The 139,672-nt window shown below is 44.2% G+C and overlaps 3 protein-coding genes and 3 pseudogenes across 10 annotated transcripts; 3 read left to right on the top strand and 3 right to left on the bottom strand.

Moving 5' to 3' along the window:
• Positions 1-21,545: 21,545 nt before the first annotated feature.
• On the top strand, positions 21,546-22,724 carry LOC110554888 (DCN1-like protein 3; annotated as a pseudogene).
• A 6,229-nt stretch (positions 22,725-28,953) lies between these two features.
• On the top strand, positions 28,954-81,635 carry Naa35 (N-alpha-acetyltransferase 35, NatC auxiliary subunit). 5 transcript variants are annotated; one of them, XM_060380550.1, is made up of 23 exons: positions 28,954-29,059; positions 29,901-30,029; positions 40,569-40,602; positions 42,908-43,022; positions 44,220-44,294; positions 45,426-45,593; positions 51,694-51,760; positions 51,834-51,877; positions 52,398-52,448; positions 53,026-53,109; positions 53,677-53,791; positions 57,293-57,471; positions 60,349-60,408; positions 63,361-63,467; positions 69,244-69,310; positions 70,912-71,010; positions 71,791-71,969; positions 74,843-74,979; positions 75,740-75,807; positions 76,718-76,858; positions 77,732-77,854; positions 80,149-80,229; positions 81,264-81,635. In XM_060380550.1, exons 2-23 carry the CDS (start codon positions 29,906-29,908, stop codon positions 81,321-81,323), a joined length of 2,178 nt encoding a protein of 725 aa, XP_060236533.1. In that variant the 5' UTR covers positions 28,954-29,059; positions 29,901-29,905; the 3' UTR covers positions 81,324-81,635. The 5 variants fall into 5 exon arrangements, with proteins under 5 accessions (XP_060236533.1, XP_060236534.1, XP_021503464.1 ...); XM_060380551.1 differs by having other exon boundaries at positions 29,055-29,073; XM_021647789.2 differs by lacking the exon at positions 28,954-29,059 and adding an exon at positions 29,116-29,252.
• Positions 35,973-36,417, bottom strand: LOC110554895 (large ribosomal subunit protein uL15-like; annotated as a pseudogene).
• A 215-nt stretch (positions 81,636-81,850) lies between the features above and the next one.
• Positions 81,851-123,343, bottom strand: Golm1 (golgi membrane protein 1). Of its 4 annotated transcripts, none has more exons than XM_021647788.2 (10): positions 123,188-123,343; positions 113,469-113,618; positions 112,083-112,262; positions 96,057-96,111; positions 94,803-94,905; positions 92,520-92,646; positions 90,155-90,299; positions 88,631-88,873; positions 86,952-87,059; positions 81,851-83,875 (listed from the first exon to the last, which is right to left on the bottom strand). In XM_021647788.2, the coding sequence occupies exons 2-10, from the start codon at positions 113,595-113,597 to the stop codon at positions 83,766-83,768; spliced, it is 1,200 nt and encodes a 399-aa protein (XP_021503463.1). In that variant the 5' UTR covers positions 113,598-113,618; positions 123,188-123,343; the 3' UTR covers positions 81,851-83,765. The 4 variants fall into 4 exon arrangements, with proteins under 4 accessions (XP_021503463.1, XP_021503461.1, XP_021503462.1 ...); XM_021647786.2 differs by having other exon boundaries at positions 88,631-88,876; positions 123,188-123,342; XM_021647787.2 differs by lacking the exon at positions 123,188-123,343 and adding an exon at positions 115,759-115,777 and having other exon boundaries at positions 88,631-88,876.
• Positions 114,230-115,964, top strand: LOC110554887 (ribosome biogenesis protein NOP53-like; annotated as a pseudogene).
• Positions 123,344-131,575: 8,232 nt separating the features above from the next.
• Positions 131,576-134,349, bottom strand: C3H9orf153 (chromosome 3 C9orf153 homolog). The gene is made up of 3 exons (XM_021647777.2): positions 134,323-134,349; positions 132,466-132,949; positions 131,576-131,814 (listed from the first exon to the last, which is right to left on the bottom strand). Exons 1-3 carry the CDS (start codon positions 134,347-134,349, stop codon positions 131,576-131,578), a joined length of 750 nt encoding a protein of 249 aa, XP_021503452.2.
• Between the last annotated feature and the right edge of the window lie 5,323 nt (positions 134,350-139,672).

Below are 139,672 nucleotides of genomic sequence, written 5' to 3'. Positions count from 1 at the left end.
AATCTCGGAAACGTTGCTGCGAAGTTGCTCGCTAAGGACAAAGACGCGTGGGAGAGAAATTACAGAAACACACTTGTGTTTTGACTGTGTTTAAACACTCCGAGATATGTTGTTAATAAAGACATCATTTGCCTTTTCAAGGAGTAAGGGATATAAAATTATCACAGCAGGATAGGGGACTAAACTGAGCCCTGTGAGGTTTTTATTTTGTTCTTACTGTTTTGTTTAAGTAAAATTTAGCAGGCTTGTGAAGGCAATTCAAACCGTAATTCAAGGTGTGAAACGGTGCTTCGTGCAGTTTGTTCTTGGCATATCTCTTTACTGAGGAGCAAGAGACTGCCATTTTATAAATGTTATCGTTTTCCCCATGTGAGCACAAAACGATATAGTAATTAAAATATCTTTAAACCACTCTCCACCCCAAACTTCCCAATCTGAAAACATGATTACCTAAGGGTATTTAACATTTCCAAATAAGTAAATACTAGTATTCCTGAGACATTACTCAAAGAACATGTTTCTAGGTAACTCAACTTGCAATATAGGAAGACACAGATATAAATGTGAGCGTGCATGTGTTAAAATTTGAATTCCTCTTTAGCAAAGTACTGTCAGAACAAAGGCCCAGAAACTTAGCCCAGGCAGCTAGGGAAAGAGCAGTATCATTGGCTTTGAAATTATTGCAAACACGTAATTTGCAAATGAGTGACATATGTTTGGCTATTGTAAAACCTGAAACACATACACATCTGGAGAATGATGTGACCCCTTGTCAGACCAACATATGAGTTCCCAGCCTCAACTACTACAACTTAAACACATATAAACAAAAGATTTGACAAAAAGTTCCAGTACTCAGGAAGTAAGTAGCACCACAAGCTCCAGCTGTTTTCATAACCCTCAGCTATCTACAAACCCTCACCCAGAGCTCTACTGTTGGACCCCTTCTCTTTCCAGAACAGCTCTTTTGAAGGCTTATCTCAATATTTGATTCCTCCATTTCCCTTCTCCCCAGCGTTCTGCTTTCATCCTAACTGAACAGTAGCTAAATGGAAATAATTTTCAAACCTCACTCATTGTGTGGCTAATATGCTTCATCTATCAACTGTGTTATCTGTGACTTGTTCTAATTGTCTCAAAGAACACGTAAAGTGGGAGAAAATCCCTTGTGTGGCAAAATTCTAAAGTGATACATAAGGAATGGCTCAGACATGTTTTGCATGTCTGAGATCCCCAGTTCAGTACCAAGCACCACAAAAATAATAATAATAATAATAATAACTTGTAAAAAAGAATCATCAAATGTAGGTCACTCTAAATAGATGAGAATAATCACATGACTTGCACGGCTCAGCCTGGGTCTACATAGCTAACCCATACAATTTTGCTTATTTCAGCTTTTGTGTGGAGAGTATAGCTTGTTCTCTCTTGCTGATTTCTTTACCTCTGAAACTTTATAAAGTGGTTTACAAAATGCAACGAACTTAATTGTGAAACTGTAGCTGAAAGATCAACCATGGGGCTCTCCGAAAGTCTGCAGTTTCTATGTGAAGCATAAACGTTAAGAGAGCAAGATTGGTCCCGATTGGTCTCGATTGGTCCCGACATTTCTGAAACCTGGTGGGTCCTCTGGAGTGGCAGGATTGTTGTAGTTCTTCATTATATTCAATAGCCAACAATTTACTGAGCACCTAGAGATCTAGATCAGCTAGAGATCTTTGGGAAAATTAAGCAATTAGTTACACCGGACAAAATATTTAACAACTGACCTGTGTCCATCTAAAGGGTTTACCACAAATAGGCCATAGAACAGAAATGCAGGATGAATAACTTGAGCTGAACCAAAATAAATGTGGCCAAGCTGGGGACTTGAGGAAGCAACCCTTTTATGGTATACAATGGAATGGATCTGGTTACAAAAGCTTTTACTATGGTTTCTACATGGTATTCAGCCCAGAAACCTTGTGTAGCTCTGGCTGTTCTGGAACTAGCTCTGTAGACCAGGCTGGCAGAGATCCACCTTCCTCTGCATCCCAATTTCTGGGATTAAAAGCATGGGCCACCACCACCTAGGGAAAATAAATCTTAAACCAGCATACATTTCCTTAGTCCAAGGAAATGACTGGGAAACTGAGATCATTATAAAAATTCTTTTTTGCTTTTTGTTGCTGTTTGTTTGTTTGTTTGTTTGTTTGTTTGTTTTTCAAGATGGTTTCTCCATGTAGCCTTGACTGTCCTGGACTCACTCTGTAGACCAGGCAAACTCACAGAAATACACCTGCCTCTGCCTCTGCCTCCCCAAGTGCTGGGATTACAGGCGAGTGCCACCAAATGGCTTTTTCTTATTTTCTAAAGGGCCAGCCTGCTCAGTGGTGAGAGCACCTGCCACCAAGCCTGACGGCATGAATCTAATCCTTTGAACCCATATGGAAGGAGAAAACCAGCTTCAAGCTGTCCTCTGACTTCCTCACTTGCCCTTTGGGAAAGGTACTTAACTGTAGGTGTATAATCCTACATGGAGTACTTAAAGAACTCTGTACTATCAAAATATACATGTATTAGAAAAATACCAATGTATTTTTTACAATTTGCTAGAGCCAGAATGGGTAAATACTATCATATTCCTATATCTTGTATGTCTTTAATGTATTTAAAGTTATTGAAAACAAAACTGAAGAGGGTTTCCCTCCATATTACATGATCACTGAGGTCCACAAGTTCTAGATTCTCCTCTTTATACTCGCTGAGATGTGCGACCTCTGTGCTTGCACAACTATATCTTCGGTGGTAGTTTTCTTCCATTCTTTTTGTTGTTTTGAGACAGTGTCTTGATATGTAACCCATACTGACCTAGAGCTCACTTTTTAGACCAGGCTGGCCTTAAACTATCTCACAAAGATAGTCTGTCACCTGGGATTAATGGTGTGGTGCCATTCCCATCCCTCTTTCTTTCTTCTCCTTCCTTCCTTCCTTCCTTCCTTCCTTCCTTCCTTCCTTCCTTTCTTTTTCTTTCTTTCTTTCTTTCTTTCTTTCTTTCTTTCTTTCTTTCTTTCCTATTTTTGTTTCGTTTTGTTTTTGTTTTTCGAGACAGGGTTTCTCTGTATAGCCTATGGCTGTCCTAGACTCCTTTTGTAGACCAGGCTGGCCTTGAACTCACAGAGATCCGCCTACCTCTGCCTCCCTGAGTGCTGGGATTAAAGGCATGTGTCAGCATGCCCACCTAACCCTCTTTCCATTCTTAACAAGGCTCTTACTATAGAAAGAAACTACAGGTTCATAGAAAAAAAGCTGACACAAAATTACCCTAAGAATGTGCTTAATGGGGAGAGAACCCCCACTACCGTGGACTTAGCATAATCATGATCAGCTTTGAAGCGGGAGAGCAATTGGAGGTTGAGCATAGGCAACAGGGTGGCATGTTAAAGGAGAGTCTTCCCATCAGATGGGAAGGAAAGATAGCACCTTGTGGCCTGAAGGGGAAAACAGACTCCTCAGCTGCAGAGGACACCAGGGTTTCTGAGTCTTACAGGATTTTAGGGGAAGAAAACTCTACCCTGTGTGATCTGCCTGGCTTCATGCCAAGGTGCACAGATGCAAGCACTTAGATGGGAATATAAACTTGTTTGCTGCAAGAGGGAGGAGCTGCAAGGCCACTGCAAGTGTTCTTATCAAGTTTGCCACAGAGGGGAGTGCTAGGGTGGGAGATAGCTTGGCTTCTGAGAAAGAGCAAAGCAGCTAGAAGAGCTAGGAAACAGCTAGAATTTAGAAGAATTAAGAATTTAAACTGGGTGTGGCTGCTCAGTCTTTTCTCTCAGCCTCCGCACAGAGGCAGGGAGTTCAAGGTCAGTGTAGTCTGAAGGGACTCTTGCCAGCCCTAGCACAGCAGCATGACTCTGGCACGCCTTGCCCTTCTCCACAATTCCCTCTGCCTTGCTAAAAACTGCTAGATTCCTAAAGCTAGCCCCCAAGCTCTAGTCCCTCATTTGGCCATTTCCTCCCCCTGAGGCTGATTACCCTGTCCAGCTACCAAAGTATTGAAGTTCAGCCATCAAAAGCCCCCTTTTAGCTCACCTAATTAACATGCCCACTTAAAATTAAACACGGGGTTTCCCCTTGTACCTTTGTCACCTGCTGTTTGCCTATGAGCCAAGTGTGTCTCCTCTTTATCCAGAGGCAGTCCTTTGTCCCACTCCCTTCTTTCTGTCCTCTAACCCCTGTGTCTGTCTCTTATTCCCTGCCCTTTGTCCCTCTGGGGCAAATAAACCTCCTTTGTGCTGAGAACTTAGTCTCGGGGGTCCTGAGCCCATACTTTTCCTTTCATGGTCTACATAGAGAGCTCCAGGCCAGCCAAAAAAAAAAAAAAGAAGAACATAAATTTAGAAGAGTTTACAAATGGTATAAAAACATATTCATGATATTTTGTTATATAAATGAGGAAGTTATCATGATGCTATATTTATAAAAAAAATTGTCTTTATCTGTTAAAGCCTGGAAGAATGTATATTAGAAGTTTTAACAATTGTTATTATTTAATGGTATCATTATAGATCATTTTGAAATTTTTTTATTGCTTAATGTTTGTTATATTTTCTACAAAATGCATACAGCATTTAAACAAAAAATGAAAGTTCATTGTTTAATTTATCACTGACAACTTTGAAAGCTACTGAATGGATTAAAAAGTATATTGTGTGTAAAAGCAAATGCTAAATTACAAAGCACTTGCAAATGTGAATTTTTCTTGGGGCTTTAAAGCAGCTATCGAACCAAGGCAGCAAAAGGCCAAACTGAACCAAAGGCAAACACCACAAAGTCCCATCTACTCAGTGATCTCTTTCATCACAAGCATACACTACAACTTCTGCAGAGAATTAGATTTTTCAAGTTCTGAAGAAATTTTTGATTTGCATATTCCACTTCAGAATTTTAATCTAAAAAAAGGAGCAAATTGTCATAGATTTGCTTTATTTGTCCATGAAACAGAGTATCCTATAGTCTAGAGTGCATGCAGACTTTGTAGCCAGGGCTGACCTTGAATTTTTAATCCTCCTGCCCTTTGCCCCTCTGGTTGTTGGCTGGGTCTACAGATGTAGGCTGCCATGCTTTTGTGGTGCTGGTCATCACATCCAAGTTTTCATGCATGCTACGAAAACACTTTACCACATCATTTACAAATTTAGACAAAAATCCCATTTCAGGGACACACCCATACTTGAAAAATCAGACCGCATTTTTTTTTCTCTCCTCACAATGGGAAAGCTATTTCAGGGCAGTAATTACTCAGATCACTGAGAGTGCCTACTCATTCCATAGCCACATCAGTCACCAGGTCTGAAAGCCAGACCTTGGACAGGGCACAGCTGTAACTCACTGCATGGCAAGTAGGTGGCTATAGTGCTATAGCAGTAAAATCTGTCAGCACTTGCCAGAAACCTACTTGCTGGGGTGCTAGAGAAAGCTGGTGGTGGTGGGGACAGAGGGCATCTGACTGGAAACACCTCACTGTGAAGCTGCCTAAAGAGGTGCTAGCAAGGGCCGCTGTGCTGTGTGGACGGGTGTTGCGGAAGCTGCCCATGCAGATCCGTCAGGGTGTGGGCATCTGTGTGTCTTCCATCTCCACCACCTCAGCACATTTCGTGTGGCTACATCCATTGGTGCTCACACAGTGATGGCTGGGCAGAGAGACTGATAATCTCTATGGCGATCAACCTGGCTATGGCGTGTCTCCGCTACAGCACCTGCCCTTTCTGAGCTCTCACAGGAACACAGCTGCCCGTGCCCACTCGAGAAAGATCTGTCCATGTACACTCCTCCTCCCCTACCTTCCTTGTCACCAGACTTCCTGGCCTATCCCTCCATGCCTCCAACCTCTTAGACCAGACGAGCCGCAACTATGGGTGAAATGGCATTGAGCCACCCTTCTCGTCAGCTGTAACAGTGGATCCAGACAAACAAATGTGTTGTTCACTCTTCTTCCCTCTGGGAGGGTTTCCCTTCACTGTTATCCTCCCAGGGCATCAGGGCTATGCACAACCCTGCTTGTAAAGCCAGCTAAATGCTTCTCTTCCTCACACTGCCTTTAAAATATCTAGGTATTGTCTGAAATGTTTCCAGCTTTCCTTCTTTAAGAATCTTCTCTTTCCCAGACAACTCTAGACTTGGGATTCCTGGGATTCCTTCGAGCCTACAGCAAGATGAACTACCTCAAGTTCTGGAACACTGGTAAAATACCTCTACAACTCCCTTTTACATTGTTTGGAATTCAGAATGACTCACAGAGTCTACAGGAAATTCATTCAAGAACATATGATGACGCAGTAAAATTGCTGTTCCTCTTAGTTCTTGCTAGAGCTCCTAAAACTTTTCCAGTCTCTTAGAAGCTGTGCTTTTTTGTATTCTAATGAGATGGTGGGTGGCTGGGGGCTCCTGGGGACCCTCCAAAGGAAGCCTGGTTATTGGATGACCAACCAGACAAGCAAAAGGTTGGAACTTTCCCACCTTCCCACACAGCTTTGGAGCTGAGTGGAACTGAAGCTGCAGTTGGTCATCAGTGGCCATTGTTAGGGAACATCTAAGGGCCAGTCTAAGCATAAAACCCAAAAGGATAAGATCAGAATAGCCAAAAAAAGCAGAGGAGCCGCACACTTCACCCTCACCATCTCTTCTGAGGAGCTGTTCCTGGGTTCTCATACACAAGTAATGATGAAAATTAGAGTTGCATCTGGAATGTCGTCCAGAGGTTCAGAGGTTGGAGTCTTTGTCCACAGTCGGTGGCACTGCTGAAGGTGGGGGAAACTTCAGGAGGGGCCTCCCTGGAGGAAGGAAGTCACTGAAGTCTCTCCTTGAAGAAAAATGTGAGGACTCTGGTCGTGTCTTGATAATATACCTAGATCACCTTTATAGAGTTTTCCTGAAACCACAGTGATCACGGATCTTCACTACCTCTGCACTGGTCCTGTGGCACAGTCTAGCTAATTGTCCCTGGCTCTGCTGAGACTGCCAATCCCAGAAGTCCAGCTGTTTACCGACAACAGTGACAGTTGCAGACACTCCTCTGAGCGGCTCTCTCAGCCTTTCCTCCATGATGAATCACCATTCTTGGAAGCCAGATGGACACTTTCTAAATAATGCCGAACTCATGTGGCTGTGGTGAAATTGGACCTGAACAAGTAATTAGATTCAGATGACCATCTCTACTTCGCATAATAAAGTACCCCTCCCAGGTTTTCCACAGATCATATAAGACCTATTTCCATCTTATACAGAAGAATACGTCTGTCCGTTTCCTAGGCAATGCTAGCATGAGCTGTTGGATTAAAACTGAAGGCAGTAGGCCACCCTCTGATGAATGCAAAGCCTTAGCACTATGAGGAGATAGGAAAAGTGAAGAGAGCTTTAGTACTCAAAGCAAGAAGAGCAATGGAGACTGTTTTCAAAGCAGTGTCTCCTCAAAGAAAGCAATTGCTTTTACTGGAGAAATTGTGCACATAATGCACATAGTTATAGAGGAAGACTTGCCTGCCTGTGTAGAGACAGGCATATTCTTGGAGATATAAGATTCAAGAACAACTTTTATACTTTGTATGTGCAAAGACAGTGAATGGCATCCAAATGTATGTATGTGTGTGCAGGACACACACACGCGAGCACATCCCACATCCCAGCAACACAGACTCAGGAAACCCCAAGTACCAAGTTGCAATGTGGTAGCAATTCCATCATATTTTTATATTAACCAGTCAAAAAAAATCATAAATTGAAGTACTTGGTTTTTAAAAAATCAATTGGTTGGGATCTGAAGAGATGGCTTAGTGGGTAAGAGTACTGGCTGCTCATACAGAGTATCTGAGTCCTGTTTCCAGAACCCACATGCAAACCCAACCATCACTTACTCCATTTCTAGGGGAAATCTGACGCCGTCTTCTGCCTCCACAGGTACTGCACACGTGATACACTTACATACACACAGACAAAACATCCATATACATAAAAATAAATATATTTTAAAAATATACTTTTAAAAAGCAACTTGGCTCTTTAGTTAGTTCTAACTGGAACAGAAGAACAACTTGAAACAAGGTCAAAGTTATGAAGAAGCAGAGGTACAGGCACTTTCCTAAATGTCTAATGGATCTCAATATAAGATGAAGAAATCTGACATAAAGGCCTACCCCCACAACATCTGCACTGCAGCAGGCACAACCAGACACATAAAATTCTCAGCCCAGAAGCCCCTCATTTGAGATAAATTACAATTGGCCAAATGAATTTATAGGTATGGGGCCTCTAACCCGTAGGAGATATGGCTTGGCTAGGAACACAATTTTGTAATAACGTTAATGAAAAGGAAAGAGGTCACAAAAGACTTGACTGATGGAATAGCTCAGAGCTTGGATAAATGCCACATGAATGCTTTGGACGTGAATAAATACGGGAACAGTGGTGAGACAGCAGAAAACAGATTTTAATTCTGTGACATTTCTCTTATGCCTTGGATCTGAGTCATCTGACAGCAGGGTTTGGAGGACACCTCTGAAAGGGTTCCAGGTACTGTGTCCCCAAAGAAGGAATGGAGCAGAGACACATAGTTTTGGGAAAAGCAGTGGGTGGGTACACTTTCAAGGTGGAGGAAGCAGACCAGAACCAACAGAGATCTGTAGTTCATTCAGCCCTGTTGTACAGACCATAGGGCCTTTTATGTCAGAGGCATGGGGTGTGGGGCTCATTTTCTTAGCACACGATTTTCCTTATATGCTCTCACCTGTCGTGTGTAGTTCTAGACAGTTTTTGTGTGTAGTATATCTCATTAGCACTGTGAACCTTCACCCAGCGTTGTGTGTTTTAGTACAATGAGCCAAAGAGCATCTTCAGACACCCTGGAGCGCCTCCGCACCTGCCCCAGTGGCTGGCTTCAGTTGGCCGTGGCAGAGGTTTCAGTCTTTGTCTTTACTGTGTTTCCCATATGCCTATAATATTTATTATAAGGTTTCCTGTGTAGTCTTTTGGACTTGACTCTCCACTGCTAGTCTGCCTCCTACACTCCAGCACATGCATGACTCCTGAGACTTAAAGTGTTCTCTTTTCTAGTGGATGTGCCTTAGATTCTGTTGGGTTTGAAGCATGAACTGAAGCTTCTGAGAACAGGATAAGGTGATGCAGCGCAGCCCTGAGGCCGGTTCCCTGTGAATTGGCAGTGATCTTGAATATTAGTCAATAGAGTAGTCCTGAACAGTCACCAGCCTGCTAGGTTCAACTGTCACTGTCAATGCAGTAAAGAGACAGACAGACAAACAAAAAACCTCAAACGAGCTTTTACCTCAAAACAGATAAGAGACAGTTTATTCTGGTACCAAATATGAGTGACCATGGCTTGGGAACACATTTAGAGCATCCCACACTCTGTGTTCCAATGAGCTAGCAATTCCATGAAGTTTTTATGGAACCAGAACAAAGACCACAAATGAAGACACTTTTCACGAGGGCTGACGGAAACATTTGGCAGATGGTTAGAGGGAAGTGGGAGTCTCTGATATAGGCCTCACATGCTGTTTGATGACACTTGGAGGTGGTGGAAGTGAGGGCTCTACAAAGCTAACACATTTTTAAAAGCTTCACTGCATTGCGCCTAGAGGGGCAGGCCTTTAATCCCACACTGAGGCTGTAGAGGCCTGGGTCTCTGTGAATTCAGGCCAGCTTGGTTGACATAAAGAGTTCCAGGGCAGCCAGAGCTATAAAGTGATACTCTGTCTAAAAAAGGGGAGTAGAGAGAGAGAAAGAGAAAGACAGCAGACAGGCAGACAGACAAAGGGATTTATCTGCTGTTAGAGCAGATAGACACAAAGGTGGGAGAGGAATGGCTAATAAGAAGCCTAAGGACTGTTCAAGATAAACAGTAATTTGGCTCTGAACCTTCAACATTTCAACCTTTCCATAACCACTGAAACTTTAATCAGTTAACCAGTCTTGCAGAAGGCTTGGGTGGAAGACATGGCTTCTCTCCAGGAATTTTCATTCATATTATTTAACGAGTAGAGGAAGATGAAAGGACCATAGCTAATGGGAAGAGAAGGCTGAGCCCAGGCAAGCATCCCAAAATAGCTGAAGAGCCAAATCATAGATATGCAAAAATTGATCCTTCCAGTCATCCCATCCTAAGATCTTTTGCTGCCAGGAAGAGTCTAATTCAATTAGGCAAGGCTTGGAGGAAAAATGCTTTCACGACCTTGAGCCTGGTTGGGCATCCTTAGTGTTAACTCAGTTATTTTGAGAGATGCATCACTCACTTGTGTCAGTACGTGAGCTCATCCTGGGTATGCTCAGTAACACTCCATGGGACACTCCGCCCCACATCGTGTTTCAGCATGTCACTTACTACCAACCAACTTCATTGCTGCCCCTGCACCCACCTCCCTCAGCTTGTGCACTGTCTCTACTGTTCATCCTAAAAAATATACTCATTTTGTGTATGATGTACATAATTGTTTTGTGTGCGTGTATGTAGGTGTACCATGGGTATTTTGTACCTGCAGAAGAGGGCATTGGTTCTCCTAGAATGGAATCACAGGTATTTTTAGCCACCATGTAGGTGTTAAGAACTGAACCCAGTTCCTCTGCAAGAGAAGAAAATGCTCTCAACTACTAAACTACTGAGTCATCTCTTTTCTTTTGTTTTTCTTTCCTTCCTTCCTTCCTTCCTTCCTTCCTTCCTTCCTTCCTTCCTTCCTTCCTTCCCTTCTCTTTTTTCAAGCTAAAGTTTCAGGGGAAAACTCACATCTGTGTTAAATAAGAATCCATAAGACAGCTGGACATGGTAGCACACATCTTTAATTCCAGCATTCAGGGAGACAGAGACAGGCTGATCTGTGAGTTTAAGGCCACCCTTCCAGTCCAGGACAGCCAAGGCTGCACAGAGAGACCCTGTCTCAAAAAACAAAACAAAACAAAAAAAGAATCCTCAGACCTTGACTGGTTAGAATTACATGGTTGTAACAAAATCAAGTAAGATGTGCATTCATCTTGTTTCTTCAGTGTTGGAATAGAAGAACACTGGCCCTGCTACCTACCTTCATAGTGCCAGCCTGTGTGAGTGGAGGCTGCTGGGGAAGGTGAGTCATCAGCAACGTTGCTCATCTGTTATCTGGCCATACGACACCACAGGCATGACATGCCCACTAGTGTGACAGTGTCACATCTGTTATGAAGCTAACCAATGCCTTCTGGCTGGGTTTGAGGCTCAGCCTTCACCAGATAATTCACATCTGGTACTGTAAACCAGTCAAGGGCCTGAGGCTGGGATGTCATAGACCCTAGCAAGGAGGGTACCATTGTGATTATGCTAAATAGATGTAATGTGACTCTCACATTAACTTCTAAATAATTATGTTTGTGTCTGTAGTGTCGTCAGCTTTGGTGAGAGAAGCTTCTGGGTATCAGTAACTACAGAGACCCATAACGTGTCAATGGGGCATCTATCCCACCCCTCCAAGGCTCAGGGAACATCATACAAGAAGGGAGGAAAGAAAAGAGCTGGAGAATGTGGGGTAGTGTTATGGAACCGTCTTCCAGACATGGCCTGGCCGTTGCACCCTTGAACTGACAGTAGTTACAGCAGTTGTGAGTACCTGCACATGACTTACACGCAGACTGGGCCTGCCAGCATCCTGTCACCAACAGAGAAGGATTTATTGCTAGGAAAGAGACAGGGATTTTCTTCAGTCATGCAGCCCGTGGTAAGGTGCCTATTCTCCTGTAAACAATGCCTTACTCATGCCCCTGTAGGAACCTTAGTGAAAGTAATTGGATCACACACTCACACACTCATACTCATTCATACATATACCACACACACACATGCACACATTCACACACACACACACACACACACACATGCACACATTCACACACACACAAGTAGAGTTGGAAGAGAAGGAATCAGCTAGAGTGGGAGGCAGGCAAAAGAGAGGTACAATGATCAAATTAATATATGTTAGTATGATCATCATATAAACAGAAGAAGACAAGCAGACAGGGTTCTCTGGGCAGCTCTGGCAATCCTGGACCTCACAGTGTAGACCACGCTGCCTGCCTCTGCCTCGTGAGTGCACAGCTTAGGCATCCCCATACCCGGCACCTTGTTCTTTAAGTCACTATCTCACACTGTAACCGATTCTCTCTTTTTTAAAATAGAAACTTGCTGCTGCTCTTTCAATGAATTTCAAACCCTACTTTTTATTTTGGGAGGAAAGGAACAGAACATGGCAATCATTGCAGGCAGAAAAAAAAAAAATACTTCAAATTAAGTCTTTTCCCCCCCCCCAACAAGTCAGTCACATTGTTTCGTTTTTTGTTTTGTTTTGTTTTTTGTTTTTTAACACTAACAAATAAATTACTGGCAAGTCAGTCAGCCCTATCAACTTGAGACATAAAAATCTAATTATGTGGAGAGAAAAGGAAAATATTTAAATATTGAATTTTCAAATTTAGAGCAGTTACATGATTTGACTAAATTGTTCGAAGTAATTAGGAACAGCCAGGCTTGGTGGCAAATGCTTGTAATCCCAGCACTTGAGAGGCTGAGAGAAGAGAATTGACACAGGTTTGCAGCTAGCCTGGTTTCTCAACGATGGAGACTGTCTCAACAACAAGACAGAAGTATATATTTCTATAGGTGGTAGGACAGAGAGTAAAAAATGAAGTAACAAAAATACCTGTTTCTCATTTTAAGGGGGGAAAAATCACAGGACAGCCTAAGCCTTTGAAGTTCATTTGAGCTGTCCTTCACTCAGAGCCAAGGTAATTTTTTTCAATCTGTAAAGTAACCTCCTAGATTAGTTACCTTTTATTGCTGTGATAAAACGCCAGTAACAATACATAGCAGAAAACATTTATTTTGGCTCTGACGGTTCTGGAGAGAAACAGTCCATAAAGGCAGGGAAGATATGGCAGCAGGCAGAGGGCACAGCAGCCAGAGCAGGAAGCCAAGAAACCACACCTCCAACATAAAGCAGAGAGAGCAAACTGGAAGTGGGGCCAGGCTATAAATTCTCGAAGTCCACCCCCAGGGACATATTTAAGGACTCCATCCCTTAAAGTTTCCAACTTCCCCTAACAACACTGCCAGCCAAGGACCCAGTGCTCAGGTACATGAGCCGATGGGGGACGTTTCTCATTCAAACACCACCCCTCCATTTAATCTTCCTGGAATACCAAACCGACCCCTAGTCACGCATACAAGTGCAATCAAAGCTTAACAGCTTGCTGGTTACAATATTAGTAAGATACGAGACACGAACTGGGATAGGAGCTTAAGTTAATAAAATGCGTGAGTTAGTAAAGACCTGTGTTTGGTTCTCAGACCCTGTGTAAGCTGAGCATGGTTGGCGGGGGAGGGGAGCAGAGACAGACAAAGCCCAAGGGCTCACTGCATAGACAGTTGAGGATTGCTCTCAACCTGTGGGTCGGGACCCTTTGGGGGGGTCACATATCAGATAACCTGCATACCAGATATTTACATAACAGTTCATAACAGTAGCGAAGTTACGGTTATGAGGTAGCAACAAAATAAGTCTATCATTGGGGTCACCATGAGGAACTGTATTTTTTTTTTTAGGAGAGGAAAGAATTTATTTGGCTTGCAGGCTATAGTCAATCACTAAGAGAAGCCTAGACAAAGCTGGAAGGAATTATTAAGACAGAGACCATATGTAGGAACTTTGTTTACTGGCTTCGTTCCTCTGGCTTGAATAGGCATCCTTCTCATGAAGGCCAGCATTCCCACCTACCACCTAGGTATGACACTGTGCATAGTGGTCTGGGTAGTCCTACATCAGGTAACATCAAGAAAGGCCTCACAAACTGGGTACTGACCAATATGATCAACGTAATTTCTTATTTGAGGTTGTGAGGAACTGTATTACAGGGCTGCAACATTGGGAAGGTTGAGAGCCACTGCTCAAAAAGGAACAACGCACAGGTTGATCTCTGGCTACCACACACTTGTCCCCCCTCCACACACACACACAGTGTGGGCTCTCAAACTAGAAAGAAAGCCCAAGTATAGTACATTGAATTTTCAAATCTTTGACCAGCATGACCTCGGATTTTACTTAAATGGTTATCACACTTAACACCACAACAGACACCTTTGTCCACTCACCTGTGCAGTCAGTATACATCCACGTGGTCAGAGATGTCATCCTTAAAGCCAAACTGTAAATAAATTGTAATTCTGTTCTGTTGTCAACTCGACTACATCTGTAATGAACTAAAACCCAATGGCTAGGCACACCTGTGAGGAATTTTTTTTTCTTTGTTCGTTTCTTTGAGCAGGGATTCTCAGTGTAACAGCCCTGGCTGTCCTGGAACTCACTCCCCTATGCCTACCTGAGACAGGGTTTCTCTGTGTAGCTCTGGCTGTTATGGAACTCACTCTGTAGACAAGTTTGGCCTTGAACTCAGAGATCCACCTGCCTCTGCCTTCCAAGTGAGTGCTGGGATCAAAGGCACACATCACTACCCCATGGCCAGAAAATTTTCTTACTTATTTGAAGTGGGAAGCCCATTTTTAATCTGAATCTTTTGAGATGGGAAGATCCACCTCTAATCTGGGCCACGCCTTCTGCTGGCAGTCTATATAAAAGACAGGAAAAAGGGAAGCTTACACTCTTTGCCTGCTTTTTCCTGTTCTTTCTAGGAAGTCCGTTCCTTCAGTGACATTAGAGCCTACTTCAGGATTCTGGCATATACTGAAAACCAGCTGAGACATCCAGCCTCATGAACTGAACAACTACTGCATTCTTGGACCTTTCATTGGTAGACAGCCATTGCTAGACTAGTTAGACAACAGCTGTAAGCCACTATAATAAATCCCTTTTACATGCATACATACATACATGCATAGATGATAGATAGATAGTTGGATAGTGAGATATGTAGGTAGGTAGATAGACAGATTCATTCTTTCAGTTATCTTCCTTCTCTTCCTCTGGAGAACCTTGACTAAATACAATTTTGGTAACTAATTTCTATTTTAGCAGGTTTTATTATTTTTTAATTCTCTATATATGTGAGTCTGTGTGTGGGCATGTATATGTGTATCCAGGTGCCCATAGAGAGACCACAGAGGACAGAAGAGGGCATCAGATGCCCTGAAGTCAGAGTTACAAATGGTTATGAATTGCTCAACATGGAAACCGAACTCAGTTCTCTGCAAGAGCAAACGCTTTTACCCTCTAAGACATCTCTCTGGCCCTCGTTTTTTCATTTTTAACAAAATCCTTCTCCAAAAATATCTTCTCTTATTCCTTCATCTCCTCTGCTGAAGAACATGCAATCCACCCCACCCCTGAGCTAAATCAGAACTCTCAAGACTGATTCCAGGCAGAAAAATCTCTGCAAATTAACATAAAAAGCAAAAATTAGAAAGATGTTTTATATATATATAAATACATATATATATAAATACATATATATATGTATTTATGCTGGCTGGCACTCTGAAACAATATAAAGTCACTTTAGAAATGAATTCTGGGCTGGCAGCATGCACAATTCCAACATCCTATGGATTTGGGGACACACTTTACATGTTCTGCAGAAAATTTCCTAACAGTCGTGGTCCAGGCATAATGGAAAGGGAGGATTTTCAACAGCTTTTGCTGTTGCTTTGTTCTCACTTTGGTGGTTGGGTTGGCACATGCTTAGTGACATCAGGTTAATAAAGCTGAGCTGAGCATCAACAGCAACCGTGAGCAACAAGGAGCAAGCAGCAGCAGCAGCAGCAGCCTTCTTCTTTCTCTGAGCCCCTTTCTCTCTCTGGGCTCTGGCATCTATTCTCTCTCAGAGTCCTCAGATTTAAACTATCTGCAGCTGGCAAAGGGCCCCTCTCAGAACCTACACTAGGGAAATAGTTTGCTGTTGTGGACAATCTGAATCAGCCCCCATAGCCCATACCTGGGATTAAAACAAAAACACATATCATAAACCAAAACTTCTACAACAGTGTGCCTCTGTGGTCTCTGCTTCAACTTCTGCCTTGAGTTCCTGCCCTGCCTGGGCTTCTCTACAAAACAGACTGTAACTGGTAAACCTCTGCAAACTTCCTTTTGGTGTTTATCACAGTCACAGAAGAGCTACCTAGAACAAGATTCTTCTAAACTGACCTTGTCTTCCTCAACCAGCATTCCGAAGTTGGGTAGTTTTAAACTGTAAATAAGTCTGCCGTGTAGCCAGCTCGCATTTGTACAATTTGCCCATAAGTTGACTTGAAGGCTTTTCTTGAAGTCCTGATGAAATCCACACCTTTAGATCTATTAGAGCAGCCCTAGCAGCTTCAGGGGAATTTCCATCTTTGTCAGAGCAGAATGGCAATAGACAAGGTATGATCCAGATCCTCAAGCATCAGAACTGTTGGACGTGACTTGTATCCCCCAATGATGGGAACAGAACATAAGACCTCAGGCACATTAGACAAGTGCTTTACCAATAACTTACATAATCCCTGGACATTACTTTTAGAAGAAGAGATCATGCTGGATTGATGGTACAGGATAATCCCAGCACCCAGGAAAGGAACAGCAGGATTGACAGATCAACACCAGCCTTGTCTATATTGGGTATCTTGTCAGAGGTTCATGGGGGAACTGAGAATGTAGTTCAGTTAGTACAGTGTTTGCTGGGCATGCATGAAACCTGGATTCAATCCAAGCCTTAGATTACCATTCATAGTATGGTAGTGCATATTTCAACTCTTAGCACTAGAAAGGCACAGACAGATGGGCCAGAAGTTCAAGGGCTACAATAGCAATTCTAGGCCAGCCTGGTCTACACAAGACCCTGCCTTAAAAAAAAATTTTTTTTAATATGTTAATAGTAAAAGGACACTGTAGATATTATTTTTATTTCCTCAGATGGGCAGATGAGAGAGCCATACCTGAGCTTTCCCTAAGCTTTACTAATGATACATAGCTTGTGCTGAGCCTAGACCATTTCTATCTAAATATCCCTAGGCCTGGGCCTGGAAGCTTCTAGCCTCCGTACAATATAATCTTCTGTAAGGCCAGACTTTGAAGGTGTCAGCTTCCAGCTTCTGTCTGCTAACCTAGACCTAGACTGTTTCAGCCTCTAAGACTTACTGCTGACTGAATGAGCTCAGCCTTTTCAGTTCTTTCTGAACGCTGGCTGGCTGATTCAACTCAGCTGTTCTGACTCAAAACTCTTCTCCAAGCTGACTGATTCACATTGGCTTCTTGAATTGCTCTGCTTAGAAAAATTGACTCTGAACTGCACTGAACGCAACAGAACTGAACTATTGTACTGACTGCACAAACTGTACTCTAGTCCTCTCTACTCTCTCAGCACTGCTCTGAAGTAGCTTCTTTTTCTTGTCTTCATGAGAGTTGGGCATATCCTATCTCTGAATCGTTCTTCCAAATCTTTCTCTGATGGTCACTTTGTCCCTCTATTAGACTTAATTGATTGGGATTAAAGGTATGTACTAAAGGCATGTCTGTATTTTAGCCAGGGGGATTAAAGGTGTATACTAAGGGTGTGTCTGTATTCCAGCTGGAACATACATTCCTAGGTCTTTGGATGTGTTCCTTTGCCAGAGTAGCCATGTTGCTGGATTAAAATTCCTCTACAAGACACTGCTTTGGCATATACTGGATTTGGAGAAATTCAACTGTGATTCCAAGTATGAAAAATAGATCCAAGTACCAATAGCTTTTAGAGATTTAGCATAGGAGTCTCCCATATGCTAACACATCACCATGAAGTTCATTTGAGGCTTCCAGGGCACTGGTCTAAGAGACTGAAAGGAAGGTGTTCTGTGGCTATCAGAGCTCTGACCTTCTTCAGAGGGACCTGAAACCATGACAGAAAACATGCTCTGGAATCTGTAGGTACCAGGAGACTTCATGCCATACAGAATAACATCCGTGGTTCAATGAAATTCGTTATTTCATCAAATCAAACTCAGAGGCAGAGTAGACTCAGGGCTAGTGCACTCCACTGAAGGACTTTTCCCGTCATTCCACTCTGGGAGATAAAGAGAATTACTGAAGTTGACTTCAGCTGTATTTCTGGGGTTCGCTGAGTATTCATGAGTATATGTTCTTTATGGAGTTTTGAATCATGACTTTTAGTTCGAACTAATTTCTTTTCTGACTTTTAATACAGTTCAGACTTCTAAGGGCAACAAGATTGCTGTGAACTAAGAGTGCATCCAAAGGCATGTGGCCACACCCTTGCTACACCTGAACACAGGCCTAATGTCCCCAGGACCAATGGCACATGGTTTTGATTCCAACCAGACAGGTGGGCATTGGAAAGCCCTTGCTCCACAGATAGAATGTTTGAGGAAGAAGTCTTTCTTTCCTTTTGGGAGCTTGTGGGAGAATGAAAGATGTCTAGGTACCTTCTTAATTAACAGAAGACCTAACCTGACTTGAGCAAAGGTAAGAAATAAACCTGACGATTCTGAACTTTTTTTTTTTTTTTTGCCATTCAATAATGAATAAAGAAAGGCTAGAACAAATTAGTCAACAAAGGATTAGCATTGTTTTAATTAATCTGTTACTTCTACATTTGTTAATAAATACTTATTATGTATGTGACAGAAACAAAATTTTCTTTTTTTTTTCTTTCGTTTTTTGGTCTTTTATGAAACAGGGGTTCATTGTGTAGCCCTGGCTGTCCTGGAACAACTCTGTCTTCAGACCATGCTGGTCTCAAACTCATGAAGATCCACCTGCCTTTCCCTCCCACCACCACACCTGACAAACAACTTTCTTTCTTTCTTTCTTTCTTTCTTTCTTTCTTTCTTTCTTTCTTTCTTTCTTTCTCTTTCTTTCTTTCTTTCTTTCTCTTTCTTTTTTTCTTTTTCTTTCTTTTCTTTCTTTTTCCTTCCTTTCTTCCTTCTTTCCTTTTTTTAAACATGAAAAAGCTTTTTTCTTTTTTTTTTTGAGGTGGTGCTTGGGCATACAGAGAGATATTTTTAATTAGATTTATTTATTTATTACAATTTTTCATTTTGTATTCCCTCTTCAGCCTCCTCTCTCATTTCCTCCCAGTTCCAGCCACCTTCTTTCTTCTCTCCCTATACCCTTTCCCTAGTCCCATGATAGGGGAGGACCTCTTTCCCTTCTATCTGACCCTAGCTTATCAGGGAGAGATATTTTTAACACACAGTTTGTCTTAGATGCTAAAGTTTACACTGTGCACTAAAGGGAGAAATTACTATTTACTCTTAGTGAAATATTCATTTTAAGGTAAATAATTTCAAGGTTCTTAGGCTTCACATTTGCCTTGCTAATGTAAATTACTCCTTCAAGGACAAAAGAGTTTTAAAAAGTTAGTTTCCAACATAAGTGTGTAACTTGTATTGATTTTAAAGATAAAACTCTGCTCCAGCTGAAGCAACCCCAGTTTACTAGACACATGCTACATTTCTGAGACAGATGGGGCTGCTGGATTAGCATGAGAATACTGGCCCTCTTAAAGTAAGCTATCTAGTCTAAAAGACTAAATGGTTTTGCAGGCAGAGAAGACTATGACTTTTACATTTCCACTCCATTCTGTAAGCACTTATGAGCCGATTTTGTTGTTGTTGTTGGTTTTTTTTTTTTGAGACAGAGTTTCTCTGTGTACCCTTTGCTGTCCTAGACTCAATTTGCAGACCAGGCTGGCCTGCAACTCACTAAGATCCACTTAAACATCTGCTGAGATTACAGGTGTGTGCCACTGAGCCCAGCTGTTGTTTTTTTTTTTTTTTTTTTTGAGGTAAGGTCTCTCTATGAAGCCCTCGCTGTCCTGGAACTCACAGAGATCTGCTTGCCTCTGCCTCCCATGTATGTAAGTACTTTCTAGCTAAATACTGTGACAATAATAAGCAATGTTAATAATGGTTTTTGTACTTTTTTTGAGACAAAGTTTCTTTGTGCAGCTCAGGTGGGCTTAGAACTCACTATATAGACTCAGCTGGCCCTGAATTTACAATGCCCCTCCTATTTCCTCTGCCTCCTGGGTGTTGGAGTTGAAGGTATTCAAAATCACTCTTGCATGAGCTAACTTTTTTTTTTTTTTACAAAATGTGTTTTTCATTACATGTATGTGTTTATATTGGAAGGAGTATGTGCTTGTGAATGCAGGTTCCATGGAGGCCAGAAGAGGGCATCAGATGCCCTGGAGCTGGAAATACAAGCGGTTCTGAGCCCCAAGATATGGGTGCTGGGAATGAAACGTGGGTCCTTTGCAAGAGCAATAAGTGCTCTTAGAAACTAAGCTATCTTTCCAGCCCAAGCCAATCTTTTGTAAATCAATATTTTATTAAATAGTTACACTAGAGAGAAACAGGTTCCAGACAGAAATGGAGACAGGACCATTAGGCAGGCAAAGACTTTGTAACATGGGCAACACCTGTAGGGTTCTGAAGGAAAGCTTCAGCCTGTTCTGAGAGAGTAGGGAGGAAGAGATGTACTGTTGGAGTTTGAATTAAGGTGCTGTGTGGCTACAGTGAGTTGTGAGAAGGGCCTGGAGACATAGAATGTTGACACTTCTCAGGAAGGGAATCTAGAATGCTGCAAATGTGGGAAGGAACACAGGAACGCTGGTGACCTTCCTCAATTTCTAGGGAATGGTTAGAGTAAATGCTGTTCTCGTTTATCAGATGTTTTTCTGAAGATAAATCTGTTGTACTTTATACAACCTTGAGCATGCTGTTTAAGACACAGGATTCCCTGCTGACATGGAAACACAGTTATCAAAGAATGTATAACCTTGTTGTGCACATTGTACTCAAGTGCTGGGTTGCCTCAAGTCTAAGTTTCCCTTTTCAGCTTTTCTGGATGATTAGGAGAGGCAACTTGGCCAAACCCCTGTAAGCACAACTAGGCAACTGGTCCTATCACCCACCTAGACCTAATTCTGCTGTGGCAGGTGTTTGGAAAGTCCCACAGCCATTTCCAGATAAGAAACTCTGGAGGAACAATGGGCCTGCTTAGTCTCCTGAAGGTCCTGGCAGCTTTAGCCTGCCTCTGCTTACAGTGTTGCTACCTTGAAGAGCCCATTCCCAGGAGTGGTGGTGATGGTGGGCTTGGCTCTTGGCACAGCTGTGAGTGGGAAAAAGGTTGCTGCAGATCGTACCCTGTCTGCTCTTTGCATCAGCTGTTGTGACAGAAAGAGGCTACAGAATGGTCTGGGCTCTGACAAACACTACAATGAATCTGATGGTGTCCCAAGTCTACTGCAGAGATATCTCTTACGTGCTCTTAGAATCCTCACTAACTCTAAATTTCACAAATTGCTGTATTTTCAACAGCCCTAATTCTTGCATGTTCTATGGAGGTTAAAAACTAGAGCTGTGTTAATGTTGCCAATCATGGTCTGTAACAGACATAATCTCTTACCCACATCCAAAATATGTTACATAGACAGCGGCTTTGTTTTGCTTATCCATTTTATAAGAAAGTGTTGAAGTAGGTTTTATTTGGGATGCTTCACTAATTACTCCTTCCAAGTGTCATTGAGTCATGTTTTCTTAAAAAAAAGAAAAAAGAAAAAGAAAGAAAGACAGAAAGAAAGAAAGAAAAGAAAAGAAAACAAAGCCCAAAGAAAGGGTTTGACTGGAGGAGCCTCTGGAGTAGCTGTTGGCTGGCTCCTCTAATTGATGGCATGTTGAAATATGTGGGCCAGCGGCAGTGAGGGCATCTGTCCCAGAGGGGCCCACTCTAGAGGCCAGGCCACCACCATCATGGGCCAGTCTGTCACCAAGTGCAAGAATACTTCATCAACCTTGGGCAGCAAGAATGGAGACATGGACCCCAGCAGGAAGTCACACAGGAGGTGGGGAAGGATGGGGCGGGGTTGGGGCTGGCCACTATGAGGAACAGGTGCCATCTTGTGGCAGACCAGCCACTGAGGCCTGCCAGCTGCCAACATCTTCTGGAGATCCTGGGGGGAGGGGGGAGTCCAGGACCAATGCTGAGGACTCTTCCTTGCAGAGGTTGGAAGAGCTGTTTCAGGTGCTACAAGGATGAACAGGAAGATGCGATTTTGGAGGAAGGCATGAGCACTTTTGCAATGACCTATGTGTTGATCCTATGGAATTTTGAGTGCTGCTCTTGGCCTGGAAGTTTTAGGCTGCTACCATGTACAAATTTACCAGGGAGGAGCTTTTTGATGGCTGTAAGGCAGTAAGTGCAGACAGCATTGATGAGATCTGTACAGGGTTCTCTAGTCTTTTAACAGAAACCAAACAAGAAGAGAAATTCAAGAATCTCTATAGGTTTACATTTCAGTTTGGCCTGAACTCTGAAGAAGGGCAATGGTCATTATATCGTGAAATAGCCATTGCCCTGTAGAAACTAGTATTTACCCAGAAGAATTCTCTGGTAGTGGACCAGTGGCTAAGTTTCCTGAGAGAGAACCCCTTGGGAATCAAGGGCATCGCCCAGGACACTTTGGAACATATTTCTTAACTTTACTCAGGTGATTGGCCCCGACCTCAGCAACTACAGTGAAGATGGGGCCTGGCCAGTTGTTTTGTGGAGTGGGGAATGGAGAGAAGGAAAAGAGAAGCAGAAGGGAGAGGTGCACTCAGCTCTAGGCCCGAGGGCTTGTGTACAGATGTTCCAGGAGCAGCACTGAGGATCTGCCTGCAGACCTTTCTGGAAATTACTGAAGATCTGGGTATTTCCTACTTTACACCTTTCTCTGCCTAGTATTTGAAAGGGCTCAAAATGCTGTATCATGTTTTAGGCACTTTCTTCATTTATTTGGTTACTTGTTTTTTTGGGGTGGGAAATCCCCCGAAATATCTGCACCTGGCTACATGTTGTGTACCTTTCTTTGAAGGCTTCAGATAGAATAAGGCTGCCATTTCTTTCACAACCTGATTAGATTTGTTTTGTTTTTGTGGGGAGGGTGTAGGTCTGGGCCTGGGAGTGGAGCTACTATGTTAGGTTGAACTAAGATTATAAAATGATACTGTGCCAGATCTGTTTTGCACATTGTTTTTCAGGGCAGGTCTGCACTGTGTGTAGTGCTGTTTACGTGGTTGAATTTAGGTTATAATAATTATTTTAAAAGATTTTACAGACATGAATATATCATTAACTGTTAGCCACACTGCATTAATTTCTAGGCAGTTTGGAGCTCTTGGAGAGCCAAGGCCAAGTTCAGTCAAGAGCATTTGCAGCCTGACTCCCCACCCCAACCCTTTAAACTAATTTAAAACCCTTATCTTCCTCAATTCGTGCTCATTCCTTCTCTGACCTATTGCATTTCACTTTTATCCATCATCATGCTGTACCTGTCAATCAAGTGAGCAGTTGTTTTGGTTTTTGTTAGAACACACTGTATTAAAAAAAAAAAAAAGAAGAACACATTGTACTGAAAATCACTTACGCATTGAATGCAGAGAAAGCAGTGCTACCTCAGTTTTTCTGGAAGTAGACTTCTTTGATAGTTTTCTTTGATGTTTTTGTATTTTCATGTCATAAGTGAAAATACTCCCTACCCACCTTTTCATTTGCCTTGGAGCCAAAGTTTTTGTTCCAGGTGGTGTGAGAAAAGCATGCCTGCCAGCCAGCCGACCTGGAAGAAGGCCCATGCATGAAGCTCTGCTTCAAACCGCTGTTCTTGTTGAATATCATCAGCTTACTTATCTGGCAAGTGCATGAGCCTGAGGCTGGCCTGAACTTTGCCAAACAAGTTATCAAAGTGTAATGAATCATTAAATGTGTGGCCTCTCCCTCTAAACAAACAAACAAAGCAGAGTCTCTCTATATCTTCCAGGCCAGCCTAGAACTCATGATTCTCCTGCCTCAGCCTCCCAAGTGCTGGAATTATAGGCATACACCACTTCTCGTTTACTCTCATTATAACACATTATATACAAAACACATATATAAATATTATGTAATAGATAATGTATTTCACCACACCAATGAGTATGAATATCATTTGTTTGTAATCAAGTACATCTTAAAAATAATTGGCACAGAGCTTGAAGAGTTAAAAGCACTTGCTGTTCTTCCAGAGGACAGAGGTTCAGTTCCAAGTACCCACATGGCATCTTATAGCCCTCTGAAGTTCAGTTCCAGGGGATCCATCACCCTCTTCTGACCTCTGTAGGCACTAGGCACTCACATGGCACACTTGCATACATGCCGGGAGAACACTTATACACATAAAATTAAATGAGTAAAATAAGCAAATCTAAAAAAATTAGGCATAGAAACATGAAAACATCATTCTACAAATGTAAAACTCTCCTCATGATTGCCTACACTCACAGACAAGAGTTCTACAAAAGACCCAGTCAGATATGTAAGGATTTTGTAGATTAGAGTGACCTTTCATACTTAATTTTTAAAAGGTAAGATGACCATTTAGAGGCTGGAGAGATGGCTCAGTGATTAAGAGCACTGGCTGCTCTCCAAAGGACCTGAGAGTTCAACACCTAGCACTCACATGGCAGCTCACAAGTGTCTGTAACTCCAGCCCCAGGAGATTTGACCACCTCACATGCACATAAAAGCAGGTAGAACACCAATGTACATAAGATAATAATAAATCATTAAAACTTTTAAAAAGGTGACCCATTTTACAGCTTTTGAAGGTACGTGTAGTGTTTGAATAGGAGTGGCTCCCATGAACTCATGCAGTTTGAATGCTTGCTCCAGAGAGCTGCACTAGAGGAGGTGTGGACTTGTTGGAGTACGTGTGACTTGGGAGGATGTACGTCACTGAGGGTCAGGCTTTGAGGTCTCAGAAGTCAAGCCCAGACTCAGCGCCTCACAGTCTTTCCTGCTGCCTACCGATCTGATCGGGATGTAGAACTCTCAGCTAACTCTCTAGCCCCATGTCTACTTCTGCACCACCATCCTTCCCACCATGATGATAATGGACTAAACCTCTGACCTGTAAGCCAGCCCCTTTATTAGAGCTGCTGTGGTCATAGTATCTATTCACAGCCGTAGGAACTCTATTGGTGGCATTTAAAGGACAAACAGAGGACTTTATAAGATGAAGCCCTGGGTGAGTGAATATGTAATACACACATGGACACACCATGTGGAGAACGCCAAGATCACCAACTCATGGTACATTGGCAAAGCCAGTTCCCTATGTGGGCCAGGATGAAGAGGGGTGACAAAGTTCTCCTCAGGAGTCCAGGTATGAGTGATCACTCTGTGCAAATACTAGCACCTGTAGCTCCTTCCTGCTGGGAGTTTATAGCCTGAGACTGCTCACCAACGACAGTGGCTAACTCCACCCCCTGTGCTGTACCCAATAAATGCACTGAAGTTTTAGATTGCAACATGTTGGGAAAATCCAAACCTGATCCCGGCTTTATTGTATGTGTGACCATATATTTGTTCTTTCTTCAGTCCCTCACTGCTCCTAGCCAGGGTTCCAGGACCCAAGCCACTGGGTCATGACACAATAGGGTCTCATGCAACCTCCTGCATCTGGGCCAATTTATTTTAAAATATTGAATTTTATCTTATCTGTTCAGAAAATCCCAACTCCTCAAACACCACAAGGATTGCCTTTCAGGCAACCTAAAATGTCCTTTTCTTCATCTATGCTGAATACTTGTGAAATGCAGATGCTAAAGCACGATAATAGCTTTAAAAACTAAAGTCACTGAGTAGGATTTTAAAAAGAGAGCAGCGTAAGTATCTTTTCCTCCATATATGTTTAAAGGGTCCCATAGCTGTCAAATATTCTTGCATTTAGCCAAGTGAATAAGACAAGAAGTACTTAGCAATGGAGATATCAAAACATTGAAAACAGTCATGTATTATGTAATTTTTCAGCTCACAAAACTGATTCTTACAACTCTGCAAATGACAGTCTGTCACTTATGGCACAGGCCTGTGATCTTGCAGGGGAGTCCTGGGCAGGAGAGTTACAAGTTCAAGTCCAGCCTGGCCTATATAGTAAGACCCTCTCTGAAAATAAAAGTTAACGATGGCTGGAGACGCAGCTGAGTGACAGAACACTTGTACAACACAAGTTACGCTGTGTGTCTCATTCACCGTATCTCAAAAACACAAAGATTTGTAAGGACCCTGGGAGATAGTGTATTCAGACACTTAACTCACAAAACCAGTTATGTGTTTGATGTGCAGATGTGAAAATGTATGGATTTCTGTAAAAGACACAAGGATTGAAGAAACAGTAGACAGTATAGCTGAAGAGATGGGCAGACAGAGGGACTTGCGAACGACTGCTCCAAAGGATCAGGTTATTTGCAGCACACACCCGCACCACTGTGCATTCAGGAACTCACAGAGACTTCTCTCTAAAGATGAAGGGTATGCTCACGAAGCGTAAGACCGACACCTTCCCGCTTGCAGGTAGTTCCCTGTTGCCCCTGCTCAATCCACTTAGACTAGGAAGGGCAAAGCAGAGAGAGTTGTTAGCAAGGGGCTGTCATGGATGGCAAAGGGATAATTCAACAGAAACAGGGTGTAAACCTCGTGTAAAAGAGAATGCAGCAGAATGTCATAATCGATGTTGAGATTTGTCCTTGCCCACGTCCCAGCTTTCTTTCTCCACTCCCAACGGCTGGTGGTGGCACACTTTGAGAAAAGGGTGAGGTGGTAAAGCTCTGGGGAGCTTTTAATGCCCACACTATAGCTGTGCAGTATCCAGTGTGCATATCTGTCCACAAAGGCCCTGGGTTATAGATACCTCCTCTTTGAAACCGAACCAGCTCATGACAAACGGCCCAGACAGATCCAGTGATTTTAGCATTTGACAAATCCCTGCTAAGAGCATAGCACCTTGGTCTACTATTCCAAAGCCAGTGGTCAGGAGTAGAGAAATCTTTATTATGAAAAAGAAAGGAATATAGTTAGCCCAGCAGATACAGGAACTCCACAGCCATGGATCCAGAAAAGGAAGGAAAATCATCCAGAAAAATATTTTTAACATGCACAGAATATTGGGGGTAATCCTTCCTTAAACAATACAACAAACACCTACAAGGCATTTACATTGTCTTAGTTAACGAGTGATCTAGAGGTAAAAAAGTATATAGGATTTAGCTCAGGGTAGAACACTTGTTAAAAAAAAAAAACTTGGCCTTAGGTTAAATCCCCAGCAACACAGACACAGACACACACACACAAACACACATATGCACACACAGAGCTTTATACTTTATAACTTCTTAATTGCAAAGGATGTGTATATGTATGTGTATATGTCTGTGTCTGTCTGAATGTATACCACCTGTATGCTGGTGCTCTTCTGGACCTGGACTTATAGGTGGTTATGCTTCCTGAAGTGGGCGCTGGGGACAGAACTCAAGTTCCCTGGAAGAAGAGGAATCACTCTTTACAGATTATCCATCTCTCCAGCTGCACCCCCCCCTGCAATGAATCCATGAAATCAGTGTTTGCCACTCTCTTATACACAATATTGAACAATTCAGATGTACCCTGTTCACATTTTTCTAATTTCTTTTGGAGTCTCAAAAGATCATCAAACTCGTTTCTGTACTTTCTTTTTTACATTCTCATCTTCTATGTAGTCAGTGAAAACTTTATGTCTTAGGTGCTAGGACAGTTTTTTTTTGTTGTTGTTGTTTCTTGTTTTGTTTTTTTTTTGCGACAGGGTTTCTCTGCGTAACAGCCCTGGCTGTACTGGACTGTTTTTGTAGACCAGGCTGGCCTTGAACTCACAGAGAACTGACTGCCTTTGCTTTCCAAGTGCTGAGATTCAAGGCATGTACACTTTTTTTTTTTTTTTTTAAGATTTATTATGTATACAATGTTCTGTCTTTCTGTCTGCATGTATACCTGGATGACAGAAGAGGGCACCAGATCTCATGGGAGCCACCATGTGGATGTTGGGAATTTAACTCAGGACCTCTGGAGGAACAGCTAGTGCTTGTAACCTTGGAGCCATCTCTCCAGCCTGCTAGGACAGTTTTAATAAAAACAAAGTTCTTGTCCACAGGAAACACACTCTATGTGAAAAATAGTTTTTAAAAAATTTAAATAATCAGGCTGGGCATGGTAGCACAAACCTTTAATCCCAGCACTTGAGAGGCAGAGGCCAGCTTGATCTACAAAGAGTCTAGGATAGCCAAAGTTATACAGAGAAACTCTGTCTCCAAAAACAAGTAACTAAATAAAAATTAAATAATCAACGTGAAGCCTGAGGATGTATATACAGCTCAATGACAGAGTGCCTGTGTATCATATTCAGGACAGGTCTCAAATCTAGGACAAATGGCTGAGGTACCTCGCTAATATATCAAAGCGGACCTGGAAGTCAGGTTAGCCTAGCATCCCTCAGTCTGTACCTATTATAGGGTATAGCTGGCACATCTTGCACCCTACCCTAAAAGGCTGCACTTACCCAGCTGCCCTTCCCTGTCATCCAGCCTGGTGCTTTTTTAAAAAAACTCCTTTCCCTCCTGGCCTCTTCCCTCTCCTCCCTCATCTCCTCACATGGCCAGCTCAGGGTCAGGTTCACTCTGGATTCTCTCAGATGTCTCTGCTTCTGGCTATGCTCGCCTGCATAGCTACAATATGCTGTCTCCTTCACCATTACTTAGAAGCAGTCACGTCCTTTTTCTTCATTAATTCAAGGCCTGGATTATCTCCCTAGCTCCACCCATACCCACACAACATCTACTTACTTGAGGTCTGGCTTATTAAGAAAAACCTAAAGCACCCGAGTTTGGAAGAAAATTGCTAGCTGGATATAAATTTTTTTTTTTTCCTTTTTTCTTTTCTTTTCCTTACGAAGTCCTTGCGCAAGTGACGACAAGACGTAACTTGCACTACCACCAAAGAGCAGCATGTCAGGCAGCTTCCCATCGGAAGCTCCACCCTACCGCTTCACCCTACAGTCACCTTTCACAGTTTCCCCGGAAGCTCAGCCGGATAAGGCGGGCTGCAAGCTCACAGGCTCCGCCTCCCTTCGGTCCCGTCCACGACCAGGTCTCGGCTGGAGGGGTAGGGAAACGAAGCGTGGCTTTTGGTCTCGCGATGGGCTATAATCCCGCGAGAAGAGAGGAAGGCCGTTGACCCGGGTATGGTGGCCTAGGTGAGGGAGGGGGCGTGGCCGGAGCCCGGAGTTCCGAGAGAAGGGGGCGGGGTCGCGCGCCCAGGGCCCACGCATGCGCGCGCTCTGCCGGTGGGGCGGGGCGGGGCGTGACTGAGAGGGGAGGGGGCGGTGGCGGCGGCGGCGGTGGTGGCGGAGTCGTTATCTTCGTGGCGCGGACGGTGCGTGGTGGTGTGGGTGGTCGGTGGTGGCGCGGTGGTCGTGGGAAAGTGACCGGGCTGGCCTGTGTGCGGCCGGCACGACCCTGCAAGTCGCGTGTGGAGGACCTCGGGGAGCGGGCACCGGCGGCCGGTTCGGAGCCGGGGCCGTGCGCCGCGAGGCCGGCCAGTGCCCGGGCGACCAGGGCCGCCCGGTGCCGCTTCCCCACGAGCACCGCGTAAACTCGTCCCCGCCTCGGCCGCGCTCCCTCCACGGGCCGGGGTCTAGGGCAGGGCCAGGCCCGGGTCTTGCGAAGCCCGTCAGGTGAGGGGATGCTCCGCTGCTGCTGAGCGGAGGGGCCGGCTCCGGTTCCTGGAGGCCAGTGTCGAAAGCCGCGGCCTCCGGAGTTGATTCTTGTGGTGGGATGCTTGAAGATCTCTGAACTATTGGAAGAAACTGTGAGTCCTGGAAGGTGCGAACCCCAGAACGTGAGCAGCAGTGGCGTTTAACGTGAGGTCTGATTGCACGAAGCTAGTTATTTTGCAGTACCGTCCAATGGAGTCAGAAGAGTTCTGCCTACAGAGTTTAGGAAGTCTTTGGCCCAGTACTTAGGCAGCTGCTGCTCCTGCCAAAGCCATACCCCCTGCCTCACCCCCGTGCTCACTTTGCAGGCATAATGGTTATGAAAGCTGCTGTGGATGATGGTGATTCAGGATGGGAGCTTAGCGTCCCGGAAAAAATGGAGAAAAGTAACACAAGCTGGGTGGACATAACGCAGGATTTTGAAGATGCTTGTCGAGGTGAGTTTGAATTTTGGGGTTATTGGTTCAAAATCTGGGGCAGGATAAAGTGAAACTGTAATTGTGTTTTCTCACTTTACTTGGATTAAAAAAAAAAAAGCAAGATAATCTTGCGATCTTATCAAATTTGTACTTGCTTTGTTTTTGAGAAAGTCCAGGCTGACAGGGAATTTTTTATTGTGGAGAATGAGGTTGAATTGCTGCTCCTCCTGAATACTGAACCTACAAGCGAGGACCAGGCATCAGGCTCAATTTTGTTAACCATACTTTACTCTCCTCTCCGATTTTAACTTTGGTGTAAAGCAAGTGTATATTTGTTAATATGCTAAATACAGATGCTGAGATTTTGAATTTTAAGGATTTATTGGTGTTTTGCCTGTATGTATGTCTGTGTGAGGGTGTCAGATCCTTCTGGAACTGGAGTCCCTGGCAGTTGTGAGCTGTGTGTGGGTGCTGGAAATTGAACCCTGGTCCTCTGGGAGAACAGCCAGTGCTTTTAAATGCTTGAGCAATCTCACCAGCTCCAAAATAATTTTACTTATGTATTTGTATATATATGTGTGTGTGAGGGTGCACAGACTTGTGTACACGTGGATGTCAGAATAAGGTGTTAGATCTCTTAGAGATGTAATTATAGGCCTCTTCTGGAACCTGGCTCTTGCTGGAACTCAGACTGTGTTCCTCATGATTCTGCACCAAGTGCTCTTAACTGTTGAGCCATCTCTCTAGCTCCATGACACCCATTTTTCCTAAATTGTTATAACTTTAATGGGTTAGACAGTGCGAGGCAGCCAGGTGTAGTAGTGATTTTAATCCCTACTAAAATAGATAGATAGATAGATAGATAGATAGATAGATAGATAGATAGATAGATGGAAGAGAGAAGCTGACAGATACAGTTGAATCTGTAGAAACACTGCATTGGGCCAAATAATTTTTTTGTGTTTGAGGTTTAAAAATGATGATACCCCGTTATTCTCTCCTTTTTTTATTTTTTTGGCTGTTCTGGACTGACTGTGTAGACCAGGCTGGCCTGGAACTCACAGAGATCTGCCTGCTTCTGCCTGCCTGAGTGCTGGAATTACAGGTGTGCACCACTGCATCCAGCTTGTTACTCTCTTACGATCATCTGATGACTCCCTATTGGAAGTAGGCTAAGAAACAGACTCCTCCACCTTGGTTTCCTGAGCTCTGGTCTTTCCTGCTTGCTGCTGACTTCATTTTTCTATCATTGCTCTATCCTTTCCAGTCACCCTTATCTCACTGAACATAAAGATGCCTTGCCAGGGCCTTTGTGAATCTCGTTTGCTGCATTGTGAGTTACTTTGGATCAGACCATCACATAGTTGAGTCACTTTTGTACTTTTTATATTACCTTCCCAGTGAAGAGCTCAAAAGGACAACTATAAACACATTGGCTAAGTGTAGCTTAACTAAATCACTATGTTTTACTTTAAGTGTTTATATGTTGACAATTACAGAGTTGTAGTTATTTGTTGTTTGTTGTCAGCTTCACCTACCACGAATATAAGTTTGATAAGGGCAGAGATCATGTGTGTAACTGTAGAATATAGAGCTGTGAATAGCACATAGTGAGTCCAGTGTTCGGTAATAACTGGGTTTAGTGGCACATACTAATAGCGCCATTACTACTCTGGTATTTGAGTCAGGAGGATCACATGAAGCCCAGAAGTTCATCCTGAGCAATGTAGAAGACTTTCCTCTACAATAAACACCATCCCCAGCAATAAATGTTTAGAAAAGTGATTATAAACATAAGCATGTTTGTAGTTTAAGGAAGACTGAAAAACAAGAGGAAGGAACAAGCAATAGGGACAGCTTGAATTTCAAGAGAGGATGGGTTCAAGATCTTGATAGTGAAGAAAGGCTTAGAATATTTTTACTGGGATAGCGAAAAACAAACAAAACAAATGAAAGACAAAGTAAGATGGCAAAAATACAGGTGGAAGCATTAAGCTTGGCTGCTTAGGAAAGTCCCTGGTCCATCTGCTTGCCAGCTAGGTCTTTGGTAATAGGTGTTTTTGCATACTGCTTTGAAGGAGAGGTGAAGACTTGGCTCAGCACTAGGTAGAAAGGGGCCAGCTAAGCATACGTTGCTGTAACACCACATGTCTGCCATTCCCTTTACTGTTGAAACTGCATGTCCAGTTAAAGGATTTCTCAGTGAGTTAGTGGAAGAACCTCGGACTGTTTGACAGCTTAGTCTTTTGTTGTTTAATTCTTGGAGTTTTTTATTCTGGATATTAACCTGTCTGAAAAATAATAAGGGTTTTCTATCATTTTGTAGGCTGTGTTTCTTTTTTAGATGTTACTTTGTCCATTCCTGGGACCTTCCCTTGTGAGGTTGGTGCTCTAGTCAGAATGTTCTTGCCTATGACAGTAACTGGGGTGTCTGCCCCTAGCAGTTTTAGTGTTGTGGGTTTTGCAGTAAGGTCTTTAGTTTACCTTAAACTGGTGTTTGTACTAGGTGAGATATAGGATCTAATTGCATTCTTCTGCAAATAAATGTTAGTTCTGCCAATATTATAATTGAATACGCTGCCTTTTCCCGATTGTATGTTTTTGATACCTTTGTTCAAAAATTAGCCATAGCTGGGAAGGTTTATTTCTGGGTCCTCTGTTCTGTGCTCTTGGTCTGCGTGTCAGTTTTTTCCACTACGGCTCTGTAGTAGAGTTTGAGGTGTGTGATGCCTTCAGCAGTGCTCTTTGATGACACTTGCTGTATCTGTGTGTGTGTGTGTGTGTGTGTGTGTGTGTGTGTTTCCATATGAATTTTAGGATTTTTTTTTCTAGTTCTGTGATGAATGTCGCTGTAAATTTAATGAGGATTGTGTTGTAGATTGCTTTAGAAATGATATTAATTTTAGTAGATGTGCCGGTTACTTTTTGTCAACTTGACACAAAGCTTGATTTGCCCAGGAAGAGCGTCTTAATCTCTGTTCCGTTGCTGTGGAGAGACAGCATGATCAAGGCAACTTGTAAAGGAAAGCATTTAACTGGGGCTGGTTTACAGTTTCAGAGGTTTATTATATTAGTTCATTATGGTCATGATGGGGGAAGATGGCGGCAACCAGGCAGATAACTGGAGAGGTAGCTGAGATTTCTACTTGATCTCTTGATCTACAGGCAGCACAAGACTGACACACTTCCTCCAACAAGGCCACACCTCCAACAGTGCCACTCCCTATGAGTCTGTGGGTGCCATTTTATGCAAACCTCTCTAAAGAGATGGATCAGTTAAGGAATTGCCTCCATCAGATTGTCCTGTGGACAAGTCTGTGGGGCCTTTTCTTTATTAATGAATGATACAGAAGTGCCCAGCACGCTGCGGGTGTTGACGTCCCTGGGCAGGTGGTCCTGAAGGCAGGCAGGCTCCGCAGGAGCAAGCCTGTGTGGTTTGTAGCACTGCTTAAAGGTTCCTGCACCTGCTGGTGTTCCTTCCCTAACATCCCTCAAGATCACCTGTGGTTGGGATGCTTAAGCTAAATAGATCCTCTCCCTCCTCCCCAGGTTGCCTTTGGTCATGGTGTTTATCTCAACTATAGAAGGAAAACTAGGACAAGTAGGCCATATGCAGTTAGAAGTGAATCTGTTGGGTTTTGTTTGTGGGGGCTGTTTCCTACTTCATGGGATGTAAGTTTCACAGTGATCTGGATTTCATTGGAGTCTATTCTAACACCCGCTTTTCATCTCTAATTTTACTGGTTTGGCTCTTTTCTCTTTGTTAGTTTTGCTAGAGGTTTGCCAGTTTTGTTACTCTTTTCAGAGGACCAATACCTTGGTTTATTCTGTGCATTGTTGTTTTAATGTCTTTTCACTTAATGTCTGCCCTGATATATTATTTATTGCTGTTGCAGTAAGTGGCTTACCCACTGAGCCATCTCCCAGCCAAGCTCTCTGCTTTTTAATGTGAGTGAGTGAGTGAGTGAGTGAGTGAGTGAGTGAGTGAGTGAGGTGAACTTTCTTTCTAGGCCTTGTTGGGTGTACTCTCACCTGGTCCCCTCCCTGATCCTTTCAGTGACTCACTGCTCCTTCAGAAGTGTATTGTGTTGTGTATTGTGGGGAATTAGTCTTGCTTTTAATTTTATTCTACCTTGGTTTTGTGCTAGTTTTTGGTCATCTTGACACAACTGCAGTCATCTGGGAAGAGGGACTCCTGGTTGGGAAATTGTCTCCATTGATTGGCTTACCTGTAGGGTGGTGCCTTGATTGCTAATGGATATAGGGGAGCCTACCTCGTGACCGCAGTTCCATCTCTAGGCTCTAGAAGAAAAGGAGCCGTAAGACAAAGGAAGTGAGTCAGTAAGAAGTACTCCTCCACTGTCTCTGCTTCCATTCCTCCAGGTTTCTGCCTTGAGTTCCTTCCTGTGCTTTTCCTTCATGATGGACTGTAACTTGTAAGCCAGATAATCAAGTTCCTTTTGGCCAGTACACTGTTTTGTCATAGCAACTGAAAGCAAACTTCTTCAGATCTGATAAGATTGGGAGGGGGCTGTTAGGGTTTTGTGAATGTATGTGACAGAGTGTTGGGGGATGGCTCAGTGGTTAAGAGCACATATGCTGTTGTGTAGTGGCCCACATCTTTAACTCCAGCTTCGAGGAATATTATGTTTCCTCTAGCATTTTGTAGGCTCCAGGCACACATGTGGTGTGCATATATAAATTTAAAAATTTTTTGAAGAAGATTATTTTATGCATATGTGCACACCAGAAGAAGAATCAGATTTCATTACAGATAGTTGTGAGCTACCATGTGGGTGCTGGGAATTGAACTCAGGATCTTTGGAAGAACAACCAGTATTCTTAACCACTGAGACATCTCTCCAGTCCCAAGAAAACAGTTTTTTTTCTTTAATAATTTTAAAAAATAATTCCAACCTCTTTTCTTCTCTTTCTTTTCTTTCTTGTTTTTTAAGACAGGGTTTCTCTGTATAGCTTTGGCTGTCTGGGCTCACTTTGTAGAGCAGGCTGGCCTTGAACTCACAGAGATCCACCTGCCTCTGCCTCCCAGACTGCTGGGATTACAGCATGAGCTATGGCGCCCAGCTCCTCAGCCTGCTTTCTTAACAGCATCCAATATTACCTGCCCAGGGTGACACTGCCATAGTTAGCATTTCTGCTGGCCTAGTTCTGTTTGTGATGGTTTGAATGAGAATGGCTGATACATTTGTTTCTCTGTTGGTGGGTGGTTTTGGAATGGTTATGAAGTTTGGCCTTGGGGTGGGCCTTGAGCTTTCAGAACCTACACCAGTCTCAGTCTTGCTTGTTCTTTGTGCCTTCAACTTGAGAATGCAGCGTAAGCTCTCAGCTACTGCTTCAGTGTTATGCCTTCCTACCTGCTGCCATGCTTCCCACCATGATAGAAATGGACTCTGACTCTCTAAAACTAAAGCAAACTTCCAGTTAAATGCTTCCTTTTATAAGTAGCATTGGTCATGGTGTCTGCTGGCTTAGTTTAATGTTAACTTAACATAAGCTAGAGTCACCAAGGAGGAGGGAACCTCAATTGAGAAAATGCCTTCCTGAGATCAGTCTGTAGGTCATTTTCTTAATTATTGATTGATGGAGGACAGTCCAGCCCATTGTGGGTGGGGTCTGGTGGTCCTGGGTTCTATAAGGAAGCAGGCTGAGCAAGCCAGTGAGCAGCACCCCTCCGTGGCCTCTGTATCAGATGCTGCCTGCAGGGTCCATCCCTGCTTGAAAGCCTACTCTCACTGCTTTTAATAACAAACTGTCACATGGAAGTGTGAGTGAAATAAACCTTTTCCTCCCCAAGTTACTTTTGGTCATGGTGTTTCATCAAAGCAATAGTAACCCTAAGTAGGACAGTGCCTCTTCACAGAAATAAAACAGAACAGTAGCTAAGACACTGTTTTTTGAGCTTACCTACTTGTTTCTATCTTTTTGTTTTAATGTTAGCATTTAATTAACCACAGGGACACAGGCACCTCCAATACCCTTACTCTTTGCGTAGCTCTTTTGAAGAATTTGGCCTTCATGATGACAGGCTGCTTAGAGAGCTTGCCCTTCCCCAGAACTTTGTAGTAGCCCAGTTGCACAACTCCGGTGATGGGAGCAACTCCAGTCTTATTTTTTGCAGCATTGACCCATGTCTTCTCACTGACCAGTGCCCACAATGTATTCGGGTTGACAGTTGGGCAGAAGTTATGGTCCCTCTTTAAGTGGTAATGCCTCACACCAACTTTCCCAGAGACAGCTGGATGATATTTGTCAAAGTTGATCCTGTGGTGATGCACGCCTCCAGCTTTCCCATGGCCTCCTGGTGCTTGCAGGGCTTACAGATGTGGACATTGCCAAGACCATGGCTTACGTGACCCTGGAGTTTCTGGGACTTCCTGGATGGCATGGTGATGACAGAAAGGAAAGAGTTGGTTTCTGTCTTCTGATTATGGGATTGAAACTGTTATATTTTCAGAGCTGTTATTTTTGGTCATGGTGTTTCATCAAAGCAATAGTAATAGTAAATTGAAAGGTGAATTTATTGCTATTATTTTGTTTTTTGTTGTGTTTGTTTTTTCCTCTCCTCCTCTTTCTTGACTATTACTCTAGCATAGTTTATGCTTCTGTGTGATTTTGTAAATAGCTGTTTTTCTCTTTAGCCTAAAGAGAAAAGGACATACTAAGTCCTTCATGTATCTTCCGTAAAGCCGGCTGGGTTGTTATAAATTCCATTACTCTATTTTTATTATGGGAAAAAGCTTTTATTTCTCCTTTCTTGGTGATAGGAAGCTTGTAGGCTGTATAGGAAGCTTGCAGGCTGTATAGGAAGCTTGCAGGCTGTATAGGAAGCTTGTAGGCTGTATAGGAAGCTTGCAGGCTGTATGTAGTAGTCTGGGTTGGTGGCTATTGTTCAGATATTGAAATGCATCTTCCCGGGATCTCCTGGCTTTTAAAGTCTCACTGATAAGCTGTTATTCTGGGGGCCTGCCTTTACCTGTGTTGTGCTTCTCTCTTGGCACTTCATTTAGAGTTTCAGTTAAAATATGACAGGGGGAGGCTCTTTTCTGGTCTTGCCTGTTTGGTGTCCTAAATGCTTTCTGTATATGGATCGGTATCTCTTTTCCTAACTGGAAAATTTTACTTTGTACTTTTTTTGGGGGGGGATATATTTTATTTTGTGTGTTTGTGTATGTACATGGGTCCATGCATGCGTGAACACTTTTGCAAATGCCCAAGGAAGCCCAAAGACGTTGGATCTTCTGGTGGTTGAGCTGCAGGCATTTGTGAGCCGGGAACCAAACTTGGGTCCTCTGCAGGAGCACACGTAAACTCACAGGCATGTCACAGTATACACAGGGAGGTCCCAAGATGAGCAGTGGGAGAAACTGGTTTTCTCTTTCTACCACATGGGTCCTAGGAATTGAACTCAGGTTGTCAGGCTTGGCAGCAAGCTCTTTATTAGCTGAACTGTCTCGCTGGCTTTTTTTTTTTTTTTAACTCTTAGGATCTTTTAAAAATATCTTACATGTTTTTATGATGAGATTCTTCTATGCTCATAAACTGTAGATTTGGTCTTTCATAATGAGTGAGTGAGTGAGTGAGTGTGTGTGTACAGTTTGCAATAATCCGTTTTCTCCTCCCACCATGTTGATCCTAGGGATTGAACTCAGATCTGCATGCTTGACAGCAAATGCCTTTACTTGTTAACCAGTTCCTCTGCTGTGTCTTCAAACTCAGATATTCTCTTCTTTGGTCTATTCTACCAGACTTTGTTCAGAGCTTTATATTTGTTTGCTGTGTTTCATTTTCACCATTTCAGATTTTTTTTTCCAGTATCCCATTTCACAGTCCCCATTATCTTCCTTATTTCATTCTGTTTGTGTATTTGAACATTCTTAAAATCATCTTTTGACTTCTCTGGGGTTTAGCTAGCTCACTCTTAGCAGATACCATTGCTGTAGGACTGGAATTTTTGGAGGAGCTATGTTAAACCTCTAGCTATTATAATTAAGTAGTACAAAGAGGACAGGATAAGGATGAGAGAAAGTACACATGATGTGGATAGTAAAGAAAACCTTTCCTGTAAACTGGGTGGTAAGCCCTGAGAACAATCCTAATACCTTACTGAGTAATGTACAAACAAGCACAGCCATCCTGAGACACGTGATCTGGACCAGCAGGTGGTTCTTTAGTGACAGGGTTCTAGAAGGACCAAGGGATCAGAAAATAAAGAAGATAGGACAGTTGGGCTCAGGAGGTTTTGTGCAAGCTGGATCTTATGCCAAGCAAGTTATTACAGCATCTGATACATAGTTTGCAGGGGAAAAATTGGTCAAAGTCAGCGGGAAGGTAATCAAACAATGTTACCCAGAGGGAACACATGACACCTCAAGTGTGCCACATATCTGGGGCTCCTTGAGGCTGATAATTTTCCCACTCTGGGAAAATTGATTTCCAGGATCCAAACCTATAGCTTCTCCCAAGCCCTGGCCCCAGGCCATTGCCTTTTTCAGCATGTTCCTGGTTTTAGACAAGGAACTAAGTTCCTTCTCATATTACAGCTTCAGGAAAAGTCCTGGACTGTACTGGACTGTCCCTCAACACACTTGGAAGAGTGGAGAGGAAATAATAGAAAACAAGAAATAAATAGGGTACTTATGGAGTGGATTTTATGGCACAGCTGCACTGATCTTAAATATAATGTTCTTGGATCCCTCCAGCCTTAGCAGGCTCTGCTTGGTGTAGTGTGAAGGAACGGTGTTGTTGAATATTAATATTTAGCATTGATTTATCTTTAGTTAATCAGTGGTTATTCCTAAATCAGCTGTATACTCAAATCACCACACAGAGACTTGGATTTATTTAATTAACCTGGAGCACAATACTGAACAATAGATACTCCATCCTAAACCTCTAAGCCTGTATACTTTCCTCCCATTCAGATTTCCTACATTATACTTGCTTTTTAGTCACATTTTAGGTCTGGTTCATCTCTCTTCATGGTTCCAAGTCCTCTCCTGCTGATCTCTGTTCTCAGATTCCTTCCTTTTCCTCCCCTCCGGACCAGGATGTCCCACCCTAGTCTCTCTGATGCCCAGCATTGGCTGGTTATTTAATTGACAATACAGAGAACAAACAAATCATGGCATGTTTACACAAACTTGAGACAGGTGATGCTTAGAATAAACATCACAATGCAGTGTCCAGATTGAAACCAGATAATGGAGTAGAGAAATCAGCATTTAAATGAACAAGGGTAAATTGTATACATTCCAGGAGAACTTTATACCAACAGAACAGGAATGGGAAGCCTTTTTTCTCGAGCCTTGTTCCCTGTGGTCCTGGAGTGTGGGAGAGTCAGGTCATGTAGGTTCTTTACTGGTAGTTTGCTTAGACCCCTGCACTCCACCTTGGCTTCGGGTCACTGGGTCTGTGTATATGAGAGGAGGCTGGCACTTCCCTTGCAGTTTTTCCTGTAGCCTGCACCCTGGCAGCTTCTACTTCAGCCCCCTCCTGAAACCCCACCCCCACCCCACCCCAGCATTCTCACTGCACACCTGTGATATGGCAGAGCAAAGAAACAAAGTCAGAATTTAAACTTACTAACGTGTTAATGGTGGTTCCTGCTTTATATCTGAACATTGAAATCACTTGGCTGCTTTAGAAGCATTGTTAGAGTCCCACCCTAATTGGTTTGGGGTGCTGAATGAAGGTTGGGTTTAGGTCTGTTTCTGGTTCTTTTTAAAACTGAAGTTTGAAGGCTTTTGCTGTGATTTTTTTTTCCCCCCGCTTGCTGCACCCTCCCCGCCATTTGCCTGTTTCCTGCCTTCTCTCCCTTCCTCTATGCTGGGGTGGAACCCTAGGTGTAGTGCATGCTGGGTGATTGCTTTACCACTGACCTCTCTCTCTAGCCCATGAGCACTGTTCAGATTAGCAGTTTACCCAAAGTGTTTTATACATTTAAGTAGAATTAAATCATTAAATGTGATTTTAACCTTGTTCCTCTAACAACAGAGACTAGGTGATGACCCCCTGTGGTTTAAAACCAACCAGAGAGATAGCAGTTATTTCTGTGGGATCTTTCACACAGGGCAGTGAAGTATACTGTAACTTTAGAAGTGATTTTTAAATTTGTAGTACTTTAAAAAATATTTATTTATTTATTTATTATTTATATAGTATTCTGCCTGCATGTATGCCTACACACCAAAAGAGGTTTTGAGCCTTTGCAGATGGTTATGAGCCACCATGTGGTTGCTGGAAATTGAACTCAGGACCTTTGGAAGAAGAGACAGATGGCTTTTAACCTCTGAGCCATCTCTGCAGCTCAAATTTGTCATTCTTATTGGAATATTAAAATGATGATTTGCTGTTAATTTTCAGTCTTGAGTTCTTTTCTTGACCCACTTTATAATGTTCTTGAAAGCATTGTTGTGGTAGTTGAGAAGATAGCCAATCCTTAGAAAATTTTAAAGCAATCTAAGCATGTTTCCTCTTAGACTTGAACCTTGAAGCTAAGTGTGTTATTCAAGTAACTTTTCTCTTTGATTCTTTTAGAACTGAAGTTGGGAGAACTGCTTCATGATAAGCTGTGAGTATTTATGTCCTTGAAATAGTAGAATACTTGTAACCCTTTTTTTTCTCATGTAGAATAGTCTTTGAAGTCCAAATTTCAGAGATACGAAAATGAGCTAAACATACAGTTTCAGCTTGGGTGAGCTGTGTTGAATCACTGACCTGGCTAGATATGAAACATCAAACTGTCGTGAAGGTGAACCTCTGAACACGGGAGTTTTTGAAGAAAGCTGTTAGCTTTTGCCTACTGTGGTAGATTTATCAAGGACTAAATTAAATTGATGACCCCCAAGTGAAACAAAGGAAGTACTGGCTGGCCTGTGTTGCAAACATGCTGTGCCCAGACTGCTTCACGGTTGGGACTACAAAATTTTGAGTTAACAAGTAGATAAATTTAGACAGTATTTGGTGGAGGAACAAGGAGAGCCTGAAATTTGCTCTTAAAACCTTAGCGTGCAAAGAATCATCTAGAAAGCTTTAAAAACTTCTGGCTGGATCCAAAGTTACTTGTGCAATAAGTGGGCTTGAAACCAGAGTTAGTGTCTCCAGCAGCGTCAGGGAGACAAGTTGCTGATCTGTGTTGAAAACCTAAGGCTATTTCTGCAGTTGTTTTATTTTTTTTAATAGTTTTGTAGAATATCAAAGAAGAGGTTTTGTTTGCTTGTTCTGAACTTAAATCTGATGTATTTTTTTCAAATTGTATAAGTAAACATTTGGATTTTCCCATGTGATTGGTTTTTCTCAACAATGTTGACTGGTGTTTCCATGAGTGTGAAATTCTTTCTTTTTGCTTATTTCCCGTAGAACCTTGGTGTGGACTGTGCATAGAGTTTTCCATTAGTTTGTGTGTTCTAGAATGTTCTTATTCATTCTCATTTTATAGCATTATTTGGTAGTTGATAAAGCCATATTGTTCTATCTTGTTTTTGTTGACAAAATTCTTTTGCATCCTTGTTTCCATTTTGACTTTGAAAAGTTCTGTTTTGCTCAGTACTTTTGGGCTTTGGTTAGCAGTCGTATAATCTGTGCATGCGAGTTGTCTTTACTGTTCTTTGAGCAGACTGCCAGAGTGTGTTTTGGGTTTTATGTTTGTTGAGTTTATTTTATTTATTTTTGTTTTTTGTTTGTTTGGTTTGTTAGTTTTTCGAGACAGGGTTTTTCTGTGTAGTCCAGGCTGTTCTGAACTCAGATATCCGACTGCCTTTGCCTCCTGTGTGTGGAGATTGAAGGCATGCTCCGTCACCACTTCCCGGCTTGCCAGAGTGTCTTAAGCTGAACATAACATTAGCTTCATGGCAGGAAGTTTATCTCTGTGGAACTTATTTTGTTCCTTTAGAACTGGGACTGGAACGCAGGCTTTTTACCACTAAGTTACATCTTCAGTCCTTACAGCTCTTTTTACATCTTTCTGTTGCTTGTTAGCATTATGTGCTGCCGAAGCAAGCCCTCTGTTGACTTTTTGTAAGAGAAATTATTTAGTGATGGGGTCGTTGTTAGTGGTTTGATCGGTCAGCTTTTTGTTAAGCTTCTTTCCTCTGCCATCTGTTGAGGCACATCTCAAGTCTTTATGTTCATTTTTTTAGTGTACAGTAACTATATTTTTCCATGGTGAACAATCAAAATTTCTGGATTGTTTTGCATTATGTAATTGCCAAAATTTTGGACTTTGTAAATCAATTATCTTATCATTAAGCTATGAAGAAAATGGAGCCAGAGGAGGGAAGATGGCTCAGTTGGTTAAGTGTTTGCTTTGTAAACAGGAGGACCTGGGTTTACTCTCCAACACTCTGTAAAACCCCTGCATGAATGTGTAATCTGAAAATAGAGAGGCAGAGGCAAAAGGGTCTCTGGGGGTTGCTGGCCAGGCAGCCACCTTAATTGGTAAGCTCCAGGCCAACATGAGGTGTGTCTCAAAGGGCCACACGCACACAGAAATATTCATACATGCATATGGATACACAAGTACCCACACATAAAGAAGCATGGAAAATGAAGAAATTTACACATGATAACATTCTGAAAGTTAAAGACTATTATTTAAGGAATGTCATTTAACGGGAATTGGTCTTTTTCTTCCAAAAGCTGCTGGTCCACATCCTATTGAATGGCGTGTAAAGATGTCATTTCCTCCATACAGCATGCAAGATAATTTGTGAATTTTTGTGCTAAATGATGGTTAATTGAAACAGAAGCTTTTGCAAATTATACACATTATACAAATAAATACATAGAATACTGTAGTTGCTAAAAGTATTATGATAATTTTGTACCCTTATGGAAATATGGGTTAAAAAATGGCTTATGGGTTCATTTATTTGTAGATTTGGTCTTTTTGAAGCTATGTCTGCTATTGAAATGATGGATCCCAAGATGGATGCTGGTATGATTGGAAATCAAGTGAACAGGAAGGTTCTCAATTTTGAACAAGCTATCAAGGTAGTTACTATATTTTTTATGTGTCTGTGGCTTTTAAAAAAATACCTGTTTTTTAAATGTTAAAACATGGTTAATACTGAAATTACACAGCTGTTCAACAATTGTTAAAAGCTTCTCAGCCATAAGAATTAGCATCTAAAGCAGGTATGATGGGGCTTTCCTATTGTTCCAGCACTTGGGAGTGAGGCAGGCGGTTCAGGAGTTTAAGACCAGCTGTATAGTGATTTTGAGATAAACCTGGAATTCATGAGACCTTTTTTTTTTTTTTTTAATGTATATAATATTTAGTTATCAGTGTCAGTTAAAACCTGGAAATTAATGACTTGAGGTCCTTATTGTAAACTTGCCATAATTTGTCCACTTGTATATTCTTTGAATTGATGTTGAGGGTATTTGAGTAAATATGCAGAGTTTACATTTTATGTTGTTACATACTGAGATGCTGGGATAGAGGAATTGTTGTGGGGTCCAAGCTACAGAGTGAAGCAGTACTTCAGAAAAAAACAACAGAAAAACAAGGGGAAAATAGTAAATGAAATAAATAAAACTAATTTTGAGGTAAGTAGCATATGCTATTATCCCAACCTGGACTGTGCAATTTCGACCGTGATAGAAATGCTCACTGATTTGTTCTCCCTCCCTCCTGCCCTTCTTTCTTTCTTGAGGTTCAGTCTCTTGTAGTTCACATTGATACTGAACTTCTTTGTCATTGAAAGGACCTTGAACTCTTGTTCCTCCTGACTCCACAAGTGCTGGGCTTATGGACTTGAAACATTATTCATAGAAAGCTAGGACTTTTTATTAGACTTTTGGTTATTCTTATTCAAGGTTTAAGTCATAAATTAGTAAAGTCTTGTGTGGTTTCTCCAGTTGCGCACTAAACTAAAGCTTGACAAAGCACATGTCTCACCTGTGTGATAGTGCCGGCGTGTAAGCTCAGCTCTTGAGAGATTGGAGCAGTAGAATCTGGAGTCCCAGGTCACCCTGGGCTCCACATGACTGCTGCAGCCAGAACAAGAACAAAAAAACATTAACTTGGTGTCTTGGTTTTATCAGATAAGTTAGTGTTTTCTTTAGATGATTATTATTACTATTTTTAACAAATACCTAAGTTTAAAATTCAATATACAACTTTACATATAGTTTTCTTTCTTTCTTTCTTATTAACTTTCTGTTTACTTGCTCCCTCCTTTTTAGGATGGCACCATTAAAATTAAAGACCTCACTTTGCCTGAATTGATAGGAATAATGGATACCTGTTTTTGCTGTTTGGTAAGAAACAAAACAAGACTGTTGGTTAATTAAATTGTGGCTTACCTAAAATCTTTGAATTTAAAGTGCATGTACCATGTTGAATATGAAATGATGCAGGGCCAGGCCTCAGAAAGTAGGCACAAACAAGGGTTACAGGCTAAGTTAAGCCCTAGGAAACCATGTTTTATCATCCAGCTGGCCCTGCTGTCTTCATGTGTTCTGCTACATGCTACTTTGTTACTGCCCTTATCCAGAGTGCTCTGTTTTGTTTTCAAGTTATCAAGAGCAATCGTAATTAAGGTTCCATGAGACAAGCACAGTTGAAAGGGATGTGCAGAATGCTTTGCAGATTTGGTTGCTGCTCTGGGATAGATTGTCATGAACTCACTGTCCTCTGCCTCAAAGTGTTCTGGTGGTGTATCCATGCCGGATACCTGTCTTCTCACCCAGGTTTCTTTAATTGTTGTTGTTTTAAATGTCATTGCTTGCAGCCTTTCTTGATTTGTCCATGGGCACACCCTGGTAAAGGACTGTGTCACAGTATATGCACAGTAGTAGTTGACATGGTCTGTTTCTCACCTCAGTCTTCCATACTTGAGCTTCCATTGCTTTATCATATTGCCTAAGGCTGCATTGATGGGCGCACAGCTGTAATTTTGTCTGTCTCGCAAAGATGTCTTTATTACCTTTTATCGACACACTCTTCTAAAGGAGTAGGGAAGGCCTGGCAGGGCTACTGGGACAGATGCCATTGTGGAGTGGCTGCTTTTGAGTGCCTCATAGTTCCTCCACTTTGCTTAGACAGGAAGGTTTTGCAGATTGGAATATCAGGCAGAGTGCTTCCCATAGATGGTGAGGTACGTGGAGTGTAGAGCAGAAGGAGCGCTGTGGTATGAAGATCTGAAGTTGGAACCTGTAGAACACTAGCAGAACACTTTCACGTCCCAGCCTATGTAGGCTTCTTGAAAAATTTAGTCAGTGAAAGCGAGCTCTCAGTCCTATCTTCTGTGCCCTGTGTCCTGTCTTCAGTGATCTTTTCGATCTTACAATTGATTGTACTTACATGGATCCAGGGCTTACTAGCTCAGTTTAGACTTTGTAGATCCTGTGTGTTACCTTATGTGATTTAATCCCCTTCCTCCTCAACAGATCACATGGCTAGAAGGCCATTCCTTGGCACAGACAGTATTTACGTGCCTTTACATTCATAATCCAGACTTCATAGAAGATCCTGCCATGAAAGCTTTTGCTCTGGGAATCTTGAAGATCTGTGACATTGCAAGGGAAAAAGTAAATAAAGCTGCTGTTTTTGAAGAGGTAAAGAAATCCAGAGGTTCCTGGACCATCTTACTGTGCTGTAGATAAGTAATTTTGTGTTTTGTGTTTTGGTCCACATTAAGTAATAGAAGTAATAGTACTTGTACATATTTATAAAAGTTACATAGCTCATCAGACTTAAAGAGAAGTAGTCCTGCAGGGTGTGGTGGCGCATGCCTGTAATCCCAGCACTCTGGGAAGCAGAGACAAGCAAATTGCTGTGAGTTCCAGACCAGCCTGGTCTACAAAGTTAGTCCAGGACAGCCAAGGCTACAAAGAGAAACCCTGTCTCAAAAAAACAACAACCAAAGAAAAAAACAACAACAACAACAACAAAAAAAAAATAGTCCTTTGCTCTTTGTTTATTATTCTTTAATAATAGTTTTAAAAGCTTTCTTTCTTATAGAAGTCTTTTGATTTCTAGGTTTAACAACTTCACAGCATTGATTAGCATTGATCTACAAATTCATTATTCTGTTGCCCCAGGTAGTAATTTACTTTGTGTGGGAGGTTATTATTGAGTGCTGGTATGATTATGATTGTGTCAGCATTAATGGCAGGTAAGGCCATATATGCTCTATCCTTACTTTCATACGAAGGTTTGTTTTTCTTAGCTGATGTCTTAGTTAGGGACTTACTGCTGTGAGTACACAACATGACCATGGCAACTCTCTAAAGGGAAACATTTAATTTGGGGCTGGCTCACAGTTTCACAGGTTTGGTTTATCATCAGCATGGAAGCACACAGGTGGGCATGGTGCTAGAGAGGAGCACAGTTCTGTATCTAGATCCACAAGCAGCAGAAGGGGACTGTGAGACTGGGTATAGCTTAATCATAGGAGACCTCAAAGCTGGCCTCCACAGTGACGCATTTCCTCCAGCAAGCCACACCTAAGAGTGCCACTCCCTATGGATATATGGGGGCCATTTTCTTTCAAACCACCACAGGTGATAACTTTTTCATTTGCTTAATTTTCTAAGTAGTCCTTGATCTTTCCCCTTCTGTTACTGTCAGGTAATATCAGGTAATTGGTCAGCTATGTACATACTTTTGGATAGGATATTGGATTTGTTTTTTCTTCCTATAACATTGGTTGCTCTCTAGGTGATTGCACAGCTGTTTTCCCTCTTTTCTCTGGAAGATTCTGGGGATTCTGTTTGTTCTTTTTGTTCTTTTGTTACCTAGATTCCATGCCCTTGTTGCTCTTGGTTTATTGCGTGGCTGAGGGAAGCATCTTTGATTTCTTTCAAGAAGTAACTTTGAGACTTTGGATGATCTGAAGTGTTCCTTCACATGGTGCCTGATAATTGCTCTGTGATGGAGTACAAGGTTAGACAGTGTAGACGTCATGCCATGCTATTTTGTAATTCCAAGGTTGCAGTCTGGTTTTACTTAAGATCTAGATTTTGCTTGTTAGTAAACATCTCTTAGAAGGGCTTACTTGCTGTGTTAATGGGTGTGCTGTTAGTGAAAGCCTTCCTCTGGTGCTGCTGTGTTAGGCTACAGAGATGATTTTTGTCTTTCAAAGTTCTTTCATCTTCATTCAGGACTGGTTAATCTTTATATCAAATTTTTACTATTAATATACTCTTTCCCTTTTTACTTAAATTCCATCTTTTTGTTTTGAGACAGGGTTTCTCTGTGCAACCTTGGCTGTCTTGGGCTCACTTTGTAAACCAGGCTGGCCTCAAACTCACAGAGATCTGCCTGCTTCTGCCTCACTGAGCTCTGGGATCACAGGTGTTTGGCCCCCACTCCACACCCGTCTTAAATTCCATATTTTAATAAGGTGACTGGAGGAAAACAAATTCATACTCGCCATTTCTACTTGTAGTTCATGACTGTGAATGTCAGGGGGAGCCTGTACTGTCTGGAGATCCTTACATTTCCTTGCATCATCACCCCACTTTCTGCAGAACGCCAGTACTTTCTTCCCCGTAAGCACGCCTCTAAGCGCGTCTTCCACCTTCTGCTGTGTAAATGGGAACAAGTTGTAACACCGTGATCTCACTTGTTTTCCAGCGTGTTCTCTGCTACACCAAAGGATATTCATCAGCCATTGTTTTTTTAATTGAAAATACATTTTTTCATATGATGTATTCTGTTCAGGGTTTCCCCTTCCTCATCTCCCAGATCCTCCCCATCATCCCATTCAACTGTATGCCTTCTTTCCCTATTTAGAAAACAAACAGGCCAATTAAACAAAACTAATAGAAGAAAGCAAGTAAACAAGGGAAAGGAACAAAACACACACACAAAACCATAAAAACGTATAATCAGAAAACATACTACACAAAAGACAAAGTGTTTTTTGTTTGTTTGTTTAAACTCAACAAAGCATTATGAAACAAAATGTCTCCAAAAATATCAGTTTTGTGTTTGCCATCTACTGGTAGGCATGGGGCCTTTCTTAAGTGCGGTTTTACCCAGTCAGAAAACTTAATTTTCTCTTTGCAAACTGTCATTTGGAGATGGCTTCTGGTTAGGGATTGAGTGTCGTGGCCATTCAGCCCTCTTAAACACTGGGACCACATCTTCCTTGCACCTGTGCATGCATGCTACAACAGTCTTTGTGTGTTCATATGTGTGTCAGTCCTGTTGTAGCTGGGAGGTAGTTTCCTTCTGTCTTCTATTTCCACTGGCTCTAACAATCCTTCTACCTCCTCAGACTCAGGTGTCTTTCCTTGGGAAAGGGTTTGCTGAAGACATCTCACTTAGGACTGAGAGCTCCAAGGTTCTGTGGGCCTTTTCTGCTACTGAGTGTGATCTCATGTCTGTGTGCTGACTCTATCCATTGAACTATTCAAAGATGCTGCTCTGGCAGCTCTTGTCTTCATAAGTTGGCACCCAGATATGCTTTATGCTCTATCTCAAGTCTTCTATCTTTTTGCATAACTTTGTCCTTCATCATCTGCCCATATCTGAGGGTTTTTACCTTCAGATTGTTATAATGGCATCTGTGTACACTTTCTCTGCCTTTATTTTTTTCTTCTTTTTTAAAATCATGATCCAGTCAGACTAAGCCTTTTCCCTTGAAACTGTATCATGGCATTAAAGACCTCAGAGGCAAGGGGAGACCACAGAGAGGGAGAGACTGAGGAAGGAGGAGAAAGGAGAAGCAAAGAGAGCAAAAGACTAAATATAATTAATGACTTGTTTTATGATTTCTTTCACAGCCATGTAGAACTACCCCATGGACTAGATCTTTTTTCTTCTGTCCCAGCCTGACTCAAGCTGCCTTAAGTCCTTGCCTAGATTGTGGGTATAGTCAGTACCTGGCTTTCCTGGATCCACCGGAATTTTCTTGATAATTCCACAAAGCTTTCAGAACAAACATTTTAGGGGCTGCAGTTGGTTTATGTGTCTCCTGGAGTTAGTGCCCAGTGACTCAGACTCACTTCTTATGGGTTATGCTCACGCAGTTACACAGAGCCTGCCGAGTGCCCTAGAAGAAGGGTTCTTTAGTTCCCTCGGCCAGTTGATTTGTCTGCCTTTTCCCAGTGATCTACTTAGGTGTTTTTTGTTTGTTTTTGTTTCCCAAGAAAGGGTTTCTCTGTGTAGCCTTGGCTGTCCTGGACTCCCTTTGTAGACCAGGCTGGGCTAGAACTCACAGAGATCCACCTGCCTTTGCCTTCTTGAGTGCTGGGAGTATAGGCATGTACCACCACTTCCACCTAAAAATCAATTCTTTTATTTTTATTTTATCTTACTTTGGTATTTTTGAAACAAGGTATCACTGTGTAACCATGGCTGTCCTGGATCTCACTTTATAGATCAGGCTGGCCTCAAACTCAAAGAGATCAGACTGTTTCTGTCTCCAGGGTACTGGGATTAAAGGCATGTGCCACAAAACCTGGCTGTCCTACTTAGTTTTTTAAGGAAGAGTTTACATATAGTAAATTAAGAAACCCAGACTTTTCTTTGGAAAGTTAGGGGACCTAACTACACTGGCTCTGTAATGCATTCATGGCCACCATGGAGTAAATAATAGCTAGCTTACTCTACATGAAACAGATCTTTCCTGATTTTGCACAACTACGTTGCTCCTTGGTATATTTTAGTAATTTGCCTTTTTCATCTTTAACACCTGCTGTGGATTAAGTCTGTTTTAGCTAGGGTTTCTTTAGTGATTAAAAAAAATAAAAAACAAAACCTTTGAGCAAAAGCAACTTGGGGAGAACATTCTACTTGAGGACAGGCTTTTATTTCAGCTTACAACTCTTAGATTCCACTTTTGCAGAGAAATCAGGGCAGGAACCGGGAAGTAGGAACTAATGCCTTACTGGTTTGCTCCTAGCATATTCAGCCTGCTTTCTTATTCCCTGGGACCAGCACCTGCCCTGCCCACCAATAGGGCTGGGCCTTCCCACATCAGTCACCAATTAAGAAAACACACTACAGTCTTGCTTACAGGCAGAGCTTAGGGAGGCATTTTTTTAAATTGAGGGTCTCTCTTCAAGTAATAATGTATGAAGTTGACATAAACCAGCCACCACTGAGGGAATTTAGGGGAAGAAGTTAAGACAGGAATTAAAGCAGGGGACATGGGAATGCTGCTACTCACTTGCTCTTTATGGCTTGCACAGCCTACTTTAGTATACAACCCACGGCCATGTGCTCAGGGATGCTACTACACAGGAAGCTGCTCTTTTCCATAGCAGCCATTAGCCAAGACAATACCCCACAGACTTGCCTATAGGCCAGGCTTATGGAGGCATTTTTCTCCAGTGTGCAGCTAGCTTTGTATCAAGTTAACACAATTACCAAGCAGCTCAAAATCATTTGTCAACACAAATTGAGCCATAAGTACTTTTGTACCAAACCGTGTGCTAAGCCCTGAAGATGAAGCCTTAATCTTGTGGATATATTTTTTTGGAACAAAGTAGTTAATGTGTAAGTAAATAAGTACATAAGGATGTCATGTGGTGATAAGCTCTATGAGGAAAAGCAGCATGGGCTAGAGAACAAGCAGGAGTGTTGAGAGGATGCAGTTAGGCAGTGGTGGTGCAGCGTTTAATCCCAACACTTGGGAGGCAGAGGCAGCCTGATCTTTGTGAATTTGAGGCCAGCCTGGTCTGCAGAGTGAGCTCCAGGACAGCCAGAGCTACATAGAGAAACCCTGTCTTGGGGGTGGGGGTGGGGCGGGGTCTCTGGGAATGCAGGAGAAAAACTGATAGTAGGAATATAGTAAGGGGTGAGCCTTGAAGATCTTCTTGAAGACTTACTGTGGAGGTGGTGTCAGCATGTACAAAGGTTACTGTGAGCTATGAAACCATGTAAGGGTTTTTAAATGTCAGGTGGCATGTTCTGACTTACATCTATAGAAGTTCCTCTGACATTTTGTAGTTGAATATATTCCAGCAAGGACTAGTCTATGGATAGTGGCACATACCTTTCATCCCAGCACTCAGGAGGCAGAGGAAAACAGATCACTGAAATCTAAGCCAGCCAGGTCTACATAGTGTGTTGTCCCTGCCCACAAAACAATTGTGGCTAGTGGCTAGTCACTAACTGACATGACTTCAGTGCTCCTTGTTCTTACTAAGCATCCCAGAATACTGCCATGGGTATAATTATCTTTGTAACTGTCAGTCACTCAGGCATCTCTATATGTCTGCAGAAATCATAAGACGGGGAATACTCTACCAGATAATATTAAATTCATTATTCAAAGTGAGCCCAACAAATCCCTTAATTATCTCAGCAGTGAAATAATTGAACATTTTGTGCGTGCTGGTGGGGTCGGGGGGGGGGGGGACTGGAAATCTGTGGTGTTTTGTTTTGTTTTGTTTGTAACCATAGACTATAAAATGTACTTTTGCTGTTTCTTTGAGTAATGCTACATGAGACTGTCAACCTCTAGACCTTGAAAAAGTAGCTAAAGATAACAGCATTAATGTCAAGGCATCTGCTGTTAACACTTTCAAGGAGGGCTTAGCTGTGGAATGGCAGCATTGAGACATGTTAGATGGCTTCTATTTCTTTCTAAGTAGTGATTTTGTTAGGGAAATACGCTGCTGCTATTCAGGAGCATAATTACTCGGTTTTTGTTTTGTTTTGTTTTGTTTTGTTTTGTTTTGTTTTGTTTTGTTTATATAGGAAGATTTCCAGTCAATGACATATGGATTTAAAATGGCCAACAGTGTGACAGATCTTCGAGTTACAGGTATAACTATTCACAATAATAACTTGTAAGTTTTGCATTTTGATTTGTTTTAAAACTTACTGTCTCATCCTAGGAATGTTGAAAGATGTGGAAGATGATATGCAAAGGAGAGTAAAGGTATGTTTCTCTTTTCTTTTGTTTAGGGCTTGTTTTGTTTTTTAAGACAAGGTTTGCGTTTGTAGCTCTGGCTGGCCTAGAAGTCAGGAGTAGACCAGGCTGGAGTTGAACTCATCAGCTTGCTTGCCTTTGCCTCCTTGGTGCTAGGGTTAAAGGCATCGGCCAGGCCCTTTAAATAAATAAATAAGTAAATAAGTAAATAAATAAATAAATAAATAAATGATAGGATTTATAATGGTGATAGTGATTTTTGTTGTGAGTTGGTTTTAAATGCATCAGTAGTCAGGTACTTTGCTTTTATTATTTTATTGCTTTGCTTTTGTTTTAATACCTGCTTTTTATGATATTTCTAATTTATATACAAAAAACATTCATAGGAAAAAGAAAAGTACTGAATACCTTTTTTTTCCTTTGAGATAGTTCTCCTAACATAGGTTTTGTATATGCTCAATGAAGTAACTTAGTTCTTTACTTACTTCTCTAGGGTTATATTTGTCTCACTTTATTTTTTTAATTTTAGAGTACTCGAAGTCGACAAGGAGAAGAGAGAGATCCAGAAGTTGAACTAGAAGTAATTGCCCTTCTTTTCTGTAGATAATGTCAGAGAAGGCCAATTCTTAGTGTTGTAGCTCTTTGAACTTCATAGTAATTTATGGTAGCCTGTTTTAAGGTATCTCTTTAGCACTTGGCCTTTGCAAGGGACTTAATTCCTATGTATTTTTATGTATACAGTGGTAATGTAGCTCTTTTTGAATATTTGACTTCAGAACATTAGGGTTTCTGTGAAGCAGGAACTGGAAAAGATATTATTTATAGATCTTGTTTCAAAACAGCAAACGTCAGATTTTTCCATATAATCAAGTTACTGGACCTCTTAACCTTTTTATAACTGCTAACTTCATGTTTTTGAGATAATAGTATAAGTTTCTGACTTTGGATTTAAGTCAGTCTTATTGCTTTAGGGTATAGTGCAGCTTCTGTTTCAAAGGAAAAGCCTTTGTGTACTCTTTTTTTGGTGGCTTATTTTGTAGGCATTTAAAAAACTTGAGTAGAGGCCTGTTTACTGTAGTGACTTACAGTGGCACAAAGATTTGGGAGTTCAGTGTTCCCTTGCAGGCCCTGCTTCCTACTGTACCTTGTTTTCCCAGCACCAGCAGTGCCTGGCAGCATTCAGCAGAGTCAAGTTCACCCGTGTGCTGCTGACAGTGCTCATAGCCTTTACGAAGAAAGAGGTAAGAGAATTACTGTCACCGGGTCAGTTTTAGATGGCATGCCTGTGCTGTTCTCCAGTTCCCTGTGTTTGATGTATTAAACCACAGTCATACTAATGCTTTTGTGGAAAGTGATTATAGCTTTACATTCTACTGTATAACATACTGAGGTTTCTTACGGATAGATAAACACTGTTTCAAGTAATTCTTTTCCTCTATTCCCTCCACCTGTTACTTGTGAATAACTGTAGATTATTGCAGTTTCCTCCTTTTTATACTTGTCTGTATCTCTAATTTTTTTTGTTGTTGTTTTAAAGCTTAGTACCATATTTACTATTTCATTTTTTTAATGCATCAAACAAGATGCATTAAAAAAAATGAAATGTTTTTTATTTCATTGGTTTATTTAGTATAAACCAATAAATCATTCATTTATTACAAATGGTTTGTATCCTGTCAGATTTGAATATCCTGCAATCCTGCATTAAGTGAATAATTTGTGAGGATCTGTGTCGATACAGTATATGTTGGATCTCATTACTGTTGTAGGACCTCCTCTTTCATGTATATCTTTGATTGGTTTGGTAGACCAGTGCTGTGGCGGAGGCTCAGAAACTGATGGTCCAAGCAACAGACCTTCTTTCTGCCATTCACACTTCATTGCATCATGGCATCCAGGCTCAGAATGGCACTACTAAAGGAGGTAATTCTCCATTTTTGCTCTTACTTGTATTTTCTTATTTCCTGCCCAAAACATATAATACAGTTTGATAAGTCAGTGTGCCTGGACTTCTGGATGTTTCCTCTAAATAAATAGTTAAGAGAGCTTTAGGCTTCTTTGTAGATTTTGACTATGTTATAAACAGGTGGTCAATCTTGGCCATATCTTGTATCTTACTGTTGGACTCTGTCTATGTTCCCTGTCTTGTGTTTGTGCTATGATGCCAGCAGTAACTTCATTTTTCATCATCTCCTTCCTTAACTTTATTGTGAAACCCATCAAAGTTGTTTATTCATCACTCCACGAAGCAGGCCTGGTTCCTGAGGAACCTGGTTCCTGAGGTTCATTGTATTCACAGGTGCCTGTCTTCACACTACACTGGAATTGTCTGTGGGACTCTGAATACTTTCAGGAAAAGAGTGCTTGACATGCTATTGGCATTCATATCTTATAGGTGAAATAAGCTTTCACAGGAATACTATATCTCCACTGAAAAATCCACCACTGAATTTTAACGTGTACAGTAATGCTGATTATCCTTGAAAACTCATGAAATGGTGTTTGTAGTCTTGAATTACTGAAGTGTAAAACATTCACACCTCTCAAGCACATTACAGTCTAGTTCAGGAAATGTTTGTAGAAATGACTGTACCACAGTACAGTCGTGTACTGATGATTACTGTAATTTGGTGTTCAGGTTGGCTTCTGGGCATGTCTGTGGGGGGGGGAAGTTCTCCATTATATTGAGTTGGGTCTATCTACTCACACTATAGGTGGCACCATTTCCTAGATTGCACCCTGAAGTATGCAAGAGTAGAGGAAGCAGGCCGGGAGCAAGCTTGCGTGCAGCTTTTTCTCTGCTCTTTATTGCAGATGCGGCACTGCTTCAGGTTTCTGCTGTTTTGCGTGCCCTGCGGTGATCACAGTGTAGCCTGTAATTGTAAGCCAAGTGAGCCCTTCTCAAGTCCCCGGTTGTTTTTCTCAGTCTGTGTGCTTGATCACAGCAGTGGGGACTGACACTGAGAAAGTATGTTAGTTACCCATTGATTTACCTACTTGTCTGAGGCTGGAAACTCGTGTAGTAAGGACTAAAGAACATTTCTGGATAATTTCAGGCTTCTGTTTAATTCTGTGAGAACAAATCAGTTTCTCTTGCCTAAGGCTTGCAAGTGTTTGGATTACAGGTGTGTGCTGCCCTGTCCCCAGTCTAGTTTACTATGTGTTTGTGTTGTTGGGCTTGGACTCAGCCTCATGTATGCTAGGTAAGCACTCTACCACTGAGTTACATCCTCCTACCTCTCAGCTTAAATTTTGTGTTTGTTTGCAGGGAGGGGTTTTGGGTTTTTTTTTTGTTTGTTTTGTTTTTGACACAGGGTTTCTCTGTGTACTCCTGGCCATCCTGAAACTCACTTTGTAGACTAGGGGGCCTCAAATGCAAGAGATCTGTCTGCCTTTGTCTCCCTCTGTGAGTGCTGGGACTATAGCACTTGGTGGAAGTTTATACCACTTCCCATCTAACTTATTTTTAAACAGTGCAGATGTGTATGAGATATTGATATGCCTAAGTGAATTATAGATGGGAGCAAAGCTTCATATTTTTTCTGCAAAAAATGGTAAAGATAGTGAATGTAGTCAGAAATGGAAATTATGTATAATCTCTACACAGAATGAATTTGTCAAACAGCTCTCATGGGACCAAGAGATAGAGTTAGCTCAGCAGTAAAGAGTGCTGGCGGCTCTTGCAGAAGGCCGTTTTGAATACAAGCATTCCTATGAGAGCTCAGAACTCTCTGTAACTGTAGTCTTGAGGATCTGACACCCCTCTTCTGGACAACATGGGCAGTGCACACATAGCACACAGATGTAGATGCAGACAAAACACTGCACATAAACAGCTCTCATCACACCAAAGAGCCGTCTGAGTTTTCTGTTGAGTCTTAGGAGACCCTGAACTCTTTCAGTGCTCCCTTAGGACACTGTATTGTACAAAAGTGGTAAACAAAACTTTTGAGACAAATGGGAGATTAGAGAGATGGCTCAGAGGTAAGAGTGCTGACTGCTTTTGCAGAGGACTTGGGTTTGATTCCTAGCAGCTTACATGGTGGCTCAACTCACAACTGCCTGTAACTGATGGCCTTCTGACCTCTGTGGACTCCTGAATGTACATGGTTCACATAAATTCATGCAGCCACACATCATACATACAAGTGAAATATTAAAGGACTGTGATAGGGAAAAGTCGGGTTGTGTTTTATATAGGAAATTGAGGGGCAGTGCATTGAACTAATGTCATGAAGGGACAGTCACACATAATGTCAGAGTGAAGCAAGAAGAGCAGACTCTAATGTCAGTAGGCATTAGAGTCCTTAAAAGTTAATGGTTAAGTGAGAGGTGGATGAGGCACTGAAATGAGACAGGGTTGCTCTCTTCAGGGACATTAAGGCTAAGGTACTATTTTATGGGAGAGATAACATTAGAAAGGCAATGTTGGGAATGCGCTTTCCGAGATGATGCAGGGCACCAACTAGGAATGTCCACCGAACAGGAAAGAGGTAAGAAGAAATCAGTGGGCTACGGGTTTTCATCCAAGAACCCGCAGTTGTATTGGACTCATCAGAATAATTCATAGAAGTAACTGCTAGGAGGGAAGACAGCCCAGGCCTGGGGAGTGGCTGTGTGGATGGAGGTTACCCAGATTGTGTAATTGCTTCTCCAGGGCTGTGCATCTCTCAGATTCCAGGTTGGGAAAGAGCTGGAGTGTGCAGTAGTGTAAGCAGTGGTAATGGCAGCAAGGTTCTATTCTGGAATCTTCTAGTCTCCCCTTGTGATCGTCTGCATTAAAAGAATTCAGATGAGTCACATGGTATAGTGTAAAGAACAGGGGGTCCTATTGCGAAGCAGAGCAGAGTATATACACTGTGAAGGTGTGAGAGTGGACAATCACCCAAGAGGTGATTGCTCCTGTCTGTGTTCTCAGGCTTTTAACTTTGCGATGACCTTTGCAGCAGGCAGCGTTTGCTTATGCTCTTTGTTCAGTGCAGGGGTTCACTGCAGTGTTTGTCCTGGAGGAGGGCTCAGTGAAGCCACTCATATGCATTGTACCCTGGAAAGTCTCCCACTGTATTGGGAGGGTCACTGTCCTCCAGATAGCTCTGTAAGTTGGGTCTCCTCTCAAGGCAGGGCTCTGGCTCAGCTGGTATCCCTATCCTCTGTTGAAGTCCTGCTGCTGCAGACTTTGGCTCTAACCTCAGCCACCACCATGTAGCTAGGAAGTACACTTTGAAGTTACTAAATCTCATTAGAATTATGTAGGAATGCATAAATTAGTTCTAAATTATAAAACTTACTAGATTTTTGTGATTAGAATTTGCTAATGCCTTTGAAGTTCGGGTTTTTCTTTTTATATTTAATAATTTTCATTTTAAAATCCAAAAAAATAAAAAAAGGAACTGGAAATGTTACTTTCCTTTTTCTGTTCTTTAGACCATCCAATTATGATGGGTTTTGAGCCCCTTGTTAACCAGAGGCTACTTCCACCCACCTTCCCTCGCTATGCAAAAATAATTAAAAGAGAAGAAATGGTCAACTATTTCTCCAGATTAATAGAAAGAATTAAGACTGTCTGTGAAGTTGTGAACTTACCAAACTTACATTGTATCCTGGTGAGTATAAAATGATGTTCTGGAGCTTTGCTGTATGAAAGGATAGCTTGTCACTCTAGATTCTGACTGTCAGAACAAAATAGCGCGAGGGTGGTTTGAGCTTGCACACACACATAATACAGTTAACTTTCCTATAGATTTGGTGCATTTTTAGAAGTTAAGATGCTAGTAATTACTCTAAGTTTAGGAATAGGGTTTGATAACTGGATGCTACCTTCAAAATATTTTCTATGAGAGTGAGAGAGAGAGTGTGGGTATACATATAGAAAAGAGTCTTTTTAAACATCATACTGGGTGTTGACATGTTAGGCTAGTACCTCTGAACTATGTCCCCAGCGCTTTAAATGTTTTGTATTTTGAGGCAGGCTCTCACTAAGTTGATGAGGCTGCCATTGCCTGACTCTGAAGCTCATTCAGGCCTTGAACGTGTGACTTTGTGCCCCAGCCTCCCAAATAGTTGAGATTTCAGGCTTGTGCTGCCGAGCCTGGCCGCCTTTAGTGTTCTTACATATGAATATGGGATGATGGTACTTGGTAATCTGTTTGTTGTTTTGCTCTGTTGAAAATTTCTCTGTTACACATGCTTTCTTTTCATATCAGTAAATATATATACTTCTATATGATTTTGAAGACATATCCCAACTGTAAACTTATATAACATAATTTTTTTAGTTCATTGTTGGCAAATTACGTTTAGATCATTTTCAGTGTTTTGCCTTTATAACAGATAGTGCAGAGATGAAACTTTTATATGTGAATCTACAGAACATATACTTTCTTTGCTGAGTGAAAATATCTGTATAATTGGAAGTCCTCACTTTGTGACATGTAGGAAGATGAACAAAGCCAAAACTCAGTGCTGAGCAGCTGTAATCCCAGCACCAGGGAGACTAAGCAGAAGAAGCTTGGGTTGTTGGGCTAGCCTGGGCTGTGTAATGAGACCTTATCTCAAGGCAAAGCATAGCAAACGGTTTTAATCAAAAGAAAGATATGTTTTGAGAATATTATTACATAGTAGATGGCTCCCATACATTTCTGCAATACTCTTGTATACATAAGTCAGATTTTTTTTCCCTAATATTTAGGCCTAATATCCATAGAATTCCTAGGGTTTTTTTTTTTGGGGGGGGGAGGAAGGTTCATATAGTTATTTATTGTTCTTTTTCATAGCGTTAATATAGTGATTATTAAGTTAACTTTCATCCACCATTACACTCTCTGTTCTTATATCCAGTGTGACCCTCATCCCTAGAGACATGCTGGTGATTGATGGGGGACAGCCCAGACTATCTATTGTGTGTGGTGCCATCCCTGGGCTGCTGCTCCTGGGTTTTGTAAGAAAGCAGGCTGAACAAGCCATATGGAACAAGTCAATGAGCAGCACCCCATGGCCTCTGCGTCAGCTCCTGCCACCAGGTTCCTGCCCTGTTTTAGTTTCTGTCCTGACTTCCTTCAGTGATGAGTTATGATCTGGAAGCATAAGCTAAACTCCTTCTCACATTGCTTTTGGTCCTGGTGTTTCAGCACAGCGGTAATAGCCTAAGGAATGTGGGATATAAGTAGCTGAAGGAAAGCAAAGGGCATTCATTCTTAAAATTTAGGACGAAGAAGAGAAGTCAGCCAAGGAGCTAGGATGATTGTTTGTAAAGACAGTGTAAGTGAAGAGGTTTGTTTCCTCTAAGAGGAGTTAATTCTGCATGAATGTTACAGTGAGGGGTCATAGTGAGAGGGAATAGCAAGCAGTTACTGGAGAAAAAGAAAGCCTTTCTTAGGTAGACAGGAGTAAGGTGGGCACCCCCCCATCACCCTCCTTCTCTCCTTTTTGACCCCTCTCTCCCTGTCTCCTTTCCTCTTTCCTAATTGCCCCCCCTTCCCCTCAGAATTTTTAGGTTCATTTCATAAGAGATTCAGAGTGTCCAAGTCCCACCAAAGTCCCACAGTGGTACAGCTTTGCTCTTATGGTTTGTGATTTGACAGGCTTCTCTAATGCCTATCATGTCTCTGTTATTGTTGAGTGCTGTACTCAGGATTCATACTGTGCTTTGAGAGTTGAGTGGGACAGTAGGTTGCTTGTGGATACAAACTTTCAATGGTGATGTCACCTGGGAACACACACCTTGTATCTTTTGTTCCAGTGCCAGCCTGCAGCATTATTGTAGGCATTCCAAAAGTCACATAACTATCTTTAACAATTTCAAATACTAAAATTTATACATTCAAAAATTGGAAGGTTTAGAGAAATAAGGTAATAAATTAGCCACTATTTATTTACCCTCTTCTTACATAAACCTGTATTTCTTGGTCTTCATTTCATACGAATCTGGTTACCTTGTTACTGATAGTTTTTCTTTCAGTATTTTTTAAGGTGTTTTTTCATGGTTTTAAATTATGTACTTGTGTTTGTGTGGGTATGTGCACATGGATGCATGTGTCCTGGGAGGCTAAAGCTGTCAGATCCCCCTGGAACTGCAGTTACAAGCAGTTGAGGTTGTGAGCTGCCTACTCTGGGTTCTTGGAACCACACTTGGTCCTCAGCAAGAGCAGTCCACTCTCCTAACCTGAACTCTATCCAGCCCTGTTTCTACTCCTAAATAACAACTAAAACGTTGTCATCACTTTCTTACTCTTGGTACTATTTTCTTGGTGTACATTTTTAATGAGAGTGCGCACATAGTTCTGTTTTGGTCAGTTCTTGAAATTTTGTAGACTGTGAAGTAACTTTGGTATAATGAGACATTTTCTATAAAACTTAACCATTTGTTCATCTTATTCTAACAATAGCAGAATATTATTTCCAAAAATATGTATTTTATATGCAAACATCTCTAGCTTTTGTCTAATCTACTGTTAATGATGCTGCTTTTTTCTCTATGTTAGGATTTCTTCTGTGAATTTAGTGAACAGTCACCGTGTGTTCTTTCAAGATCTCTGTTGCAAGTAAGTTCCACTCTATTGATTGAATAGAAAGTAGATGCTGTTAAGGCTGTTGCACAGATGATAGCTGTACTGGATTTCACGTTGTCTTCACCTACACAGGATGTGTGAATGCTGGACTGCCAAGCTGTGTCCCTCCGCTCACTGAAATACTGACTTACGGTGTTCTGCTGGGCTACAAAACAAACCTCAGAAGTTCTGTAATAGCTGAGATCGTGCAAGATAACTTTTTGACCATGTTTATAATCAAAGTATTTCAGAAGGGAAGTATAGGTGGGAGGGAAAAGACTCAATATTGGGAAATTAAATAACACATTTAAGTAACTTTTAGGTGACAGGTTTTTTTAGGGAAATTGGAAACATTTTGAATTAAATGTGGCTGGAGACATGGCTCTGTTAAAGCAGTTGCTGCACAGAGCCTATATTCCTTGAGTCCAGGGATTTCTGGGTGTGTGGGGTCCTGCCTGTAATTCCAGTCTTGGCAGGTAGAGACAAAATCCCCAGAGCAAAGTGTCAAGTAAGACTAGCTATATCCATGAGCTCTGGGCTTGATTGAAAGATCCTGTCTTGGTGAGTAAGGTGGAAGAGCCAGTGATCCAGAATAATTCCTGGTATCCACTTAGGCCTCCTTTTGTATGTGCTCACCTGTGCATATATATACACACAAATGAAATAAGAAATAAAAATACACAAAAATCTGTGTCATATAGCTAAAGACCTTGCTGGTAGCATTTAGCACTGTTTAAATGTAAAAGCGATGCTGGGCCTGGGAGTGTGGGACGGTTAGTAAAGTGCGTGCTGTGCATAATGAGTATTTGAGGTTAATCCTCGCAGCCATGTGAATGCTGCGGCTAGCTGGCCAGCTGGCAGGACTTGAGGTTGACCTGTGACCTCTACCTGTATGTGCATATTCCCACATTCATACACATATACATAATCAAAGAAAAATATATAGTCATTTACGCTTCCAACGTAAGAAAATACAAGAACAAAGAGGGCAAATTGAACAAAAAGAAAAAAGGAAATAACAAAGTTCAGAGCAGAAATCAGTAAAATATGACCCAAACTAATAGAAAAAAACAAAACAAAACAGTGTATCTGAAAGCTGGTTAGAAATACTAGGAAAATTGATGAACATCTAGCTAGATAGAAGGAAGCAAGGGACCATACAACTAATTAAAAGAAAAAAGGGGGTTATTGTGTGCATTACTCTACACATGAAGTGAAAGGTTATATACTTTACTGTCCGATTGGAAATCTCACTAAATTAAGAAAAATGTTGACAGGATTCAACATTAATTTATGATTTAAATAGAACTGGGCCTAGAGGGGTGGCTCAGAGGTTAAGAGCACTGGCTACTCTTCCAGAGGTCCTGAGTTCAATTCCCAGCAACCACATGGTGGCTTTCAACCATCTATAATGAGATCTGGTGCCCTCTTCTGGTATACAGGTGTACATGCAGAACACAGTATACATAATAAATAGATAAATCTTAAAAATAAACCAACAGAACCAGGAATAGAAGAAAACATCTTAATAAAGGTCTATTAAAAAATCGGCAGCTTCCAGCACATTTTACATGAAATACAAGTTCTTTCTCTTGAGACTGGAAAGACGTATGGCTGTCTCCTCACTACTCCCTGTCATTCCTTCACCGCCCTTGTTATTGGAATATCAACCAGTGTACTGAGGCACATGGATGAAAACTACATAAAGAGAGAGTGCCAAAGAATCTACAAAGAGCTTGCCAGAGGGGTGGATGAATTAGTAAGAACTGTGTAAAACTATTTATCTGCCATAAACAGTAGTGCTGTTGGGCCTGTGATATGGCTCAGTGAATGAAGGCATTTGTCATGTATACCTGGCCACCTGATCCCCATGCCCAGAGCCACACAGCTGTCTTCCTACTTCCGTACTTGGGTCATAGCTAATGTGTGTTTTCTTCCCACAACTAAGGATTTTTTCTTAAATAAATTAAAAGTGTTACTTGTAATAGCATAAAATTGAAAAACTTAGCATATGCATAAGAACCTTTATTTAGGATCTGTCTGCTAAAAATACAAAATAGTGGTGGACAACATCAGAAAAAGACCTTTTTATATAAACTGAAAGAATTAATTGATGTTTCAAAAATGTTGCTTATCCCCAAATTGATCTGTAAATTGATAGTGATTTCATTCAGAATGATAGTGTGAGTTGGTGTAACTGTCAAGAATCTAAAATGTATGCAGAAAGATAAGGAGCTAAAGGAACAAAGCCAGTCCTGAAGGAAGGAAAGAATGAGGTGAGAGATCACACACTGGCCAGCACCATGGTGTTGGCAAAATGACTGAAAAATGAATTAGTGCAACCAGTGGAACTTTTCTTTTAAATCGGTCCTTTACTGTTTAGGCTTCTAATATATATAAACTTATTGAGTGGCAAATATCACCAAGTAATTGATTAATATAATGGGCAGTTTTTAGCAAAGGTCTGTTGTGATTCAGTCTGTTGACTCCTTTAGCTCAACATTACTGTTCTTGACTTGGGGCATTTATACTTTTATGTGTTATTTAATTTGTATCAAACTGCACCTTGAATAAGGATTAATAGGCAGCTGGAGAGATGGCTCAGGCTAGCTAAGAGCACTGGCAGATCTTCCAGAGGACCTGAGTTGGACTTTGAGCACACACATGACAGCTTTCAACCATCTGAAACTCCTATCCCAGAAGATCTGACACCCTCTGACCTCCATAGGCATGGATGCATGCATGTGGTGCACAGACAGACATTCTGACACATAAAATAAATATTAAAAAATACGGATTTACAAACAGATTTATAAAGTATCTACCTGCTTTTGCATTTTAATTCCTTTGGATTCTGTAGTGTTTAGAGGTAATATGTGTGTGTCTGGTGACAGCTACATATGGCAGCAGCAGTAACGTACTAGTACGTCTTATACTTGTTTTTAGACTACTTTCCTCGTGGATAACAAAAAGGTCTTTGGAACTCATCTCATGCAAGACATGGTGAAAGATGCCCTTCGGTCCTTTGTCAGTCCTCCGGTGCTCTCCCCCAAGTAAGTGCTTCCAGATGTGTTAGAGTGTGGGCCTGGCAAACGCCCAGCTTCTCTGCACTCCTTATGGATAAAGACCTCTTAAGGCCAGCCTCCATGTAGATGTCAGTTTTATTCAGATTGCTCTCATTGTCACAGAGGCTGGGGTGAGTGCATGCAGCAGTCTTTGAGCTGGTCTTTTGAGAAAATACTAGGCCTTTTTTTTTTTTCAACAGAGAAGGAAGAACTGAGCATTATTTCTTACCGAGAACCCAGCATTTGTAAAAGCATGAGAATATAAAATGGTTTTTTACATTAGTAATTAGTACTTAGTACATTAATAATTAGTAATTAGTACAGTAGTAATTAGTACATTAATAATTGTACTTTAACACTCTCACCATGGTTTGTTGAATAAGTCAAACCATGTGCCATGTAAAGGTGTGGTAGGTTTCTGTGTCTGGGTTTCCTTTGAGTAGACCTTAAGATCAGTATTCATGTAAATGTATTTAGAGGTGTTGCCAGGAAAAGCCAGTGGTGGTGTAGGTAGCAGGACACGGAGAGGAAGAAACTCATGTAGTGTGCTCCACTGGAAGTTTGTTCGGTCCTGTAGGAAGCTCTGCAGACAGTGTGGGTTACAACCTCAGTGTTTCCTTCTTGGGGATAAAGGAACCCGAGGATTCAGCCCCTGTGCCTCTCAGGTCACGTTTGTCCTGGGCGACTGTAAATAACAGCCACCGTTCCTCCCTATGTTTGCCGTTTAGCAAATATAGTCTTTGTGACTCAGCCTAGAAGGTCTGGTGTGTCTGGTCATATCCCTGTCCTGTCCCCTGCATCTGCTGCCTCATCTTACTGCCCTTGCTCTAACCTCTGCCTCAGTCATTCTGGCCTTTTCTCTGATTTAGAAGTGTGCAGGCTCTCTCACTTGTTCTTTACACGGATTGAGGGATGGGGGACACAGTGCAGTGTCTCCTTGGGGGGTGTGCCAGGGTCACCGTGCTGCAGTTAAAGCTTGTGTTCACTCCATTTCTTTCATACAGTTCCCTGCTTTGTTGTTAACGCTGCTTTCTCTCTCCGTTGCCCCAATTCAAACATAAGCTCCACAAACACCGGCAAGTGCTTTTGGCTATTGGATTGCAACAGACAGATATTTTGACAACAGTAGCTGCTACCAGTGAGGCAGGCATGTAGTCAACACCCAGGAATATTGAATGAATGAATGAATGAATGGGAGGGTAGGAGGTGTTAGGATGACACTCAGGCATCTTGAATGGTTTGGTAAGGTTTGGGTTAAGTGGAGAGCTACTTGGGTTTTTGGGAAGAAAATAGAATGGTTGTCTTGTTTAAAAGGAAGAAAACTGGTGAGAAAGACAAGGTGATTCGTGTATACAGAGGGGGGAACACAGGTCATGAAGGACAGAACAACTCAAAGTTGGTAATGCAGTGATTGAATAGAGGTACAAAAGAAGAGGGTTATGTGTGTGTGTGTGTGTGTGTGCGCGCGCGCGCGTGTGTGTGTGCGCGTGTGTGTGTGCGTTTGTGTGTGCGTGTGTGTGTGTGTGTGTGCGCGCGCATGTGTGTATATGTTGGGCACATGTGTCTCGGCGTGTAAATGAAGGTCAAGAACAACTTTGTGAAGTCATTTCTCTCCAGTCTGTTAAAAAATGGTGGTTGGTTTATTATTTTTAAGTATGTTTATGTGTGTGGCTTGTAGCTTCCTGAGTTTCTGTGTACCACATGCATGCAGTTACCCTCAGAGACCAGAGGAACTGGAAACTGGACTTAGGCAGTTTTGTGAGCTGTGTGATGTGGGTACTAGGAACCAAACCCAGATCCTGTGCAAAAGTAGCCCAGCATTTAACCACTGATGCATCACTCAGACTTTCTTCAATGTTTTAATGTATGGTATGGCACTTGAATTCAAGCTTCCCAGGCTCCCACAGAACCATCTTCACCCAGGAGCACTTTCAGTCCTAATTTGCCATTTTTTTTTAAATGCATTTAAGTAAGAACAATACAGAAAAATGTAAAAGATATCAGAAAAAACGTCTGTTCTCTTTTGTAGCTGTATTTTGATGACAGTGTGTAAAGGTGAGCATGTGTAACTGTACATGCATTCATCGTGCTATTTATCATGAACTTTTGAAGGATTTCTGTCGGCTGCTTTTTTAGACTCTTTAAATTAAAAGAAAAATAAGGACCTCATTTTAAGTTCTTGCCAAGTGTGGCACATGCTCTTGATCCCAGCATGGTGAAGGCTGAGGCAGGAGGATAGTAACTTTAAAGCCAGCCTGTGACATTAATCAAGTTTGAGGTGAACCTGAGCTACCATACCAAGTTTATCTCAAAAGATTGTTTTGTTTTGTTTTGTTTTGTTTTTGTGTGTGTGACTGTGTGTGTGTGTGTGACTATTTGTACCAAATTATTTGATCTATCAGTTTTTTTAATGGTTGCTACATATTTCATAGTAGGAGTGTGTTCCTAGGAATAGAGCTAGAGCTACTAAAGGAAAAGTCTTGTGGGGTGTGTGTGTGAGAGAGAGAGAGAGAAAGATTGAGACAGAGAGAAAGGTAAGGGGCAAATAAAATCCTAGGATTTCGTTTTTGAGACAGGGTCTCACTGTGTGGCTCTGGCTGGCCTGGGGCTCACAGAGATCTGCCTGCCTCTGCCTCCCAAGTGCTAGGACCAGAGATGTGGACTGCCTTGCTAGTTCTTAATTGTACTTGTACCCTGTTCCCACCTGTGTGAGTGAAGGCCACCCCCACATAGCAGGAAGTTGGGCTGTGCTCTGAGAACACCTGCTGGTGTTTCTACTCATCCTGCTCCTCGTCCGTCCTCGTTCTGCTGTGAGGATGCTGGTGCAGCTCGGCGCATACTCACCACGTGTCTGCAGCAGGGCTGGGGTTATGTGTTGTTTTAAATATGTACATGTTGCCACCTTCCTTTATTTTCCTTATTTGAGTTTTAATATTTATTCAAAGGTAGCCTATGTAAACGTTTCTTTTCCGTCTTTTCTATTTTTGAGACAGTTTCATGTAGCCTTGGCTGTGCTTGAATTCTTGATCCTTCTGTCTCCGCCTCCCCTGTGCTGGCATTACAGGCTTGTGCAGACAAGCCTAGCATGTGCAAAACTTAACATTTTGAAAATTCACTCTTTGAACATTCTTCAGTTATTTTGTTATTCTTTTACAGTCGGATATCTGTTTTTAATTTCTCACTATTAAAATTGATACTGTGTGGAAATCTTTCAGTAGATCTCTGTGCATGTGAACTAAATACTCATAATGATAATCCTGGGTCATAAAGCTGCATGCATCTTCAACTGGATTTTGCCAAATTGCTTTTCAAAGTGATTGACATGATTTGATGTGTTTAACACTGTAATATCAGGTGGTGGCGGCACACCCCTTTAATCCCAGCACTCAGAGGCAGAGCCAGGTGGATTTCTTGAGTTTGAGGCCAGCTTATTTTATAGAGTGAGTTCCAGGATAGCCAGAGCTACACAGAGAAACCCTTTCTGAAAAGACTAAATAAACAAACAAATAAATAAATAAATGATAAACATAAGCTCTGCCAGTTTCTGCATTGTCTAGCCTTTGACGTAAGAGACTCTCTGATAGTCTGGTGCAGGTGACAGAGCTTGCAGGGGATACTGATGAGTAACATGTCTAGGATGTGCAGAGTCCTCCTTTCAATGCTAGCATGTCTTCTCCAACGTGCTTAAATCATTTCATTTGGATGTTGCCTTTCCTTTCTGACAAGCTTCTCTTTGCACCTAAATCGCACATTGCTGCACTTACTGTTTGCCAGTTAGTTTAGTGTTTTATAATTTTACATTTGTAAATTTGCCTGTTTACTCATATTTACTTGCAACCTTCAAATCAGTATTTGTACTACTTTTGCCATCTTTGCAGATAAATGCAGAATAGGGATGCACAGAGCAGTGAATCCTACTTTAGACCCCATAGTACAACCCCAGCTTCTCAGACTGGGGGCTGTGGCTCCCCATCAGTGCTGTAACGGATTGTGGCTCTCACAAAAACTGGATAGCAGAGAAAGCTTAGGCTAATAGACACCAGATACTGTAGCCAGAGACCTGCAGGAAGTTGACCCTTTGTCCTCTGGGAACAATGCTTTTCATTCATTGTCCATGGTCTTAAAAAGTTTATGGGGTACAGATGGGTGGATCCTGTGCCACAGTGTAAAAATGGAGGTCCAAGAACAACTTGCAGGACTTGTTTTCCCCCTTCCGCTCTGTGGGTTTTGCGGGTCAAACTCAGGCTGACCCTCTGAGCGAACGGGCTAGTCCTGTAGAATACAGTCGCTCTGCATGAGAATCAACTGTAGGTAGGGCAAAGTTTGTAGTGTGGCAACCTACAGCTGTCGTTCTCCTGCTGTGAACTATCACATTGTCCTGAGTAAGAATTGATGCCAGGCTGGAGGAAGAACTTAATTAGTAATATTTTTAGTTTGTGGTGTGTGTTTGTGAAGGGGTTTCCATATGTAGACCAGGCTGACCTTGAACTCACAGAGCTCTGCCTCCCTTTGTCTCTTAAAGTCCAGGATTACAGGTGTCCATCACCATATCTAGTCATGGTAGTCTTGGTGGTCTCTCTTATATATAAGGCCCTGGGTTCTGTCCTACCTAGGGCAGTTCTAATTTTCTTTCTTTCTTTCTTTCTTTCTTTCTTTCTTTCTTTCTTTCTTTCTTTCTCTCTCTCTCTCTCTCTTTCTTTCTCTCTCTCTCTCTCTCTCTCTTCTTAGTAAGTGATTTGTAAATTTCCTCCTGCTCACTGGAAATTCTTTTTAAGATGCCAGGACTTCTACCAAAATAGTCACATGTGGTTTTTAGGCAGTCTTATCTAGAATTCAACATTAAGTCTACAAATCGGCTCAAACACTATGACCAGAGTAACTTGGGGAGTAAAGAGTTTATTTCAGTTTGCAACTCTCCTGTCATACTCTGTTATTTAAAGGAAATCAGTGCAGGAAGTAATGCCAAGGACTTGAGAACACTGTTTACTGACCTGCTCCTCCTGGCTTGCCAAGCCTGCTTTTTTATATAGCACCCAGAACCCCCAGCCCAGGGTGGCGATACCCACAATTTTGTTATTTAGCAATTAAGACACAAAGAGTCTTCTAGCTTTTTTTTTTTTTTAATGACTCCCTTGCCTTGCTCCTAGTGTTCTGCTTTGCTCCCTCCTGGCTACCTGTCATCCTCTGTGGTGTGGTCACGGTTCTACTTGGCAATCTCACAAGCCACCAGGAGAAAGTCTCTTACTTTTTCTTCTTTGCCTTAGATCCCACACCACTGGTCCCTGTGTGCTTTGTCTTTAAATTCTGTTATCTTTCAGCCTTTGTAGCTCCTCCAGGACTAGGTGGTGGGTCCTTAAAGACTGCTGAGGGAAGGACAGTTAGGTAATGAGAAAGGACAGCACTTTACAAAGAGAATAGACCAGGGGCCAAGGACATTTGCAATCCCTGGTTGCAAATAGACTGCATCTTGAAAATGAGAACTCTCTCTAGTGTCTAAGATGATACTGTAGAAGGAGAATAAGTGATGGAATGCAAGTGAGGGAAGCTTAGGGCTTTGGACTTCCTATCTCACTAGTTGATCACATACACAAATGTGAAAAACACAGTAAGATGAAATACTTAACATAATGCTAGTGTTCCTCAAGTTAGTCATGTATTGGCTGTTGTTTTTTTTTTTTTTTCTGTCAGTTATATCTATAGTAACCACTCCTCTTTTGTCTAAGCCACGTAGTTTGATGTTAGTGACATGAGTATCATCTTGCAGGTGCTGCCTATATAACAATCACCAGGCTAAGGACTGTATCGACTCCTTTGTTACTCACTGTGTTCGGGTAAGAACCACAACTTGAGTTGTTGTGTTGTGTACTTTGACAGTTATGGTGCGTAGTTCTTTCATATGCATTCATTGCTTCCCTATTTCTTACTCATGAATACATTAATATTTCTATCCACTCTCACTGCTTGTATGAGTGGCTTTATAGCCTGTACTCTTTGCAGGTTCAGATAGCCTACTACCGCCTATAGAAACCAGAAATGGGACATTATAACTTCTAGTCAGGAAATTTCTTGTTCCCTAATGTTTTATAAATGGACAGACAAGCTTCACTTTTTTTACCTTAAAAAAAAGTGTTTGGGGAAGGGGTATAGGAGAAGAAGAGGGTGGGATTGGGAGGGGCGGGGGAGGGGCTACAGCTAGGATACAAAGTGCATAACAGGAAAAAAAATGTAATGTTCCTGTATGTCTTCCTTAATACTTATTTAAAAGTATTAATATTAAATAAGGTTACAAACTTTTTTCTGGTTAGGGAAAATATGAAGATTAAATATGTAGATTAAATTACCAATCATTCTCACTTAATTATATAAACATTTCTCAGTTAGGCAGTTCTTTAGGGGCTAATTCTACTGCATGCATATGTACATATGTGTATGCAGGGGTAAATGTGGAGGCAGTTCTGTGTGGTGGAAGACTTCAGATGATTTCATTTCTATAACATTTTATTATCATTAAGATGTATTACTTTATTTTCTGAAAATGGGCTCTTTCAAAGAGTGAAAAGCTAATATAGCTGAGCCTCCCTTACCTGAAATATGAAATACCGGGACCAAAACTGTTTCAGATTTTTGGAATATTTGTGTAGAATTAGTGGGTTGAGCATCCCCAGTTAAAACCTGAAATCCAGCATGCTCCCAAGTCTGGGAGTTGTGCTGTTAGCTTCACACTTGGACTTTTGTTTTTTGAAACTGGACTTGATGATCTGGGCCTTAAGCCCTAATACTCTGGAAGTGGGGCAGCAAGATCACATCTTCAATGTCAGTCTTGGCACGTTCAAGCAAGGCTCCCATGGGTACATCAGTCTCTGCCTCTGCCTGTTTGAGTTTTCAGATGAGTGATGTGAACCCTGTGCCTCCTAACTCTTCTGAACAGTTGCTGATCAAAGACTGTCTGTTAGCTCATTGGTGCAGGCTGTGTTAACTCAGAGTCAGTCAGTGTTCTAAATGCAGGTTGCTCACCTATATGTCCGTTGTCTGATTAGTACATTGTTCCGGATTTTGTAGGAAGCTGTGTTTCAGATCCAAGACAATAGGAGAGCCATAGGTAGGAGCCATCACTCAATTACCACAGAAATGTCAACATTGCAATCTTGGCTTTTAGTTTAAAATAAGCAGAAAAGAAATTGCAGGAAGATGTCCAGATATTAAAGAAGTATATTTTTTTTTGCAATAGGAAGTCATATTTCATAAAAGCTACCTCTTTCCACCTATTTATAAATTCTGATATTGAATTCCTTAAAAATGGGCACCTGTGTAAGAAATGTAAACTGTGATTGCGCATGTGTCTACATGTGCACATGCATTTAAGCAAGATTGAAGAATTTGACATCATGTTTTCTTTCACATTGACAGTTAACAAGTTGTCTGTGTGTTACAGCCATTTTGTAGTCTTGTTCAGATCCATGGCCATAACAGGGCTCGGCAGAGAGACAAACTTGGTCACATTCTTGAAGAGTTTGCTACCTTGCAAGATGAGGTAAGATCCAGATGTCTTCGTAAAATTCAGCAAGTCACAGAGTACAGGAGCTGCATGCACCTCTGAGCGTCCACACCCTGAGTCATGGAATGTGTAGACAGAGTATCATGAGGTGGTGGCCATCCTGGGTCACCAGGGCCTGTTTTTATTTTCTCATACTTTAACGTTTGAAAAGCAAATCTTTAAAATGATTTGAGAGTTAATTTTTACTATGCTATGCCTATTTTTCACTTAAAATTTAACAGTTCTACAGTTCAGAGGAAGTGTGTTCATAAAAAAATGGAAGAATACAGTTTATAGACATCTTAAATCGTGGTTTGATAGAGAATTATGACTTCATGGCAAGTTTACCTGGCAGTGAAACGGTTTAAAGGTGACTCGTGGGCAGCAGCAGTTCCCGCTCCTGTTACCACATGCCTGGAGTCACAAGTTGAGGCTTGTTTGTTTTGAGCCAGGCATGTTTCCTCAGGTGTATTTTTAGCCACTGGGTTCACATGATCCTCCTGCCACGATCTCAGGAATACACTGATAGTCCTATTCGTTTACAAGCATGTATCACCACCTGGTCCACAGAGAATAACTTATTAAAATGGATGTTTATTTCAAGGAATAATTTGGGTAAATGCTAATTATTACAGGATAAGAACTTTGCAAACCTCACTAGAAGTGCATTTAAAAGTAGGGGTCTTTTGTGTTGTGAGATTTACATTTTCTGCTCATATTTTCAAGTTCTCTCACTATCTAAATAATTGACCATAATGTAACAAATTACTCTGGCAGGCAGAGAAGGTTGATGCGGCACTTCACACTATGTTGCTGAAACAGGAGCCCCAGAGACAGCACCTGGCCTGTTTAGGAACCTGGGTCCTTTACCACAACCTTCGGATTATGATTCAGTATCTGCTCAGTGGCTTTGAGCTGGAGCTCTACAGCATGCATGAGTACTACTACATCTACTGGTGAGGCCGCCGCCGAGAGTGATGGGGGAGCAGAGGTCTTGCGGGACTCTGCACCATGTGTGCCGCCACAAGTGATGGGGGAGCAGAGGTCTTGCATGACGAGTGATGGGGGAGCAGAGGTCTTGCATGACGAGTGACGGGAGAGCAAAGGTCTTGCATGACTGTGTTGTGCGGTCTGGGGTGCTCGGCATGTGCATGCAGTCTCTGACTGCAGCCCACGACTTCCAGGGGTTGGTGCTTCCCTTCCACCCTGGTGAGGCAGGGTCTCCGTGCCAGCTGCCTGCTGTAAGAGTGTGGGTTTACAGGGACGGGAGGAGGGAGGGAACCACAGGGGGATACAAAGTCAATAAAGTGTAATTAATAAAGAATTAAAAAAGTGTGGGTTACAGATATGTGGGTTTGCATTGGATTTTTTAACATGGGCTCTGGGGATTGAAATCAGGTTATCAGTCTTTCTGACAGGCTCCTTGACGAGCTGAGCCGTCTCACTGGACCCTGGGATAGTTTTTCCTTTAGTGCGTTTTTATTGTAGTTGTGGCATAATTGGTAAAATATCTTGAGGATTAGAGTTGGTCAAAGTGTACATCTTTAGTGCTGTAACATTATACAAATATTCTTCCTGCTGTTTAAATATTTCTGTGAAAAGTACTAATAAAAATAAATGTGCTGATTCAACATCTTTGGTTTGCACCTGTGGAGAAAAGTGAGCATGGTTTGCTATGAGTTCTGTAGCGCCAAGCCGTGGTGTGGGTGCACTTGATAGAACAAGCTTTCTTGTGGGATATCATGGCTGCAGGGTAATCATTGGGTGCATAACCTTGAGGAATCATGTGCAGATGCCCTTAAGTGGAGGGAAAGATAAGGAGTCTAGGGAAGAGGCTATGGAGGCTATCTTAGACATGGAAAAGCTATAGAAAATAAAGTAAGTGTTGTTCAGCACAGTGATAATCTTGAATGATCTTCATCTGTCAAGAGACAATTTTAAACAGTTTCCTGTTCATCAGACATCTAATCTGCTATGTTACACTTGGGCATTATCTGCTTTTTAAATGTAGAGTTAAATTAATGTAACTTAACCACTGCCCTTTGAGAAGGGGAAGACTTCCCTTCCCCACTCTTGGCATGGTCGTGTTAGGAGCAACTAATTCCCAGAGGCTGTGCCAATCTGGGCCGTGCAAGCAGAATGTGACACTGACTGTAGCCAGCCCCACATGGCACTATTCTACATACAGAACCACGTGGTTCTTTGGCTTTGGAATTACAGATTAAACTCCTGAAATTGTGAGAAAATGATCTTGTTTTGCTTATGAATATAATCCATTTCTAAAATCAGCAGCAAAAATGAGTGATGAATCTGTTGTGGTCACCTAATCACTTGCCTAGGGTCAGTCCTGGGTCTAGTAGACCTTCAGTGGGGACCAGTCCTTTCCATTTCTGGCTGCTTCCCAGACATTACTGCTGCTGGCCCAGAAATGGCAATGTGAGGACCATTGTTACAGAACATCAGCATTCTGCCTCTTCTTAAAGCTGTTGATAAACTCTTAATAAAAATTAGTACCTGCTGTTTGGAAAGAAAGAGCCCACCCTTCCCTTCAGCATCTGTCCTCAGATAACTAAGTACCACCTGCTGTCTCTCTGTGGAACTTTGCAGTAGAGCTTGTAAGTCTCTGACTTTTGTATGCCGTGGAGATTCATTTGTGGTCTGTAAAGTGTTACTGTATGCTAAATGTTTTCCTTAAATTAAGTGCCACCAGCTGCCTCTCCTGATGGCATACACTCTTTCATAAGGTAGTATATCTCATTTTCCTTACCTACAGCTGTAGCTTCAAAATATAATATCTACATAACTCCAAATGCAACTTGTAACTAGTTTCTGTTGTATGAAATGTTCTGTTTTGGACAATAAGATGCCCAGCAGGTAAAAACAATTTCTACGCAAGCCTGATGACCTTAGTTCAATCCACGGAACCCACATGAAAGATAGAAAGGGAGAAGTGACTACACCGTCACCTAGTCTCTGGGATATGTCACCATCTGTCACCCTCACACAAATTGTCATCATCATCATCATCATGAAATTAAAATGGTGTTTTATATGTGCTTTGATATTGTAGCCTGCCTGGCGTCTTTCAGGGCAGTTCTGGAAATAGGTATCCTAAAATAGGAATAGTAAGAGATCATAAACATTTCTATGGATCTTTGGTTTTTATTCAGTGTAGGAGTAGTCCTTAATTTTCCTTATTCCTGATTATACTGAAAACAGTGTGTGCCATCTCCAAGATTTGAACCGCCTTCCTGGCTTAGAATGTATTGTTAGGTTACAATTTTTAAAAAAGTTTTAGTAGGATATAAAATATCCTATTTTATATTATTTCTTCAATAAATTTAAGTAAATAAGCCTAGATGTTTTAAAGCTTTAGAATGATTTTTATGTTCCATTAATTTTTGATACTTTCTGAATCAATGTCTTTCATTTGCAAAGAAAATATTTACCTAATAGACTGGAGTGAATTGTGAGGACTGATAGTGAACAATTTAAAGGTATTCCAATTTGTCTATATGCAGATAATTACCACAAATCTTTTGAAAAGCTGTAAAATGTGGGAAGGGAAAGATCACTTTCAGTGCACATTTCCTATAAGATCTACTCTCACCAAACTGCAAAAAACCAGTATTTTGCAGACCTTAAAGCATTACAAGACCTGGCCTTGTGGGGTTGATGGCATATTAGAGAAAAATTTGTCTCTGAGGTCAAGGCTTCAGTTTCTTGTCAGGATGAAATAATGAAACCTTTCCATTATTGCTAGTCCTTGTGTTGGTAAAGCTACCTCATTTAGCGATCTACCACTAACTGATTGTTTGTGACTGTTAAGGTACCTCTCTGAATTCCTGTATGCATGGCTGATGTCAACCCTGAGCCGTGCTGATGGCTCTCAGATGGCAGAGGAGAGGATAATGGAAGAACAGCAGAAAGGCCGCAGCAGCAAAAAAACCAAGAAGAAAAAGAAAGGTGCTGTAGACCCGCCTCACTCTTTAATCAGGCTGTCACAGGTGACCAGGCTGCCCTGTGTTGAGGTTACCAGTGTGTGCACCATCCCACCTGGCTGTGTGGACTCTTTCTAAACTTGACAAGTAGAATGACGTATACTTTACCTTCGACCACCAGTGGGTGAAGAGCTCCTTGTGAGCCGCCGTGGCTGCGCGTCTGTCGTATTTCTCTTTTGCCATTGTCCACAAACTAAAAGAGAGGCTGAATCCCAGTGTCAGTGATGGCCGCTTGCCAGTTCCTTCCCAGTCCATGCAGCAGAATAGGTTAGAGAGCAGGTAGGGCTCCATCTGCAGGTAGGCTGTCACTGTCAGGTTAGCTTGGATAGGTAATCAGAACCATGGGAAGCAGATGCTTCAAAGGGGCTATATTACTTCCCGCCAGAACTCTTTAGTACTCGCTACTTGAAGAACACAGTTGTTTAACTTTTCAGCTCAGTTCAGTTACCTTATTTGCAGAGTTTGGTCATAAGATAAATTGCTTTAGAAAAGCAAAGTGAAGTTTGTGTTCAGTAAATAAGCAGGTGTTGATTGTTTTGTTTAACTTTGATTCTTATCACATCTGGCAGGAGTTCCCCTCCTTGCACTCCTTCCAGTTCTCCTCTCTTCCCCAGATCAGCCCTCCTCTGGTTCCCTTAAGAGAGAAACCCAGTTTTAGTTATTCCTTCTACCGTAACGTGGGAAGGAGGTGGAAAGAGTATGAACATTTTTTTCTCTAATTACAGTTCGCCCATTGAGCCGAGAGATCACGATGAGCCAGGTCTATCAGAACATGTGTGCTGGGATGTTCAAAGTAAGTGGGAAAAATCACATCTTCTTGCTGTTAACTATCATTCTTACATAACATATTTAAAATCATCTCTTGCCTTGACTCTCACCTGTTGACTGTCACTGTTCTGTTTCTCATCCATTTGAGAGTCACCATATTCCATTCTAGTTGTAGTGTGTAAACAGGTGACACCTTGCTTCATGATGGGATGGTTCTAGCATTCCTAGGATTATAATATGTAGGTGTGGGCTCTAGCGTGGCTGGCGTAAGCAGTAGCAGACATTTTTGTAGGGTTGTGGACATTAATTTTAAAGTTGTACTGACAATTCAGGAACTGTCTGAAGTGACTCCCCTGGAGTTACATAAACCAAGAGGGGACCTTGGAAAAGACCCTAACCTGTGTGATGGTACTTGTTACATGGTACTTGTTTCTTCAATATCTTTGACTTAAACGTTTCAAAGTAGTTACAGAAGCATGAGATGTGGAAGAGTGGTATGTGTGTGTGATCCCACTGGGACTGGGAAATTATTATTACTTTGAAATTAATGTATCATTTCCTTTTCTTCCTCTCAGCTCCTCCCATGCATCCCTCTTGCTCTTTCTCAGATTTATGGCCTCTTTGTTGCACACATGGTTTATGTATATATATTTCTAAACATTTAGCCACAACCTGCAAATCCATATACTGTTACTTGAATATGATTTTAGGGCTGACTATTTGCTATTGAATAACCAGTTGGACTGGAAAATTTTTTTGTGTAAATCATGGTGTATAAGTTAAAAATGGATGAGAGGTGTGTTTTACCCTTCTTTCTTTTTTTTTTTTTTTGTTTCTGAGATGACATTTTAAGTATTAACTGCTCTTTTTCTGTACTGATGCGCATGTTCACTCTTTCCTTTTGTCGTTTGTGTCCTCATTCCCTTCTTCTTTAGACGATGGTAGCATTTGACATGGATGGCAAAGTGCGCAAGCCAAAGTTTGAGCTTGATAGTGAGCAAGTTCGGTATGAGCACAGGTTTGCTCCATTCAACAGTGTGATGACACCACCACCAGTGCACTACCTGCAGTTCAAGGTGAGCCTGCTGGGTGAGGGCATGTTTGTACCAAGCCGTCCTGGGGGGGTGGCTGTGAAAAGGAGCATTCTTTTTTTTTTTTTTTTTTTTTTTTTTTTTAAGATTTCTTTATTTATTATGTATATAGTGTTCTGCCTGCAGGCCAGAAGAAGGAACCAGATCTCATTATAGATGGTTGTGAGCCACCATGTGGGTGCTAGGAATTGAACTCAGGACCTCTGGAAGAGCAGTCAGTGCTCTTAACCTCTGAGCCATCTCTCCAGCCCCCAAAAAAGAGCATTCTTAAATAGGATACAGAGTATCTGTCCTTGTTGGATATGTTAATCACATGACTAGTTTATATTTAAGTCATTAGAATAATTGAGATTTGGCATATGCAGGTTAAGAACTGTGTATCAGGCTGGAGAGATGGCTCAGCGGTCTGAGTTCCATTCCCAGCAGCCACATGGTGGATCACAACCATGTATACTGGGAGTTGATGCCCTCTTCTGGCATGCAAGTGTACATGCAGATAGAGCACTCATATAGTTAAATGAATAAATCTTTAAAAAGAAAAAACAGTCTATCAGCTGGACATGATGGTGCCCACCTTTAATCCCAGGAGTCAGAGACAGGAGGAGCTCTGTGAGTTTGAGGCTAGCCTGGTCTATTAAGCAAGTCCAGGACAGCCAGGGATATTACACAGAAAAACCTTTTCTCGGGGAGGGGGTAGAAGGTAGAGGGCTCAGAGAAGAAAGGAAAAAAAAGAAAAGAAAAACATGTATCACATGGGTACAGAAGTGCTCAGCATTAGCTTTAGAGTCTGTATGGATGAATAGTCAGTTAAAAGGTTTATATTAAATATATTGTGATAAAAAGTCTCCCTCTTTTTAGGAAATGTCTGACCTCAATAAATACAGCCCTCCTCCTCAGTCTCCAGAGTTGTATGTGGCAGCTAGTAAGCACTTTCAGCAGGCGAAAATGATCCTCGAAAATATCCCCAATCCAGACCGTGAGGTAAGAGTGGGTTCACTGTGTGTGGGACGCACTTGGCTTAAAGCATACACCTGCCACTAGGTGGATGTTAATTGCTGTAGTGAGTCACTCAGACACTGTCAAATGGAGCCTGTCTTGTTTTTGCCACAATTTCAGGTAAATCTGCCAAGTTAATCATTCTAAGCCTCTTCCCTCCAACACATAGAGTCTCACTGTTTACTCAGGCTGGTCTTCTAGCTCCTGGTAATCCTCTTGCCTCCTGCCTCCCTGCTGTTAGGATTAGTTTGTGATCTGTCATACCTGGCTACCATTGTAAATTTTAAATACGAACAATTATGTATCCAGTTACAGTAGAACATTACTCCATACTTGACCATTTTGACATAAAAGGCTGTTGCATTAAAAGACTCATCTACCAGAACAAACTTTGCAAACAAATGTGGCTTAGGGTTTTGATTAAAAGTTTGCACTATCCCCAGTGTAACTGGGGTACCTCTGCTCAGCACGGGAGTTACTCCTGACAAGTGTGAGTCACAGCGGCAGCACCTGATGCCACTCTGAGTGGTTCAGCATTATCTGTCAGAAACAGCCAGTGCTGGGCTCAAATGACATGTGCTGGCCTGTTGCACAAAGCCTGGGATCTCTCCCTAGCACTGCAGATAAATTTTAATATGGGAGCTGGCAGTGGTGGTGCACGCATTTAATCTCAGCACTTGGGATGCAGAGGCAGGTGGATTTCTGTGAGTTCAAGGCCAGCCTGGTCTACAGAGTGACTCCAGGACAGCAAAGGCTACACAGAGAAATTGTGTGTCAAAACCCAGTTTGTGTGTGTGTGAATGTGTTTTCCAGCTAGTAAAAATAGTAGTTATAAAAATTTGAGGGAGGTTCAGTTATAGAAGACTTAATTCATTCAATGGAAATTTCATTCATTTATTCAAAGACTTGTTAAGTAGAAAAATAGCTGTTATGGGGTCAGTGAACAGGTCAAATTGTATGTTTTATGGAGTGTAGAACTCTGAAGAAATGGGGTGGGGAGGGAACCCTACTTTTCTCCCGCTTGGTGTTAAACCGCAGGTATTGTGCACACTATACAAACACCTGTACCACTGAAGTGCATTGCTAGTCCTAATCAGGTTAAAGAACCCATTTTAGTAAATTCTAGAAGTCACATAGATGTCCAGGGATGGGGCCTTCCAGTCAGAGATACCCCACATGCAGAGAAATGCAGAGCAGACCTGTGCCTGGAGGGTTTGAACAGCACCAGGGACTCATGGCTGGGCGGCAGTAAGCCAGGGAGGAGCTGTTGGAGTGTGGGCAGCGCATGGGTAGATCTGACTCGTGGTTAAGGAGCACTCTTACGGCAGAGGTAAGGAAGTGGGCAGCAGTAATCCAGGTGAGAGGTGGTGTGCGTGATCAACAGTAATACCCTCTCTCTGGATCTGAAATCTTCGGGGTTAATTCATGTGGGATATGGGAGGACTCAGGAATAACTTGAAAAGTCTCGCTCGGCCTGAGAGCTAAATGAATTGATTTTCATGCGCAAGATTGTTGTGTCTTGGGTCTCGGTGTGGTTTCTGACATATCATATTATTAGTATCATTATTATTATTAAGTAATCAATTTTTATTTTTTTGAGACAAAGTCTCATCCTGTGTAGCTCAGACTGCCCTGGAACCCATGGCAGGCCTTTTGCTCAGTCCCTCAGGTGCTGAACTACAGGTCTGAACTTGTGTGTCTACCTTTTCCATTAGATGTTTAAATGGAGCAGCTGCTCAAGGCAAGTGGCTTGAGAACCTGTCCTGCCCTGGGCATTTGCAGACAGTGGTCAGAAATGCAACAGTGGGAACATGGTGCCTACGAGAAACCCAGCAAGGAAACTGATTAGACGAGTCACTGTCAGAAATAGCGCCTAATACTCCCAGGACACTCAGTGCCTGCTGGGTGTTTCTAAGTGTTAACCACAGCCGTGTCTTCTGACGAGGGTGCGCACTCATAAGTGCAGAGCTACTCTCTGCAGTCTGGAGCCACAGGTGCTGTGCCCAGCATGAAATGTGCTTAGCTCAACCCTCAAAGCAGTTTTTATCGGATACGCAGTCTTCACCTTCATTGCTAAGGGTGAATGTGAGGAACTGGCTGATGAGAGCTTGGCCATCAGTGGTGAAGCTGGCGTGCTCACAGGGCTGCCATGACCTTGAAGGTTCATGATTGGTGGGTGGAAGGTATTTTAGAGAAGCAGGGATCTGTGAGTGCCTGCAGCACAGCTCGGTACCCATCACATAGACATTGGCTGTGATGCTGATGCTTTCTTTTTTCAGGTCAGTAGAATCCTAAAGGTGGCCAAGCCCAACTTTGTGGTTATGAAGCTCTTAGCAGGGGGACACAAAAAGGAGTCAAAGGTGAGTGTGTTGCTGGGAAAGTGAGTGCAGAGTTTCCTATGTACTATTACAGAAAAGGTTACACAATTGGTTAAGAGTCATCCTAGAAGAGGTGGGCCCAGTTCAGCTGCTGTGAAGTAAAGCTCACTATTTTTCCTGGAGATACTTGACAGTCAAATTTTCTACTCCTTTTTATTCCTGCTCCCATTATAAATCTCTATCTAACGGAGAGCGGTTAAGAAAGTATGAACCAAGCCAGGTGTGTTGGCGTACACCTGTGCTAGCACTCAAGCGGCTGAGGTAGGCAGATCTCTGTGAGTTCAAGGACAGCCTGGTCTATAAAATGAGTCTGGGATAGCCAAGACTAAAGAGAAACCCTGTCCTGGAGCGGGGGAAAGACTCTGGACATATCCGCAGAGTAGATACATTTCACTTAGTCTTTATTAGTTTTTGAAACGGTTCATAGAACCTGGAACTCACTGCCTCAACTAAACTGGCTGGCCAGCAAGCCCCAACGATGGGCCTGTCTCCACATCCCCAGTGCTAGAATTTCAGGCGAGTGCTATCACACTCAACTTTTTAACATAGGTGTTGGCATCAAGCCTCAGGCTTACACTGCAGACCCTCACCAACTGAGCCATGTCCCCAGCCCTAAGACTCTTAAACATTGTGAAGATGTGGCACTGATACGGTAGATCTGAGTTGTCATGGTGGGGGCTGCTGGTGCAACTTGCAGCATTTGTCTGTTGTACGGCTTTGCCTCTTCAGCTGGCACCCTAGGGTTGTACTGTGCTGCCATCCTGATCTGGCTGAGCACCTTGTCTGAAGTGAGGTCCACTTTCCTTTAACATTCTCTGAAGGCACAGCTGGCCTGGATGTTTCCTGGTGACCTTTATGAAGGACAAACTGCTTCCTTGGTCCTTTCCCTCTGACTTCTGCCATGTGACCAGTTTCTCTTGCACTGCCCTATTTCTGAACACGTAAAGTCTAGAGCAGAAGGGCACACTGCTAAACACATGCAGATGTATTCATTAGCTTTCTGGCTTCCTTCATAGGTTCCTCCCGAATTTGATTTCTCTGTTCACAAATACTTTCCTGTTGTGAAACTGGTGTGAAAGAGACTGCAAACATGATCGTGTGTGCTCTTGGGGATAGACAGCAGTGTGCCACGCACCGTGACGTAAAGTGGATTTCGTGGATGACAGCTTGTTACAAGGAAGACTCAGTTTAACACCCTTACCTGGCAAGAATGAAAACTGCTGTTTTAAAGTGGTTTATTATACTCCAGGGGTGTAACTGGGCTGGAATGCATTGGTGAACATTACATGGATTTACAGACTTAACTGTAAAACTTTTTTAAATGAATGATTAAGTGAAATAGTGTTTGTAAAGGTTAATAAATTTCTTGACAAAAAAAAAAAAAAAAAGCACCGGTGCTGCTCTTGGGGCCTAGAAAATTCGTGCCACTGTCTGAGCAGAGTGGTGCCAGACTCATCCAAGCTGGCCGTAGCAGTGCCCTCAGGCAGAGGCAGCAGGATCGGGCTTCACTTACCCTCAGCTGTGTGCTATGTTTGAAGTCAGCGTGGGCTACATGAGAGCTTATCTTAAACACCCAACAAGCCCAAAAATTGACCAAAAGAAGTTTCAAAACACAAGATTTATTAAGGATTTAGATTCTGGTAAAATTAGAACTTGATTTTGAGGTTTGTAAAGTACATGATTGAGTGTGGCGACACAGATTCGTAAGGATCTGTAACCCAGCAGCTGCAGTGCCTGCCGGTGGGGTCGGCAGGCGGGAGTGTGTGGTCTGCGAGATGTGGTCTCGCTTGAACATGGTGCGTACCTGTGCTGCAGCCGGAGCCTCCGAGCGAAGTGCAGGTTTTGTTCGTGATGCACCAGCCAGAGGCCCCATCCTTGGTTTGCTGCTCATTCCTCTGATAAGCCTGCGGGGTTTCCCTTTTGTGTTTTATAGGGGCACTGCTTTTAGCAGAATGAGCTCTCCTGAAGTTGAACCGCGCTTTGCGGTTTTGCCTAAGACTAGTGGCAGTTCATTTGGCTTCTGGCAGCGATGATCCTGAGATTTTGGTGTCCCGACTCTAACGTGACAGGCTTTGGTGGTGCCGAGGATGCAACCAGAGCCTCACACATACTAGGCAGAGGCTCTCAGGGAGCTATGCCCCAGCCCTGTGACACCCTTCTTGAATCAAAACATTTTCCTAGAAATCCTTTGAAACATGCCTGACTGAAGTTGCTGCAGTGCTAGTGAGGATTGAGGTTAGGCTGTCGCTCACTTCCTGCTCACTACTGAGGTAGTCTGGCTCAACTGTCAGGCATAGCCATCAGGCAGCCAATAGACCCCAAAAGGCAGTTAACTCCTTACCTGTCTTTCTTGTTGAAAAGGAATCAGCACAGCTTATCAGCAATGTCTACACTTTAAAGCAAAGCCAAATTAAGATAGGAAATACTAGGCACTAGAAAATACAAACTCTGCTTGAGCTTGGAGCCCAGAGTAGAACAGCTGTGCGGTAAAAGCACAATGCATCTGAGGGTCTGACAAGTTAGTAAGAATGAGGGACGTGGTTGGACGGTATCCATCTAAACACAGGGTGGTACTACGTCAGCATCCCGTGGACTGAGCACCAGATCTGGTCAGGTGCAACACAGGCAGACAACCTTGAACCCTGTGAACTGGCTCACTCTTGAGAGAGTGGCACTGGAAGGAGAGCAGAGTGCGACTGTGTCAGGCTGCAGCTGGTTAGAACCACTGATCGGAGTCAAAAACTACAGTCAGTCCTATACCATTGTCACCAATGAACTACAAGTCTTTACAAAGAAGACAAACAAACAAAACAGCTACTGTGTTCTTCTTGCCTTTGAAGGCATCCCTAGCTTGTAACCTGGGTATCCTCCAGCAGCCAGCCCCCTTTCCTGGACTATTGTATCAGCACAGGTACATGTGTCTGGGCCTCTGTCGGTGCAGTGACTTACTAGACAGTCTTCCTGCCTCGGCCTTCTGAGGCGTGGAGGTAGCCAGGCGCAACGCAGTGGCTATCTTTTACTTATTTTTTGCACAGAACAGCTTTGTGTTGAGGCTTGTCTAAAACTGACTAGTGGTGGTCTTGCTGGCAGTAAGAGCTTAGGCCACTGATGGTGGAATCAAGTGTGTGCAGGAGTGATGAGCTGCTCAGTACCAGAAACTGGCAAGCAACAGCAAGAGGAGAAAGAAGCTGATGTCTGCCAGGAACTGCCCTGCAGGCTGTTCTGTCCTAGAGACACTGCGGGATGATAGGTGCTGCTGCTCATGCAAGACCATCTCATTTCTCTTGTTGGTGTTGACCTGCTCAAGAAACACCTGTTAATCAAGAAAGTGTGGCCAATTTTGACATCTTTTGAAGACATTTTAAGAGTACATCCAAACTGTCTGAGATGGTCCCATTTTTTTTCTTTGCTAAAATGTACTGATTAAACTCCACAATAATGATCGGCTGGTGGACATTTGACTTTGTACATTTCACAGTTAAGTTCTCAGTCACTGGTGAATCACGTGGGATCTCTGTTCAGGCCTGTAGAGGAATATGTCCTTCTGGTTGATTTAGAACGTGAAGCTCCTTCTCACTCCCATCGGGTAAGTTTTTTATGCTTCTCTTCTGATCTTCAATATTTAAAACTAAAAAGGAAAAACAGTATTCCAGTATTAAGCCTGGGCAGGTCTCCATGCCAGTTTGTAGAATTGTCATAAACAGAACTTCACCTTCCACAGTAGCACCGCAGCTTGGAATTGTGTTCCCATAGAGAACAAAAGGAGCCATGCGTAGAGCGAGCGTGCCACAGGACAAGCTGAAGCTCCTGAAAGGGCAGCACCAAGAGCACACACCCTGTCGCAGAGCCACCTGCCTGCAGCTGCCAGTGATGGTGCCACTCCAAAGCTCACTCTACACAGCTGCAGTCTGCAGGCTCCCACCCTGACTGCCCTTTGACACAAATACATGGACACGTCACAAGACTTCACAGCAATGTATCTGTCCTGTTAAATCCCTGCAGCATTGAGACTTACAGAATTGAGGCTAATGTCTTCACCTTATCTCCCCCAGGCAAGCAAAAGGTCTTTTTGTTTTTGGTTTTTCAAGACACCGTTTCTCGACACAGCCCTGGCTTTCCTGGGCTTTTTTTGTAGACCAGGCTGGCCTGAAACTCAAAAGAGATCCGCCTGCCTCTGCTAGGATTAAAGGCATTTTCTACCATGCATGGCTGCAAGCTATGTCCTAAGCTGTTTTGTCCTTTTGCTTTGCCTTCTCGCTCTGCTGATAGCCTTGCACAAGATCAGAGTGCTTCCCATACTTGTAAAGGAAATCTAGCAGGGCATTATTCACCTGCAGGGCTGTTACACTGGAACCAGAAGGCTAGTGCTGTCAGTATGTACACAAAGGAAAGAGGGACACTTTGTATTTGCTTAGCATTTCTTTGCTAATGTGTTATTCCTATGCCTCAAAGATGATTACGGGTATAGCACATTAATATATTTTTAAAATCAAACTGAAGCTTCTCTTTCTAAAAATTAAATGACTGCCTGTTAAAACAAGTGACATGCTGGACAGACACGGAATTCTGATACACTGTAGAATCAGATATCCAAGTTGAAGGACTTTGTCTTCCAGGTTAGGCCAGTACACTTGAAAAGACGATACTAGAGTGAGCTAGGCATGGTAGCCTGTGTCTTTAATCCTGGAAGGCAGAAGCAGGTAATCTCTAAATTTGAGGCCAGCCTGATCTACAGAGTGAGTTCCGGTACAGCCAGGGTTACAGTGAGAAACTTTGTCTTGAAAAGCCAGAAAAAAAAAATACTTGAATGATAAATAATAAATCATTCCAAGTTATAGACACAAAACAGGCAGGACATTGGCCTACATGAGGAGGACATTAGTTGGACAGGATGATGCCCTGGAGCTGGAGTATATAGGCGGTTGTGGGTGCCCACCTTATGTGGGTCCTGGGAATTGAACTTGGGTCTTTAATTACTGAGCCAGCTCTCCAGTCCTGAAATTGTAATTTTTTAAGAATGCATTAAACATTAAGAATTGCTGATGAAGCTGGGCATTGTGGCACACGCCTTTAATCCCAACATTCAGGGAGGAAAAGGCAGGTGGATCTCTTGTGAGTTTGAGGCCAGCCTGGTCTACAAGAGTGTCCAGGTCAGCCAAGGCTACACAAAGAAACCCTGTCTCAAAAAACAACAATAGAATGTTGATGAGGTAATGCACAGAAGGTATCTCTGAATCTAAGAGTAAGGTGGAGTAGTGCTCCAGTAGTAATGAAGATGCAACACTGGACAGAGGATTTCTGATGAAGCCTAGGGATATTGGACTTGCCCCTCCGCTTCGGAGGGGAGGGGATTCGGGTTAGGGCTAACCAGAAAGCTCACTGCCTGCCACTAAGCCTGAAATGGAACTCTGATCCACAGGACCCACGTGGTGGAAGAAGAGAACTGACTCAAGTTGTCCTTTGATTTCCATACAAGTACAATGGCATGCATGTGCCTGCACAAACAAGTATAATTTAAAAGGCCACCCACGTACCGGGTTTGGGGCAGGAGATTTGCATTGTAACTGGCACAACAGGACACAGCATCTAGCCACAAGAAGCTGCACACTTGATGTCCTCAGTGCTTCATGTTAAAAACTGAAGAGAACGTCAGGTACGGCAGCATGCAGCGCCCGCACCTCACCGGGAAGACACTCCAGTGGCCTGTACTTCCTCCCAAATGCCCCAATGGCTAAGGCTCAAGAAAACTAGTGCTTAGAGCTGAGCACAGGATGCAAGGAAGCAAAAACCTAAACCTGCAGAAAACTCAGTGGTTACAGGGTAGATGGCATACAATCAATCCACAAAGAAATGTATAAACTGGTCAAACACTGAGTGTGTTTTATGCAACCCAGAAAGGTGGAACAGAGTGCTGCTGACCTCTCAGGGAGTCAGAGCAGGAAGGAGCCTCGTCAGCTCTCCAGAGGCTTACACAGCAGAAAACTGGTTTAGAGGCAGTCAATGGAGAATCTAATGATTGTGCCAAAACTAGACGATGGAGTAACTGGGGGGTGCTGGGGCCATCTGGCTGGAAAAGCCCTAAATCACTTAAAGTAAACCCTCTGATTTTCTGGGGTACCTTTGTTCTCACCCTGCTTACTGCTACCCCATTTTCCAGGGCTTTTAGAAAACAGTCTCCCTGCACTGAAAACTGTAGTTTTTAAAAATGAAAATCTCAGAGTGTTCCAATTTTACCAGTGAAGACTCAGGGGCCAGATACTGGGGCCACAAACTTGCTAGCTCAGAAAAGCAGAGAAAGTACCCAGCTGACCTTCATACTCAGCTCACTACCCAGGAGGAAAAAGCTCCTTCTTCTCCACAGTCTTAAATCTCTCAAAGTCCTTCCTTTCTACTTAATCCCTGTCAGCTCTTTTTTTTTGCTCCTCTTGACCTAAAACTTTATTAAATCCTGTGTACAGAAAGCCCTTGGACTGAAGGTATGTGCTAGGGCTGAGCCACACCATAATCACATGTTTATAATATACAGGAAGTTCTTGAATTAAAGGTGTATTTAGTTAAAGTGGAACCACACCAGACAATAAAGAAGTTTTTACAGTTCACCATGGGATCAAATATCTTGCAACAACTTACAGTGTTATTATCAATATTACTTAAAGAAAAGTAAAATGATGAAAGTTGAGCACTTCATATTCTACTCTTCTTACCATTTATATTTCTGTCATTCCCTGCAAGGACTGCCTGCTTGTCTCTCTCAGATCCTGCTTCATTTTCATCCAGGTTGTATTCATTTCCCAGTCTCTGCTGGCTTCCTCCTGTAAAACCAGCACATCAGACATAGCTACATTTCATTCTTTTTTAATTTTTTTTTTTAACATACATTGGTATTTTGCCTGCCTGTGTGTCTCTGTGAGGGTGTCAGATCTTGGAGTTACAGTTGTAAGCTGTCATGTGGGTGCTGGGAATTGAACCTGGGTTGTCTGGAAGAGCAGTCAGTGCTCTTAACTGTTGAGCCATCTCTCCAGCCCTGCATTTCATTCTTGATGTCACCGGAACACCAGCACCAGTACTGGTTGTCACCTAACCTGTACCTTAGAAAACAGCCTGACTCATGGGCTTGCTCCCAGTAGAAATGACATGTACAGTACTCAGAAACGTGCCCCTTCAACACTGAGTCCATAAAATTCAGCTTCAGTGACAAAACCCTAACACGCAAAGGCTGTGGGCTTCATTCCTAACACACAAAAACGTTGTGGATTGGATATCAGACTCTAGAGGGCTTCTATACTCCAGCTAGTTCCCAAATAATCCAGAGACCTCTTGAATTTATGAAAGCTCTAAAGCACAGTAACTGAGCAGGTATCAACCCTATAAGCTATTTTGCTATTTCCCAGGTACACACCCCATGTTACTTGCCTTAATTTTTCCTGTGTGGGCTGCTCCTGGAGGAAAGAGCGGCCAGGAAAGATTACAGAGAAAGCAAACAGACCACAGGCTTCTCCCTGATACCTGAAGTGTGTGTGTACACGGGGAGGCACAGGAGCGCCTTTTTAAAAGGAATGCCTGGAAAATCTCTACTCTTTGCTTGTACTCTGATGTAGCAGCAGCACAGTGTAGCTCTCCCTTTACCCTCCAGATGAGATGGTTACTGATGCCTGTGGAAGCAGGTACACCACAGAGGCCTGGTAGCTTGTCCTCCCTTAGCTGCTACACTTCATTTCCAGTAGTCAGACACTTGAGTGCCAGCAGAGCGGGGGCCCTCCCTCTCGGGAGCATCTTCTTGCTGTAGGTATGGAGCAAGGCTCTGAGAAGTGACATTCCGTGGGAGGCTGATAAAATGCATCCTGAACTGCAACAACGGGGGATACTACGACACATTATTCAATTCAGGTACTTGGTCCAGCCAAGAGCACGGTGTCACAAGAGTGCTCCTCGCTCCAAGGGATGGAAGGTTCGTTAAGGCAAAAGAATATACTCAAGATACTTAGTTGATCCAAGATTGACTCTTCAGGAAAGGAAAGGGGGATGCATGCGTCACTTCCTCAGGTGCACTCCCATCCACTTCCTTCAGTACTTGAACACATAAGCAGGTAGAGATAGACAGACAGGTGGTCTACCTGCCAGGGGCAACATTTGACCTGCCATGCACTTGTCTTGGGGTGCCACATGCCCTCGAAATCCCACTGACATTAATATTATTTCTAAAAATTAAAATATGATTGCACTATACCCTATTTCCCTGTTGATGGTGAACAACAAATAAACACATAAAAGAGTGAATAAGTCACAAAGGCCATTTGGTGAAATCCAAGATGGGTCCAGTACTGGGAAGATGGAGAAAGGCAAGTGGCTGGCAGGAAGCCTGGGAACCCGCAGAGCCACCCACCTTTCTCAGCAGCATGTTCCTCCTGACCATCCCTGATGACAAGCTGGTCCCGCTCAGGGTACTCGGAATCCTCCTCAGGCCTGGCCAGCCGGGCAGCAGGTAGCTGGGCAGCTGGTAGCTGTATGTTCGCATCAGGGTTCCCTGCTCCCACAGGCATGCCATCCATGGCAGCCTGTTCCTGGACTGCTGCCTTCGATGGTCGCAGACCGTGCTCCTCGCCAATGACCGGAATCTCATTGGTTTCTTCTGTGCACAAAACATAGGTATGATTACAAGAGCATTTTTTGTTTTTTGTTTTGGTTTGATTTTTGTGTTTCTGAGATAGTTCCTCTGTGGATCCCTGGTGGCTGTCTAGGAACATGCTTTGTACACCAGGCTGGCCTCGAACTCACAGATTCTCCTGCTTCTGCCTCCAGAGAAAGTGATAGGATTAAAGGTGTGCACCATGCCTGGCTTCAAGAGAATTTTAACTAAAACAAAAATTAGATGTGACTGGCCATGGAGTACACACATCTATCTATCTATCGTTCTGTCACTCAGGAGGCAGAGGCAGGAATATCAGGAGGTTAAAGGCCAACAGTGGCTATATCAGTTTGAGGCCAGCCGGGGAGACTCTGCCTCAGACAAGATAGAAGGAAAAAAAAATGATAACATTTAATTAAGACTGTGTACAACACACCTGTATTTCCAGGATTTAGGAGATGAAGGAAGCAAAGTCAATTCAAGACATTGGCCAGCCTTGAGGCTGCACAAGAGACTGGCCCAGCAGTTTGAAGCCAGCCTGGGCTACACAGGAGCTTATCTCAAAAAAGCAAAACAAAAGCAAAAAAACAACAAAACGAACAAAAGTGTCACCACTGTATTCCTAGAATATTGCCAGAAAGAGAGACTGGTGTGAGTTACATACTTCAGAATATCTGTGAGCTTGTTGGTGTTTTGACCTCTGCTACAGACCACAGGTGTCAGTGCTGTGCGTCTTCTTCAGATTAAACAGAAAAGCACTGGGTATGGTGGCGCACAGCTTTAATCCCAGCACTCAGTAGAGGCGGGTGGATTTCTGTGAGTTCGAGGACAGCTTGGTCTACAAAGAGAGTTTCAGGACAGCCAGAACTATGTAATAGAGATCTTGTCTCAAAACAGAACCCAACAAACAAAGTCAGAAAATAACATGGATTTGAGAACCCTGACACCCCCAGTGGCAGAGTGCTAGGCTCTCAGGGTCATACCAAGCCATGGGAGCCCAGGCACACCAGCCATCCAGGGCTGTCTCTCTGCCCTTCAGTCTTTAAAGTCCCCCAGTACCTTAAATGAAGGTACCTTCCGTACCTGGCCTTACACTGCTGCCAAGGATCTTGGCACTCACCTGACAAGGACCAGGTATAAGGACAGAGTGGAAGCCTGTGGCCCCCAATTTGGGTCCCAAGAGAAAGTGCCATGAGCCAGCCCACCGCCACACTCTGCCCTCAGTGTTTGTACTGCCCCAAACCATATGGCACTCCTTGATAAATGGAGGACATAACTCACCATTCTGCTCACGTGGCTTCAAGCTCCATTCCTCTGACCTGGGGGCCGGCTTCTGGGACTTGTTTCTGGGCACATCCGCTTCCCCTTGTGCAGTCTGTTCCTTTGGCGGGACTACTTGTTGAAGCTTGGCCTGAGGCTTGGGCGCCTAGAGTCGGAACAAGCACAGGACCACCAGAGCATCTCATGGGCCCCTCATTACATCTGGCTAAGAACTAAACTCAAAACAGTCATGCCCTGCCACATGGCATGTAGATCAGTAGACTTCTGCGCAAGTCCAGGTCCTCCACAATCAGGAAGAAAATAAACAAGGGGAAAATGTAACGATCTCAATAAACCAACTTACCTGACCAAATAGCTACAGCACACATCCCAGCACCAACACGCGCCAAGGCACCTGGGACCTCACATGACTAACTAACATCACACAAATGTCAACACATTCTCACACCACATGGAATGGAGCTTGGGAAACTCACAAATAAATGGAAATTAACACACTCCCAATGTGTGCATTTCCTTTGGGTTCTCTCAAGAGCTAAGCGAGATAAGGGAAGGAGACTGTCCAACTGCAGCCCATTTCTGCCATTTGGTTACCTGACGGGATATTGAGAAACGGGACATAATCCAGAACACAGGCTAATTACCCACTTCTAGGCCTAAAGGAAGTATGTCTCCCCTCTGTCACATCTTACCAAGCAGTAATAGATAGCCTGTTTACAACAGTTCCTTTTACTGTTCCAGCATATCCTGTCCCGTGGCCAAGAAAATATGTAGAAGACATCCCGTGAGGCAAAAGCCAATCTGGAGACAGGAAACATCAGAACCAGCCACACAGTGATACCAGATTTACCAGGCCATGGATTTGGAACAGAGAGCCCAAGTGAGTAAAACAGACAATGAGGCAGAGATAGAAACTTCAAGGGAAAAAAAATACTGAGATTAAAACTTCTATACATAAATGAATTTTTTTGTGGGCTCATGTGTAGACTAGGTCCGGACAAGGGACAATTTCCCAAGTTTGGAGATAAAATATAACCCATGACAGTGAAAAACAAAGAGAACAAAACAATGGAAAACAATGGACCAAATCTCAAGCACTGTGGAACAACTACAGGTGAGACCTCATATGGCAGCCCTAGACTCCTCATACCCAGGGTGGGAAGGAGGCCATAAATGGCAGCCCTCGTCTTGCAACAACTTCAGAATGTCACACATATGTACATGATCAGACAAAAGTCAAGAAACATCTAGATAATCAAGATTATTTAGAATTATCTAGAATTCCTCCAAATTCATGTCAAATACCAAACCATAGACTGAGGAAGTTCAGAGAACCCAGCCAGGATAAATACTAAAAAGGCATATCATTTCAACTACAGGAAAATCAAAAATTTTGGGAAAGAGCCAAAGGAGAAATATGTGCCTCATAAGGGATGCTTACCAAGAAAGGCCACATTCTAGGCTAACACTACATCTTAGGAAATTTTAACTAGGAACCATATCATGTCTACTCCTCTATTACTATAAAATTAAACAAGGAATCGGAAGCAGAAAGATAACTGGCAAATCCCCAAATGGGTGGAGATTAAGACACATACTTTTAAATAACATATGGGTTAAAAGTAAAGTCTCAAATTTAAAAACAATTTGGTCATGCCTTTAATTCCAGCAGTCGGGAGGAAGAGGCAAGAGGATCTCTGTGATTTTGAGCCTAGCCTGGCCCACATAATAAGTTCCAGAACAGACAGAGCTACATAGTGAGACCCTGTCTCAAAATAAATAATATTTTGGTAGATAGAGATAAGAACGATTTGCTGGGATGTACAGGCTGCAGTAAAAGCAGTGCTTTCTAAAAAGATATTTGTAGCACTGAATGCATACGTGAGAAAAAGGTCTGCATCCAAGAATCAAGACTGTGCCTTTCAGAAGCCATAGAACAAATTAGCAAATTAAATCCAAAGTAAATAGAAGAAAGGCTATGTGAATTAGCTCATAAATCAACTAAAAAATTTAAAAAAAATCATTGAAAGCAAAAATACATCCTTTGAAAAAGCCAATGCTCTACTATCAGAAAAAGAAGGTAATATTCTGGGCTCTACACTGACCAGGCTGATCCTGACCTCATCTTGACCTCAGTGTGCTCAAGCCAAGTAGCAGCAGCATCTTCCACAGGGTACTGAGGCTTGAAAGGTCAAAGCTCTGAGCCTGGGGTCCTTAGTCCGGGCATCCTGGCACCAGGCTTTGCTCTACTATGCCACAGGAACCAAACCCACAGGGAGAACAGAGACCAGGGTCAGCAGGACAAAGTGTTTAGGAGAGAAGGGTGTACCTCCCAGAAGCTCAGGCCAGAGCAGGCCCCACTTACCTGCTGATGGTCGTTACTTTTAGCCTCATCTCTGGAAACTAAGGCTTCGTTTCTCTTTCTGGTGACCTCTTGTATCCGCTCTTCACACTGCTCCTTCACCTCTTTCATCTGGCTGATACACTGGCTCCTGGTGAAAGTAAATGGAAGGACATGTGGATGTCCCGAGCACTCCCTACCGGACCCCACACCCACAGTTCACTGTGGCAGGAGACAGAACAGCCCTTTCCTACCCTGGACATGGTATGAAAAGGGAACTTGCAAGGGTTACCATACTTCAGACTTGTTACATTGCTTTAAACACCACCACCACCACCACCACCCACCCACCCACCCACCCACACACACACACACACACACACACACACTTTCTTTAAAAACACTGGCTACCAGTACAAATTTCCTAAAACCCTTGTAATGTCCTGGTGTTGGAAACATCTTCATCCTTGAGCACCTTGGATCAGAACTGTGGCTAAGTTGATGAGATGGTTCGTGAGGTGGAGTCCTGGGGTGGTGCACATTTCAGGATGGGGGTTGAAATATTCAGTTCCACCTCTTCTAGGTGGTAAAGGGGCCTGAAGTTGGGATTTAAACATGTGGCTGATGATGTCATCAGTCATGCCTATATAACAAATCCAGCTACCACCTCTGCACCTTGAGCTTTGACAGCTTCTGGGCTGGTAAACATCGATGCACCAGAAGGGTTGGATGCTGAGTCCATGGCTTGTTGGGGGTTGGTCTGCTGCTATGTATTCTAATACTAATTACTGGCCCCCAAGATCTGGTTGTCACCCAAACACATTCCCACATATACCTGTCTTTGTTGTATAAACTTTGTTCACCCTAACTCAAAGTTAATTGGTTAATAAAGATGCTGAAGCCTGTCACTGGGGAGAAGAGGAGTAGGCGGAGCTTAGGTTCTGGGGCTTGTAGTCTGAGTCTGAACAGAAGGAAATCGCTCCAGGCTCCGTGCTTTTCACAGTTTGGGGGTTTGAAGTAATCAGAAAGAAATGAGGCAAGTCACTGTTTCGAAAGAACGTGGGTGTTCTGTGGGGCCGGCACATGGGAGGCGGCTGTCTTCAGCTGCTGGGGACCGCACAGGCAGCTTGACTTTGAGGACGCAATTAGGAAATACTGGACTGTGATCCCAGCCCTTGGGTGGGAGAAGAATCATGAGTTCCAGGCCAGTCTGGGCTATACAAACTCAAGGCTAGCCTGGGCTACGTGGGAAGACCCATTTCAAAAGAAAGCAGGGACTCTGGCAATGTATATCTAGTGACAAGCTAAACCTACATTGTCTTGTAGAAGGATAAAAGCCCAAATATCTTTTAAATGATGAAACACTTTGAAGCTCCATGAATTTCTATGTGTAAGGAAAGAAAGTGAAAACGGATTAACAAGCGTAGGTGGCTACAGTCAGGCAGCCTGAGAAGTCACTGTGGGGCAAGGTCAGAGGTTCCCGGCCAGGGGTCCCCATGTTCCATTTTACTCATTGTTTCCTTGGGGGAAAGAGCTGGAAAACTAAGCAGATGGCAGCCTTGTTCTCTGCCTTGAGAAGTGTCTTTTCCTGTCTTCCCAGCGGGTGTAGCCTAGCTTTCAGCACCTCACTGTACGGACTACACTCCACTCTCACTGTGAAGCACGCAGAACTCTCAGCAATGAACCACCAACATGCAACAATAACCTATCAAGATCTTGCCGAAACATTCTAGATGGGTTTTTTTTGTTTTTTTTTTTTAAGCTCATGCTTGACTTGATATTTAAAACACATGTGTTTTTAGGTGTGCCTAAGTGTGTGTACATTCCCCACACATGTGCAGGAGCACACGCGCAGAGGGTATCAGGCTCTTGGGACTGGAGTTACAGGCATTTGTTAGCTAGCATGTGGGTGCTGGGAACTGAACCTGGGCCCTCTTCACCACTGAGCCACCTCTCCCAAGCCACACCTGGCATTTTTAAAGTGTTCAGACTGCCACATTGTGCTTTAGTTTATGATACATAAATGTTACAGTATAGTGACAGTTCATTTCCTGCTGAGCACTGCTTGTGTACACAATCATACCTTCCTTACTTAGTCTGTATACTGAGCCCTGATGGATGACACTTACCAAATAAATACTGATTCCTAAAGGATGTGATTCCCAGAGCTCTGAGTCCCTTCTCAAATGCTACACAGAACAAGGGATCAGTTCTGTCACGGGTGAGCCTGCAGGACTCTGTCCTTGGCTTCTGATGTGCAGAACATGGACCCACCTCCCCAGGGGCCTTATCCTGAGCCACACTCACAGGTCATAGGAGAACTTCTTTTCCAGGCTGGTCTGGTTCTTCTGGAACTGGAAGATGTCTTGCTGCAGCCTGCCATAACTCTTCTGCAGGGCCTTCAGCTGGTCTAAGCCAGAAGGACAAGTCACGTCACTGGCCTCTGTGTGGCTACTGAGCCCCTCAGACACACAAGGCCAACAGAAGCTAGTCTGGCGGCGGCGGCACAAGCCCTCAATCCCAGCACTGGGAGCAGGGGGGAGGCTCGGCAGGGATGGGGAAACAGAGGCAAACAGATCTCTGTGAATTTGAGGCCAGCCTGGTCTACAGAGCAAGTTCTAGGTCAGCCAAGACTACACAGAGAAACCTTGTCTCAGGGGCTAGAGAGATAGCACAGTGGTCAAGAGCACTGTCTGCTCTTCCAGAAGACCTAGGTTCAATTCCCAGAACCTACATGGCAGCTCACAACTGTCCATACCTCCAGTTCCATGGATTCTACCACCAACGCAGATAATAAAATAATAATAAAAGACATGACAAAACAACTCACAGCCCAAATGGCACAGGAGGAAGAGAATAGCCCCTCCCCTGCCACGGTACCTACTCATGAACACTCTCCCTCCATTGACCCCATTCAAAATGTCTACTAGAACTTTAATGATTAGATCTCATTTATTTGTGTGTGTGCATGTACCACTGCACATGTGTAGAGGTCAAAAGTCAGCACGGGGGGGGGGCTGTCAGTCTCTCCCCGTACTACGTGGATTTTGGGACTGATCTCAGGTTGTCAGGCTTAGTGGCAAGCGCCTTTAGCTGCTGCACCATCTCACCAGCCCCCACATGTGCTTCATATGCACGGCTCGAAGGCAGCTTTATACAAAGTTTTATATAATTCTCTGTAGTCTGACCTTGGCCTGAGGTTGGGTGTGGGGGTTTTCCACGTGATGGTGTGCAGAGTATTAGAGTATTGACTATTATTCATCCAATTTCATTGTTCATTTGGTGGTGGGGATTGAACCTAAGGTCTTGCAAGCGATAGAAAAGTGCCTCTCCCACTGCACTCTATACCAGTATTTCTTAAAAGGTTTGTAAACCAAAGAGGGCTGAATTATGTCCATCATAACTTGCAGTATACACAGTAATATTTTATAGGAACAGACTGTGTGGGCAGAGACATTAAGGATGGCTCAGTTACAGTGACAGAGCCACCTGAGGCCCTGAGGGAATCAGGCCAGGCAGGCTTTCCTTGAGACAGTGGCTGGGCTGGTGGGAGGGGCTTACCTTGCAGGTCTCTGATGAGCTTCTCGCTGGTGGTGATGTTATTTACCAAAACCGCCTGCAGGGAAGACAAGGGCTGAGTCAGACAGCTCACCTGAGCAGCAATGCCTTCCGAGCGCGTGTGGAGGAGGAAAGCGGCACGCAGCCAGCAGCTGTCCAGCCAGCCATCGGGAGCCACACTTGGCTCCACCACACTGTCCAACCACAGTGAAGGACCGGCTTGGACATCTGCTTTCCAGTCACCCCTGGAGGACTAATCAGATCAGTGCCTCGATTCTAGCTCCCAAACATCCGTCCCTGCCAGGTGTAGCTTCTTCCTTTCCTGAGCCACAGACTCACACAGCAGCAAGCGCCTGTCACGGTCCCCAGTGACCCGACATGATGAGGTAGGGAAGAGGCAACGCATGCTGAGGACTCCGGGTCTGACCATCCTGCCAACGCCTCACAAGCAGCTACTCACTAGCCCTTTGTAGTAGCTGTAGGAGCCAGGCACCCAGGCCTAGGCACAGCTAGGTGGCTCCGTATCATGACGTGCTGAAGAAGAGACAGACAGATGCCACAACACCAGCCACACTCCAGAGAGCAGGCTCTCGGCAGTTGGCCTGCAAGTGGCTAGGAACCTGAGCAAGGCAAGTTTCCTGAACTACACCCCTGACACTTAACTGTAGGCATTAGTGTGACAGGGGTAAGGACTCCCTCGAGACATGCTGATGTGTTACTGAGTGTTTCTCCTGCCAGCTGGCAGGAGCTGTGTACTGAGAGAATGAGATCTGCCCCCTATGTGGGTGAGTACCATCTAGTACCATCCAGTGAGCCTGGTGCTAGCAAGAACAAAATGGGACGGAGAAGGATTTCTATTGGCCCCCGAATGGCTGCGGGACACGGGCAAGCTCCCGAGTCCCAGCTGTGAGTCGAGAGCTCCAGGGCTTTCTGGTCTTAGGACTCCAGGGCTATTGCTGGCAGCTGAGAAGTACATCATGGTCATCCCTGGTTCTGGGGCCTTCAGACATGGGGGAGAACTGGTACCCTAGTATCCAGTATCCTAGCATCTCCAGTCCATAGGGAAGCTGGCCTGGGACCACTCAGCCTCCATAGTGCCATGAGGTGACTTCCCTGACACGTCCTCTCTCACATCTAACGGTTCAGCCTCCGTAGAGGACCCAATGCTGAAAGAAGCAGACGCATGAGAGACACAAGCCCCAAACATCAGGGCACACCCCCAGGCAAGGGCTAGTTAGTCACGCACAGGATGACAGTGCATTGCCCAGGCAAGGGCTACTCAGTAAAACACACACGGGAGAATGAACGTTTCTTACGGCATCATCTCCAACAGAGGAATATTCTACTAATCAACACTGCTCAAAACACAGCCATTTCCACCATCCTCGACGGTGAAGTTGCGAGCTCCTCCCTGCGGCCCCTCCCCCGTCCTTTATAAACCTCCTCTGACACAGCCTTTCCGGTCCCTGAGGCCTGGGCAGAGGAAAGGCCACAAGATGCACACACTCCCGAGCCACATGTGGGAACACAAGAGCCTGTGTGGAGAGATGAAAGCCAGCCCTGTGCCTGCTTTAGGAGTCATTTGGGCAATGGCAGTCATTTGGTAATTCCCCAAAACGGTATTAGTAAAATGCCTCTACCAGAGAAATAGACTTTCCTAGAGACGTGTCTTTTACACAGATGTGGAGGTGGGGAACAAGGGGGTAAGAGGACCCGCTCTAGGAATTGACTTCCTCAGCTCAAAATTCTTGCTGCTTTGGGCAAAAGAGAAAACAAAACAACAACAACAAAAAGCAGGCAAACATTTGCTGTACTGCATGGATGAATCAGTCCTAGAATCCCACAGTCTCTCTCTAAATAGACATGCAGAAGAATTCAGAAAGAACCCTCCTCAGGCCGGGCAGTGGTGGTGCACGCCTTTAATCCCAGCACTTGGGAGGCAGAGGCAGGTGGATCTCTGTGAGTCCCAGACCAACCTGGTCTACAGAGCTAGTTTCAGGGCAGCCAAAGCTACACAGAGAGACCCTGTATCGGGAAAAATAAAATAAAATAAAATAAGAACCCTCCTTAGGCCTTATCTGCCCACTGACATTCACTGCAGAGTCTCACAGCTAAGAGGTGACCTAAGAGCCCATCAGTACAGACAGACACATGCGGCAACACAGATGGACCTCAGAGACCCTGTGAAAGGGTAGGCCAGTCACAAAAGTAAAATGTTGGCTGGACTCCACTCACGTGAGGAAACTTAAGTACTGAAAGCACAGGGAGAGCCAGAGGAAGGCAGTGTCCATTGCTTGGGGGGGCGGGGGAGTGCCAAGTGTAAAGTCTCCATGACAAAGAGGTCCATGGCACAGCAAGGAGAACCGCTGTCCCTCACGGAGCTCACCCTCAGCTGCCATCTTGCCACTGAGGCCTGGGAACTGCGGCGGCATGAAGCTTCCAAGGGCATTTCTGCTTTCATGAGGCTCTTATTCTACCAAAGATGTCATCTCACCTTCCCTAAGAACATGAAAACGAAGCCAGAAAATGCCACCAACGTTTTTGCATATAATTTTTAACTTATAGAAAAGGCTGATTTATGTTCAAAAAAACTAAAAATGCTTCCTAGCTTGTTTGTTTTGAGGACTGTACTTATAAGGAAGGAAAAAAAAAAAAAAAACACATCCAACCATTTTTAAAATTCCTTATATATCATACCGGTATCTAGAACTTTAGCTTGGTCGGCTTCTTTGTGATGTTTTCATACAACCACATAACGTATTTTGGCTGCATCACCCTACAGTTATTCTCAAATAACATAGTACATTCTACTCTGAGCACTCAGTTTTTCCTCATATTTTTATTCCGAGTCACATTGGCATGTCCCTATGCATCGTCCCCAGAATTAACTTGGAATTAAACTGTTAGTTTTCAAAATTTATCCCAGTCATTCTGGCCTGGAAACCAGTTATTTCTGCATTAGATTATTGGAAAACTAGCTTATTGTTTCACAGCAAGCTTTCAAAAGGGCAAGATGAAGGGCTTTGAAGCATGAGGCTCAGAGAAGGAAGCAGACACAAAAGGCCACTGCACAGATCCAAAGTATTGCAGCCAGAGTTCTTAACTGCAGTAATCTGCTGAGCAGTCTTTCTGGCCTCGTGATAAATTTTTAGATGGTCAGGTTTACCCCAATTTGATATTATTTCTTATTTAATGTTGTTTGCTTTAGCTACCCAAATTATTATTTCAAGATGTACTCTACAATAGAAAGTGCTGTGGAAACGTTTTCCTGTCTTCAGGATACACTTCTGAGCTCTCGACACTGTAGTCACAGCACATCCCACTCACACATTTTAACTGCTCAACAGATGCTTGTGGCCAGGGACAGCACAGAGCCTAAGCGAAAAAGAGCAGGAGGTTGGACAGCGGAGTGTAGACAGACACTCTCAGTGACCACATCCTGCTGAGTTCACACTCACCCCAAACACTCCACCTCCACCACAGCCCCCTAAAGCCAAACAGGGTCACTGAGTGCACATTTCTGTAGAAACAGGAACACTGCGGTGGGACAGCTGGTCCGTTCCGACAACATTCTGTGATTAAGCAAATGCACAGAAAGGTGAGCGTTGGCTGAATAGTTTACAGGAAGGAGCTGCTGGGTTTTCAGTGTGGCAGTGGGAGCTGTGCCTATAGAGCGACATTGCTGTCACCTGTCCCTTAAGGCCGGTGCTGCCATCTCAGCAGCCTCTGGTGATTTCCCTGGGTGCCCACAGCCTGGCATGGACTTGACAAAGTAGATCGAACAGGCCAAAGCTGGATGTGGCCTCCTGCTACAATCAAGAGTCCCAACGCACGAGACTGTGACGCTGCTGCTGGCCCGGCATGGTGTGCTCTTCACAGCAGCCTCTGCTGGAGATGGAGTGATGATGTGATATGCACACAGCAAGTACGTAAGCCAGCAGCTTCTCGTAGGTTTCTGACCTACAGAAGCCGCACATGCTTGCCTCTTACAGTCAGCAGGGCTGGGGGTTCGCTGTGACACCGGCCCCCACAAACCCTTGAGGGATGTGCTAGAGCGCTCCGGCAACTGGAATTTTCTGCTCCGTAAGTCTTAGGGACTGCTGTTAGAGCTCAGCCCTTCTCGGGTGAAGTGAAAGCAGCCCACACCACTGTGTGTACAGACAGTGAGCTGCCAGAGCGGAAGCCTGAGGTGAGTCAGTGAGTCCAGCCTGTCCGTGCTTGCCTGTTTACATTTCTCCCACAATTCTCACACTCGCTCACACACACCTGCCACATTTATGAAAATTAAATGTGAAAGTAAAGTGCTGTCGTGCATGATTTTAATCCCAGCACTGGAGGCAGAAGCAGGCAGAGCTCTGTGAGTTTAAGACCAGCCTGGTCTACAAAGAGTTCCAGGGCAGCCAGGGCTACATAGTGAGTCCCTGTCTCAAAAACAAACAAACACACACACAAAGATTAAATCAGTACAGAATAAAAGTTTAAAACGTTAACTGCAAGGTGCTAAGATAAATTTTGTTTTCTTAAATTATGAGTAAGGTCAAGACTTTTCAGGACAGATTTTGGCTGGGCATGTGAGGCCATGGGATCACCCTCAAGCATGGCAGAGCAAGTGTGTTCCATTTCACAGTCTCACTTGCCAAAGTACTTCTGAGGCCCCTTGTGTTGGGGTTCTATTGCTGTGAAGAGACACCATGACCGTGGCAACTCTTATAAAGAAGACTAATTAGGGCTGGCTTACAGTTCAGAGGGTTAGTCCATTGTAATCATGGCGGGGAGTTTTCTGAGGATCACAATGTCTGTTCCCTGACAGGAGAGCTGGGCAGCTGAGGAAGATGGGGACGAGAAAGGGAAAGTCAGAGCTTCCTACATTTAGGACAAGAGAAGCCTAAAAGCCGGCTGCTCAGATGGCTGGCTCAGGTGTTTCACAGGCCATGGGCCTCCCCTGTCCTTTAGCAGGCCTCTTTAGACACCTGCCCTAGTACCCTCTTGATGTTTCCCTTGGGATGCCCTCTGGCCATTTATTTCAGGGCACCTGCCTTGGCTTTCCTGGTCCACCTATGTCCCCTCCAGAGGAAAGGGCAGAGGATCCGCTACCACTAATGCCTCCCAGGGTCTTGGCCCACTTCATGCCTGTATGGGTAACTTGGGACAAAGAGAACCCAAACAAGCCAGGCACAGAGAACTCCAGAGCAGCCACTGATACCTCATTAGAAAGTGTACTGAAGCCAACACAGTGTCTTCCGCCCTTGCCCTGGGGTCTTTGCTGCCAGGAAATGTGGGCTGAGCCCTGAAGCAGTGCGTACCACTCTGTGTGCAAACCCAGCTCCTCTCTGCTCTCTCTTGCTGGGCACCACTCCAGGCATCGCCCAGGGTGGAGCCTGCTGTTTTTAGTACAGCAGTTCCATCCACCGCAAGAGCAAGGAAGCAGCTAAGACAGAATCTCATCTCTGCCTGTGAAGGAGGGCACGCTGCTGCCAACAATCTCCAACTCTCCGTAACTTGTTTTGGCCATCTAGGAACTTGCATCTGTGGGCTGGAGGCTTGTGACCCTAGGTTTTCAGCCGCAAGGGACTTTATGACCAGGACACAGATGACCACAGAAGCCTTGCAAGGAGCCCGTGTGGCAGCGACACTGCATTGTTCCCAAAAGGCAATCTTGCCCGTGTCCTTTCTTTCCTGTGCACTCGTCTGCAAGATGGATGATGTGCACAGGCATTTGGGGCCAGAAGTGGGTGTACACCTGAGCTCATTACGGACACCCTGGTGAACTCTCCCTGTGAACATGTGCACAAAACCATTCATTCCAGATAGGATACCAACAGCGGACTAATTAGTTTCCACCCAAGTCTGGAGTAGAAAGCCACTGAGTTTAACCGGGTTATGTGTGGAGGCAGGGAAGAGGGTTCTGTGCAGGATCATGGATGACTTAAGGCAGATCACCACAGAAAAGGACCCCCACCCTCCACTGTTAGCCACTTACACAGCCTCCGGGAAGGGGCCTCAAGAGCTGCCTTCGAGCAGCTGGTGGGCCCTTTCCTCCTGGCTCTAGAGGCCCTGTGTTAAGAAGCTGTGGGTTTAAGATGGCAGTGAGCCTGCCCCACCTGGAGGTCAGAGTTTCACGACAAGTTTACAGGGCCACGGCTTGTGATAGCTAATACTGACTGTGGAGTATGGAGAATCTGAAATCACCTAAGAGGCAAACCCTTGAAGGAGTTTCCAGATGGGGTAAACTGAGGTGGCAAGGCCTGGACTGACGGGGAACAAGTGCTCATCTGATCACATGACAGCCTCCATGATGGACTGAGCCGTAACTGTGAGTCAAAGAAGCACATCTTCCCCTCAGCTGACTTCAACAGGCACCCTGCTACGGTGTGAGAAAGGCACTCAATCTACCACTGCTTCATAACCCTGAGTAACTGCAGATCTCAACATGCCAAAACCAAAGAGAAGATGAACACCAAAGAGGGGCTGGCTGGTTATTTTCTTTCTGTACTTACCTGGTGGTGTTAGAAAGTATTATGAGGGCTGGCGGTGGGTTGCAGTGAGACCCTGGCTCCTTTGAACAGGCAAGGCCAGTTTGAATGCTTGGCCATAGGAAGTGGCACTAAGAGAAGATGTGGCCTCATTGGAGGAAGTGTGTCACCAGGGGGGTGGCTCTGAGCTCTCAGAAGCTCAGGTCACTTTCACTTCTGTTGCCAGGCTGACATGGCCGTGGAACTCTCAGCTCCTCCTCTAGCACTAGGTCTGCCTGCATGGCTGCCATGCCTCCCGCCATGATGATAAGGGACTAAACCTCCGAAACTATAAGCCAGCCTCAGTTAAATATTCTCCTTTATAAGAGTTTCAGTGGTCATGGTGTCTCTTCACAGCATTTGAACCCTAATTAAGACAGACACCCAAGTGACCAGCATGCCCCAGGGCATAGGTTTGGTTCAAACACAGGAGAACCAACAATAAAAGAAGTGCAGATAAGGTGATGCCAGCTGATCACAACTCGCAGGAGCAGTCTTGGGTGCAGAGAGAACAAAATCCAACCTCCACAGCACGCCTTTTTACACAGGGAAATAGGAGATCTCTGCAGTGATTGTGAAATCGAATCCAAGGATGAGGGCGGTTGTAGGGTTTCCTTCTTTCTGCTGTTGACTGAACCTGTGAACCTCAGGGAGCCTTAGAGCCTTCAGCAAATGAGAGCCCTCAGAAGACAGAGTGAAGCCTCCCTCCATGCTCTTTATTATAAAGTGTCCTGTCTCAGCTATGTTCCTGCTTTGTTTCTCTGTCTGTCTGTTTTTGAGATGAGTCTCTGTGTCACTCGGGCTAGCCTGGTACTCGATGTGAAGACCAGGCTGGCCTCGAACTCACAGAGATCCACCTGCCTCACCTGAGTGCTGGGATTAAAAGATATACACCCACATACCCAGTCTCAGGCATATTCTTCCTGCAACAGAAGATGGACAAAGGCACAGCCCAGCACAAAGAGAACTGATGGGTATTCTGCCAACGAAATGAGCCAATTCAAGCCAAATTAAAGTATATATGGGCAGGTTTATTGCGGGGCAGCTCTCAGGCCGGTTCTCTGATCTCACAGAAGGCAATCAGGGAAGTCGCCATGCAGAGGGAGAGGAAGCCCTGCCCCTTCGCTGGACCGTTCACGGTAGAGGGCTGAGCATGCCAGCCATGCACACCCTGTAACAGGTAGGGACTGGGGGACCCTGGGAAAACCTGGAGGCCAGGTCGGCTTTGGTTAAATTGGCACCTCAGCTGCTTGTCTCAGGTCTGAAACCTGACAAGAATGACACGCCTGTCTTGTTTGTTCAGCCACTAACCATCACACCCAACTTCATACTGCAAGATACCGCCTTCTGTGTGGACACCTTCCACGACGTCATTAAAACTGTATCCAGGTTTTCAATCAAGCCAGCTCCTAAGTGCTCTCCTGAGCCTAGTATGTCCACCACAGAGCAAAGCTCTATCTCCTCAGGGGAGAGGAGAACTGAGCTGAGGCGCAGCACATCATGTTAGTTTGTGGGGTGTCGCTCACTTGAGTTTAATTACAAAAATTGTCTGCGACTCTAAATCAAGTCTGCAAATTGAGAATTTCCAGCCTGGTAAGACTGAAAGTCATCTGACATACCTCATGTGAGGTATGTCGTCTCTCAGGTGTGAGACTTTCCCAGGCGTGAGAGTGTAACATATTTGCAATGGATTACGCTAACCTGCTTTCATTCTGCCTCAGCTCAGCCACTAACCTCTTTCCAGCCTACAATCCTATGTCAATTCTCCCTTGCAGAATGGGCTCTACTGCCACCTAGTTTCAACGTGATGGCTCTCTTTACCTCACGTATTTCAACAGCCACCTCATGGAGTAGGGCACCTTCTGCCCTGCCTCATGGGGCTGTGTCACTGGGGACACTTCAGTGTGTGCTCCACAAACATTTTATCCAGCCTTCCTTCTTGCACAGAAAGGCTGGGAAGCTCAATTCCACTTTCCATGCTCACATGGGTGAGTGGTCCCCACCAAGGGGGCAAATCTGTCTGAATCACTTCCCGCTCCTGTAAGTCACCCCAGTAAAACTTACTGGTTCACCACAGTGGTGTGCGTGTTTTGGGTTGTTGCTGGTTCCCTATCTAGGGCAAGTAGACATGTGTTCAGTTACCCCTGGGGTAGTGCCACACTCAGGGAGATGCCAGGAGGCCAACAGCACCTCAGTGCACCCTGGGGAGATGAAATTGAGGACTCCCTGCCCGAAGCCGGCCCTTGTGCCACCTCCCCACTGTTTGTTATTATGCAGCTGGAGTCGAACTCAGGGCTCCACCTGCAGCTGTGTGTCTGTGAGCTGCCCCACATCCACACACACACACCCTCTCCCCACACAAAGCAATGCTCTGTGGCTTCCTTTCCATCTTGCTCACATCTTTTGTCCTATCCTTTCTTTCCCAGCATTTCCATCACAAAGAATTCTCTTTGTGCCAAGCAGGCTAATCAACAGGTAAGGAGAACACAAAAAGTAGAAATGTCAAGGCCGACACGCAGCTGCCAGGAACCAGCCTGGCAAGGTATGCCACAGACCCTGACACTGACTAAAGCTATTTCTGACTAAGGTTTGGCAAGCAAACACGAACAAATTGGCAGGAAGGTCTACAATAGTCCAGACCAGGATCTCTGCCCTTGACCCAAGAACCAGTAGATCACCAGCCTTCTGACAAACATATTAGGATGAACTCAGCCAACCTGGGGAGGCAATACAGAGCCTCAGAAGTGGGTATTTACAGGCTTCTGTCAAAAGTTAAAACCACAATCTCTGCTGCCTCTTACATCTTTAGAAACAGGTTTGAAGCAGGGTGTAGGCTCAGGCCTACAAACCTCAAACTCCAGAGGCTAATTTGAAGACCACACCCCAAAACTAAAAATAAGTAAATTAATGAATAAAAAACAAATGAAGACAAATTTGTCATATATATATATATATATATATATATATATATATATATATATACAGCTATTAAAGGAAAATACTGAGCTAGGAATGATGTGCTTATGCCTGCAATCTTAGTACTTGGGAATCTGAGGCAGGAGAATTGCTGTGAATCTGAGACCAGCCTGGGTCACATATTAAGTTTCAGGTCAGACTGCCTCAAAAACACAGGGCTGGAGAAGTTAGTAGTTGAAAAGACCAGCTGTGCAATCACAAGGACCAGAATCCAGGTCCCAGCAGCCCCATGACAAGCCCAGCTCCCACATACCCCTATAACCTCGGCTCCAAGGCGGGGCAGACAGGAGGACTCCAGTCTAACCTGAACTCACATGCTAAGCAGCTCCAGTCCAAAGCGCAAAACTCTAAAACCTTAAAGAAATGTTCTGAGTTGGGGTCTGCCAGACTGGCTTCAAACTCATGGGCTCAAGTAATCCTCAGTTGCTGGGGTAATAGACAGGCATGTGCCATAATGCTAAATACAAAACTCCGTCCGTCCGTCCGTCTGTCTGTTTATCATCTATCTATCTATCTTTATATGTATCGGTGTGAGGGCATCAGATCCTCTGGAACTGGAGTTACAGAGAGTTGTGAGCTGCCATGTGGGTGCTGGGAATTGAACCCAAGTCCTCTGGCCAGTGCTCTTAAGCGCCGAGCCATCTCCCCAGCCTATAATAGTATTAATTAATTAATTAATGACAAAACTCTGATGTTCAATAGATTCTGAGTTTTTGAGGCTTTAAGATTTTCAGTTTAGGGGTGTTCAACCAGGAAAGTTTACGTAAATGTACATATATATATGGACTTTAAACACCCCTAACCAGAAACACATCTAGTGTTGAGCATTTAGAGGAGGGATACTCAACCAGTATTATTAAAAGGTCACACAGTACCTGGGATTTGCCTCAAGTCCTCGAGATGGGGAACCTGACTGGCTGGTTAATATCCTGGCCAAGGGATCTTATTTCCAAATTTGCTCTTGGTACATGGCCACCTAACTTTCTATGTGAGTGGCAGCAATGGAGGAAAGATCAGTCGTGGGAGGAATGACTAGAGAGGCTGTCAATGACACCAGCCATTATCTACACCATTATCTCTCAACAATCTACTCAAGCAGCCAGCTAGGATCTGTCCTATCTTCACAATCCCTTCTAAAACTCTCTGCCTTACGCTGCTCCGCGTGCTGACTTCCGCATTAGCTACACATCTCATTTGGGGAAAGACTTCTGCATTGAAAAATTATTATTGTCCAAATATTTGACAGAAGCTGGTCTTCCTTCAAAACTGAATAAAAATTATCTAGAACACGAGGCCACGGGCTCCATTCACTCAGGAATCAAACACTCGGGCTTCTATTAGGTGCCCGCTGACATCATGAGCAATCCGAAATGGTCACACATACAACGACTCAGTGCAGAGCAGTGAGGAAACAGCGAAATATCACTGACAGAAACTATGAGCTGACTGATGTGATGTAGAGAAGGTCACTTTGGGAGCCACATCAAAACAGGTTCCTTAGGGCTGGAGGACAGGCCCCACAATCAGGAGCACTCCCTGCTCTCCCACAAGACCTGGAGTTCTATCCCCAGCACCCACGCGGTGGCTCACAACCATCTGAACTCCAGTTCTGGGAGATCTGACGCCCTCTTCGACCTCTATCAACAGCAGGCATGCAAGTGGCACACATACATACATGCAGCCAAGACGCTCTCATGAACAGCACAAAATAAAGCCTAGAAAAATCTGTTTCCTATATAATCCAGCAAGTCAGGTTATGGATTTCTTCTCAAATCTTCCAGGTTTGATTTACCTTGGGAGTTGGCACAAACATTTACACATACACCCATTTTTTTTCATAAGGTGAAACAATGGTTTCACAAAACAAGTTTAACACATATAATAACACTTAATTATTTTTCATTTTCTAAGTATGGACAACAATGTATTAAATTCCTGTCACAGCTCCATAATGGACCCAGACTGTACTTGGGAAAACACCACAAAGCATTAAAAACCCCAAGAGCCCCGGAAGCAGGGCAGGACAGCTCACTGCAGCCACCTGTCAACAGAGAGAGCCTGGAAAGAAGAAAGGTCACTTTAGTGAGGAGTGCCTGGACAAACAACAGTTCAGGAGGGTGTGGCCATTTTAAGGAATGAACTAGGTATGAACCCATCAAGGACCTCAAAGGAAAACGGACTACAAGCAGAGTGATAGGGGACCTGAGAAAATATCTGAAAAAATAACATAAAAATGCATTGCTTTTGGGTATGTGAAAGTTCAGCACTAGAAGATAGAAGGCTAGCCATTCCAGCTCACAACATCAGCTTTAGACACAGGAGACAAAGAAAAGACTGAGGAGAAACAGAAAATCCAATTTTATAGTTTACTATAACCATTAAATAGTGTATGGTTTCCAGGCATGGTGCTGTGTGCATACTTCATGAGGGCTAAAGGTATGTTTTAAGTTTAAATTGCCGTGCTTAAGAAAATATAAAACAAAAATGCTTCTAACCTGTAAGCCCCACTTGCTGAAGGACAGACAACTTCCTGGAATGTTAGGAGCTGTTGTTCATTTAAATAATAACGTGTTTCTACTTCTGTAAACAACATTGGTTGCTCCAACTGCACAGGACATGCTTGATCACTCGTAGGCAGAAGGTATGTGAGGATGTATGCTCACCCCTGGCTGTATGAAGTCAGGAAATACTTAGCCTCGTGAGTTCTGCCTTTCTAAGCACCGGAATACTGTGATTTGCAGCCATTCTCTGGGAATCCCAGGGATGGACCTGGCCAGCATCCATTGTCCTGGTCAGTATTTAATAATGCTTGGTTCAAATTTGGCTCAAAAATTATGGTAGTGGTCTCATTCTTGCCCAGAAGGAGTAACAGCCTGTAAGCCCACCATTTAGGGAGCTGAGGCAGTAGGGCACTGAGTTCTCAGGTGGCATGGGATACATGAACGTGTAACAACTGGATGGAACCCACGGTGTGAGCTTATGCTGAGCTTCTGAAGTGGTAGCTCACATTTGCTCAGCATCCTGGTCCATATGAAGGGCTCGTGAGCAAGCTAGTTTCAGTGCTAAAGACCCCAAGACTGAACCTTATTCAGGTTCTGGGCAAGGCAGATATCTGGGTGAAAGGCATGATGGTGGAAAGTACAGTTCCAAGTTGACATAGCTTCCACCAATTCCAAAGGAGTTTAGTTCGGAGCTTGAGAGATGCCTCATCAATTAAGAGCAAACGCCGATAATCCCAGCAGTTGGGGAAGCAGAGGCAGATGGATCTATGTGAGTTTGAGGCCAGCCTGGTCTACAAAGCGAGTTCAGGACAGCCAGGGCTACGCAGAGAAACCCTGTCTCAAAACAAAAACAAAACAAGAGCAGAGCAGTAGCTGCTCTTGCAGAGGACCTGAGTTCAGTTTCCAGCAGACATGTGGCAGCTCACAACCATTTGTAATCTCATCTCTAAGGGATCTAGTGCCCTCTTTTGGCCTCTGTGAATGCCAGGCACATCCCTGTAGCACTTACATGCAGGTAAAACAAACACTCATACACATAAAATAAGTAAATCTTTAAAAAATAGTTTAGTTCAACATTTTTGTCAACTCGTTTAAAGGAATCATATCCCTTATCATGCTGACTACTACTGAGTCAGGGTTTCTCTGTGTAGTCCTGGCTGTCCTGGAACTCTCTCTGTAGACAAGGCTGGCCTGGAACTCAGAGATCCACCTGCCCCTGCCTCTGCCTTTTACTTTGAAATCATTCACTTAGAGCTCAGCAATGGCGGCTCACACCTCTGATCCCAGTACTCAAGGGAGAGAGGCAGGGATATCTCTGAGTTAGAGGACAGCCTGGTCTACAAAGCTAGTTCCAGGCCAACTTAGAGCTACATAGTGAAACCTTGTCTTAAAAACCAAAAGCCAACCAACTAACCAAAAAAACCAAAAACCATTCAGCTAGGAAAAGTCAAAATGCTGAGAAGACAGAGCCTCACTGTCTGCTTTTTAGCTGTGATGCCACAAAACGCTTGCTCTCAAACTGCAGGCCCTGGGTCAGCTGCATCACACTGACTTGAGAAACCAGACAAAATGGGGGGGACACAGGGATGTGTGGGCAATCCTTTAAAAATTATATAGTCTTTGGGCCCTGGTGCCCAGGGAGTCTGGGACAACAAATATATGTGCTGCTTTAAGTGTCTCCCCCGTGAGCTCTCTGGCTGAGCTCAGACCATACAATGGGAACCTGATGGACTGATGGATAACCCAGCAGCTGAACCGCAAGCGGCAAGCTGTGAGACTCTGGGGGAGGGGGAGGCAGGTGCTGGCCAACGGGGTCTCGCCTTCCATTACCCACTCCCGCTGGGCAAATACTTGGGACCATTAGTATTTCAGGATCAAAGCTTTTCAGATTTTAGCACATCTACACAAGCTTTACTCATTCAGCATACCTCATCCGAAAATAAGGCATCCAAAGGGCCCCCAAATCCACAACTGTTTGAGTCAGGTGCTTAAAAAGTATCAGAATGTGGCACATTTCAGACATCAAATTTTTAGATTTGCAGTACCCAGCCACACGTGTGTCCCCCACAGAGAAAGGAAGGGAAGCAAGTGCTTTCTGTGACCACCCGGGGGTCTACTTGTGCATGGAACACGAGTCCCAGAACTTTAGCCCATGCCAGCTTCCTTACCAACCACCCAGACTTCCGCCAGCCAACATGGCAGCCACTGACTGTACATGACAAGTTCATGCCAATTAGTTAAAATTAAATTCCACCCACTGGTCCCCTTAGGCACCATTCAAGCATTCAACAGCCTCACATGGCTAGTGGCTACTGTGCTGTGGAGGACAGACAGACAACTAACCACCTTTAAGAACACTCCACAGCTGGGCATTGCTCCTTAGCAAGACCCACAGGAGACCAAGGAACTGGACTAGATGCCTGACCTGGTCACCTCCGAACGAAGAACTGCATTCTTGTCAACAGAGCTAGCGGGCACACCACAGTCTCCAGAGCAAGGAGCCAGCAAGGGGTGTGCTATAAGTGTCTGTGGTAAAAAGGCCACCCGCACATGCCCACCATCCAGTCATGTCAGTGCCCTGCGGAGGCCACAATGGCTCCTCGGCAACCCCACCTTCATGTGGGCCAGTGAAGGGACACTGTCTACCCAGAAGGCAGAGGGTGGCTGAAAACTGAGGAAAATCTTTTCTCTGGGGGCCACCCGGGGCCCAGATCTCACCCTGGGTGACAGCCATGGACTTTCTCTGAGCCCCAGCTCCCATGCCTGAAACATCAGCACTGACACCCAGGGTGCTGAGGCAGAAACACTGAGTTCAAGGCCAGCCTGGGCTACTTATTGAGACCCTGTTCCAAAACTTAAAAATGTTTTTAAAAAGTGGGGCAGGGAGCTTCCTAGCAGGTGAGAGGGCATGGTTCAACCTTGCTTCTGTGAGGAGAGAAGCAGGAAGGACCCTCAGCGTGAGGAGGCATGGAATCTCGATCTTTGACTCGGTTAGAATGAGGGATGCCTAGGGGACAGGTAAGAGTGTAAATGGGGGCATGGGATATTTCCACATAGACTAAGGGGGAAGACCATGCCGAGTGTGGAGCACCACAACACAGGCGTGGGGTGGGCTTCGATGGACTAAAAGGGAGGCACCATCTGGTCCTGCCACCTTGACTGAGCAGCTGTCCCACCTTCAGCATCACCAGGGGAGCACTGGAGGACTCCACAATCAGAATCCCTTGAGACTGGTGCCCTCCATGAAGCTGCTTCTCTCAGGCATGTAAGACGTAAGACCTGGGAACAAAGCCCTTGCACAAGCCTCCTTCCAACAAAGCAGCCATGGCCAGGGAGGGAGTGCTCTGTGGAGCAAACCGGCAGAACAGTCAGTGGCTACGGCTTTGGCATTCTTTGGACTGGAGGACACTAATGACTTCCCCCACCACAGATAGCCCTGATATAGCTCTCAGAAAAAGCCAACGGGCTTCTGCATCTCAGTGAGTAAGAGGCATTTCTTTCAACCAGTACATAGTGTGGATTTTAGACTTAGAGTCCACGTGCCGAATCCTCTCTGCTGATGGAATCAGAGAGCAATGCCTTTCCTTTGTGTGATGTTTATTTGCCTAAAAGTAAACTTCGTATTTCATGTCCGTTAATCTTTTCCTTCACAGCCTTCTGTTTTCTCTTCTTCCAATTCTGTATTTCTACCTTCCATTCCAAAGTCTTTGAGGGCATCTGTCTTTTGTTTTCTAGACTGATGGAGACTAATTTTTGCCCTGTGTGTTTACTGTTCTCCCTGGTGTAAAGGCTGCTTCTAATCTGTGTGTGAGGTATCTGCAGACACAACAATAGCTGTCTGTGGCAGAAAAGAGAGTAGGTAAATGCCAACAGAGGGAAGAGTTCATCCCGCCCTGCTCGGCTCGCTTCCCCACTAACACGGCAAGCATTTCAGCTGCACCAGCATGCTCACATCTCCATACAACTGTAAAAACTGACACCAGAACCCACACAGGTAGGGGTGTCGCTCAGAAGGGCGGTGGGGAAGGAGCGGGCCTTGCCTTCTCGTCCTGGTGTAACCTGTTGACGTTCTCCAGCTGGAAGCTGTGGCTAGACTGGATCCTGTCGAGTTGCTTACGCTGCTTCTCCAGCTCGCCCTGGAACTCGTTCTTCTTCAGCTCTACAGCTCCTCTCTCTGCGGCTGCCCTGCGGACCCGGCCTTCCAGCTCTACAATCCGTGTCTACGAGGAAACCAGAGCCCTGAGGACCCATGCCACCGGCCAAGATGCTGCCACCAGCTCCCTCAACAAAGGCATCCCAGGACCAAGGCTTACAGCCCAGCAAAGAACAGAACAAGGGGAAGGGGTGGTGGGTGGAAGGCTACCCAGAGGACAACAGGAGAGGGGGACTTGCTAAAGTACTTGAATCAGACACGTGCCAGAGGCAGCCAATGACCTAGACATGGGGGGGTTTTAGGGGGATGAGTGAGCATATTCTCTGTGGGGGCCACATCGGGCAGGGCAAAGACAACAATCATGACCTAGGGAGCAGGAGGCCTCAGAAGAGCCCACCTGAGTCAAGGAGCGACTTCGTCATTGTTTACTACACATCTCAGTTAGGATTTCTATTGCTATGATACGCACCATGACCAAAAGCAACCTGGGGAGGAAAGGGTTGATGTGGTTGGCACAACCTCATGACAGACAACCCATCTTTGAGGGAAGCTAAGGCAGGGACTCAAGCAAGGCAGGAACCTGGAGACGGGAACTGAAGCAGAGACCATGGAAGAATGCTTACACACTTGCTCCTTGTGGCTTGCTCAGCCTGCCTTCTTTCCGTACACGTGAGCTCTATCTGCCTAAGGGTGGTATGCTCTCTCCTGTCAACATCCGCACCGCCCCACGTTGGGAAGGCTCACTCGTACCACTCACTAAGAAACGCCCCACAGGCTTGCCTACAGGCCAGTATTATGGAAGTATTTTCTCAACTGTGGTCTGTCTTCACAGAAAACTCTTGTGTCACGTCCCCAAAAAACAAAACAAAACAAAACAAAAACAACAAAATCCAACCAGGACAGCCTGGCCTCATTCATAACTGGCCATGATATGTGGGGAATCTAAATTCACCACCCACATGACCCTTGCTTTCTGCAGTGGACTGAAGGGCAGGAATGGGCAGCATCTAGGTTACCTCTGCTGGCCAACCTTCCCGTCCTTCCCAAACGCTCAACGGGAAAGCAGAGTGACGTATAAACTGCAACTCAAGATTATGCAATACTGGGGTGAGGGGAGGGACCAACCGGGGTTGGTATAGAGATCTAAAATACCATTATTGTGGGCTGCCTGAACCCAAGATATTGGCTGACAATAAACAGGGTAACCACAGCACTGTCCCCCAGCTACTTTACACATTCAGTGACGTCCTTCCCCTCTAAACGAACAAGGTACCTGAAGTTCCACGCTTCTGGAGCTCGCAAGCCAGTAGTTGAAGCCAAGCACAATGACGCAGGCCACTAGGGCAGCCAGGATAAGGGGCGAAGACTTCATGCTGCGACGCCCATTCCCCAATCCCATCATCTTAGAACCAGGACCGAGAACCTGCCGAACGAAAACAAAAGGAGCCTGAAGACGTAGCTCAACACACAGGGCCTGGGTTAGGGTCTCAGCAACAAGTTTGAGGTAAGAATAGAGACCTTTACTTAGAGGTGGCTTTTCTTGTTGTTTTTGTTTATTTTGTCTGTTCTTGTTGTTTGGACAGGGTTTCTCTGTGTAGCCCTGGCTGTCCTGGAACTCACTCTGTAGGCCAGGCTGGCCGAGAACACAGAGATCTACCTGCCTCTGTCTCCCAAATGCTGGTATTAAAGGTGTAATAAAGCACATCCAGGCAGGTCAAAGAGAGACAGAGACAGAGAGAGTGTGTATGGCAATGGATGGCAATCAATAGCACTCACACTTCTTAAAATTTTTATTTTGTAAGTCAGGTGGTGGTCACACCTTTAATCCTAGTACTTGAGGCAGAGGCAGGCAGAGCATTGTGAGTTCAAGGCCAGCCTGGTCTATAGAGCAAGTTCCAGGACAGCCAGAGCTACACAGAGAAACCTTGTCTCGAAAAAAAAAAAAAAAAAAAAAAAACTGGAAAGAGAGAGAGAGAGAGAGAGAAAGAGAAACATTTATCTCCTTTTGCACAGAATTTTTAATCATCTAGCCAAATGAGCAACCAGGTGAGAACTGACTGCCAAGCTTGCCAGTCAGTTTTTTGTCAGCTCTAAACAAGCTCTGGTCATCTTGGAAGAGGAACCAACTGAGAGAAAAGCCTCTTTGAGATTGTCCTGTGGTACATCTTCCTGATTAATGATTGATGTGGGAGGATCCAGCTCACTGTGGGCTGTATCACCTTTGGGTAGGTGGTTCTGGGTTGTATTAAAAAAAAAAGGAATAAGTCACAGTGTCTCCAGAAACCCCTATGGGTTGACCTTGTCCTTGAGAATCATTCTAAGATTCCTGCTCCCAAACACATCTTCATACAGCAGGTCCCCAAGGCCAAGAAGCTCTGGAGAAAGATTTGGGAGCTGCCCAGGGAGGTACACAAGGCACAGGCCTGACTCCTCAATCTTCCTGCTCCAAAGGCCAAACTCAGGCCACAGGACATCAATGAGCGGCCCTTCTGTGACCTCTGGAACGCAAACAACCCTCTGGACAAGCCTTTGGTTGGTCAGGATGCACTTTTTTTCTTGAGCAAACCAAGAAGAAAGGTGTGAGGCAGCCACCACGCCTCCATGTCAAGCCCTTCCAGGTGCCTGCAGTGGAGGTGATTCTTGCAGGAGACTCCTACAACCCAACTTTTGAAGATCACCAGGCCCTGCTTCAAGAGGCCCATGAGGTAGAGCTGCAGGATGAGAAAGAGGTAAAAAAGCTGAAGTGACAACTGGCCCTGCCCACCACAGAGCAAGCTGCCACCCAGGAGTCTGCATTTTGGGAGGTGTGCGAGTTGCCTACTGGAGGAGTCTGATGGCAAGGGCGAGCAGCCGGAGGCTGATGATGGGGCTGCTGCCAAGCCCTCACCCACTGGTGCTGCTGATCCTGAAAATATGGAGAAGATGATGGAGCAGTGCCAGCGGTGGGAGAAGGCTGTCCAAAAGCTGCGGTGCAATGGCAGCCAGGCTCCAACACTAGGAACCCTTCAAGCTTTGTGGGATCAAGGCCCAGGTGGCCCAGAGGCTGGCAGAGCTGGCACGGCAGAGGGAGCAACCGCGCGTGTGGAGACAGGCAGAGGCTGACAAGCCTCGCAGGCCGGGGCCGCTCAAGTACCAGGACCCTGACACCGATGTGCAGCTCAGCTCTGAGCTGTCTGGCTCACTCAGGACGCTGAAGCCAGAAGGTAACATACTCCGAGACAGGTTCAAGAGCTTCCAGAAGAGAAATGATTGAGACCCGGCAATGAGCCAAGTTCAAGCGCAAATACAAAGTGAAGCTGGCAGAGAAGCAGGCCTTCCATGAGCTGCAGTGAGGCCCTTCTGCATGGGGTTGCCTGGCATCCCGTGGGCCTTGCTGCCTTGTCCCACAGTACCTTTCTCCCTTTTGAAAGCTGCCAGTTTCTGGGCTCTTTCCAAACCTCACAACTGGTCAACAGGGATCCAGGAATCTAGAGTAGGGGTAGAGAAGGTGCCCAAGGGAAACAAAAGCCTGGAACCAGAAGTGCAAAAGGCTGTGGGCACACCCCTCCACTCATCCACCTCACCTGTCCTCAGGTTGTAGCTGTGCAGATATCAGAGCTCCGCCCCTCAATGAAGTGCTATGACCAGCCAAAAAAAAAAAAAAAAAGAAGCAAACTGAGCAAGTCATGGAAAGCAAGCCAGTAAGCAGCATTCCAAGATGGCCTCTGCTTCAGGTCCTGCCTGGCTTCCTTCTATGATGAACTATAACCTGTAAGTCAAATAAAACCTTTCCTCACCATGCTGCTCTTGGCCGTGGCCTTTATCACACGAACAGAAACCTGCCTAGCACACAAAATCACCAAAGCAGGAACAACACAACTTCTGCAAACAGTGCTGGGCCACACCTCTGCCCTCCCCACAGGATTGACCCCACCTACGCCCAGACAGCAAGCTGGAGAGCAGCTAGCTCAAAAGCCACTATGTGGAGCACACCCTGCCTAGCACCCAGGGCTTCCAGGGCTGAGCCTGTCACAGTGCTTTTGAGTTTAAAAACAAACGCTATCTCAAGCTTTCTCCAAACCCTGGCCCACAGACCACAGCTGGCATTCTCTGTAAACACGGTTTTACCAATACAGCCATCTTCTGTAAGTGCCTTCCAGCTGTAAGATGGAAGTGAACAGTTAGGTCAAGGCCTCTGAATAGGACCATTGAGGACAGGTTTAAACATTAACAATCTTAAACTTAGTCACAAACTTCCTTTAATGGAGACGTAAGGCCAAGTCCACAAAGCCTGGTTAACTTCCTCTATAAACTCACCAGAAAGTACAGAGGCTATATCTCCCTCTCACCTTCTAATCCAACTGTAGACGCCATGCTTCCCACAAACCTGGATGTTTATGGTTTCTATAGAGTGAAATGTTAAAAGCCAAAACAAACAAACAAACAAACAAACCCCACTATGTAACTGGTCATAGTGGGGCATGCCTTCCCAGCTCTCGGGAAGAAGAGCCAGGACTGTGAATTCTAGACTAGCCCGGGCTACACAGGCAAGACTCTTTCACAAAACCGCTCCACCCTGTGTCCATAAGAAAACACAGCACTGACTTAACTGACACACTTGCTCTTCATGCCAGTAACCCAGGTGAAAACATGCTTCTAAAGATGGTGGGGTACCTATGAATAGCTTATGCAAACAGCCTGTGAGCCTGTGTTGTCCTCCAAGGAGCCTGTGCTGTGCCCTATTCATGAGAGTCCTAAAAGACCACCAGGAGTCCAATCCATTGCAAAACACACAAGAATCTTTATTTGCAGCTTGAGCTGGGACTCTCACAGACCCTAAGGCACTGGTTTCCAACGGAGAGCCCCTGAGCTCAGGATTGAGGGTGATTTATAGGTCCTAGTCCCTCCCAGTGAGCTCAAAGCAGAGGAATTTCAGCCTGGCAAAATTCTATTGGTTGAAACATAAAAGGGGATGTTGCATTTTAAAATGATTGGCTATGGGAAGGCGCCAAGTCCATAAATAGTTTTGGCTTTCTTTGTTCTCTCTTGTGGGCAGGGAGGAGGGCAGGAACACTGGTCTTGGGTTGCAGTCAGAATGTCCTGTCCTGTGCTGATTGGCTGTTGCTGGGGGGGTGGGGGGTGGCTATTAGCTCATTCTATGATATTTCCAGGAACAAGGCTACCTGACTTTTCTAAGGAGTTGGGGGCCATCTGGGCCAGGTTTCCTGGCAACAGTATCTCTAGTGGTCTGAAAGGAATGTAGCAAGGCTGGTTCCTCCCTGCAGCTGGTCAGACATGTCTGAAGGTGCCTGGTCTTTGTTCAGGCTTGTGCTTTTAAACTTTAATCCAGTAACCCAAAAACCTAATTCTTAATTCTTTGGTCTCTTGTTCCCCCTCTGATAGGTTTGCTGCATTAGGGTCCAGATCAGCTCACGGTCAAAGTAAGGGCCTGCCAGCATTGTGGATATAGTTACCTGTTATAGCCCTGGAGTTGTCAAACACACTCATTGAGCTGGTGGAGACCCTGGGGCTCGCTATGGGGGTAGGAGGGCGTTCAGAGCATTGGGTTTGGGGCCTCAAAACTGGATTGGCGCCTATTGTCTGTTGATTTGAGCCTTTGATATTATTTACAATAAATCAGAGGGTGAAAAGTAACCCTGAGTCATAGGTGGGGCCTGGTCTATGAATCCTTAACCCCCATCTTCTCTCTGATTCCCAAGTGGCTTGTTTCCCAGATTCAGTAAAGGTGATGGATACTTGATTACATCTGCCTCTGGGTGTTCCTCCTACAGCTGGAGGCTTATGACATGGGCCATCTGTTCCCTTATTCTTTCCCTTTATCCATACCATGCCTGACCCTGGGAAGACGTTACTACTGGTATAGGATCCATAGTTGCCTCCCGTGTGCACTGTGATTAGGACTTTTCGATTAGCCTCCGACCAAACATGTCCTGTGCTCTCGCATCCCCAGCTGGCACAGAAGTATTGTTCAGGTCCCCCGCATTTATCTCTCCATGATTTGGTCTTATTGTGGCCAGGACATACATAGAAATGACGGTTCCGGAGAGCAGCCTGGTACGCAGGGTATTTGCAGCCATCTCCTTCTTCAGGGTTGTCATGGTCCCAGGTGCCTGATGCATGCGCCAGGTCACAGAGATCAAATTCTAGTTGGGGTCACCAGGTATTTGTGGGGGCTACAAATTAATAATTTCCCCAGTGGCTGTAGCTATTATTTCCCAGGTGAGGTTGAAGAGCTGGTGTGGATTTGCAGGAGCAGAAGCAGTTACTAAGGGAAGCAGAGCACATACAATTAGCAGCCTCATGATCCAGTGAGTTTGAGCTTGAGTGGGTTCTTGGGGTCCTTTGATGCCTTCCATGTTGTCTGATGGGTTGGGGTAGTTCTCCTTGGTCTCAAAGGGGCTGGCTGGTCTGGCATGGGTGTAGTGGCTCCAGGTGGCAACTCCGTCAACATTCAAGGTCAGTGTTGTCAGCAGTCAACATACAGCCCCTTCCAGCATGGTTCCAGTATGGTTCCAGTGACCCCTGGCGGTGTCTCTTGACATAGAGCCAATCTCCCTGTCTATAGTGATGAGGCAGCCCTGTCTCTCCAGGACCTAGCAGAAGCGAGGCGAAAGGGTGTGTGTGTTGGGGGTAAGGAGGAAGGTGCCTGCTGTCTCGTGTGACAGGAGAAAGAGAAGAAAAACCAAACAAATCAGTTATTTGACTAGGGTAATAAAATCCTGTCCCTTCAAGAAATCAGCAAGGCAACCATTTTAAAAACTGATAACAATGAGTCACCTTCAAGTCTCAGCCTTCCAAATTGAGTTCTTCTGGGACTACAGCCCCAGCCAGGATTCTGTGGAGAAGAATTACCCAGCTGAGCCTGATAGTGAGTCAGAGAATCACTAGCAAGAGTAAATCAGTGTTAACCTAAAAAAAGAAATACAACAAAATAATTCAGGGTTGGGGATCTAGCTCAGAGGAAGAACACTTGTCCAGCAAGTGCAAGATCCTAGGCTCAGCTCTGGGGGGTGGGGGGCAGTCTCCAAAATATAGAGTAAAAAAGTTACAGAGCAGCCAATAGAGTGTGTTTCTGGCTTTGTTAGGGGGCCGGGGGAGGGACAGACTTAAAACACGCAGTCCATGAATATAATTTCCTATACTGTACAGGGGAACCGCATAAAAGCAAGGACACAGACATTACATGATGTAGAACACCCCCCCCCACACACACACACACTATTCTAATTCCATTTTCCCGCAGGGAACACGCTTTCAATACAAAAGCAAAACAGTGAGAACAAATACAAGGTAAGAAAGAGATTAGACTGCAACCTTAGCAAGTCTTAACTGCTGGTTTCACAGCACTTCACAGTTTAGTACAGTCACTGTGGGGTGACGTGTGCCTCAAGAAGTAGGAAAGCTGGTCCCGTTCACACCAAGGCTGCCTTCGCTAGACACCGCCACCCAAAGAACAAGGAATCTGAGACAGGTCTGCACCCCAGAAGACACAAAGAGGATCTTGCCCTCTTAGTCTGCTTAACCGAACCTCCAGCCAAACAGGAAGGGTGGCTCTAGTTTCCTAGTTTGCTTCCTCCTGCTGTGATACACAACCAAGTGCGAGCCGCGGAGGAGAGCGTTTATGTGACTTCAAGTCCATCAGTGAGGGACGTCAGGGCAAGAACTCAAGGCAGGAACTCAAGGAGACTCCAGGAAGGACCGCTGCTTCCTGGCTTGCTCCCCCTGCTTTCTTACACCACACAGGGCCACCTGCCCAGGGGCGGTGCTGCCCACAGTGGGCGGGGCCTTCCCACATCAACCTTTTTTTAATTTATTTTATTTTTACTAATTACAGTTTATTCACTTTGTATCCCAGCTGTAGCCCCTTCTCTCCTCCCCTCCCCATTCCACCCTCTTCTTCTCCTATGCCCCTCCACATCAATCTTTAATCAAGAAAATGGACCACAGACTTGCATACCTACCAACCTAATGGGGATATTTTCTCAACTGAGGGTTCCTCTTCCCAGATGACCCTAGTTTGTGGACAAAAAAAAAAAACACCTAACAGACACACTTAGTGTCTGTTGCCTAAGGTGGTTGTGAAATCTAAAGAGAATATCAAGGAAAACATTCATTCGCCTTGAAGGAAAGGTTTAGCCACAGAACTAAAGGAAAGGGGGCGGCGAGAGGGAAAGGGCTACCTCCCGCCTCGTGGGGATCAGATGAAAGAACCGGATAACTCTAAAGCAGAGAACCAACCGTCTCCTTGGGGTTGGAGATGCTGCACTGCACCAGGCAAGAAAAACATTTTCATCCAGCTACACAGGAGCCTTGCATTTCACGTGCATAGCATTATACTTGCACACAGGGCACATGGCGCATCTAGATGCCACTGCGTCCCACCAACTGTTCCACAAGACCATAAAACACAGGTGGGGACAAAAGTCCACTTCCCTGTAGGTCCCCCTGTCAGAAAGTCACCGATGTGCCCCAAAGGGTGGGAGGTTGGACAGTGTTACCGGTCCAGCTATCTATCTCTTTGGCCCTTGCACAGTGAAGTGCATGGACAGACTAGCTACAGGAAACCTTTTAAGAAACAGCAAGCATTTCGGATTGTCACGAAAGGCACAAATGAAACTTACAAAAGCAACACATAAGCAGGACCAGCAAGGCACAGGCTCTGAGCACGAGCCACACACAAAGTCAAAACCTTATATCAAAGCAGACCTGACAGGAAATGGGCGCCAAATTAAGAGAAAGATTTGAGAGATAGTCCCTTCAGTGACATCAACAGCAACAGCAGTTAATGTAGAAACGGAGTCTTCGGAAACGCCATGAGGGTCGTGAGGGTAGTTAGTACATTGATGAGCATGTTATTTGTGTAGAAGTAACAAAACAGTTACAGGGGGATCCAGACTTTGGAAATGAAAACGATCGAAAAGGACGGGAAACAGAAGGCTGCAGCACATACTGTCAGTGCCTACAGTCTTTTTGTTAGGCACTCAGGCTCAGGCAGGCTATGTCCTATTCATGCAAGACCTCACAAAGCATGAGAATGTCTCCCTGCGGAGTCAGGAAACAACGCCCCAAAACTTCAAGCTAAGTCTCTCCTAACTCCATCAATAACTTCAGAAGCCTGGAAAGCAAAAGTCCCTAGGCTCCTTTGAGAATGTTTTTAGGCGTGAAACTGTCTAGGAATTGTTAAAGCGTTCAATGCCCTAAGATTAAAGCTAAAGCCTGTGTGTGTGTGTGTGTGTGTGTGTGTGTGTGTGTGTACTGTGCATGTTCGCATACTGATGTGCACACATGTGAGGGGGCCCCTCCGTGGCAGCATCTTTCTCTAAGGATCTCCATTGCACTCTGGGCCAGGGCCTCTCACTGAACCTGGGCTTCCCTGATGCAGCTGTACTGGCTGTCCAGCAGCTGCAGGGGCTTTGAGTCCCCTAATCTGGGGGGTGAGGGAGGCAATGTTCTAACACCTGCCACACACTTTACACACTCCCGGGCAAAAAAAACATTGTGAATGTAATTTTTTTTTAGGTCTTAAGGAATCCTTAATTTTAAAAGTGGAAACGATATAGAGGGAAAGCCCAGGGCATCTAACCTCCCTCCCTCCCATCCCCTACCACCTCAGGACTTCCACAGACAAGGCTGCTTTCAGGCCCAGGCTTCCAGCACGCTGCTCCCTTTCCCGCCCTCCAACTGCCCCACAGAGGCTTATTCCCTGGTTCTGGCTTTACTAGTCAGATACTTTCACAGGACACTGGCAGGCTCTCCCTGCTGGAGGTAGCTATGGAAACAGAGAAATCACTCCAGCCCTTTGTCCCCTACCCATAAAAGCAAACAAATGCAGACCCTTCCCATCCCCCACCAATAACCAGATTTGTCACCAGTAATTAAAAAGCAAACGGACTTATTTATCATACCGCCGCCCCTGCTTCTCTGCAAGCAACCTACCTTTCTTTCTTTTCTTTCTTTCTTTCTTTCTTTCTTTCTTTCTTTCTTTCTTTCTTTCTTTCTTTCGTACAAAACTCATTCATTTAAATGTTTCAAAATGTAATAATCGTTCCTTAAGAGGGAGAATCAGGCCTAAAAACTAACATACTTTCTTTACATTTCTTAAGAACACTAACACTTTGAGGAGTGTCTGCCTGGACAAGAGTCTTCATATTGACTACTGTTTTCTATTTACAAAGGAAAATGATTCCTGCCAGTAGCGGGGCCTCGGTATAACCGTCCTCTGACTCGAATAGCAGAAGCCTGACACCAACAGCACCGTCTGTGGTTTCCCAGGCCTCCAGTCCTCACCTTCAGAACCACAACTGCCAAATCTGACCCCAGCAAATGGCTATTCACTCATGCTCTGCCACTCCATCACTGCTAAACAGCTCATCAAGCTGGTGTGAATTTCACCCCGTGCCTCACTATGTGAAAGACTGAGACTACCCTAACCAGACAAAGAAAGTCTCAAACCTTGAAAATTAAAAAGAATTAAAAGGAAAAGAAAAAAAGTTAGCACACTTCGAAATGAGAAACCTGGAAACGGCTCTCCCACACTGACCTTCCCAGCCTCACCATTCTGAGATTGCTGAAACGACTCATCAAAGCCGGGATTGTTTCCCAGCCTTGTTTTACATTTTAAAAGCAATTTTAATCATTACAAAATTTAAAATACAGTGTAGAAAAGAGTGTCAAAACCGCAGCGATGTTTCTAGGAAAGAGCAAAAGTTGTTCCGTTGTCCACCCTGGCAAGGAGCACCCCAGAAAGCCGGCTGCAGCTGCCTGTGGCTGGCGACCCTGGAGCCGCGGGAACTGGGGGACTACTTGCAGGGTTTGCCCGAGCGGGAACAGCGGAGACCGAGACGGGAGAGAAAGAGAGAGGGCGAGGAGGAAGGGACGGAGAAGCGGGAAGGAGACCGGATGGTGGAGGAGGAGGTGGCTGAGAGGAGAGGAGGAGGGGAGCAGAGGCGCGGGCGGCGGCCGCGGCTAGGCTGCATCCCGCGGGAGGCTCACCTACGGGGCGGCGAGGCGCTCGGTCCGCTCGGCCACGCGTGTCCTCCGCCGCGGAGGACCCGGGGGGGGCACTTCCGGCGGAGCCGCAGCGCAGGCCCCACCCCTCGGCGCCGCCCTCTCCGTCCTGCTCTTCGCCCTGCTGCGCTCAGTCCTCAGGTCCCCTTGCCCACCACACTGCAGATGGTGACCTCAGAGGTAGCCGTGACGTAGGATCGTGTCTCTCTGCACAGGTCTCACTGTGTGGCCCAGGCTGGCTTGGAGCTCGCTCTGTGGACCAGGCTGGCCTCGAACTCACCGGAGACCCTCCGGCCTCTGGGTCTGAATTCTTAACTCTGGCAGCATTCAGCAATCATTGGTTATTGCGGTGCACGGTCCTGAGTTCTGACTCTGAACTCTGGTGTCGTTCGCACGGTTTAAGCCTCCCTTTCTTAACACGTGGCCAGAGCTGAGAACACTTGAAGAAGGATCTCTTGCAAGCCTTCCCGCTTTCCCTCTCAGGGCAAGGACTCTGAGCGTGTCCTAAATCTGAAAAATAAGCAGTGAGCAGTGCCTGGCGACCTAAGAGATAACTTGTGATTGTTGGAATGAGGCTGATGCGTTTGAATGTTTGCTTCCTGGTTGACAAACTGTTTAGGAAGGCTTAGGAGGTGTGGGCTTGTTCGGGTGGTGGGCCTCAAGGCTTGAACAGCCCGTGCCAGGTCCAGGCATCCCAGCTCTGCCTCCTCCTCTCAGCCACTGCTCCAGTGCCATGTCTGCCTGCCTGCTGCCGTGCTCCCACCACGATGGCCATGGACTCTCCCCCTGAAACTGCCAGTTGCGCCCCAATTAAATGCTTTCTTTATAAGTTGCCTTGGTCACCTCACAGCAATACAACAGTGACTAAGACAACCTTTTCTAGACAGGCTCCTCAGAGAATAGGGAAGTTGTTAAGGACATTCCTACCCAGTGGTTTATAATTAGAAAAAACGGCGCCAGTTGTGTGGGTGGAGGAAGGTTCTGAAGCCCGCAAGGTTATTCATTCAGATCAGCCTGCCAGGGTGCCCTCCCAGGAGTTTTTCCCAGGGCGCTCTGCCTTCTGAGGGGTTCTTGGCCACCAAAACTATAGCGATCATTGTCACTGCTGTTGGTTGCATGCCAGAACCAAACTTTAAGACCCTGTTATTGAAGACTGCACAGTGTGCTTCCAGGGCACGGAGAAATCTAACGGCCGGAATGGGAAGTTCCCCGGCTGGCTTTTGTAGCGCTAGCACGCACTAGACAGGCTGCCGCAGGAAACTGGTACCTCAGGCTAGGCTGGGAACCCTGCCGTGCCATGCTGTCAGCGTGCCAGGCAAAATGAGCCAGCAGGTACAGTATTGGCACAGACTGTTCTGGATGCATCCAGCAACTTTCCCACTGGCTGTAAGTTTACGAGAAGAATGGTTCCTTTTCAAAGGTGTCTTGGGGCAGCTTAGGCCCAGCTACAAATGAACAGAAAATGGATTCCTGCTAATGCCTTGAAGTCTAGCCAACCTGCCCCCGACTCTGCTAAGCTATCTGCCAACATACCCACACACAAGAAGCTTACAGTAGAGAAGCAGCAGCAGCCAGGCTCGCCTCAATGGTCATGCCTCTAAAAGGGCTTTCAAACAGGATGAACACAGAAATGAATCCGTGTGTTCTTCTGAGCAAAAGACACAGAGTGTGAAGCCAGGCTGACTGTAAGGCTGTGCCTTGATTATTCACAAAGGTGGCTCCCTCATTGTTGTTAGGTTTATAAGGTGGTCTCTGCCGTCCGCGCACCTGCCCTTCAGCTTTGCAAATCTGCAAAACAAACTGCTTTGGCCTTCAATACTCTGAGTCTCCATGCTCTTAGTAGGAAGTGAGAATCAGTGTTTCTCACACTGTGGCTGGTGATGGCATAACCCAGGTGGGAACACTCCCGCTCTCGTACGTATGGTACATCTGTCAGAGGCCTTGTGCCTACACCTGCTCACGAAGCACATAGCCGCCATCAGCCCCGCCCCTTTTCGGTGATCAGTCCTGTAGATAGTTACATTTGGTCGAGATGCTGCTGTGACTGTTGCTGTACTGCAATGGTCCAATCACTGGGAAGAAATCACTAGTCACCTCTGTTGGCCCTTCCCAGGCTCAAGGGACCTTGTGCAAGAGTGGGTGGGAAGACTGCAGGAGCTGGAGGAAGGGGGTGGATGCGGGATGCCATCCTCAGAGCAGAATGCCTGCTTCATCTTCCAGGCAGCTGTGACCTCTCCACAGCGCTGCTGTGCTTCAGGCCCAGGAGAGGCAGCTCCAGGCTCTCCCAGCATTCCTCAGTCCCTATCTGCTGCTGGGCGTGTCTGGCAAGCCCCACCCTCTACCCTGAACTTCCCAGAGCAGGGGCTGCCCCTCCTCCTCACCATGTAATCTGGACATTTTGGTGCTCTCACTTTTCCTCTCTCTCTCTCTTACCCTCTTGCATGGTGACCAAGAGTTGCGGCCAATGAACCTACATTTACAGACTTTAACTTGCCGCGCATGGAAGCAGTCCAGCGCCCTCATTCCCGCCTCCCTAGCTCTTTTTTTTTTTTTTTTTTTTTTAATTATAAAAGGGAGTTCAACTGGCCTGCCCTTAGGGTCCCGACAAGGTCCTATGTCTCCACCTAAGTCCTATGATATCACCCAGGCCAGGTGCTTCAGATATAACCAGTCTGCCACTCCCACCTCTCTCTCTCTGCTTTTGTTTCTCTGTTGGGGTGCCCCTTCCCCCAACTCTGTCCCTCTGTCTCTCTGCCCTCAGGGCTCACTCAGGCCCTAGCTCTCTTCTGCTTCCCTTCCCCTCCCCCCATAAACTCTTTCCTATCAGATCTATCAGACTGTATATGTGTGGCATCATTTTTTAAATATACCCTAACAAGTGTAAACTGACGTCACCTCATAGAGGGTACCCTGAGGTGCCAGCCACGTCTTCCTGCATCCCTCTTTCCTTGGCGTGTAATTCTAAGCAAGCTGAATGCTGCCTCAGGAGGTGCTAGGACAAATAAACTGGGGAAAGCCAGCCGAGGGGGGGGACTCCATCTTGCGCAGCTGTGGGAGTGTTGTCATCCATGCTGTGGTGAGACTTCCAGTCGTGACCTATTTTAGGGTCACCTGTGTACCTTGCTGACCTGTTTCTCCAGGTCAGACTTTCAGAGAAGACTGACTTGCCCTCCCCTACCAGCCATCATGCTCTTCAGCAGGGGTGAGGACTCACGCGCCCCTCCTCCATCCGAGCTGGAATGTTGGTTGGCTTGCTCTTGTGCAGGCAGCCATACCTGACCATACCATGACCCCACCATGTCCAGACAACACTGTGTGTGTACCCTCAACCCTCCCCGACTTTTGGCCCTTAAAATCTTTGTGCACGTGCGTGAGAGTCTTGGAGGAAGAGGTGTGAGACAGATTTATGGCTGAGCACGCCACTGACACTTATTCTCTGTGCTTAGACTGGTTATGGGTCTGTCTCTTCGTTACATATCATCTTCTGCACAGAGATTAGTCTAGAGTCTTCCCTGATGAGGCTAAATCAGTGAGTCTTAAACCTGCAGTGCAGCAGGTGTGTGTGTGTGTGTGTGTGTGTAGCTTCGTCTTTACTGAGAACCACTCCTTTTCTAGTTGTTTTTCTCTTTGACAAAACTTACATGCTTGCATGCAGATATGTTTCTATTTTGTGTCTGTGAGTGTTGTACTGAGCTCCCTTCTCACGCCCCCTCTCCTTTGACTTCCCTAATCAATTGCTAGGTCTCAGCATCCATTGTGCAGCTGACATTTTGTCTTCACAGCTCTTTTTCTCTGTTTGCTAATGCCTAATGCCACCTGATTGTAATAGGATCTTGTCTGCTCTCTGGGATTCCGGCCTTGGTCTCTCCGTCAAAGCAATGTCTTCTCCAAGTTGAGGGATGGATGTTTTGTCCAATTTCTCTTTACTTGTTTAATCCATTATCATAAACTTAACATCTTAAAACAACATAATTTCTGTTTTGTTTTGTTTTGTTTTTTTGAGACAGTCTCACTGTAGAGTTCTGGCTGGCTTGGAACTCACTATGTAGACCAGTCTGGCCTTGACTAAAGTCCTGGGGTTAAAGGTGTGTACCTTGAGACCAAACCCCAAACAACACAAATTTATTTACAGTTCTGTAGGCTGGAAATGTCACTGGGCTAAACTAAAATCCCATTGTCTGCAGGGCTGCCTTTCTTTCTGGGCTTTCAGGAGGGTCTGTGTCCCAGCCATCCCAGAATGGAAAGGCTGCAAACGTTTTCTACTGAGTCCGCAGTGTAGTGCCTGCTAACCCTGCTTCCACAGCTAGGCCTCTTCTGAGGGTGGTGTCACCATCAGGACTCCTGCACTTAGGTTGCTCTCACCCGAATATTCCAGAATTACTCCCTGCCACCAACTCTGAATCCTCAACCTAGTACCAGCAAAGTTCCTTCTGTCACACTAAGAGGCGGTAGCGGGTTCTGGGACATGAACGGTCTTGAGAGAACGTTTTCTGCCTTCCACACACCTATAACTTCAAATGGTCTGTCGCTGTGTTCCTGGAGCACGACCGTGCGGTGCTGGGACTCACAGGTATGGCTTTTGTCTTCGAATTGAAGCCTGGTTCTTCAATTTAGCCTCAGAGCCAGAGCGGGGAATATGCTAGAACCACACTTAACAACCAATGTAGAAACAAATGTGTGTTCTAATCAGGAATAGGACCTTCCAACAGACTTCAGTACTTGCTTAGACTCTAAATGAAGTTTCCAGTAGGAGCAATCTGATTTGTGTGCTCTTCCCCCCAGCCTTCTCTGGTCTATGTCAAGAAAAGTGGCCACCAATCCTCATTAAGACTCCACATTAGGGGCTGGAGAGACAGCTCAGAGGTGAAAAGCAATGGCTGCTCTTCGAAAGATCCTGAGTTCAATTCCCAGCCACCACAGGATGGCTATAACCATCTATACTGAGATCTGGCGCCCTCTTCTGGCATGCAGGTGTTCATGCAGGCAGAACATCCTAAAATTAAAAAAAAAAAAAAAAGACTCCACATGGAGGGCACTTTCCTTACAAGGAGACCAAGATGCCCATTAAAAGAGAAAGGAAGTGGCAGGAAAAAACAAACAAACAAACAAAGAAAAAGCAAATACCCTCCACTCTGTCATGAGAGGTTCCGAGACATGAAGAAGGCTCGAAGCAGGGTGAATTGTGCCTACTGAGGAAAAGCAGTAAAGACTACACTGACACTGAGTGGCACAGAGCTGTCCTGTGAAGGGAGACAGCAAGCAGTAGCCTAGGTTATGCTTAGACCTACAAACATGCCTGAAAGGCAAGTCAGAACAACAAGGAGAGTTTGAATGCAGACTGTAGGCGCTAGTTTTTGTTTTTGTTTCTGTTTTTTAACTATTTTATTCAGGTTTCCTTAATTCTCTACCTCCCTTCTCCACTCCTTAGCTACCTTATACCTTTCAACACCCCAACACTAGGTAGAAGAGAAAGAAGGTTAGAAGGGAAGGGACATAGACCTCTTTATACTTAGTTCCTGTTGATTAGGGTCTTCAGGTTCTTTCCGGCTGTCCAACAGAACCAGCAACAGCAAATGCAGCTGGTGGGGAGCAGCAGCTGTCTTCTTCCTCAGATCGCCCTTCCAAGTCTCTGGGTCTCTGGGTCTCTGGGTCTCTGGGTCTCTGGGTCTCTGGGTCTCTGGGTCTCTGGGTCTCTGGGTCTCTGGGTCTCTGCCCCTCTGCCCCCCACCCCCACTGGGCTCTTTAATTCGATTCCTCAGAATTAAACTATCCTCAGCTGGCAAAGACTACGCCCCTCACAAGACAATTAATCTGTGGTGGATGAACTAAAAGAAGTCCCATATCTCACACTTGAGATTAAAACAAAAATCTGTTTACATAGCATAACTGAGTTTTTAAAGAAAGCAAAACTTCTGCTCCAGAGGACACTTACAGTTTGGCTCTAAAGAACTATCTGAAAGGCTGGCGTATGGAAAGCTCCCTTTCTACAACACAGCAGTATGGGGAGTGATGGATCCCGAAGGGTCTGACTGGGTCAGTGAGCTAATGCATTATTGATAAGCTCTTGATTGGGTAATGTTATTGAGAGGTGATAGAAGGTTTAGGAGGCAGGTCACGGGGTGTGCTTTTAAAGGTTCTATCTGGTCCCTGGTCCACCCATCTTCTGTCTTCTGCAAGAGGTAGGCAACTTCTCTCTACTATACCCTCTCCCCTCTGCCACACCACTGCTGAATGAAGACTGTAAAACCCTGGGCCAATAAATCCTTTCTCCCTCTAAATGTCTGCTCTTAGGTTTTTGTCACAGCAACAAAAGTCCAACACCGGGACTGGAGAGATGGCTCAGCAGATAAAGCGCTCCCCGCTCTTCCAAAGGTGCTGAGTTGAATTCCCAGCAACCACATGGTGGCTCACAAACCATCTATAATGAGATCTGGTGCCCTCTTCTGGTGTGCAGGCACACATGCAGAGAGAGCACTCATACATAAATAAAATCTTTTAAAAAAAAAGAAGTCCAACACAGATACAAAGAATTTTTGTCACTTTTTCTTGGTGAATAATTTTATTATGATAATAAAAGAATGTGCCCATGTTTTTCTGAGATGCACAATAAATGCATATGTATAATATCTTTATACATGAGGAGCAAAATTGCATTAAAATACATCAGCAGACCCAACAAAATGTAGATGAAACACAGCTAAAAAATCTTTTTTCCTTTTTCTTTTCTTTTCTTTCTTTCTTTCTTCCTTCCTCCTTTCTTTGCTTTTCTTTTCTTTTCGTTTCTTTCTTTTTTTGAGATGGGGTTTCTCTGTGTAGCCTTGGCTGTTCTGGAACTTGCTCTGTAGACCAGGCTGGCCTGGAACTCACAGAGATCTGCCTGCTTCTGCCTCCTGAGTGCTGGGATTACAGTCATGTGCTACCACACTCTAATTTAAAAAGACAGTTTTACTACATAGCTCAGCTTATCCCCAAACTTTCTTTCTGTGATCTCAAGTACGGTGTGCGCAGGCATGCACTACCATTCTCAGCTTAAGCACATTTTAAAATTAAATTCTAGGTTACATGCATATATGGTTATAATATGTACAAAATCATGCATACATATAAAATTACTACTTTACCCATTCTGTCCTATTTCCTGCATGTCTTCTGGGTTCTTGTTGTTGTCCTCACTTTACTAGATTTTGTTTTGTTTTGTTCCTAATGGATTGAAGACAGTAAACACTGTAAGATTCTCATATATTTAAGTACATTTATTGAACCTCCAGCTTTTTTGAAAAGAGCTTGGCTGTTTGATGGCTGGTTTCTATCAGTCTTTGGAGTATGAGACTTTTGCCTTCCAGTGTTTAATGCTAATTAAATTCCACTGTCAACTTATTTATTTGAGTAAAACTCATCCTTCTTTGGAAGATTCTGTTACCTTTACTATTTTTAATGCTCTGCAGTTTTGCTACACTATTTACGTCTAATCTCTTGCTAGTAACATGACAAGAGTTTTTCACATAAGGTCTCATGTGTTTCTTCATTTCTGAACAATTGCATAACTTTATTATTTTCTCTTTTTTGCTTCTGGGCATTGAACCAAGCGCTTCATGCATATTGGACAAGTGTTCTACCACTAAGCCACCTCTCCATACTTTTCTTATGTCGTGTAACAAATGCTTAATGCTGAGTTAAAGGTCACTTCTTTTCTATTTTGTTATCTTCTGCCTTATCTATTTGCTATATCAGATCTTTTGTGGCTTCCTTTATTTGTCTATAGCTAGCTGCTCAGTACAGCTCTCTAAACCATTAGCCTGTCTCTTCAGATGTATCCAGGATTTTGGGGGGTGGAATAGGTGTTATTGTTGCTACTGTTTTAACTTAGTTTCACTTCCAAGATATCCAATTTGTTCCTTTTTCAGATCATCCTCTTGTTTTACGATGTTACTCTTTTCCTACCTTTGAGTAATTGACTTTATTGAAATTCTCACATTGATCTCTATATTCATTTTGATTCTTCTATTCACTTTGTTGTTCAACTCTTTTGATGGTGATGGAATTACTATGTACTTAATGTTGGGAGGTGTGGGATACTGGGGCTTCAACTTGGAGACTTGTGCAGGCAAGAAAACTTTGTAAAGATCCACTCTTGCTCGAGGGTTATTTTTGTATGTCCATCCAATATTCATTCATCCCCAGTTCAGATGAGCATTGTAAATGTGAACCAGGGAAAACATTAGCAGATAAGTTGGACATTTTCTTCTATATGAACATTTTAATTTAGGCTTTCCATGGATATTGTATAGAAAAAGGGATTGGGTGCTTTTCTGTCTCCTGTATAAATTCAGTGTTGTCAAGTGCAACAACCCATATTCAAAATATGTCCTTGTACTATACCTTCCACTTAAAATAACTAAAATTTTTTTCATAGTAGTCAACTGAAGGGTAAAACATCAAAGTCCTGCAAACTAGAGAAGGAATAAGCCCAGGCATGCCTTGGCTCCTTACAAATCTCATCTCACTGTTAAATGTTATATCCATGAAGGAATGTTTCTTGGTTGCACGTTCCCACTTTACAAGCCCCTTGAAATACCTCCATTCCAGGTCCATCAGGTCCAGGAACTGCTTTCCTAGAAAAGAAAAAAAATAATCATGTTTTGAAAGAATCACACATCAGCACTTTTCACAGACAGAACAAATCTCTAAGGAATTGGTCTCCTTTATTTTCTGTTCTTTCACTAGGGTTTCCTGTAGACTACCAGAGACCACACAGGTATAGACAATGGGTATTGTTCAGTTTCAGGGCTCTCAGTAGCAGCTACCAGAATAGAGGAGACACCAGGGCTCTCAGGGGTCCTGTTCACACAGTCACCTCTCAAAGATGTATGTGACTATTGGCCCTGGATTCTTTCATTTTATTCTTCTGTGATTCTTAGGGCTGAACTCAGGATGTTGAACATGTTAAACAAGTATTCTATCATGAGCAACTGTCTCCTCCCCAACTCTGTCTCTGTCCCTGGTCTTTGTCTCTTTGTCCATTTTTGCTTCAAACTCATGATCCTCCTTGCCTCTGCCGCTGGAGTAGGTGTGTACCAGTCACAGGATGGAAATTTAAAAACCCTTTCCTTTATTCATTGCCACCATAGGCAGCAACAGCATTAGCTATGAACTCTAAGACCATGAGAAACTTCCACAGGTAAATGCTTGACTTCTTCTTCTCTGGAAATCTACCTAGGTTCTCCGTAAGGTTTGCACCTCCCACGTGAGTCTCTCTAGATTACCTGGTTCTGCGGGGAAGAAGGTTTTCGATTTCTCTTCGTAGATTGCTCTGTCTTGGGGAACAGAAGTCAGGAGAAGTTGGCTCAACGTGGTGCTTGAAGCCATTTCTTTAATGGGTGTTTCAGAAGCTCTTGGATCTTCGGTCCTGAAACTGTAAGGAAAGGTATGCACAGGAGGAGGGATGCCAGCCTGGACCAATCTCCTATAGGACTTGGATAACTGTTCCCTTGGGGCCAGGGCATCTAGGAGCAAGCTTTGGTGAAGGACATCTGCCATGGACGCTGGCTTCTGCTCCTCCTCCTTAACTTCAGTCGGCATGGCAGGGAGGTGCTCATCTTTCTTCTTAGCTTTGTTGCTGTCAAGGGCATTCAGGGTCTTCTCAAGGGATCCCTGAGCTTCCTCGAATGAGATGCCACAGACATTTTGGAGATTAGATTTCTTGTTCTCATAATTAAAATTCTCAATGCATGCATACAAGTCTGGCAGCTGTGGGGTAGGGGGAGTGAAAGCATGAGATCAATGAAAACATGATAATCTATCCCAAAAGAAGCATTCATCTTTGCAAGGCGTTGTTAATTCTGTAAACCATATCAGTAGCAGAATGTGGCACAGAGAACAGGAGGCACGAAATGCCAGGTTCATTCCAAAAGACAGATTTAAGGCACAGCCTTTAAGCCCATTGCTAAAGAAATAAGCTAATTAGGTTTGGACTGGGTGGCCTTGAGGCCTTTCTAGTTCTACCAACTTGCATGGCTATGCAGAAAGATGGCCGAAGTAGGCTGTGGCCTCCTTTAGAAGAGAGTAAGAGATTATGAGAGATCATGTAGACAGACACCAGAGTTTCACCCTGGTATCCAAAGAACTCACAATGTTCCTGAACGCTAGGCAAAGGAGGCTGTAATCAGAGCGTTTTCCTAAGTAAATGATCACATCATTGAGTGTTTGAAAATAGTTATTGGCAGAACAAAACTATAAGTGATCCCTTACAACATATCTCCCCACTTAAAGTCCTCATAGAAGGAAGAAAACCTTACTTTTTAGAGTGCCTACAGATCAGGTCATCCCTGAAAGGAATCTATGGACCATTCAGTTGGGTAGCTAGATGGTCTACTATTTTACATTACAACCTAAGTTTATGTCATTTTTCTTGGGGTGCTGTCAGTGGTAAAAGGCTTGTCTATTGTGTACAAGGCCCTGGAGCTTATCCTCAAAGAGGATAAAAAAAGAGAAAAAAAAAAAAAGCACAAAGAAAAGCCAGTAACCCCCAACTGCTAAGTCTATGGCTCTTTCCCTCTTAGTCATTTGTTGTTTTTTGTTTTGTTTTGTTTTGTTTTGTTTTGTTTTTTAAGAAAAATAACAGAGTGAATCAAAACTAGCAGGTGTTTCTTCAGAGCAAGTTTCTATTAGGAAAAAAGCTTAATCTAGGTGCTACCCTGCCCTTGGACAGCTAGGTCTTGTGTTGGCAAAAAATGTCAAGGAAGCTGGAGAGGTGGCTCACTGGTTAAGAGCACTGGCTGCTCTTCTAGAAAATCCTGGTTTGATTCCCAGCACCCACATGGTGGCTCACCACCATCCATAACTCCAGTCCCAGGGGATTGACACCCTCTTCCGGCTTCTGTCGACACTGGGTGCGCGCGCGCACACACACACACACACACACACACACACACACACACGGTACACATAAGGCAAAGCACCCATGCACATAAAAATATGTTTTTAAATGAAGTCACTGAACTGAAACTCTGGTGCTTGAGGTAATACCCAGACACAGAATCTGTGTACATTTATGGTTTGATCTCACGTGGTTCTTTAATTTAAGTTGCCTGTGTGTGGTATCATGGCTGTTAAGTTCATACCGAATATCTGTGATGTTCTTGTGCCATGCTGTCATGAGTCAAACTTAGGAGGGACATTGTGCCAGGATCTGATCTCAAAGACCCTGAAAAGGCAACAAAGGAGAAGGTCAAAACCAAAGGTCAAGTGTCTGTTGCAGAATATTTGATGCCACCATGAACCCTGAGATTATTGTGGTGTGGCTCGGCTCTAACACACACCTTTAACCCAAGGGCTTTATGTTTATTGTAAACAAGTAGTTTGGTGTGGCTAAACCCTAGCACACAGCTTTAACAACCAAGAGCTTTTTGTAAGCAAGAGCAAGTAAAGCCAATGATAAGCCAAGAGGTGGACCAAGCAACCAGCTGACAGGGACTAAACAGAAGTGAACAGAATGGAGGGACATTGAGTTGAGGGTATTTAAGAAAGCATGGAGAGGGAGAAAAAGCTTTTTCCTTCTGGGAAGAAAGCTGAGTAGGAAGGTCACCCGAGTGTGTTCTCTGCCTTTCTGAGCTCGTAGGCTTTCACCCCAGAACCTAGTCCCTGGGTTTATTTTTGGTAAAATCTAATGTTTGGGATTCCTTTTCTTTGTAATAACAAAGGTCAGATAGAATGAAAAGGGAAGTTGGGCCATCCTGTCACTTTTAAACATCTTTTGAACTTGGTGGACGTGACACTTTAAAATTGTACTATGTTAATCTTTAGTTGTTTTTTTTTTTTAACTCATCTGTTAGTCAAGTTAATAATGTTTCAACCAACCATCTTTATCTTAGCACTCCAAATTCTTATACAAAATATATGCTAAGCTTTAATTTCTGCTCATAGGATACTGCATGAAAATACATTATTTTCTTGTCTCATGTTTTAATTAACTTTTACTTCACCTAAGGAAAAGAATCACCTACCTTCTTATTCAAGAAAAGTATTTGTTTAGGAGGAAAAAAAGCTAATAATAATAATAATAATAATAAAATGAACATTTTAAAGAAAAAAGGAACTGTGACCATTTCATAGGTAGAGTTAAAACAGTCCCAGGATTACCACAGTTCCCCTCATCAGTAAGTGTCAGCTAAGCACATGCCCACAGCTGACTCTGGCTGGCCTCCTGTTTAGCTTCCACCAATAACAAGTGACTCCATTTGAGTGACATGGTGTAAATGGTGATAACTGAGCAATAGAAGCTCTGGGCATTTCTCCACATTTTCAGAAGCCTGTGTCTTCATGCAGAGGTGTGGCTTTTGGAGTGTCCAGGCAGAAGACAAAGCCTGCACTGACCGATAGACATGTAAGGAAGCCTTTTTGGTTCACTTTCCCAGATTGGCCTCTGGATGATGACAGCTATATGAGCCATCTTAGCTGAGCCCAGACTGAGAGGAAACATCACCCCAATGAGCCCCACATTCAAGAAGATTATTATACAGCAATAAATAAAAATAGAGAGACCCCTATTGTACTGGCTGTCTTGAGGGAATTGGGGAGCCTGAGGTAGGCTTTAACTCCATGCTGAGGAATGCTTTGACACAGGGAGAAGCATGTGGCGAATACACCGTAAATGTCATTGCACAGTATGAGTCTATCTGCATGGGAGATAAAGCCAGTGATGTATTTTCTATAGGAGAGAAAATATGTACAGTAGTGGACTGGCAAGTGGCTAAAGAGTGTGTAGAAAAGCCTGGAAACAGTAGCCAGGGCTCAGGCTTAGGCCGATGTTCCATCCACAATAGCACAGTGTACCCATGGAGGCTCCTGGCAGTCTGAAATATGAGGAAGCACATAAGAAAGAAAAGAATGAAGAGGAGTAGGAGAGGATTTGGTGGATCAGAAGCAGTAAAATTCCATGCAGGACCCAGGGATATGGCTCCATGGTGAAACATGTGCCTAGCAAACATAAGGTCCTAGATTCAGTCTCTATGAGGCAAAGAAGTTAATTAATTAAAAATGCTATGGATAGTTGGGCATGGTGGTACATGTCTATAACCTCAGCATTTGGAAAGAGTGGACAGAAAGGTACAAGCTAGCCTGGGGTACATAGCGGGCCTGTCACAAGAAAAATAGGATGAAGACTGAAAAAGAGGAGGAAGATAGAGGGTGTGCATGAAAATAATCTGCTTAATATTGGGATCCCAAGCTTCCTGGGTGGTCTCCAGGGACTGTACCTGCTTAGGGACTTCTTAGGTTGTTTGGATGGATGGTGTTCTTAAGGATTGACAGGCCTGGTGTGGCAGGAAGAGGTAATCCTTGGCAGCGTAGGTTTGAATGCAGTTTGACCTTTAAGTTATTATCATCATTCACTTTTGGTTCCAAGTTGGTGTCCTGCTCATGAGCTTTGGTTCTGGAAAACACAAGAGGAAGCTTTGCCCTGTTCCTCTCTTCCCTCTGCAGCCTCTCTTATCACTAGGCTGGACATGTGGAGATGGAGGAAGGAGGACCCCAGGCAATGGGGAATGGACCAAAATCAGGGCTAAGTATCTATGGAAACATGGGTTGGAAAGGACATAGGCACGGGAGGCTGAGGAGATAGGGCAGGGCTGTTGGTGGTCATAGAGAAGAGGCTCAGCCATGGCAGCTGGATTCTACTTACCCAAAACCACCTCAGAGGAGATGAAAGTGTGTCCCCACCCCTATTGGTAGGAATGACCCAAATGTCATCACCTGTCACCATATGGCTTTGAGATCCTGCCCTTTCTTACTTGTCAGTCTTCTTCATGCCTCTTCATGACAAGCACAGTGTGGCTTATTTCCACTCTCACTGTACTATCAAAATGACCATGACAATGTCCGCCACTGCACTGCCACTTGGTCTCCCATAGTCCACTTACAGAGCCATCTCTTCCACTAATCTCTGAGGTCCCACTGTCCCAAGGCAATCATCCACCTGGCGGCCCCCAGGACCAGCTCTGAGGCTGGAGGACGATAATGCTTTAGTGGGAGGCAAGTCACTGAATCACTGTTCATTGTGACATTTGGAAATCCTTAAGGTCACAGAAGCAGCTGTTTCACAGCAAGGGAGGGGCCGGGGCTGGTAGAGTGGAAGGTGGAAAAGCACTCTTCCTAAGAACGTCAAACCGCTGAAGAGCGACTGATTAAGCTTTTCCAGTGTAGACTGTTCTCTGGCTCTTGCTGCCAACATGCAAAGGAGACACTGGAACGGTGAAGTTCGGTGGACAGCCTGAGCAATTTCAGGGTGAGCTGCACAGCCGTGTTCTGGGAAATCACTGTGACAACTTACCATGATTTGAGTGTGTCCCAAGTCCCTGTGGGAGATGCCATTGTAACTCCCTCCCTACATAAGCTGTGTCAACCAAAAATTCTCCGTCCCGGAACCGGAACCACTGGCCAGCATGGTGCTGTACTTGTATGTGTCTCTCTCACTTCTTCCATAGAGACAGCCTGCAGAACATATTGTGGTTACACTTCAGTTTTGACCCTAGTCATTCGGCCTGAAGACCTTCCAGGTGATTGTCTAAAGGTCGTCCTCCTGCGTGGCTGCACGTACTCCTGAGAAGGTTCGGTTTGTTCCACTTTGTTGAAAGGTATCTGGGTTTTTGGGTCTGCTCACTATGCCAGAGGATCTGTCCCTGCACGCAGCGTAGTTGCACCCAGTGTCTGAGGGTTTTTCTCTTTTGTTTTGTTTTTCAAGACAGAGTTTCTCTGTGTAGCCCTGGCTGTCCTGGACTCAATTTGTTGACCAGGCTGGCCTTGAGCTCACAGAGATCCACCTGCCTCTGCCTCCCAAGTGCGAGATTGAAGGTGTGTGCCACCACTGCCCAGCCATGCTTTATCTGTGCTCTGGTGCACAGAATACAGTACAACATACTGGAACACTCGCTCTGCTTCTGTGTCTGCACTAGCTTTCTGCTCCTGTCGGCACATCTGCTGTCAGCAGACACGCCTCCTCCATCCTGATGGTCTCTCCTCTGGAAAGCAAGCCAAGCAGACTCTGAAAAAAAATATAGAAATAAAACCCATCGTCAAAGTACTAAAACTTAATACACACTTACAAATTGAGAGTTCCTGCGCAAATTGAATGGATTGTTTATTGTATAAATTGACAAATTGAATACAAAGTTAGTTTTGTAGATTTTGTAGGATGTTGATTACTGTTGGTGTCAGATTGTGCAATTTACAGCATAAGCGAGCCCTTTGCCAATACATTACCTAAGCCTGCATGCATTTTTTTTAACATAGCAAAGCTTCTTTCTTTCTTTCTTTCTTTCTTTCTTTCTTTCTTTCTTTCTTTCTTTCTTTCCTTCCTTCCTTCCTTCCTTCCTTCCTTCCTTCCTTCCTTCCTTCCTTTCTTCCTTCCTTTCCTTCGTCTTAGGACAGAACTCAGGGCTCACACACATCTTCCATGGGGCTTCACCTTTACCATATTTTTACACACTCTTCAGTACCTGCTTGAAAGCGTTTGGACTTCAGCTTTTTTGAGGTCTTCCTGATTAAGGCAGGAACTACATTAACAAATACTCACAGCCTGTGCTCCAGAGATGCACGTGGGCAGGTTCTTACCATGCAGAATGTTTGAAATTCCCTCACATCCTCTGGGCTCGGTAAAGAGAGGGAAAAAACCTCATCGTGAGTTAACTCATGAAGCAGGCACATAGTCCTGCCTTCCATGGAACTGGGATATATTCCTGGTATTCCATCTTAAGAGGAATACTTAAGATGATTGTACTTTGACTGTATCTGTAGATATAAAAGCGGGTGTAGTGAGGATTCTGGAGTTTTGTTTTCTTTATAAACCACAGAAATATTATAAGAACGTGCTTTCATTTTAATCCCAGGTGTGAGGACATGAGGCTACGTCAGACTGTCCTCAGCAGCTGAGGTTGGTTGTGGTTTGTGAGTAGTCGTGTTCAAAGAAGAAAAGAAGAAGAAAGAAATTAGATTCAGCGATCTCTCTCTCCCTCTTCCCTCTGCCCTTCTTTCTCTTTTATCTAGTGATAGGGGGTGAAACTGGTGGAATAAAGGGTAGAAAAGGAAGACTCCACAAAGCAGCAAAGACCAGCTACAAGCAAAGAAGAAACTAGATTCCGGAATCTCTCTCTCCCCTCTCTATCATTTCTCCCCTATGTAGTGATAGGGGGTGCAACTGGTGGGGGGATAAAAGGCTGATAAAAGGAGAACCCATAAAAGTAGTAAAAAGCAAACCACAGGCGGCAGCTAACCATGAATCTGGAGCGTTAGGGATAAAAATGGGCAGTGTGATTTCAAATGCCGTAGAGGAAAAGCATCAGGGAATGAAGGAATGGATTTTTTTTTCTTTTTTCAAGAAGCCAGAAAAAAAGTTTATTGTAGCTGCTACCACTGGGAGATTCTCCCCGCCTCTGCTTTTTCTTTTTTGTATATTCTGTTTCAGAAAAGGTTGGAAGG

Source organism: Meriones unguiculatus, chromosome 3 (assembly GCF_030254825.1).
Source record: "Meriones unguiculatus strain TT.TT164.6M chromosome 3, Bangor_MerUng_6.1, whole genome shotgun sequence".
NCBI classification, from domain to species: domain Eukaryota; kingdom Metazoa; phylum Chordata; class Mammalia; order Rodentia; family Muridae; genus Meriones; species Meriones unguiculatus.
The sequence above is the reverse complement of the archived record's forward strand: the minus strand, read 5'-3'. Positions and strand labels throughout refer to the sequence as shown.

Bases quoted from the DNA above. Each gene is read 5' to 3' on its own strand.
- Naa35 (XM_060380550.1), top strand. From the start codon at position 29,906: ATGGTTATGAAAGCTGCTGTGGATGATGGTGATTCAGGATGGGAGCTT. The intron at 77,855-80,148 runs GTAAGAGTGGGT...TTCTTTTTTCAG, and splicing joins TCCCCAATCCAGACCGTGAG to GTCAGTAGAATCCTAAAGGT. The intron at 80,230-81,263 runs GTGAGTGTGTTG...CTTCCTTCATAG, and splicing joins GACACAAAAAGGAGTCAAAG to GTTCCTCCCGAATTTGATTT.
- Golm1 (XM_021647786.2), bottom strand. From the start codon at position 113,597: ATGATGGGATTGGGGAATGGGCGTCGCAGCATGAAGTCTTCGCCCCTT. The intron at 96,112-112,082 runs GCAAGGCCCGCT...TCTTCCCTGCAG, and splicing joins GGTTACACCAGGACGAGAAG to GCGGTTTTGGTAAATAACAT. The intron at 88,877-90,154 runs GTGAGTTATGTC...TTTTGTGCACAG, and splicing joins GAAGCCACGTGAGCAGAATG to AAGAAACCAATGAGATTCCG.
- C3H9orf153 (XM_021647777.2), bottom strand. From the start codon at position 134,349: ATGGCACAAGAACATCACAGATATTCG. The intron at 132,950-134,322 runs GTATGAACTTAA...CCTACCCCACAG, and splicing joins AAGAACATCACAGATATTCG to CTGCCAGACTTGTATGCATG. The intron at 131,815-132,465 runs GTAATCTAGAGA...TTTCTTTTCTAG, and splicing joins CTTCTTCCCCGCAGAACCAG to GAAAGCAGTTCCTGGACCTG.